At 44.2% G+C, this 144,179-nt stretch overlaps 1 protein-coding gene across 1 annotated transcript; it reads left to right on the top strand.

Moving 5' to 3' along the window:
- The first annotated feature begins 142,492 nt into the window (after positions 1-142,492).
- Positions 142,493-143,441, top strand: LOC123397521 (dehydration-responsive element-binding protein 1H-like). The gene has a single exon (XM_045092048.1). It carries the CDS (start codon positions 142,652-142,654, stop codon positions 143,351-143,353), a length of 702 nt encoding a protein of 233 aa, XP_044947983.1. The 5' UTR covers positions 142,493-142,651; the 3' UTR covers positions 143,354-143,441.
- The last annotated feature ends 738 nt before the right edge of the window (positions 143,442-144,179 follow it).

Here is a 144,179-nt window from a genome sequence, read left to right as displayed (position 1 = left end):
GTACCAAACTCGAAACTCAGATATTCACCCCCACGATCAGACCGTAGGAACTTGATCTTCTTGTTACGATGATTCTCCACTTCACTCTGAAATTGCTTGAACTTTTCAAATGTTTCAGATTTGTGCTTCATCAAGTAGACATAACCATATCTACTTAAATCGTCAGTGAAGGTGAGAAAATAACGATATCCGCCGCGTGCCTCCACGCTCATTGGACCACACACATCGGTATGTATGATTTCCAACAAGTCACTTGCACGCTCCATTGTTCCGGAGAACGGAGTCTTAGTCATCTTGCCCATAAGGCATGGTTCGCACGTGTCAAGTGAATCGAAGTCAAGTGACTCCAAAAGTCCATCAGCATGGAGTTTCTTCATGCGCTTTACACCAATATGACCCAAGCGGCAGTGCCACAAAAATATGGCGCTATCATTGTTTACTCTAACTCTTTTGGTCTCAATGTTATGTATATGCGTATCGCTATCAAGATTCAATATGAACAATCCTCTCACATTCGGTGCATGACCATAAAACATGTTACTCATAGAAATAGAACAACCATTATTCTCAGACTTAAAAGAGTAACCGTCTCGCAATAAACAAGATCCAGATATAATGTTCATGCTCAACGCAGGCACTAAATAACAATGATTTAAGTTCATCACTAATCCCGATGGTAGCTGAAGTGACACTGTGCCGACGGCGATTGCATCAACCTTGGAACCGTTTCCTACGCGCATCGTCACTTCGTCTTTCGCCAGCCTTCGTCTATTCCGCAGTTCCTGCTTCGAGTTGCAAATGTGAGCAACAGAACCGGTATCAAATACCAAGGCACTACTACGAGAGCCGGTTAAGTACACATCAATAACATGTATATCAAATATACCTGATTTTTCTTTGCCCGCCTTCTTATCTGCCAGATACTTGGGGCAATTGCGCTTCCAGTGACCCATACCCTTGCAATAGAAGCACTCTGTTTCAGGCTTAGGTCCAGCTTTGGGCTTCTTCGGCGGATTGGCAACAGGCTTCCCGTTCTTCTTCGAATTGCCCTTCTTGCCTTTGCCGTTTCTCTTGAAACTAGTGGTCTTGCTCACCATCAACACTTGATGCTCTTTACGGAGTTCAGACTCTGCGACTTTCAGCATCGCAAACAACTCGCCGGGAGACTTGTTCATCCCTTGCATGTTGTAGTTCAACACAAAGCCTTTATAGCTTGGCGGCAGTGATTGAAGGATTCTGTCAGTGATAGCTTCCTGCGGGAGTTCAGTCCCCAGTTCAGCTAGACGGTTTGAGTACCCAGACATTTTGAGCACATGTTCACTGACAGACGAGTTTTCCTCCATCTTGCAAGCATAGAACTTATCGGAGGTCTCATACCTCTCGATCCGGGCATTCTTCTGAAAGATAAACTTCAACTCCTGGAACATCTCAAATGCTCCATGACGCTCAAAGCGACGTTGAAGTCCCGGTTCTAAGCCATACAAGACTGCACATTGAACTATTGAGTAGTCCTCCTTACGCGCTAACCAAGCGTTCTTAACATCCTGATCAGCCGTAGCGGGTGGTTCATCTCCTAGCGCAGCATTAAGGACATAATCCTTCTTTCCAGCTTGTAAGATTAGCTTAAGATTACGAGCCCAGTCTACAAAGTTGCTTCCATCATCTTTCAACTTAGCTTTCTCTAGGAACGTATTAAAATTCAGGATGACACTTGCGTGAGCCATGATCTACAACACAAATATATTCAAAGTGGACTTAGACTATGTTCAAGATAATTAGAGTTCAACTTAATCAAATTATATGCTAAACTCCCACTCAAAAAGTACATCTCTCTAGTCATTTGAGTGGTTCATGATCCACTTACACTATCCCAAGTCCGATCATCACGTGAGTTGAGTATAGTTTCAGTGGTAAGCATCCCTATGCTAATCATATCAACTATATGATTCATGATCGACCTTTCGGTCTCATGTGTTCCGAGGCCATGTCTGCACATGCTAGGCTCGTCAAGCTTAACCCGAGTGTTCCGCGTGCGCAACTGTTTTGCGCCCGTTGTATGTGAACGTTGAGTCTATCACACCCGATCATCACGTGGTGTCTCGAAACGACGAACTGTAGCAACGGTGCACAGTCGGGGAGAACACAATTTCGTCTTGAAATTTTAGTGAGAGATCACCTCATAATGCTACCGTCGTTCTAAGCAAAATAAGGTGCATAAAAGGATTAACATCACATGCAATTCATAAGTGACATGATATGGCCATCATCACGTGCTTCTTGATCTCCATCACCAAAGCACCGGCACGATCTTCTTGTCACCGGCGCCACACCATGATCATCCATCAATGTGTTGTCATCGTGGTTGTCGTGCTACCTATGCTATTACTACTAAAGCTACATCCTAGCAAAATAGTAAACGCATCTGCAAGCACATATGTTAGTATAAAGACAACCCTATGGCTCCTGCCGGTTGCCGTACCATCGACGTGCAAGTCGATATTTCTATTACAACATGATCATCTCATACATCCAATATATCACATCACATCGTTGGCCATATCACATCACAATCATACCCTGCAAAAACAAGTTAGACGTCCTCTAACTTTGTTGTTGCATGTTTTACGTGGTGACCAAGGGTATCTAGTAGGATCGCATCTTACTTACGCAAACACCACAACGGAGATATATGAGTTGCTATTTAACCTCATCCAAGGACCTCCTCGGTCAAATCCGATTCAACTAAAGTTGGAGAAACCGTCACTTGCCAGTCATCTTTGAGCAAAGGGGGTTACTCGTAACGATGAAACCAGTCTCTCGTAAGCGTACGAGCTATGTCAGTCCAAGCTGCTTCAATCCAACAATACCGCGGAATCAAGAAAAGACTAAGGAGGGCAGCAAAACGCACATCACCGCCCACAAAACCTTTTGTGTTCTACTCGAGAAGACATCTACGCATGAACCTAGGTCTGATACCACTGTTGGGGAACGTCGCATGGGAAACAAAAATTTTCCTACGCGCACGAAGACCTATCATGGTGATGTCCATCTACGAGAGGGGATGAATGATCTACGTACCCTTGTAGATCGAACAGCAGAAGCGTTGGAGAACGCAGTTGATGTAGTGGAACGTCCTCACGTCCCTCGATCCGCCCCGCGAACAATCCCGCGATCAGTCCCACGATCTAGTACCGAACGGACGGCACCTCCGCGTTCAGCACACGTGCAGCTCGACGATGATCTCGGCCTTCTTGATCCAGCAAGAGAGACGGAGAGGTAGAAGAGTTCTCCGGCAGCGTGACGGCGCTCCGGAGGTTGGTGATGATCTCGTCTTAGCAGGGCTCCGCCCGAGCTCCGCAGAAACGCGATCTAGAGGAAAAACTATGGAGGTATGTGGTCGGGCAGCCGTGAGAAAGTCGTCTCAAATCTGCCCTAAAAGCCCCATATATATAGGAGGAGGGAGGGGGACCTTGCCTGGGGGTCCAAGGGATCCCCAAGGGGTCGGCCGAGCCAGGGGGGAGGACTCTCCCCACCCCCCAAACCGAGTTGGACTAGGTTTGGTGGGAGGGAGTCCTTCCCCTTTCCCACTTCCTCCTTTTTTTTTCTTTTCTCCTTTGATTTTTATCCTTGGCGCATAGGGCACTTGTGGGCTGTCCCACCAGCCCACTAAGGGCTGGTGTGGCTCCCCAAATGCCTATGGGCTTCCCCGGGGTGGGTTGCCCCCCCCCCCCCGGTGAACTCCCGGAACCCATTCGTCATTCCCGGTACATTCCCGGTAACTCCGAAAACCTTCCGGTAATCAAATGAGGTCATCCTATATATCAATCTTCGTTTCCGGACCATTCCGGAAACCCTCGTGACGTCCGTGATCTCATCCGGGACTCCGAACAACATTCGGTAACCAACCATATAACTCAAATACGCATAAAACAACGTCGAACCTTATGTGTGCACACCCTGCGGGTTCGAGAACTATGTAGACATGACCCGAGAGACTCCTCGGCCAATATCCAATAGCGGGACCTGGATGCCCATATTGGATCCTACATATTCTACGAAGATCTTATCGTTTGAACCTCAGTGCCAAGGATTCGTATAATCCCGTATATCATTCCCTTTGTCCTTCGGTATGTTACTTGCCCGAGATTCGATCGTCAGTATCCGCATACCTATTTCAATCTCGTTTACCGGCAAGTCTCTTTACTCGTTCTGTAATACAAGATCCCGCAACTTACACTAAGTTACATTGCTTGCAAGGCTTGTGTGTGATGTTGTATTACCGAGTGGGCCCCGAGATACCTCTCCGTCATACGGAGTGACAAATCCCAGTCTTGATCCATACTAACCCAACTAACACCTTCGGAGATACCTGTAGAGCATCTTTATAGTCACCCAGTTACGTTGCGACGTTTGATACACACAAAGCATTCCTCCGGTGTCAGTGAGTTATATGATCTCATGGTCATAGGAATAAATACTTGACACGTAGAAAACAGTAGCAACAAAATGACACGATCAACATGCTATGTCTATTAGTTTGGGTCTAGTCCATCACGTGATTCTCCCAATGACGTGATCCAGTTATCAAGCAACAACACCTTGTTCATAATCAGAAGACACTGACTATCATCGATCAACTGGCTAGCCAACTAGAGGCATGCTAGGGACGGTGTTTTGTCTATGTATCCACACATGTAAATGAGTCTTCATTCAATACAATTATAGCATGGATAATAAACTATTATCTTGATACAGGAATTATAATAATAACTATACATTTATTATTGCCTCTAGGGCATAATTCCAACACTCCTCCCTCCCCGCAGCGAGCCCCCCTCCCCGCGACCCTCCTCCACCCTGACGGAGCCCCACCTCCGGTGAGTTCATCTTATTTATTTATTTTGCTTTTTTCATTTCATTGCATCTATTATTTTAGGGGCCACACCGCAACTACCACGACACCACACCCCTTCAACACCGTCGGCGCCACACCCCCTTCCCCCACCGCCGGCGCCACCCCCCTTCCCCCACCATAGAAGCCACCCCTTCCCCCACCGCGAGGCCCCCCTTCTCGCTGCCCTTCTCGACCAGAGCGGTGCCACCCCCACCCCCGCCGAAGCAACCTCCTCCACCAAAGTGGTGCCACCCTCTTCCCTTCCTGTGGCGAGCTCCCCCCCTCGCCGGAGCCAGCCCACGGCGCCACCTCCTCCCTCCCCGCGGTGAGCCCCCTCCCCGCGACCCTTCTCCACCGTGGCGGAGCCCCACCTCCCGTGATTGCATCTTATTTATTTAATTTGCTTTTTTTTCATTTCATTGCATCTATTAGTTTAGGTTAATTAGGTTATTTTAGGTCACTCCTAGTGTTGATTAGGTTAATGTTAGTTTAGGTTAATTAGGTTAGAGCAAGAAAAGAAATAATTAAGTAGAAGAATAGGATAAAGGATAAAAGGAAGAAGAGGAATAAGAAGAAGAAACAGAGGAGGAGGAGAGAAGAAGAAGAAGAAGAAGAACCAAAGAAGAAGAAGTAGAAGCAGAAGAAGAAGAAGAAGAAGAAGAAGAAGAAGAAGAAGAAGAAGAAGAAGAAGAAGAAGAAGAAGAAGAAGAAGAAGAAGAAGAAGAAGAAGAAGAAGAAGAAGAAGAAGAAGAAGAAGAAGAAGAAGAAGAAGAAGAAGAAGAAGAAGAAGAATAAGAAGAAGAAGAAGAAGAAGAAGAAGAAGAAGAATAAGAAGAAGAAGAAGAAGAAGAAGAAGAAGAAGAGGAAGAGGAAGAGGAGGAAGAAGAAGAAGAAGAAGAAGAAGAAGAAGAAGAAGAAGAAGAAGAAGAAGAAGAAGAAGAAGAAGAAGAAGAAGAAGAAGAAGAAGAAGAAGGAGAAGAAGAAGAAGGAGAAGGAGAAGAAGGAGAAGGAGAAGGAGAAGGAGAAGGAGAAGGAGAAGAAGAAGCAGAAGAAGAAGAAGAAGAAGAAGAATAAGAAGAAGACACCCCGACACCCGGAAACCTCGACACGACACCCAGACACGAGACCCCAACACTTTAACACAACACCCAGGCGATGCCCCTCCGGTGAGCCCCCTGCATGACACCCCCAGCACAACACCCCGGCACGACAATACCGACGACGCCCCTCCCATGAGCCCCATGCACGACACCCCGACGACACCCCGACGGCACCCCGGCACGACACCAGGCACATGCACCTGCGTGTGGCGACAGGAAGATGTCACTAAACGCCCCGATTGTCGGATTCTGCATTGGCGGAAAGGTGTCAGGAGTGGCCCAGCTGGCCGTCAAAACCTACTTTGTGCCAATGGTGTCAGCGACATAATCCGCGTCGGCGCTTGGATGGATGGGGTGCGGGGAGCCACGCGTGGCAGGGGAGACATCTCCTCGACCATGTCCGCATATCCCTCCAATGCTGACACCGCCTCCCTCTCTCGCTGCCCACGACACCGCGGTTTTCAGGTGACGTTTTCTGCCTTGCAAGACGCAGTGGAGGAAGGGACATCACGATGAAGTGTAATGCATGTCCGTCGCGACAGCAGGGGATGGGCTGGAAGACATCACGACGGTGGAACCGGTCCGGTGGTGAGGATGGTGAGCAAGGCTGGTGGATGGCAAGGTCTTGGACGCGGAAAATGTTGGAGGGCGACGAGAGGAGAAGGAAGAGTTTGGAGGATTTTGTGCAATTTACGGCAGAGTCGGGTTGTCAGGTCCGATGAGTTGGACGTATCGACGCGCCCGGACGCCTTCATACCCGCCTATATTTAAACTGCATAAGAGGGGTAGCAGTCAGTCCGATCGTTTGAAACCCGTTTAAGAAGTACATCTATATTGAAATTTCATGACCGGTGAGTGACCGAACGACCTGCTTGTTTAAGGCGGGGTTTGGGACGCATGTTTGTAGATGCTGCTTTATCCTGCCTCTTGGCAAATAACAAGAAGAAAGACGGGAAAATAGATGTCCATATGCCCTTGAGGCCTTCATGGGCCAAGCCGGTGGAGCCCACTTTCCACATTTACTAGCCCCTCTCATGCGTGTGTGCCTTTGCTTAACACCGTCCATACGTGAGAGCCTCGACGTGTCTACTACTCCATGTGTTCCCAAATACTTCCTCCGTCCTAAAATAAGTGTCTCAAAAATGATTTAACTTTATATTAACTATAAAGTTGAGTCACTTTTGAATCACTTATTTTGGAACGGATGGAGTACTTGTTATTGAAAGAACTACTCCCTCCGTCCAGAAATACTTGTCGGAGGAATGGATGTATCTAGATGTATTTTACTTCTACATACATCCATCATTATTCATTTCTGTGACAAGTAATTCCGGACGAAGGGAGTAGATTAGTTTTTCCAACAACAAATCTAATGATACAAAGGAAGTAGATATCATTGCTGCGCAGCCACAGCTTCCGTCGACACCGGCTGTTCTATCGTATTCGCAAGTAAGCCACCACAAGATTAAGCTGGACGGGGGGTTATATATACTCCTTTCCAGAAACAATAAAAGCAAGATTAAGCTGGTTGTGGCTAGAGAAATAGAACTGTAGAACACTTAAACGCATGCACATCAATTTTTATGCCAAACAGAACATAGAAGAGAAGTTGGTTTTCACCGGGCAGAAAGGGAAACGGTCAAACGGAGAACGACCGGCCAGCTGACGCGTACTACTCGCGAAATGGATCCAAAAATAGGGGCTATTCGTTCACGCGCAGTGACTACAACGGGCTGCCTCCAATCCCACTGCACAAGCTCGCTCGTGGCCCAAGCGCGTACGCTAATTAACCCGGAAGATGTGGTAGGGAACCGCTCCTAGTCAAGGCTATCGGATCAGATCCTTACACGCTTTCACGTCCAAATCGTCACTGTCGCTGCACGAGCTGTCGCTTCGCTTCACTCACTCACTCAGTAGAGGTAGCTGACTCTGTGACTGTGATTCATGCGCGTGGTGCTGCTGGTATTGTGCGTCGCGCTCTGGGCTCCGTCGTAAATCCTATGGCACGATGCCGAGATTGACGTGTGTCTCCAACTGGTTAGATATTTGTTCAATTATGCCAGCTGTTTCTATTCTTTTTTACCTAAATAATTGTAGTTTGAAAGAAAACTAAACTATTTTTTCTCAATTATAATTATTAAGATACAAAGGAAGTAAAAACGAAAAGAATATGTACATTTCTTTTTTCTGCGGTAGAATATGTACATTTCTTCGAAATATGATCTTATCCTTGAATAGTATGTACGCAATTATGTTTCTACATATGCAGCTAGTAATATCACATTTATTTGTGTGCTCAAAACCTTTTTTTTAGACAAGTATAAGCTTTATTCAAAAAAATCTAAGCAAACATGCTATAGCTATCAGGTTCAAAAGACATTTTTTTGGCCAGGTTAGAAACACATTTAATCATATATTTCAATAGTGCATACCTTAGAGCATCTCTAGCACACCCCGTAAACTGTTCAAATCCGTAAAATATAAGGTGTTTACTATTTCAGTCGGAAAAACGACGCTGAGCAGACTCCGTAAAACTTGTTCGACCCTTAAACTTTTTAAGGGGCACGGCAAACTCATCTGCGAAAACCTAATATGTGCATTTTCAAAGGCAATATACAGTTCAACATGTAAACCGGTCAAACCTCATCGGAGCAGGTGCGCCGCCGCAAAACTGGTCGGAGTGTACGTGGAACTCACCGAATTCGTCGCCGCACGTCGGAAGAAGCCGCTGCACGCCGGAATTTGCCACCACCGGTCCAAATTGCGGTCAGTTCGACCTCCACTGCCGAGGTGAGGTCGTCCACGGACAGGGCGGAGCAGGCCACCGGCGGCCCGAATCAGGGTGGGGCGGCACCGGAGAAGTGTGGGGGAGTGGGGGATCTCACGACGGCGAACGCGCACGCGGTGGCGGGCATTGGCTGGCTCAAATCGGGGACGGGCGTGCAAGCCAGGGAGCACGCGATCGGGACGGACGGCAGAAGGCTCCTCCACTGCATGAGTGGCCCGGAACGGGCGGCGTCGGGATGAGGCAGGGGCGAGGCGGGCGGCACCGAGGCGAGCTGTGGGGACCCCGACTGGTAAGTCGAGATCGCCGTGCCCAGTGATCCCAAGGATCAATGCTCACTGAACACAAATACTGAATAATAGAGTCTTACATCCATACATACCGTTTGATACAATAAATGACCACTTCGGTCGAGTCTTACATACATAGGGCCTTAAAGGCCAAAGCACCAAACTAGACCAATAACGGAATTATTGGTTAAAAGCGTGAACCCATGCCATCAGCCTTAACCTACAGGCATTCTGACTGGGAGGCGTCCTAGCTCGCAAGAACGTCACCGAGTTAATCTTCACCATATCTTGTCTTTCACACCTGGTCAATGAAATAACCAGTGGCAAGCCAATGAGTACTTTGAATGTACTCGCAAACAGCCCATGATACGAACAATGAAAGTGAAGGATAACAGTATCATGCATCTTTAGTGTAACTCAACTAGGTGGAATGATCATGTATATGCATCAAGCTAAAGAATTACTTTTGAAGAACATGTTACAGATATCAACATATCTGCTAAGGGTTGAACCATCCGGGTTCACCCTATATGCCAAGTCATCGGACTTGTCATAACCTCAATGTATTAATGAGGGCTAAACCATCCGGGTTTACCCCATATGCCAAGTCACCGAACTTGGTCATATCAATTCCTCAAGTAACTCCGGTTATTAACACCATTCACCGAACTCACACACACACACTTGGTTTATGCGGAAACGCTGGACGTAGTTTAAGCAGCACCACCCAACCGTCCTTGACCGTGGACACGGCTATTCGAATAGTTTGACACTCTACAGAGGTAGTACGCTGGACCCACGAGAAACGGGAAACTTCCGTGTCATCCACGACTCGCGGTATATCTCATATACCCGAGGTAAGTACCCGATCATCATCTTTCCCCTGACGATACTAGACAAAGAGGTCCACTCGATTGGTACCTAGCCCACATGTTGTACATCTTACGAGAACCGACTCTGGACTGTATCAACCATGCAGGGACCAACGGTGTGCCTGGAACTCATAATAATGGCATAGTCGTCCTACCTGGCACGACCCCATCACGAGAGTGACACCGATCACTCCCGTCACTAGTAATGTGGCTCTTTGCTAGTACCGACCAGAGTAATCAACAAAGCCCCGTCCCATAAAGGGGTGTCGTGGTCGTACTGGTAAGGTTGGGACGGTCGACACATCATAAATCTAATCCCATTTCCGAAACCATACTCACACAAAAACACCGGTGCATCACTTCACCAAAAGTGATCACCATCTCATCATCACCCTCGGGCATTAGTGGCACCCGACGGGGTTTTCATAAACTCTTTATTTAACTCATCATCATGCTCATGACAATATGCTTCTATCTTTACTTGCCAACATGGTAATAACATGACCCTCACGGGGTAGGGTCAAGCTCAATGCATTGATCTCATAACTTTACTAATCAACATGACAGTAGCATGATCCTCATAGGTAGTAGGGTGAGCTCATCATGTTGGTACTCCGAGGAGCCATGTGAATAACATTACTACCATGCAAGTGCTTCGAAGAAGCCTTCAGTACCATCACATCAATGATGAACCAGCACTGTGATCACATGCAACGGGAAAAGTACTTGCTATTCTAGCATGCATCATTTCATATGCTCAAGTCATGGTCAAAGGCTGCTTGCCTTGCTCACGTAAGTTCCCGCGGTCTTTGAGGTCTTCCGCTCCGTCCCCGAATACTCCGTCTACCGTCAACTATCGTCGGAAATAACCATAGTAAGCCACACATCAAGCAGAAATAAAAGTGTTCTATAAATAGAAGTTTTATTTTTCTTGGACCTCTCTCATCATAAGAAAAATACCTGAAGCTTCTCACAGGAGATTGGGATCATCAAGGATTTTTTTGAATAGGTGAAAGGAGCAATAGGTGGCCATTGAATAAGCCAACAGAAATCATTCTGTTAAAAATGAGTGGAGGCACCCATTTAACAGAGAATGATTTTAGAAATATTTAGGAAGTGGTTTCACTGGATTTGGAGATGGTATGAATATACTAGGAATTTTCTAATGTGGAACAAATAGCAATAGGAAGCTATTTATTATAAGCAACAGAATGAAGTTTGATAAAAATGTCGACCAAGGCTCTAAAATTAGGAAATGATTTAAGAAGGTTCTAGAAATTTGAATCACTCCAATTGGAGTTGATTTGAACCCTATAGGATTTTACAAAGGTGGGCTAAATATATTCAAATCTGCATTTGAATAATAATACCACAGAAAGGTTTCTTGGAAAAATGTGCAAGGCACATATTCGGATAGTCCTTGATTTTAGGATCCTGCGGGAATTTGAATCAAGCAAATTGGAGTTAAAATGAATTTGCTATTGATTTTCGAAGTTTACTGATAAATAAAAAAAGGAAAGAGGGCCTCCACAGAGTTATAACGCGCTCGGCGCGCTAAACAGACAATGGGCCGGCCCAGCTGCCCTAGCCTCGAGGGGTCGGTGACGTCGAAGGCGTATTCTACGGAATACGCTTTTCCGCGTGGGGAGGCAGCCTCTGGCCAGGCGCGACCACTTATCCCGGGGGCCTGTCCAGCGTGAGGCTGATGTGGGGGCCCCACCTATCATCTCCATCTCCCACCTCCCGCTCACGCAGAGGAGAGGCAGGAGCTCGAGAGCGCGCCGGCTCTCGCTCCTCTGGCCACCTCCGGCGCACCGGCGAGCTCGGGCGGCCGCGTCGCACCCGACAAGGCCCTACATGTCGGCGGGGAGGGGTTGCAGCGGCACCGACTGGGGTAGCCATGAGGGAGGCAGCCGACCTTCACAGGCCTCGGGCGTGCGGCGCCTAGGGAGGAGATGGGGCGCTGAGGGGGACGCGCGGCGACGGGAAGGGCTCACTATAGAGCCCAGGGGAGAGGGGGATCCCTGGTTGCTCGATCCGAAGCTGCTCCCGGACGGGAGAGCTTCGGCCATAGCCGACCATGGAGGAGGGGAGAGAGCTCGGGAGGAGGATAGGTGCTCAGGAGGAGCCCAAGGGTGAGGGAAAGAGATGCAAGAGCCACAGGGGCTCGGGGAAGAGGGAATAAAAGGGGAGAGAGAGGGGGAAAGCTCGGGAGCTCTCTGGAGCTCTCGGTGCATGGTCGCCACGCATGCCTGAGGGGTCTTAGAGGCTAGCTGATGGCGAGGGATGGTTTGAACGGTCAAGGGGAGCCTCTGAGACACACTGGGGCATACTGCAGCTGCGGCACACGAGCTAGGGAACAAGGAAATGGTGCAGAGCACCATTAGTGTGGGCTGACAGCGTGGTCACCATGGCCACGCGTTTCCAGGGTGTCCATTCGACCTGAAAAAGATGTCTCCCATGCAAGGCATGCTTCCTAGAGGTCACTGGAGGAGTTTGGTGCCAAGTGAAGAAGGTTTGAATGGGGTTTGACTGCTGTGAACATTTCAGCAGGAAACTAGGGGCTGATGCAAATGGTTTTCACAGGCAGAGAGGGGAGGTGAAACCATGTCCTGGAGCATCTGGTATGGAAGGACTACACATCTGCAAAAATTCAGCTGAGGAAAAGAAGTGTAGCTAGCACTTGCTGTACAAAGCTACTTTTCAGCCAGGAATGAACTTGAGGAGGTGCTGCTCATTTCTCCACATGAGCATGCCATATCTTGGTTCTAAATGAATCCTTGGCATATATTAGATGCTCTGGAAAGAGTTGGGGGTGATAGCTTAAGCAGAAGCATGGAAGGAAGAGTAAGACAGTGCTGCCAAGGGTGAAAATGAGAGAAACTTACAAAGGGTCCTTCCCCAATAATTGACCAGTGGCCAAGGTAATGTTACTGGAGGTGAAATGTGACTATGTGAGGCTGTGGTAGAAAGTTGAGCTCAAGGAATAAAGTGGAAGGGGCAAATGAAACCAAATTAGTGAGTGCACACAAGGTGTTTGATCTGTGGTTGGGCCACCAGATGAATTCCAATGGCTATGAAACTTAACAGGATCAAATAATAGATGAAAATAGGCTTGCACACCAAATTTGGGATTTGCTGGAGAAGTTTTCCAATGTAGACTTGAAAAACCCTAGAAATGGGCAGAAATGGGTTTCTGCTTAGAACCCTATTCAAATGAATTCCCACAAATCCAATATTTGGTGTAGGGGCATTATTTGAGCATTAAGGCATGCACAAAAAATTTGAGGTCAATTGGAGAAACTTTATAATGTAAAGTTTACCAAAGTCAGAAATCAATACAGAGGGTTTTGAGGGTTTTAGGACAAGTTCCTCTATTCTTCTTGGTGTACCACTTGGTGTGGATGCCTCATTGGAGTAGTAGAACATGTCCACCAAATTTGAGCACAATTAGAGACACTTCGCAATGTAGAGTTGCTCAAATTTGATTCTGGACAGATAGGCTTTTAGGGTGATTAGGGGAGCCAAATAAACTTTTATTGAAATGAAACTTGGTAATATCATCAAGAATATCATAGATGACATGCTAGAATTTTACTGTAATTTATTGAGAATATTTCTTATAGAAATATTCCAAAAGCTCGAAATAGGCAGGAATGGTTTTGGAGGGGTTTGCCCAATATTTTGAACATGACCATGTGTCGAAACTCATAAATATGGAATAAATATATCCACTGAGTTTCCCTAAATTTTCTTAAATATTTTGTAGGCAATAAAAATAAATTTCCTTCATAGGAGACCATTTCTGGCCTCACGGAAAGGCTTTTAAATAAAATAATAAAATAACTTTTAAAATAATAATATGGTGGTTTTTGGAAGTCATTTTGATAATGGTTTTAAATAAAACAATTGGTGCAAAAGAAACTGCCTAATTTGAGGACTTGTAGTACAAACCTCATCTCACGGGTTTGAAAGTTTAATTCAAATAAAAGCTTTTTGGAAAAAATAATATTTGGTAAAAATAGATATTTATCCTAAACACATGGCTTGATCATTAGGCAGGAGATCATGGGATGAGAAGATGATTAAGAGAGTGACAGGATCTATTAGGTATCAAACACAATTATGCAAACAAGCAAGGCAAACAATAGTCACTCCAAGCATCACAAGTATTCACAAAATTTTTAATTGGTCCTAAATTTTGAAATAAGTTACTTAATCAGGAAGGCCAAAAACAGGGTGTGACACGAGCCGGGGTGCGAGGGCGAGGCACGCCGTGGCCACAGACGGACTCACCGAGACGAGAGGAAAAAAATATAAAAAAGGGCTATGATGGGATACACTTTTATTTACAGGGTATGTCCAGGACAATTTCACACCTAAAAAATGCTTTACAGTACCTCTTATACGCGTTTCAACGGTCAATTTTTACGGGTCTGCTAGAGATGCTCCTAGAGAGGCTATTTGGATCAAACAAACAAAAGCTTTGAGACTACTTGCCTCCTAAGTTTCTTAAGTTGTTCGACAATAGGGTTAGGGACCTCCGAGCTTTGGTTCCGTGGCATGTTTAAAATAATTAATGGAAGATAGGTGTGGACTAGATCTGCGCACAATGACCCTGCGTTTCCGCAAGGGTCATAGAGAGGTAGCCACTCGCTGGTGGCGTGAAACCAACGGAGGAGGAGGTGGGAAGCGTTGGCGTGGATTGCAGGACACGCATATAACATCATTAATTTTCGCACTTGGACGTCGCTCTTTGTAGGTACCAGCCGGTGCATGTCCTCACTGTTTGTACATGGGCCGGTTTCGGGGTTTCTCCTAGTTTATTATGCATGTAAGTACTTCCTGTGTTCCAAAATAACTATCTTAACTTTATACTAGTTCTAGTACAAAATTGTACTAAGCTTAAGACACTTATATTGGAACGGAGGTAGTAGTTTATTAGGATAGTTGGTTATGTAATTGCGTGTTTAATTTGGTTATGCATCTTGTATTGTTTTTTCACAAGTACGCAAAGCTTGTGTACCATTGCATTGATTATGCATCTTGTATTTGTAGGCATTTATCTTATTGTTGTGTACATAGAACAAATAACATTGTAAACTATTAAACCAATAAACACGATGGTGATGATTTGAACAATCACACACACATGTTCACGAGCAAGCGTTTGCCCACACAACACACAACTTATTAACAAAAAATGTGTGTACTATTATCGGTCTTCAGACAAAATTCAGATAATTGACCTGTTTGCCGAGTATCACACACATCTTGTTACGCGAAATCGCTTCTGTTATTTTGGCTCATCACACAGAGTTCAGCCGAGTGACATGTATGTTGTACACCAAACACAACTTGATATGAGCAATTGTTTGTGTTATTTTGGCTCGTCGCAAACAATTCATTTGAGCAACGTGGTTGATATCTATCGCACACATCTTGATCTGGATAATCGTTTGTGTTATTTTATGTCATCACAAACAGTTCATCTAGCTCACATGAATGTCGTCGATTGCACACATAATCATCTGGACAATCGTTTGTGTTCTGCGTTATGAGTGCAAATAGTTTATCCGGGTGAACTGTATGTCGTACATCACACACACTTGTATTAAGTTAAACATTTGCACTATTTTCGTCCATCACAAACAGTTTGCGCAGGTTTGGACTCTAATTTGCACAATTTGAATAAAACTAACCTAGACTAACATTGTTTTCAGCAGAACTATTATGACGTTGTTTTTGCACAAAACTAAAACTCCTAGGAATTGTACGAAACTTTCTGGTTATTTTTTATGGAATATAAAAAAATACTAGAGCAAAGAACCATCAAAGGGGGCCACCAGTTTCTCACAAGGCAACAGGGCGCGTCCTGATGCCTTGTGGGGCCCATGTGGCACCGATAACTTTAATTCCAAGCCTATAAATTGCTAATCCCCAAGAAAAAATAGGAAAGAAGTTGTCAGCATATTTTACGAGATGGACCAGACGCCACTTCCTGTTCTTCCTCAGAAGGGCTGATCCGAATTCCGTTTGGAGCTCCGAAGAGGAGGATTCGTCATCGTCGTCATCACCAACCCTTCTCCATCAACAATTACATGATGCTCACCACCGGGAGTGGCTAATTCCTATGTAGTCTTGCTCGACAGAGATGGGATTGGATGAGATTTATCATGTAATCAAGTTATTTTGATAGGGCTTGATCCCTAGTATCCACTATGTTTTGAGATTGATGTTGATATGACTTTGCTATGCTTAATGCTTGTCACTAGGACCCGAGTGCCATAATATCATATCTGAACCTATTATGTTTTCATGACTATGAGAGTGTTTTGGATCCTATCTTGCAAGTTATATGCACCTATTAGGTGTCATGATCCGCAGTTACCAAGGTAACAATATTTGGGACTCTTTCCGATGATTACCGTAGTTTGAGGAGTTCATGTATTCACAATGTGTTAATGCTTTGTTCTAATTCTTTATTAAAAATATGTCTTAATATCCCCTAGTTTCCTTATGGACCCCGCTGCCACAGGAGGATAGGACAAAAGATGTCATGCGAGTTCTTATTATAAGCATATATGACTATATACGGAATACATGCATACATTATATTGATGAATTGGAGCTAGTTCTATCTCACTCTAGTGTGTAACTATTACATGATGAATGTCATCCACCACAATTTTCCATCACTGATCCAATGCATGTGCTTTTTGCATATTGATATTTTCTCAGTTACTACTGTTGCTACCGTTGTCACTACAAACTGTTACTTTAACTGTTCCTACTACTATTTTGTTGTGCTACTAAAACTTTTGCTGCAGAAAGAGATTCCAGGTGTGGTTGGATTGAAAACTCAACTGCTAAGACAAATAAATATTCTTGTCTCCCCTTGTATGGAATCAATAAATTAGGATCTAATACTACTCGTTAAGACTGTTGCGATCCCCTGTACTTGTAGATTATCACACAATCACTGCCAACATATGCAGCGCCACATCCCTTCCTGCGACACCGACAACGGCAGCCCCCATAGCAATAGCCGACTCAGTTATTGAAATATAGATGATTTATTTTAATTTAAGAAAACCGGGTTTAAATTACTATAAACGAATGATACATGCAAGCAACTCATGTTATGAAACTATCATAACAATGTTCAAGTTTGCTTATAATAGTAACTAATAATGGTACTGTTAGTTGAACAATGATGTTGGTGTACTCGAATAATGATGGTATCAATATACCCGAACAACAACTCGATGGTAGCAAGCGATGTCGTCCCTACTCACAAGCAGGGGCGGGGACATGAGAAGGGAAATTTTGGAACCTGGGTGTGTATATACACCCTATATGCAAAATAAATTTAGCAATTTAATAAAAAACAAAAAAAATGAAAATATTTTTAAAATAAACTTGACCTTTGGGTTTACTTGTGAGAAAAAATCCACAACAAGAAAATTAGACTTTAACTTCTCTTCAAAACAGACAAATTTTTAATCAAAACAGTGTGAATAGTGACCTACAATACCAAATAACTTTTGTCTTTTTGCTAGAAGTCAATGTTAGCTATTTTTCATGAAAAATTATATACTAGTCTAAAACAAAGTCAAGTTTAATCTAAAGTACTACAGAACTATTTGACTCTTTACTTAATTATTGAAAATATTTTCTCATATAGGATGTATATATAATTTGGAACGAAAAGTGTATTTCCCTCGATACATACCCAAGAAACCTAAGCTGCTGCATCTGGCGTGGTGAACAAATTATTCTTTCATTGTAGCACATCTTAGAGCCTCTCTAGCAAACCCCATAAAAATGCAAACTATAAAATTGGCATACGGGTCGAAAAAAAGGCACTGTAAGGGTCGAGTTTAGTTACGCCCAAACAGAAACTGTAATTTTTTTTGTAAAACTGCGAAAAATAGCTCCTTCCTACGGTTCGGTTACCGTCGCCCCTTCCTCCAGCCAGCCGTGCCAGCCACGTTTAACCACGTCGGCCACACCCTGTTGCCCGTCGGCCATGCCCCATCGCCCGCCGGCAGCGCCCTGTCCCCGTCGGTCGCGCGCCCTCACCATATCGGTCGCGCCCCATCACCATGTCGGTCGCGTCTAACCTCACCGGTCACGCTTTGTCGCCCGCCGGCCATGCCCCGTCGTATTTGTCGTCAACGCCTTGCTCTGTTGCCAGTTGTGCCCCTTTGCGTGTTGTGCTGGGATGATTCCAGCGGCCAGGTTGAGGTCATTGGAAGCCGTGGCGAGGCCAAGCTCGTCCAATTCAAACCGGCGATGATCGATTGCGGCGTCCAGCAGCCTTTTCCGGCATGCGGTGATGAATTCCGGTGAGTTTAGGGCGAATTCCGGCAAACTCCACGGCGGCATGTTTGCTCCGACTAGGTTTGAGTGGTATACAAGCCCCCCTAGAATCGGCCTTCCAACTTTTAAAAATAAGGGTTTCGGGTGTGGCTTTTTCGGGCCCCTTAAAAAAAATTACGGGTTGGACCACTTTTATGGTTTCTGTTCTGCACACTTTTTACGACCAAAACTATAAAAAAGCAAAAATTCTATGGGTTTGACCACTTATACGGGGTCAGCTAGAGATGCTCTTAGCATTGTAGCACACTGTAATGTACCGTGGCGGTAAGGTTCATGGGACGCCGGCTCATCTTAACGTGTGCTTGGTTACCTCCATTTTTTTTACCTTTTGCATATTTCTCTCAACATATACATGCAAAAAAAATATCATCTGCATGTTGATTGGTTGCCTTCATCTCCTTTCCTTGCATCGTAGCAACGTCTCTATGCATTGTGTTTGGTTGGTTGCATTGGTTGTGCTCATACTACTGCACATTATTTGGTTGCATACACTAGACATAATTAAGAGTTAACAGCTACACATAACACAAAGTGTTACACTAGAGTGCCTTAGCGACAGTTGCAGGCGGTGGTCATAACACCGCGTCCGACACGACGAGCACGGAGTCGCGAGCAAACTAGTTGTTAGCGTTGCGGCCGCAGAGAAAGTCCTTGTGAAGTAACGAATAGAAGGGCGTTGGGGCAGAGGATGATGAAGAAAAATTAGTGTGCATGTCATGGTAGCATCAGTGTAGTATGAAATAGAGAGTCAGGCCGAAAAGAACAATGATGGCGACAACGTCAGCATAGTAGGACGCAAGCAAGGAGACCAAGAGGAAAGACGCTAGCAATGATTTCAATGTACCACGACATGGGAGAGGAGACCGAGAGAAAAGACGACCGCACAAGTGTAGTAGGACCTGAGAAAGGAAGCCAAGAGGAACGACGCCGACGATGGCTTAGTGTAGGAGGACACGTGAAAGAATGCATAGAGGAATGATGATTGCATGAGTGTAGTTGGACGTAGGAGAGGGGGTTGAGAGGAATGCCGCTAGTGGTGTCGCTAGTGCAATAGCACGCGGAACGGAGACGCTAGTGAGAGCAAACCAAGATTAACGAGTGTCATTAAAACATATCACACATATGTGTATATACTTTTCATGAGGAAAAGGTTAGATTTAATCATCTACTATCATCAAAATAAAAAAGTGCAACAAGAAAGTCATTTGAAACTGTAAGATGAAGGTACTAATTAATTTTTCAAGCGGCCGATCGTGAGCAATGAATTTGAAAAAAATCATTCAAAATAGCTCTAAACATGAACACGAAGTTGAACATTTATGGTCGACAAAACACTGAACTAATCTCAAAAATGAAACCTGATGTGCATCTTTTTCATATAGAGCTTATCTCAAATCAAAGCATCATTGTCTAGATTAGAAGGGATGTAAGAAATGAGATTATAGTAGGAGGTTACTGGAGGTGGAATAAGAAAGAATTTACACGCTATATAATAATCTCAGCCTCTCGTGCAAGAGGGCCCATCATGTCCGATCAATGGTGGCTCAACTCAGCCTGACCCGGTAGAAACGGTCGATTTGAGCGTTTCTCTGGATGGAGGCCCAGATTTTCTTTAAGTTTTGTGTGGGCCAACTTGTAGCCCACGCAACTAAACAAACCAAAAACAACATGCACGGTTCTGGTTGAACCAAATGCACACAACCAAATTACTCCTTAGCTTCGCTCAATCACAAACCATGTGATATTCATGAGTGTGCACTATGCATGTGTAGCACAAGTTTGTGTGTGTTTCTAGCATCTTTGAAAACAATATGAACTCTGCCTTATAAGTTTTCCACCATGTGTGGGGATTCTCTTTGGTAAATATTAAGAACCCTCTACCCCTGCGTGACCATCCTTGGCAACGATGGCGGGGGAACCCTACTTAGCGACCGTCGCAATCCTTCCCACCCTCCCTCCCCTTACCGCCAAAGAAGGATCGACAAACGAAGCCCGTGTTGGTGCCTAGGATGGTGGAACTGAGGCTCTGCGTTTAGTCTCGACTTGCAGTCGTATCTCCTCTACCCGTCAACTCATCATCGGTCGTCACCACGCCGTGAGACGTCGTGTCTTCGCTAGTGATACTTGTGATATGCATTTGGTTTTCCGTGAAGAGGAACGGGTTATCGCAGCGCAATGTGGGTAAGTATTTCCCTCAGTTATGAAACCAAGGTTTATAGAACCAATAGGAATATCAACCACAACCATATTCAACGGATGCACATAAAAGAACAAACAACTTGCACCCAACGCGGGCAAGAGGATTGTCAATCCTGTTGTCTTGTTTTTTTGCAAGCAAGTGAGCTGTGTAGATAATTGTAGATAGCAAAATAAAATAAAAACAAATAAATAACATCAAGATAATGAAGGTTTTATGAATGTATTGTGAATAGACCTGGGGCCATAGCTTTCCCTAATGACCTCTGTCATGAAAAATAGCATATGATGGGTAAACGAATTACTGTTGGGCAATTGACAGAAAAGCGGAGAGTTATGCGATATTAACGGCAATGATAATGTGTATATAGGCATCATGTCCATAAACAAATAGGCCGACTAATGCGTGCACCTATTACTATTACTCCACTCATTGATCGTTATTCCGCATGCATCTAGAGTATTAAGTAAAACATAGTACTGCATGAAGAACAATAACATGATGTAGACAAAGTAAACTCAAGCAATATGAATAACCCCATCGTTTTATCCTTAGTAGCAGCAACACAAATATGCATCTTGCTGCAACGGCATCAGAAATCCTTCCTGATACTAGTGATCTGCGTTGGGTTTTCTGTGAAGAGGAACGAGTCATCACAGCATAATGTGGCTAAGTATTTCCCTCAGTCATGAAATCAAGGTTTATCGAACCAATAGGAATATCAACCACAACTGTCTTCAACGGCTGCACACAAAAGAACAAACAACTTGCACCCAACACGGGCAAGAGGGTTGTCAATCCTCTTTTCTTATTATTTGGACGCAGGTGAGGTGTGTAGATAATTGTAGATAGCAAGATAAAATAAAAACAAGTAAATGGCAGCAAGGTATTAAAGGTTTTATCCTTAGTAGCATCAACACAAAGACGCATCTTGTCCCATTCTATCACTTGGATATAGAAATTCGACAGGTTGAACCTACCACAACGCACATCTGTCACTGAAGAAATATCGATCTAGTTGGCCAAACTATTTCAATAGATCAGAGAGAATTACGAAGCTATCATAATCATGCAAAAAAGAACCATATGAGCATTTAGAGAAGACTCGAATATTCATCATGAATAATCTGAATATAAACCCACATTTCATCGGATCCTAACAAATGCACCGCATAAAAGGAATTACATCATATGGATTAAAGCGAAGATGCGATGATCATTGTATTGAAGACCAAAGAGAGAGAGAGATTGCCATCTAGGTACTCATTATGGCCCCGTAGGTCTGTGGTGAACTACTCACACATCATCGCGAGGGCAGCAAGGTTGATGAAGAGGAGCTCCTTGATCGACCCCCCTCCCCTCCGCCAGGGTGCCGAAACGGAGCTCCATATGGTCTCCCATCGGAACAGAGAATTGCGGGAGCGTAAAAAGTGTTTCGGGACTCTCTTTGGTGTTTTGAGGGTACATGATAATTTATAATCGAAAGAACGAAGTTGTAAGGGCCATGAGGGAGGCACAAGCCATCAGTGCACCCCCAAGCCGCGCTTGTTGGCTTGTGGGCCGCTCGTGAGGCCTCAACCTTCTTCCAATGCTCGTTGGTCTTCTTTTGGTCCAGAAAAATTTACCAAAAAGTTTCAGGTAATTGGACTTTGTTTGGTATGGAAAACATGCAAAGTGAAAAATATCTGAAAACAACACCTCACACTAGGTCAATAGGTTAGTGCTTAAAAATAACAGAAACTGATAAATAAATACCCAAAAAATAGTGTAGAATAATAATATATTAGCGTGGAACAATAAAAAATTAAATTTATTTTAAAGACGTATCAGCTAGCCACATGCTTCCTTGCCCCAACCCGCTCTCCCTTGCCATCGGTGTTGCCTGCGCCTAGTGCCGGAGAGCCCCTTCCGTCTCTATGCTCCACGTCAGATCTAATAGTGCAGGATCCTAGTGAGGTCCTTCCGCTCTAGGTGGCGCCATGACGACACATTTTCTTCCCTGATTTGTGGCTATGGCAACAAAGGATATGAATTTTGTGTATGTTTCTAGTGTTAACTCCCAAGTGGCGGCCGCTATGTGCTTGAGCCACTCAGGTGGGACTCTTTCCGATGCCGGTTCAGACATGGCTGTCCTAGACATGTGTTTACTAGTATCCATGGGTCCTCGGTGTGACTTTCGGCGTGGAACCACCCAGACGTTCTTGAGGGCGCATCTCCTCCGGTCTCTATGGCTTGTCGGTTTCTTGACAGGCTCGACCCTAGCATGTCATACATGCGCCCCCTCCAGTTCTTGGCTTGTCGGTGTTGCCAATCACCGTCGCATCCCCTCCATTTGTCTCCTTCGCTTGACTTCCGAGTCTCGATATTTTTGGTTGATATGGGATTGCTCGGATCCAGGACACGGAGAAACCCTTCTCGGATTTCGAGTGCTAGCACTGGCAAATGTTGTCCCCTCTTCAGAGGCACTATCATTGCCTATCTATGCACCCTTCTTCAAGCATCAAGGGAAACGCTAGGGCTGATTCTTCGGTCGAAAGATGATGGTGCCACGTCTTTATTATCCTTCTTGAAGGTGTCATCTTGTGCCCTTGTGGCGTTCCTGGTGCTAGACTAGTGGATGTCGGACGTCATGTTGGTTTGGAATGCCTCTCATAGTAAGGAGTTTAGCTATTTTGTTTGCTTGTTTGGACCAAGCACACATTGCCCCTCTGCTCTGGGCACCTTATTCACGCCATCTTGCGTCTGTACATCTGTTGTATCCTCGCTTGAATTCTTTCTTTTTTCTTCTATGAGTAAAAAGATACGCAAGCTTTGCATATTCGCATAGAAGAGAAATTAGTCACATGTTTCGCTTATCAATATGAACTCAACTTTTTGCAATATTTTGGTATTTTTAGAATGAAGAATGAGCCTCATGCACACATGGGCTCCCAAGACACTAATGGGTTATATACTAACGTAAGTTTATATGAGATGATATCATGTGGACTTAGCTCGATCCTATTTGGCGCTTAATGCACAGGTTTTAGGCCATTCGACAAACCAGAGCATATGTCCCACTACACTAGTTCCTATCTGGGCCAGCACAATTAATTTTCTTACTTCACCGGTTCAGGTTTGTACATGGTTTTTCTAGGCATGTTTTCGTTTAGTGTTTTCATGTGCGGTTTTCACTCGGTTTTTTGTTTTTTGTTTTCCTTTTCCGTTCCCATTTTATTTTTCAATTTTCATGATTGTTTTTAAAAATTTGTTAACTTTTTCCAAACTGTTAACTATTCTAAATACATGAAATATTTCTAAAATTTGCAAACGTTTTACAAATTTTGTGAATATTTTCTAAACTCATGATTTTTTTTCAATTTCATGAACACTTAAAATTTTAAATTCATATACAAATTAAAATATTTTAAACGTTTTTTCGACCACATGAACTTTTTAAAAATTTATGAACTTTTAAAATTTTGAATTCGTTATACGTTTTCATACTCATGATTTGTTTTATACTCTAACTCATGAAAGAAAATCTGTGCGTAAACCTTTTCCAAACTGTTGAAGTTTTTTCATATTCATCATTTTTTTCAAATCCATCACCTTTTTTAAGATCCATAGATTCTTCAAAAAAATGAAATCCCTAAGAAATTTCAAATTTGTGAAGTTTTTTCTTATCTATAATTCATGAACATTTATTCAAATATGTGATTTTTTTTCAAAATCCTGATCTTATTACTAATTCACATATTCGGGAATATTTATTCACTTCCCTGTTTTTTTGAAATTCCTGAGTTTCTCTAAATTCAAGAACTATTTTCAAGTCGATAAATGTTTTGATTTGAATTTTTAAAAAGTGTAACGTAAAAACAAGCCGGTTTTTTCCTTGCGGACCAATTGCAGAAAATAGTCGGGAAGAAAAAAAACTAGTTTTCGTTTAGAGAAAGAGAAGCAAAGGTCAATTAACTAGCTGGCGAATTGAGTGGGCGTGCGAAGCGAGCGAGCTGGCCGTAGCCCGCTGCATGCGCACAAGCGCCATCTTCTCAACTAGCGCTTAAAAGCGATGACTAGAAGCTCTCCTATACTTACTCTACGTTATGAGACCAACAGGTTAAGGTCCTGTTTGTTTCAGACGTCCGGGACTTTTTTTAGTCTTAATTTAAAAGTCCCTAGTCCCTATCCGTTTGTTTGCAGGGACGAAATACGGACTAGAGGTCATTAAATAACATGCAAAAAGACCATGTTACCCTTAGTAATGTAGCAGTAGTTATTAAATGACATGTTAAAAGTAGGGGCATTGTTGGAAAAAGTGCCAAAAAGTTTCAAAAAGACCCTTCCACAGGGACTTCTCCAAATAGTCTCAAATACCTCCTTTTAGTCCATAAAAGTCCCTCATGTTTGTTTCACATGGGACTTTTTGGGACTTTTTTTAATCCGTACACCAAAAAGTCCCTCGAAACAAACAGCCCCTAAATCTACCGCGGGTGCATTTTGGTAACGTAAACAATACTCTCCCCACCCTGAACGATTTTTTTGATTAAAGTCATCCAAATAGAAATTTACGTTACCAAAATTTTGACCCATTTTATAGGGAAAATTACAGACATTTACAATAACAAATAAATACGAGTTTCGCTTCGGTATCCCCCTCCACTCCGAAAAGTTTATACGAATCTAAAGTTACATAAAAAAGAGTATCATCATCTTAGCGTGTAGATCAAGCGTATTTGATAGATTAATTTGGATATAAAACTCTATATTATACTTTTTTATCATAGGGTAACTTGTCATCTCCATCTAAAATATGTAAACTTTTCTAGAGGGTGTACCAAAGAAAAGGTCAATTTATATGCTTTAGAAATATAAACACCTCATGAAATATATGTTAAAGTATATTTACTGTAAAATGTATACATATGATGGACAAATACAATGTCGATTTTGATAGTCTGCGTTGAAGATGACTTTATCTGCTATACTATGGGATTCCAATAAACCAAAGGTATCCTTAACTAACTGCTATCTAAGTTAAACTTTTGCTTGCTCACGAATTGGCCGAGCACCATGCATTCTAGCAAAAAATAAGAAGGAATCGGCCACCATGAGATAGTAAATAATTTTGATTGGCAAAAGGGAACCAGATAATATGAACTCCAGCAAAACTTTGTTGGTTCTATACTTGCGAGTAGAAAAAAATGGAGCAAAGCTGCTCACTTGAAAAACAGACTTTCGTCCCGCTTTATGTCTGAAGCATCAAACAAGGATCGAACGATAGAAGATGATGATGTAGACCTTATACAACAACGATAATAGGATAAGCGGCTCACGCACGACCTACTCTGTCGGAAGAGACCATAGGAAGAATTGAGTAAAACCCTAACACACCTAAACTATGCGAGAACGCCCGAGGAGGGTGAATGACCCTAAGTGTCACCATTGCTGAGTCAAGAACACACAACGGTCTTTACCTGGAATTCTGTCACAGAGAGGAGCACCTCGAGGACGTCTTTAGGAAGAGTTTGTCACCCGCAAGCATCGTCTTCATTGGTGACAAAGTCCAAAGCTTTCGCTCGGCCGCTACCTCATGCCACCACGAGGTCATAAGGACAAGCGCAACAATTTCCACTCCATAGGTCTGGATCAAATGCCGTACGTAACCGTCAATGCCAGAAGGAACGCTTGAGCCATCCGCCGCTACATTTCTCGCCTCCCACACAACCAATAGGGAAGCCACCACAATCACCATAATCCCTGTTGGACAACCAACCACGTGGGCCGACATCAGGAGCCACCACCTCGGCATCCATGTGTGAGATACCGCCATCTATTGTTGGAATTATGCCCTAGAGGCAATAATAAATATAGTTATTATTATAATTCCTGTATCAAGATAATCGTTTATTATCCATGCTATAATTGTATTGAATGAAGACTCATTTACATGTGTGAATACATAGACAAAACACTGTCCCTAGCAAGCATCTAGTTGGTTAGCCAGTTGATCAAAGATAGTCAATGTCTTCTGATTATGAACAAGGTGTTGTTGCTTGATAACTGGATCACGTCATTAGGAGAATCACGTGATGGACTAGACCCAAACTAATAGACGTAGCATGTTGATCGTGTCATTTTGTTGCTACTTTTTTCTGCGTGTCAAGTATTTGTTCCTATGACCATGAGATCATATAACTAACTAACACCAGAGGAATACTTTGTGTGTATCAAACGTCGCAATGTAACTGGGTGACTATAAAGATGCTCTACAGGTATCTCCGAAGGTGTTCGTTGAGTTAGTATGGATCGAGACTAGGATTTGTCACTCCGTGTGACGGAGAGGTATCTCGGGGCCCACTCGGTAATACAACATCACACACAAGCCTTGCAAGCAATGTGACTTAGTGTAAGTTGCGGGATCTTGTATTACGGAACGAGTAAAGAGACTTGCCGGTAAACGAGATTGAAATAGGTATATGGATACTGACGATCGAATCTCGGGCAAGTAACATACCGAAGGACAAAGGGAATGACATACGGGATTATATGAATCCTTGGCACTGAGGTTCAAACGATAAGATCTTCGTAGAATATGTAGGATCCAATATGGGCATCCAGGTCCCGCTATTGGATATTGACCGAGGAGTCTCTCGGGTCATGTCTACATAGTTCTCGAACCCGCAGGGTCTGCACACTTAAGGTTCGACGTTGTTTTATGCGTATTTGAGTTATATGGTTGGTTACCCACTACAAGAAATATGCTCATACATGATGTTTTTTAAGACGTCGTTGATGAATTCGTCATAAATCTACGACGATTTCATCTCGGATTGTCGTAAACCGTTTGAGGGGATCAAATCTACATATAAATTACGACGATGTGAGTCAAAAACGTCGTAACCACATAAAATGAGATCGTCATAACTTTTACGACGATCATAAAAATATCGTAAACACTCAGAACCCTTCCCACGGATCGATGACATGGCGTCCATCCATCCATCCATCTCTCCATCCCATCCATCCATACATCCATCGGTCCATCCTATTCTATGGCAGAAAACATCTCCCTCCCTCTCCCTCTCTCACAGAAAACATCTCCCCTCTCTCGCACGCACACGAAACCTAGCCATCTCCCCAATCCAGATCCGCCACCCACCACCCTCTCCCCTCGCTGCCGCCTCCCACCACAGCTCCCCGATCCAAATCCGCCACCCACCTCCCTCTCCCCTCGCCTCCGGTCTGCACCCTCCGTCTCCTGGCCGGTGTCAAGGGTGAATCACGTGTAAGCTCCCCTCCCCTCCCTCAGATCTCCCTCCCCTTCCTCCAGATCTCCCTCCCCTCCTCCAGATCGGCCCTCGGCCGACCGATCCGCATGGCGCTGACGGTGGTGTGTGTGATACACGCATGGGCATGGGGATCCGCCAGCGAGCAATCTCCACCGCCGCCCCCTATCCATAGAGGCCACACACGCGCCAGCGGCGGGCGGCTCGTGTTTCACATAAGGCGCCCGCCGTCGCCGCCTCCAACCTCCCGCCCGCCGTCTCCGCCGCGCGGGCCAACCTCCCTGCCCCCAGAGTCTCCCGCGCCGGCGGCGGGGATGGACAAGGTGATAGAGATGGTGAGCGGCTACCACGGCGACGATCGGCACAGGCTCGTGAAGCTCATCTCGGAGGCCGGCGCCAGCTACGTCGGCGCCATGAGCAGATCCATAACCCACCTGGTAATCTCTTCGCGCTCGTCGTCGACCCCGGTCTCCGCTGCACCCGCTAATTCGCGTTGCCTTGTTTGAGCCGCGGTTAGGTTTGCTGGGGGCTCGAGGGGAAGAAGTACGACATCGCGAGGCGGCTCTGGGTCCGCATCGTCAGCCACCGCTGGTTCCTCGACTGCCTTCGGCAGGGGAGGCGCCTCCCCGAGGGCCCCTACGCCATGGAAAGGTAGCTTTTTTTATCGCCGTGCAGTTATACACGTAGTGGTGCATGGTGAATTGCTTCTGCTGTGTAACTGGATGGATTAGTTAGAAGGGATGATTCTACGAGCGAATGTTTCTGATTTTCATGCGCATGTTTGCAGCAGCAGTTTAATTTGCTGTGACAGAGCGATGTGCATCTTTGACCCCACCGGCTCTGGCTATAACTCCACGTTAACATGATCTAAATGTGCAAAACCACTAGCTGTGTCTTTGATGTAGATACTTACAGTTCTTTACGCGTTGCTTAGTTGATGCCTTGTAATAGACTAGCCAAAGTAGCATGATGCCTTTTTCTTACTAGCGAATGCGGAAATTGTGCTAACAACTATTTTCACAACTGAATGTTTGCAGCAAAACAAAACGATGCACATTGTTGCTAACATTTTTTTTATCGCGCTGGCTCTGCCTATAAGTCCATGTTAACATGATTCAAAAGTGCAACACGCCCCAGTGGTCATCTCTAGCTGTGTCTTTGATGTAGATACTTACAATTCCTTACGCGTTGCTTAGTTGATGCCTTGTAATAGACTAGCCAAAGTAGCATGATGCCTTTTTCTTACGGTCAAACTGTTCTACTATGTAATCCTCAGAAAATCTTGTTGTGCTTGATGTTCAGTGGTGAAGAAGCCGGGCTAGTCCCACCGCGTCCCGCTCCTCAACAACGGGGTACGCACGCACGCACGTGCTCTCACTCCCGTGTTTGTTTAGCCGTCTCTGTTTGGAATTTTGGGGGGCTAACCGATCCCGCCCGCGCCCGTGTCGGTGGCTTTGCAGGAGACATCCAGGATCCTCTCCGACCTCGAGGAGGGCAACAACGTTCAGGTTCGCCACCCGACCGACTCGCTCACTCACCCCCCCTCTTCTATCCTTCAGTAGCGCCTCCATGGTTTGGTTTGGTTCGGTTTCTCCATGGACCAGAGCTTCAGCTACAGCCGTAATAACTATTAATTCCTCTTTCCTTTTCTCCTCGTCTAATCAGGCAGCCAACGTCGGGTTCTGCCGGGTCATCAAATTGGTGAACATCATGTTATATTTCAGGGGAAACTCAAGTGGTGTTTTCGCCGTCGTCTCCATCGAGGAGATCCTCCTCGAGCGACCGCGCGCCTCAGGTCCGTCACCGATCAGCGTCTCTTTCGAATCAGTTGTTGTGTCGTTAGGCACCCTATTTGTGTGGATTGTTGTTACCCGTGTAGCATTATAGAGTCAAAATTGGGGATCCACGTGAACTGCTGTTGATCCAGTCACAAGCCTATATTCGGTCAGGTGGCTGCGTTATGTTTGGGGATTACATGTACATCTATGAAATATACATGTGTATAGTAACATTTCTAATTGGCAGTTTGCTGGAAGGACATTAAGAGGTAGATATTGGGAGGAGAGGAAATAGATCGGTAGCTATAATGTAGTAGTATTGAACATCTGTTTCCCAAAGTTTTTTGATAGAAGTGTTTTGAAGGCTTGAAGCAATGCTGCTATTGTGAAGTGATTCCTTCCTTCCTTCCTCTGGATTGATTCTTTTCCTTGTTTCCTGGATCCAACCGTGTGTATGTTCTTCATCTCCATTCTTGTTTTCACTTCATTTCATTTTATAAGCCGTCAATTCCCATGAGGTGACTGCCTACCTGCAACCACTTGCGAGTGCTACTAGCAAGATAGATAGATAGATAGGATTGCTTTTAAAATCCCAGTCTGCAACTGCTGCTGCAACTGCAAAGATAGTGCTGCTGCTGCTGCTGTAAACTCATATAAATAATATTATCTACATAGAATTATTGCTACCTACCTTCCTGCTTGCCTCAAGTAAAATATGCTGATGGAGAGTTGGAGAGGCTGGGTATGGTCATCATTTGCAGTCGTTTAGTAGAGAGTCTTTGCTCAAGATATTTTGTCCCTATTTTCTGTTGACAGTGAACAGGACATTCACATTTGCATTTGCTATTTCTTTCAGAACACAAGCTTTTCATTGGAATGCTTCCAAAAAATGTAGCAGATACTGAATTGACTGATTTGTTTCCAAGTATGGAAATATATCAAGGATTTGCAAATTTTGAGAGGTTCACAGCAAACAAGTAAAGGTAAGTTATTGCAGAGAAATTACTTTCCTGTTAATAGAAGCATAAACATCGCTCGACGCTGAAATGTCTATAATGTATATTTGTTAATTAACTTTGGTTATTGCAGCTGGATGCGCTTTCATCTATTATATACTTAAAATGATAGAAAAGTAACGGCGGAGATTGACCGCTCAAAAGTTAAGAAATATGAACGGACTAGATTAACACAGCTCCCTATAGAAAAAAATATGCTATTACATGCAGATATTATAAAGTGAATGTGCCAAAGGATTGACACATCACATAAGAATAAGTTCAACATGTTCGACAAATTCATATGCCTTTTCTTGAAAAAGTCACGTGTACAGATTTGTCACGTCACATAAGAATAAGGTTAACACGTGATATGCCTATTCCTGAAAAAGCCATGTGTAGATATGAGTCTATTTAAAAAAAACAAGGTTGACTCTGACTAGAATTGATGTGTTGTTGTCAACTAAGAGACATGATCCAGTATGATCATGTGGACCGCAGTAAATCAATTTGAACGACTCTCAAGCATACGTGCCTAATTAAAGTAGTTTTATCCCTAAACAAAATCAATAGAAGTTTTGGTTCGAACTTCTCTTCAGCTTAGTTTGTCAGACCGGGCCCCTATAGTTGTATATATTTATTTTATGCCTTAAAAACAGCATAACATGTCAAAAAAAAGTATGCTCTTCCCATCAAGGACAAAATAAGGAAGAGAAGTACGTCCCTGGCATTGGTTCAGTATCCAACCATACACATACTTGATGTCAAAAAGGAAAGAAGGTTCCGCTCCAGTCGATTGAAAATAAATAAGATGGTCTGATTCGAGCCAATATTACTACGCTCCATCATTGCAAACATTTACTTGGTGGGAAATAGGGTAATCTTCTAAAGTAGTAAAATCCTAAAGTCAATGGGTTAAGTCCAAGTATTCTATAAATTCTAGTCTTTGCGGACCTAGAGACAATAGCCTTTTTTATTCTATTGCTTTTGATGGCGCAAATGAGACAACAAAATGTGAAAAAGGTGATCTGATTTGAGCCAATCTTGTGTGCTCCATAGTTGACAAAGTTTCCAGGGTACTTGATGGGATATAGAGCAATCTAAAGTAGTCAAGTTGCTTAAGAGACTTCTGGTTTTCATAGGTCTTTCTGCAGTCTGTGTTTATTAATATTGTGTGCTTCATCATATTTTTACACATATATAAATGAAAGAAGGAAACCTAAGGTTTATTTTGTATGCTTTTATATTAGATACATAGAAGTAATTGGTGCTTGGAAGAAGGGACTAGCCATTTTGTGCAACGTGAAAGCATAATTATGTTGATTTCTGCACATGTTCTTTCAAACTACTTATCTGCATCATACATATTGTTATATGTTAATTATTGTTCTATACAATCTTTGCTGAGCTGATAACATCTCCTATACAATCTTAGATAGTTTGAAGTTTAATTTCCAGTTTCTGTGACCTGTTTAGGTTGGACTAATTATACTCCAGAATTTATATCTCAGGATTTTTAACATCATCTTTAGGATGAACACAAATATTCTTATTTCTAATATTTTTTTATATTTGTTTCCTTTTGATTGATTCATGTGCAGTGTAATGTTCTTGTAGGTTGACAAGTTGTGGCATCTCAAGCATGTCTTGTAGGAGAGTGGAATGAAGTCCATTGTAATGTTGGGATAGTAGCAGATGTGCCATTGTTTTATTGTGCAATTCTATGCGTTCTTGCTATATTTATGTGTAAGGAAATGTATTCATGAGATGAGTTATTGTATTATGTAAACCTGGGAGATGTATTATGTGATGTTATATGATGGATGATTTTAATTTGATTTGGAGTTTTCTTGATTTGAATATGAAATAGTGTTGGATTTAATGTTGGACAAATAATTGGGTTGAAAAGGCTCAACAAATAGAAATGAAACCAAGTTTTCAAACAAAAAGTTCTTGAATTCAAAAATGGAAAGAGGCCAAAACTGAAACTGGACCAAATGTATTTGGGCATTAAAAGGCCAGGGCCCAAATTGTAATGATAAAAAAAATCAAAAAAAAACATACTAAAGTGGCTGTAAATAGGCTAAGGCCCAAAAGAAGTCCAATAAGAAAAAGCCTAAAAAAATAAAACCAGCCCATGTGATCAATTGAAATGGGTTGGGCTGATTTCAACTATGATGTTTTGATTTCGTCGTAACTTTGCCACGTAGGACTGGGTTTTATTGTCAACGATGATTTAAGATCGTCGTAAAGGTTAAGGCGATCCAGGAATCGTCGTAGAAGTTACGACGATTTCGATCAAAACGTCGGTGCTGTTAATTTCTGACGCTCCGTTTTTTACGCTTAGTTTTTCATCGTGAGATCGTCGTAAACTAAAAACCGTGACGATGTAGCGACAAAAATATAGCGTCGTGTATTAGCATATTCCTTGTAGTGACCGAATGTTGTTTAGAGTCCCGGATGAGATCACGGATGTCACGAGGGTTTCCGGAATGGTCCGGAAACGAAGATTGATATATAGGATGACCTCATTTGATTACCGGAAGGTTTTCGGAGTTACCGGGAATGTACCGGGAATGACGAATGGTTTCCGGGAGTTCACCCGGGGGGGACCCACTCCGGGGAAGACCATAGGCATTGGGGGTGGCGCACCAGCCCTTAGTGGGCTGGTGGGACACCCCAAAAGAGCCCTATGTGCCATAGGAAGAAAAATCAAAGAGAAAAGAAAAAAAAGAGGAGGTGGGAAAAGGGGGAAGGACTCCTCCTTCCAAACCTAGTTGGACTCGGTTTGGAAGGGGAGGGCTGCCCCCCTTGGCTCGGCCGAAACCCTTAGGGGTCCTTGGACCCCAAGGCAAGGCTCCCCCTCTTCCGCCTATATATACGGAGGTTTTAGGGCTGATTTGACACAACTTTGCCACGGCAGCATGACCACATATCTCCACGGTTTTACCTCTAGATCGCGTTTCTGTGAAGCTCGGGCGGATCCCTGCTGAGACGAGATCATGACCAACCTCCGGAGCGCCGTCACGCTGCCGGAGAACTCTTCTACCTCTCCATCTCTCTTGCTGGATCAAGAAGGCCGAGATCATCGTCGAGTTGTACGTGTGCTGAACGCGGAGGTGCCGTCCGTTCGGCACTAGATCGTGGGACTGATCGCGGGACGGTTCGTGGGGCGGATCGAGGGACGTGAGGACGTTCCACTACATCAACCGCGTTCACTAACGCTTCTGCTATATGGTCTACAAGGGTACGTAGATCACACATCCCCTCTCGTAGATGGACATCACCATGATAGGTCTTTGTGCGAGTAGGAAATTTTTTGTTTCGCATGCGACGTTCCCCAACATCTATCCCCATCAGAGTGTCCAACCATGTTAGAAAGAGTAAAAGGTGCCTCCTTTCACTCCTAGGCCAGCCTTATTCCCTGAGCCTGGGTTGAAACATCTACTATAGAAGATGGCCACACTTGTATTCCCACACAATCCCAATGGACCAATTGGGAAACAACCCCATGAATAAGGAGGGACGCCGCCAAGAAAGCTCACATGATGTGACAGCCCGATGCCGACGCCCCAGAAGATTCCCCTCCCTTTCCGTTTTTGTTGTGTGGGTATTTTCATTTGTCGCATCATCATCGCATTATTCACATCATCTGCATTGCATCGGCGTCTCCGTTGCCGCCCGTTTTCAAAACTTGCGTCCGTTGTTAGTTACCGGTTCTCGTCGTTGTCCGTTCTGAGCCCGACCGCACACGCACGCGCCCGCGGCACCGTCGTAACCCTGTGTTAAAAGTGTGCATTAAACTTTCTCTGATCAGGTTGAGATTTGACGTGCGGTCTTATTTTAATATAGCCAGGCCGCTTGTCGAATTTCGTCGCGATCGGAGTCCGTCTAGTACCCGAACGGTCGACCGTAGCGGCACCGTATTCGGTCTATCGTCGGACGTCTTTCGGTGTGTTATAAATCGTTGCCGTGCCGTCCATTCCCCTCTTGTCTCCGGTAAACCCCTCTTCTCAGCCACTCGTCCTTCCCGCATTGGGCATTACTCGAATCCGACCCCGCGGTTGGATCCGGAACGCGATTCCGGTTAACCTAGCCCCCCTTTTCTCTATAAATACCCCCTCCATCATATTTTTTAGACAACCCACTCTCTCCTCCTCGTTTTCCGTGCAGCCCCCACCAAACCCTAGCCTCCCACCTCTCTCTCCTCAGCCCCAGCCGACGTAGGCCCGCGAGCCCAGATCGGGCCCAGGCGAGGCCCATCCACCGCCGCCGCCTCCCGTGCTCCCCGTGCCCGCGCCGCCCCCAGGCTCCTACCCGTGCCGCCGTACCTCCTTCGCCGGAGGCCGCCGCCGCCCCTCGCGGGAGGCTGCCGCATCTTGCCTAGCAGCTACCCGCGCCACCAGATCCCGCGCCTCCCGTCGAGACGGCCTATGGCCGCATCCCGCTGGCCGGAAAACCCTCAGCTCCGCTGCCGTGCAGCTGCCGCACGAGGGCCCGCATGCTTCGTCGCCGGCCGTCGCATGCTCCGCCGCCCACCGCCGGCCCGTTCTAGTCTGGGCTGGGGTCCCTTCGCCCCTGCTGCCGGCGACCTCGCCCCGCTTCGCCTGTTGCGAGAGCACCGCCGCCGCCTGGGAGCCCCGATCCAGATCGATCGGGAGGAGTCCCCGCTCGCCAGCCGACACACGCCAGCGCATGGGCCGGCGGCTCGGCCCGTCCACCCGCTCGTGGGCCGGCCTCCCACGCGGCCTCGCACGGCCCACCTCGGCCAGGCGCGCCCTCGGCCCAGCTCCCCCTCCACCAGGCCACGGCCTCCTCCCCCCAAGCCGGCCCAAGGTGAGTCACCCCCGGCCCTCTATTTTTTATTAGGCGCGTCTTAGATAAATTGAGCCCACAGGATTCGGCCCGCGTAGGTTTTTATAATTCCCGTGATTTAATTCCTTTTCAGAGAATAGGCTATATTTCAAACGTCCGTAGTTTCCAACTCGTGTGTCGGATCGCGACGTGTAGCATATGTATCTCGTGTAACTTTTCGAGTAGACCACGATTCTACAACTTGCATAATTATTTGACGTAGTTTTACGTGACAAACACCTAGTTTAGCGTGCTGTCCCAATAGGGGAACGTCCCGTATTTATTTTCCTTGCGGTCCAGATTGCTCGAGTGCCTTAGATAAATGTCCATGTTTTAGCAATCATTTTTGCATGCATTTTAGAGGGGTCATTTGTATTTTTGTGTGTATGGAATTGCCACTAGTTTATTTCCCCGTATATAGGTTATTTTCCCGCATTAATGTGTGGCTTTATTTTGTTGTGCAACCCCACCTATTTATATATGTTTTCAGGGTATAAAAATCCATGGGATGTTTCTGTAAAATTAGTTTTATCATTAGAGCAAGTTAGTTCGCGAGATATTTTGCCCTGTTGCTCTCTTGTTTATTTCGTAGGATTTATTCCGTGCTCCGTTTGATTAAGTTGTCAACTAGGGAGTTGTTCTTGGGTGTTTAGACTAGCCCCTGGTATTTTTAGTTGCAATAGAAATGCATGTTTAGGTGTGGTTTGATTGCTCTCAAGTTGCTAGAAACAGTGTTGATTTGGACGTGCTGAAATATTTCTAAGTCTGGAATCTGTTATTATTTTGTTGCTGTCTTGTCTTGCTTGTATCTTGTGATCTGTAGCTCTTTTGAGGTTGGTCCAATGGAGTTAGTTGTAGCCCTTGTGTTTCTCTAGCATGCTGTGAATTTCATGCCATTTGGAGTCCTGTAGCTTATTGTTTTGCTGCTGTCAATATTGCTTCAGATCGAAAACTGCACTTTCATGAGGTGTTATTTTCACTAAGTCTGAAATAGTGTGTGAGATGCAATTTTGTGTCTTATTTTCCTAGTGCTCCTTGATGCCATGCTAGTTGTTGTTAGTTGTTTGTAGTAGTGCTTCTTGCCCTCTTTCGTGTCTTGCCTTGCTTCAGTTTATCGGAGTTGTGTAGCCCGTAGCTGTGGGGCGTAGAAGATGCTATGTGGCTGATTTTGGCAGATTGTAGTGAATTCTTGTTTTGCTCGTAGTTGTTGAACCGTGCTTGCATGATTTGAAGTGCTCGTAGCCATCGTTGCACACATATTGCATTCATGCCATCATATCTTGCGGTGCTTGTATCTTTTTAACCGTCGCTCCGTTGGAGATGTTCTTTATGTGTAGATCGCTTGAAATGATGCGTAGAATCACGTGGACCTATTTGCTTTGCTGTTTAACAACTAATTAAATGTGTTAGTTCAGATCTGGACAGAATTGTAAATTAACATGTGAGGTCGTCTCGGAGATGCTATATGTCATTTCCGACCTCATTTAAAATGTCTAGATAGGTAGTTTAATTTCCGCTTCACCTCTCGCATGTTTGACAACATTAATATTGCCGTGTATCTAATCGGGATAGGACTAAATAATTAACGTGGAGTTTCGTCAATATGCAACTCGTTGCATATTGAACTTCACTTAATGTGTAGTGTTTGAGTGTGTGATTTGTCATGCCGTGACTTGCATGTATTCAGCTGCTCATGCATCATATGTGTTGTGAATCGTGTGGTGAATTCCGTGTGTTGATTTGTGTTTCCGGTTGCTTCGTCTCGATTTGTGTCGGAAAGTGAGGACCCGTTCGACTACATCGGTTCGTCTGCTTCACGGAGGCATTCTTCTTCCAAGCGGGATCTCAGGCAAGATGACCATTTCCCCAGATACCATTACTATCATTGCCATGCTAGTTTTATCGCTTCTATCGATTATGTGTCGTTGCCTACCACCTGTTAAATATCAGCCTCTCAACAATGCCATGTTAACCTTCACCTGTTCAACCTAGCAAACCACTGATTGGCTATGTTACCGCTTGCTTGACCTTGTGTTAGCGTTGCTAGCTGCAGGTGCAGATGCTTCCATGCGAAAGCATGGGTTCCTTGTCATATCACCATATTTAAATGCTATTTAACTTAATGCACCTATACACTTGGTAAAAGGTGGAAGGCTCGGCCTTTTCTAGCCTGGTGTTTTGTTCCACCTTTGCCCCCTTAGTTTCCGACTACCGGTGTTATGTTCCATAATTGAGCGCTCCTAACACGATCGGGGTTGTTATGGGGACCCCCTTGATAATTCGTTTTAGATTAAGACTGGTCTGGCAAGGCCCAACTTTGGTACTACATTTGCCTAATAACCTAATAATAATGCATAGGGACCCGCCGGCACCCGCGGGCTATTTTAATCAACCCCGGGGCCAGTGCTCCTCATGAGTGTTGGTCCCACCTGAGCGATGTCCGGCGCCCCTCTGGTCACCCGGAGGTTTAGCGATCCCGACGTCTAGCTCATCCGTCGTGTCCTGAGAACGAGGTACGCGACTCCTATCGGGATCGTCGACACGTCGGGTGGCCTTGCTGGAGTAGTTTTACCTTTGACGAAATATCTTGTGTATCGGGATTCCGGTGATGCTTTGGGTAGTCTCAGAGTTGAGGTTTTCCACTAGGGAATCCGACGAGATCGCGAGCTTTGTGATTGAGGATTTCTATGCGGCTTGTGGTAATTTGTGATGGACTAGTTGGAGCACCCCTGCAGGGTTAAATCTTTTTGGAAAGCCGTGCCCGCGGTTATGTGGCAACGTGGAAACTTTGTTTAACACTGGTTCTCGATAACTTGAAGTTAACTTAATTAAAACTTTCCAACTGTGTGCGTAACCGTGACTGTCTCTTTCATGAGTTCCTTCTCCGATCGAGGACACGGTGGGGTTATGTCTGACATAGGTAGGTGCTCAGGATCATTCATTTGATCATCAGTAGTAACGTCCGTTATGCGTAGATCTCCCCCCTCTTATTTCTTGTACTCGTGAGTTTAGCCACCAAATATATGCTTAGCCGCTACTGCAACCTCACCACTTAACCATACCTCACCCATTAAGCTTTGCTAGTCTTGATACCTTTGGAAATGAGATTGCTGAGTCCCCTGTGGCTCACAGATTACTACAACACCAGTTGCAGGTACAGGTAAAGGTTACTTGACACGAGCGCGTTGATTGTTCATTTGGAGTTGCTTCTTCTTCTTCTTCTTCTTCTTCATCGATCTAGGATGGGTTCCAGGCCGGCAACCTGGGATAGCAAGGATGGACGTCGTTCTTCTTTTCTCGTTTGTTTTCGTCCGTAGTCGGACCCTGCTCTTACTCTTGATGATTATGTAATGTACTGATGTGACTCTGATGTAGCTTGTGGCGAGTGTAAGCCAATTCTATTTATATCTCATCCTTTCAGTACATGTACTTGTAACGATATCCATTCTTGCGACACAACGAGATGCGCTTCTATCCCTGCCGAGGCCTTCGTGCCAAATTGAGGATAGGGTCGCATCTTGGGCGTGACAAGTTGGTATCAGAGCAGTACCGACCTAGGAGCCCCCTTGATTGATCGAACTTGGTCGAGTCGAGTCTAGTGAAAAACTACTTTAAGTCTAGTTATATATCGGAGAGTAGGATTCTTTTTTCTCCTCTTCTATGCTCTGGTGAGAAATCTTGACGTAATAATTTAATTCTACTCCTCTTCTCACTCAAATTTTTTTAGGATCACGCGGATATTTTTGGAATCTATATGATGAGGATGTGACGGAGTTCTGTCTTGGTGCCTCCTATCTGCTTTAAGTTTCAGGGGAGTTGAGCTCCAGGGGATTCTTGAGCACATCGTTATCATTCAGATTTCTTAGTATCTCAGAACGAAGGATGTTCGTAATTGCTTCAATACTAGTAGTGGCGAGATAACCCCGATGTCCCCAGTACTGGTGCAAATTGTTCGGGAGTACTGCCATACTTTGTATCGTTGTGATCACGAGGGTCTGTTGTAGATGAAGGTCCGATATTCTGGTTGTGTGTTGACGGATGTGATACAGGTGACGGGTTAGTATAGGAGTCGTGTGATATTACTCCTTGTATCCGTGTACCAGATTGCATGACCAGATATTTCGGGAATTCATAGGTGGGAATTAAAGTAGTTGCTTATAGGAAAATCTTCCAACAAATCCTCACCCTTTGTTTTGTTGAATATGGTAATTCAAGTTGCTTTGATGTCAAGTGGTGATTTCAGATCTTTTCTAAGAGGTGTTCTCATATTTTTATGAGAGTATTAATTCTTTTGCTCTATCAATTCCTTTCATCCGGAGTTCATCTCATCTGTCCCAAGTCGTCTTTGTTTTTCCCCGCCCTCCCGCCCTTTTTCTTCGGTGATTGGATTTCATCCAAGCGCATTCATTTCATTGTGCTTCCGCTATCTCTTCTTCCTTTCGTATCCGGTGATTCATCGTGAAGATTCTGAGGAGCTTCGTGTTCATCTTTATTCAATTTCGTCATCTTTTCCGATGAATTCTATTCAGTTGTCCGTGTTCATTATATCCTATTCGTCCTTGTAATTCTTTCCTATGTTAAATTCTTATGAGCCTATCTTGTTTTTCATTCCTCTCTTTTCATCCGGAGTGTTGAAGATATTTCAGTAGTTTCTCGTTTTCAATTCTTTTGATTATTTCGAGGTCCTAACCTCATCTAGTTCTCTTAATACTGGTGCAATATCTCTCGGTCTAGCAATCTTTTCTAACGGTGGTTTCTTTGAGTGGGCCCATAACCCACAAGTTTTTCCCAGGATTTTATATAGCTCTGTAATTTTTCCGGAGATCTTAAATCTTTTCTACTATGACGTAAGTATGAATTTCATCAGTCATATTCCTTCTTCAGGATCAATTAGAATTAATTCTCCTATTTGGCTCAACCTTTCATTCTTCTCTATTCCGGAGTATCTCAGTAATTCTTGGTGTTGTTCTCGTCATCATTCTCAGCTTGCAGTGTGAAGGAGTGCTTTCTCGAATCTTGGTCCGTTCTCTTGGAGACTGTCATCTCAGCTTCGTGTATCCTCTCATTTGTTGTCAATCATGAGTAATCTCTTTCTTGCTATCCGGTGCATTTCTGAGTTGTTTTCATTCTCGATCCTCCGAAGGCCATCATTTAGAAGAATTTTTGTTCTCAACTGTCAGCTTTCATCCTCAAATCTTCTCAATTGTTATCTCTTCGTTCGTCTCTCGGTTATTCCGGTGCCTTGTTCCAATTTTGTGATAGGTGGATCATGATCTCTTCTTTATCATGTACCTCCATTAATTCGTGGTGTTCCCATTCAATTGTGAATTTTACCGGTGCTTCCTTCAATTTTGCCTCAAGTGGTGCTTATCTCTCTATCTCTTCTAGTTTCTTTCAAGAATAATAAGTTGTATGCTAAATCCGTTGTTTGTCATCAATTTAATTTGATGAAGGATGAGCATAACATAATTCTTATTCTTGTTCATAGTAATCTCAATTCTTCTTTCGGAGTGGCTCATGATATCAATTCTTTTCTCAAGTGCCTATCTTTCTTTTCCGGAGTTCCAAGTTCTTTTAAGTATCTCTTTGTGAAGCTTCATCTAAATCTTGTCAAGGCCATAATCTTATTCTTTTCTACCTTCATGTCGTTGCGTCATTCATTTTGATACGGAGGCTCGTCATGCTGGTTCATCAAGGATGTGATTCATTCTCATGTGTTCTTCAAGATTTCTTTTGGAGTACCTCAACTATTCTTTCTCTTCCATTTCTATGTGCAATTGTTCTTCTTTATCCTATGAGGTGGTATTATAGCATTCTTGTTAGTGTAGGAGTCTCGAAGAGATTTTCTTTCAGGAATGAGATAATTAAACCCACCAATTCTATGATCATGAGATATTTGCAACCCATGATTTCTTCATTGAGCTATCTTGGTTTGGATTTCACCTAAAGCTTTTCCTATGGATTGTTGCTATCATGGTGCTTGTCATTAATCCAAGTTCTCAATGTATTCTCTTGGTGTAGGAAATTGTTCATATCTTGTTTCTCCCAATCAACCCTTGTTTCTTTTAGTGGTTGGTTGTCACCTCATAAATGTTGTGATGATTTCCATAAGCACACTACTGTCTTGTTCTTTTCGTTGTTGTTTTTCCAACAATTCCGTCCAATTTTTCTTGCAAGGATGCTTGCCAAGTTCATTGGAGTTAGTAGTTGTCATTCTCTTCTTCCGTATGAGCTAGTTCATATTTTATTGTTCCCAAGGCTTTGTGTTGTTGCTCTTTTGGGTCAATCATGTTGTTCTATCAAGGTCATGGTGTTCCCTTGTTCTATTTAGTTGTTTGATATGTATGTTGTCTATTTCTTCTATCTTATCGAATCTTTTGTCCCATTTTCCTACCGAAGTGCTGCCAAAATTTTCCGTGAATTCTTGCTTCTTTCTCATATAATTCCTCGTCTCTTTGCAACCGTCAAGGATCACTGTTTCACTCGTTTGTCAAAGAAGCGACTAAGTTTTTACCTCTTGTTCTTTCTCGTCCTCTTCCCCCTTTCATTCTTGGATCTCGGGGCGAGATCCTCTTGTAGTGTAGGAGAGTTGTGACAGCCCGATGCCGACGCCCTAGAAGATTCCCCTCGCTTTCCGTTTTCGTCGTGTGGGTATTTTCATTTGTCGCATCATCATCGCATCATTCACATCATCTGCATTGCATCGGCGTCTCCGTTGCCGCCCGTTTTCAAAACTTGCGTCCGTTGTTAGTTACCGGTTCTCGTCGTTGTCCGTACTGAGCCCGACCGCACACGCACGTGCTCGCGGCACCGTCGTAACCCTGTTTTAAAAGTGTGCGTCTAACTTTCTCTGATCGGGTTGAGATTTGACGTGCGGTCTTATTTTAATATAGCCAGGCCGCCCGTCGAATTTCATCGCGATCGGAGTCCGTCTGGTACCCGAACGGTCGACCGTAGCGACACCGTATTCGGTCTACCGTCGGACGTCTTTCGGTGTGTTATAAATCGTTGCCGTGCCGCCCGTTCCCCTCTCGTCTCCGGTAAACCCCTCTTCTCAGCCACTCGTCCTTCCCGCATTCGGAATTACTCGAATCCGACCCCGCGGTTGGATCCGGAACACGATTTCGGTTAACCTTGCCCCCCTTTTCACTATAAATACCCCCTCCATCATACTCCCTCCGTCCCAAAATAAGTGTCTCAAGCTTAGTATAATTTTGTACTAGAGCTAGTACAAAGTTGAGACAGTTATTTTGGGACGGAGGGAGTATTTTTTAGGCAGCCCACTCTCTCCTCCTCGTTTTTCGTGCAGCCCCCACCAAACCCTAGCCTCCCACCTCTCTCTCCTCAGCCCGAGCCGTTGTGGGCCCGCGAGCCCAGATCCGGCCCGGGTGAGGCCCATCCGCCGCCGCCGCCTCCCGTGCTCCTTGGCTTCCCCGTGCCACGTGCTCCCCGTGCTCGCGCCGCCCCCAGGCTCCTACCCGCGCCGCCGCACCTCCCTCTCCGGAGGCCGCCGCATCCTGCCTAGCAGCTACCCGCGCTGCCAGATCCCGCGCCTTCCGTCGAGCCGGCCTATGGCCGCGCCCCGCTGGCCGGAAAACCCCCGGCTCCGCCGCCCTGCAGCTGCCGCACGAGCGCCCACGTGCTTCGCCGCCGGCCGTCGCATGCTCCGCAGCCCACTGCCGGCCCGTTCCGGTCTGGGCTGGGGTCCCTTCGCCCCTGCTGCCGGCTACCTCGCCCTGCTTCGCTTGCTGCCAGAGCGCCGCCGCCGCCTGGGAGCCCCGATCTAGATTGGATCGGGAGGAGTCCCCGCTCGCCAGTCGACGCACGCCAGCGCCTGGGCCGGCGCCTCGGCCCGCCACCCGCTCGTGGGCCGGCCTCCCACGCGGCCTCGCACGGCCCACCTCGGCCAGGCGCGCCCTCGGCCCAACTCCCCCTCCACCAGGCCTCGGCCTCCTCCCCCCAAGACGTCCCAAGGCAAGTCACCCCCGGCCCTCTATTTTTTTACTAGGCGCATCTTAGATAAATTGAGCCCACAGGATTCGGCCCGCGTAGGTTTTTATAATTGCCGTGATTTAATTCTTTTTCAGAGAATAGGCTATATTTCAAACGTCCGTAGTTTCCAACTCGTGTGTCGGATCGCGACGTGTAGCATATGTATCTTGTGTAACTTTTTGAGTAGAACACGATTCTACAACTTGCATAATTATTTGACGTAGTTTTACGTGCGAAACGCCTAGTTTAGCGTGCTGTCCCAGTAGGGGAACGTCCCGTATTTATTTTCCTTGCGGTCCGGATTGCTCGAGTGCCTTAGATAAAATGTCCATGTTTTATGAATCATTTTTGCATGCATTTTAGAGCGGTCATTTGTATTTTTGTCTGTAGGGAATTGCCACAAGTTTATTTTCCCGTATATAGGTTATTTTCCCGCATTAATGTGTGGCTTTATTTTGTTGTGCAACCCCACCTATTTATATATGTTTTCGGGGTAGAAAATCCTGTATATGGGATTTTTCTGTGCAATTAGTTTTAGCATTAGAGCAAGTTAGTTCGTGAGATATTTTGCCCTGTTGCCCTCTTGTTTATTTCGTAGGATTTATTCCGTGCTCCGTTTGATTAAGTTGTCAACTAGGGAGTTGTTCTTGGGTGTTTAGACTAGCCCCTGGTATTTTTTAGTTACAATAGAAATGCATGTTTAGGTGTGGTTTGATTGCTCTCAAGTTGCTAGAAACAGTGCTGATTTGGACGTGCTGAAATATTTCTAAGTCTGGAATCTGTTATTATTTTGTTGTTGTCTTGTCTTGCTTGTATCTTGTGATCTGTAGCTCTTTTGAGGTTCGTCCAATGGAGTTAGTTGTAGCCCTTGTGTTTCTCTAGCATGTTGTGAATTTTCATGCCATTTGGAGTCCTGTAGCTTATGGTTTTGCTGCTGTCCATATTGCTTCAGATCGAAAACTGCACTTTCGTGAGGTGTTATTTTCACTAAGTCTGAAATAGTGTGTGAGATGCCATTTTGTGTCTTATTTTCCTAGTGCTCCTTGATGCCATGCTAGTTGTTGTTAGTTGTTTGTAGTAGTGCTTCTTGCCCTCTTTTGTGTCTTGCCTTGCTTGAGTTTATCGGAGTTGTGTAGCCCGTAGTTGTGGGGCGTAGAAGATGCTATGTGGCTGATTTTGGCAGATTGTAGTGAATTCTTGTTTTGCTCGTAGTTGTTGAACCGTAGCTCCGATTTGATCGTGTCCTACATGAAACTTCCTTAGAATCTCGTGTAGTTTCATTTTCTCTTGCTGGTTGCATGATTTAAAGTGCTCGTAGCCGTCGTTGCACACATATTGCATTCATGCCATCATATCTTGCGGTGCTTGTATCTTTTGAACCGTAGCTCCGTTGGAGATGTTCTTTATGTGTAGATCGCTTGAAATGACGCGTAGAATCATGTGGACCTATTTTCTTTGCGGTTTAACAACTAATTAAATGTGTTAGTTCAGATCTGGACAGAATTGTAAATTAACATGTGAGGTCGTCTCGGAGATGCTATATGTCATTTTTGACCTCATTTAAAATGTCTAGATAGGTAGTTTAATTTCCGCTTCACCTCTCGCATGTTGGAAAACATTAATATTGCCGTGTATCTAATCGGGATAGAACTAAATAATTAACGTGGAGTTTCGTCAATATGCAACTCGTTGCATATTGAACTTCACTTAATGTGTAGTGTTTGAGTGTGTGATTTGTCATGCCGTGACTTGCATGTATTCAGCTGCTCATGCATCATATGCGTTGTGCATCGTGTGGTGAATTCCGTGTGTTGATTTGTGTTTCCGGTTGCTTCGTCTCGATAGAGTTCCGCAGCGTGTCGGAAAGTGAGGACCCGTTCGGCTACATCGGTTCGTCTGCTTCACGGAGGCATTCTTCTTCCAAGCGGGATCTCAGGCAAGATGACCACTTCCCCAGATACCATTACTATCATTGCCATGCTAGTTTTATCGCTTCTATCGATTATGTCTCGTTGCCTACCACCTGTGAAATATCAGCCTCTCAACGATGCCATGGTAACCTTCACCTGTTCAACCTAGCAAACCACTGATTGGCTATGGTACCGCTTGCTTGACCTTGTGTTAGCGTTGCTAGTTGCAGGTGCAGATGCTTCCATGCGAAAGCATGGGTTCCTTGTCATATCACCATATTTAAATGCTATTTAACTTAATGCACCTATACACTTGGTAAAAGGTGGAAGGCTCGGCCTTTTCTAGCCTGGTGTTTTGTTCCACCTTTGCCCCCTTAGTTTCCGACTACCGGTGTTATGTTCCATAATTGAGCGCTCCTAACACGATCGGAGTTGTTATGGGGACCTCCTTGATAATTCGTTTTAGATTAAGACTGGTCTCGCAAGGCCCAACTTTGGTACTACATTTGCCTAACAACCTAATAATAATGCATAGGGACCCGCCAGCACCCGCGGACTATTTTAATCAACCCCCGGGCCAGTGCTCCTCATGAGTGTTGGTCCCACCTGAGCGATGTCCGGCGCCCCTCTGGTCACCCGGAGGTTTAGCGATCTCGACGTCTAGCTCATCCGTCGTGTCCTGAGGACGAGGTACGCGACTCCTATCGGGATCGTCGACACGTCGGGTGGCCTTGCTGGAGTAGTTTTACCTTTGATGAAATATCTTGTGTATCGGGATTCCGGTGATGCTTTGGGTAGTCTCAGAGTTGAGGTTTTCCACTAGGGAATCCGACGAGATCGCGAGCTTCGTGATTGAGGATTTCTATGCGGCTTGTGGTAATTTGTGATCGACTAGTTGGAGCACCCCTGCAGGGTTAAATCTTTTCGGAAAGCCATGCCCGCGGTTATGTGGCAACGTGGAAACTTTGTTTAACACTGGTTCTAGTTAACTTGAAGTTAACTTAATTAAAACTTGCCAACTGTGTGCGTAACCGTGACTGTCTCTTTCGTGAGTTCCTTCTCCGATCGAGGACACGGTGGGGTTATGTCTGGCGTTGGTAGGTGCTCAGGATCATTCATTTGATCATCAGTAGTAACGTCCGTTATGCGTAGATCTCCCCCCTCTTATTTCTTGTACTCGTGAGTTTAGCCACCAAATATATGCTTAGCCGCTGCTGCAACCTCACCACTTAACCATACCTCACCCATTAAGCTTTGCTAGTCTTGATACCTTTGGAAATGAGATTGCTGAGTCCCCTGTGGCTCACAGATTACTACAACACCAGTTGCAGGTACAGGTAAAGGTTACTTGACGCGAGTGTGTTGATTGTTCATTTGGAGTTGCTTCTTCTTCTTCTTCTTCATCGATCTAGGATGGGTTCCAGGCCGGCAGCCTGGGATAGCAAGGATGGACGTAGTTCTTCTTTTCTCGTTTGTTTTCGTCCGTAATCGGACCCTGCTCTTACTCTTGATGATTATGTAATGTACTGATGTGACTCTGATGTAGCTTGTGGCGAGTGTAAGCCAATTCTATTTATATCTCATCCTTTCAGTACATGTACTTGTAACGATATCCATTCTTGCGACGCGACGAGATGCGCTTCTATCCCTGACGAGGCCTTCGTGCCAAATTGAGGATAGGGTCGCATCTTGGGCGTGCCACATGATGTCATGCCCGTGGTCGCAGAAGGTGATCTAGGCGACCATGCAGTAGTGACCTAATAACCACTAACATCCACCAAGCAAGAAACCTTATTGCCTGTGAGCACCACCAGGACCACACCTAGTCCAACCTACCTAGAGAGAGATTCTCCCCGCTCTGGGTCCAAACCAATCCACCCGAGGATATGCCCCAAGTCCAAGACCACCATGACAGCGTGGTCCGTCGGTGACGCGTCCAACACCAAGCCCACCCCGCACGCCGCCAGCCCATCGCCAGTAACAGGGGAACCACCTCCACTCCACTGTGCTGCCAGCATAGACCCAATCATCACAAATGGAGAACTGAGCTTCCCACCAACCCGCAAGTCTGCATGCCATCCACCACCGCCAAAGCCTCAACAACCGAACCGCCGGTACACGTTGCCTCCATGAGGCTCCGATGGTGCCTGACTGACTGGATCTTTTAATGGCCCCGTCGGCCACCGCCACCATATGATAGATCCCCCGCCTTGTCGAGCCCTCCATGTTCGGCCCGTCGCTCCGCACACCCGGCATCAGGCTTCACCATGAGCCACCGCGCGCATACCAACGCCACACCACTGCCTAGGGTTATCGGCCCGCGTCGATCCCCGCACTTGAGGAGGAGAAAGGATCCCATCGCCTCCAGTACCTAGCGAGCTTTTCCCGATGGTGCAGAACGACGACCACGAGGAGAGGAAAGGAAGAGAATGGATCGTGACTCTGGCGACTAGGGTTTATCCCCCAATCGCTCGTAGGAGTGACGCGAGGGCAAGGTAGAGGAAGAGAAGCTACTTCCAGGAGCATATTAAAAAAGGTGTGGACGGCCTAGGGTGCATGAAATATTATGGTAGAAAGACTTACATCTGACAATAATTTCTTGCCATCATAACAAACATAACACACAAAGAATGGTAGGTTCTAAGAGCATCTACACCCCGAGACACCAAATCTGGGATCCAAACGTCTTTGGACGTGGCCGGGCGCGTCCACGGGCAGTGAGCAGTAACCCCTCAAAAAATTTCCATTGCATCGAAGTACCTCATATTTGATATCTCAAATGCATACAAAGCATGCAAAATAAAAACATATATAATACATAGATATCTTATCTACCATACGCTACTCATTGTCGGAAATGTCCACGATATCCATGCCGTTCTCTGGGTAGATGACTTCGTGCGACAATTTCGGCTTGTCCTCATTCTTAATAGAGGTGAATATTTTGCCGATCTTCATCGTCTACTGTTGTAGGAAACGTAGGTTCCTCTGACTGGATGAACTCCAGGGTGGCGGTCTGCTCCATCGCCTCCTCCGCTTGCTCAACCTCGAATTCTGCCAGCTTCCTCCTTGGTGAAGCCCACAACCGTCTGTGTTTCCCCCTACAGATCCGCCACCTCATCCTCCGGATCTACTCCTCTCTGGGCTGGGGGTCCTGCTTCACTCTCGGCTGCTTCTCCCTCCTATCTTCCTCCGCGAGTCCATAGGCAGGACAACTGCGATTCGAGCCTTGCACCTAGCCCAGATCTCCTCGAGCAGCTAGAGGCACCACTCCAGCGTGAGCATAGCATAGGTGGCCACCCTCTATCGGGCCATGGCCCATGGATTTCGCTAACGGCATGCGAAGAGGAGAAGTGGATGCGGCTTAGGTTGGCAACACATGGAGGTAGGAAGTGGATGTGTCTAGGGTTGGGTAGTCATCCGACTTAAATAACCACACTTGGCCCTCGGGCGGCAAGTAGGAGCAACCACGCGGAGTTTACACCCCCACCAGAGGAAACGATGGTCAGACTATTGGGTTTTCTAGTATATATATGTGGAACCGAATTGTTAGTCCGATGCGGTGGTCGTGCCCTTGCCATCCCATATTCGCTCCGAATTTGAGATGGATACAAGGGATGCGAGTCAGCCGGGCGTTTCAGGCCGATTTCAGACGCTTGAGTGGATCGGCTTCTTTTTACCGGTCAGTGTGTTTGAGGCGTGTGCTTGTAGATGCTCTAAGCTAGAAAAGAAAACACATGAAACTATACTGCAGTTAGTTGAAAAGTAATGATTCCAGATGGACTCGTAGAATAATTCCAATCAAAGGTTTTATTCTAGTGAAATCCTTCCGGCCTACATGTCAGTCGAACCATTCGTGCAGTCGCTTCGTCGTGCGAGGCACTGTCGCATGGGACTGCGAGTGCGGGCGGCCGGGGCGACAAGCGTGCTGCCGGGGTGACGAGCGCGGGCTGCTGGGTCGACGAGTGCGGGCGTTTGGGGCGGCGAGCTACTGCCGCAACACCACCATGGAATCCATCACGATGGAGTTGCGGCCTACTGCTGTGTCGATATTTTTTTGTTGCAACCGCACTTAGATTTTTCTAAGATCGGTAGGCATTTTGCGACATTCTTCATGCCGGAGCTGAGGCCGGTGCGACAGCAAGGTGATTTGCTGCAACCATCCTCTCATTTTTCTACATGCTTTAACTACCATTGATTTTTGCTACAACCAATATCGCATTTTTTACAACCGTCCACTAATTTTTTTGCATCCATGTTTGTTAGAGTTGCAACACGAGTTCACTGGAGTTGTAGCCACGGTCATCCAGCGATTTTTTGCTACAACAGGTGTCGATTTTTGCTATTACCAGTGTCTCATTTTGATACATTGTAAAAGCTGGTGTCAGAATTTTTTGCTACAATTGGTGTCATGCCATGCTACAACTAGCTCCTCAAGTTGCTACAACTCACATACGAGAAAGCTACCACCGGTGGGGAAAAAAGCTTCAACTGGAGGTGATAGAAGCTACGGACGGACGGCGAAAACTACAACCGACCATGTCAAAGTTGCAACCAACGTTTGCACAAGCTTCCACCATGTAGGACGGCGACCACGGCGAGGTTTCAACTCCACAAGACAGCGGGCTGCAAGCCTGCAATTGACGCTGCCAACGACCGTGACGGCGACGACCTAAGAGGACCCCGGTGAGTGTCGACCACCAGCACTTCGAGCGCGAGCGATGGCGTCATGGCCATTAAGGGCGAGAGTTGCACGGGCTGGGTGGTGGGAAAAAAAGAAATGGCCGACGACGAGTTGTTGGGTGCTGTGACAACCATGGAAAGGATGCGGGTGCTTCCACGTCTCGTAGGAGGACACACACACGGGGCCAGGGTAGCGACATGCCGCACATGAACGAGATCTGAACAAGGCAGGGGGGGGACAAGATGCTAACGTGGGAGTAGGATGGATCAGATGGACCTCGATGCCTAGATCACACGGTTGCAGGCCGACCGGCCTAAATATTGTCCCGGCGCGTCGGCGCCTAGTGATGTCCTTTATGTTTCATGTCCACGAGAGGGACCCGTTGGTCTAGCTCACCGTAAACTTTGGCCTTCTATAACGGCAGATTGACCTCCATACGTACTACGAATGCCATGCCGAGGGGCACAAAAGGGAAGTGTGGCGATGGCGGGGCTCATATCGGAGTATGGAGCTAGTGACGATGTCGATAGTCTTCGATGTTCAATCTGTGCTTTTTCCTTATGTCCTGAGAAAGGTATATTTTCATCCCTTAGCTTTTGACGGAGTTTAGTTGTGGTCCCTCAATTCTAAAACTGGATAATGTTCACCCCGAACTACTAAAATCTGACAAGGCTCATCTTTTGTCTTGGTTTTGACTGGTTTTGATGCTGACTCGCCCTCGTCTTGACTGCGCTGACTAAAAGTTGCATGAATTTTTCAAATCCGTGTTATTTTTAATCCGCATACTTTTTTCAAATCCAATTCATTTCAAGTTCGCGTAATTTTTAAAAAATAATGAACTTTTCCCAAAAAAGTGAATGCTAATTTGAAAAAAGTATGTGATTTTGAAAAACAATACATGAGTTTGAAAAAACTACGTCTTTGAAAAAGTGCAGAGATTTGGAAAAAGTACGTGAACTTGAAAACTATGTAAGCTTATATGAAAAAAGTACGCGTTAAAAAGTTCATAAATTTGAAAAAGATGCCAAAATTTAAAAACATTATATGAAGTTGACTCGGCACGGTCAAACCGGGGTCAGACAACACCAAAACCGATGAAAACAGTGACCAAGGACGAATCTTGTCCGATTTTACTGATTGAGGATGCAAGTTATCCGAATTCAAAGTTTAGAAACCAAATTTAGGCTCTGTCAAGAGTTGAGGGACGATTTTTTTTTTCATTCTTCCAACTGAACAAATTGAAACTGCTTCAAACATAATAAATTGTGGATCATTTGCATTATGGCATCAAATCTGTTGACGACAGGACGTACACGCAAGCAAGCAAGTTTTCTTTTGCTGGGACAAGCAGAAGAACTTGTAACTTAAGCTCGAAGAAATGAACAGAAAAAAAACATCTGAAAATGTCACATTTTCGTGAAAAGTGCTATCGTTCACGTGTGCTGACCATAACGGGTAACTGTCGTAGCACGCTACCGCTGAAGGCGTGTGGTTCTGCTAGAACCATGCAGGTGATCAGCTGAGCTGGTTCTACACCTGAATCTATCGGTGATCTTATGTCAAAATCCTCGGCGCGACGCGAGCCGTCGCGACACTGGTTCACGTGGGGCTGGCCGGTGGGTGAATGCGTGGTGGGTAAACCCGCAAGCAGCTGCATGCCACGCACGCTCTGGCCCTCTGCTGGATGACCCCACCTTAAATCATGTGGCCAAGAGAGAAGATGCCAAGAGGTGATGTCTCACCTTGGTTTGGTACGGTCAGATATTTTGATATGGTGCTTGATGCTTGGAAAAAATCTAAGACCATCTACACGGTTTGCAAATCGGGGCTTTAAACTGTTTACGTGTATTGATCATCAGCCTTCAAATTTGTTCACCAACATTCAACCCTTTCATATTTTATCCCATGAATCCATAAACGCCTAGTCTCCGCAGCCGACTCCGAACAGATGAAATTCGGGATGGCATGCTACTCCACCCGTAGATCCACATCCTACTTCATCATTGGCGCCTCCCCTCCCTCCCACATCCAACGTCGGCGCCTCCTTCATCGTCTCCTGATCATCCTCCCCCACACCCAATGCCGATGCTTCCTCCGTCGGCTCCTAGCTACTCCTCCTCTTCCTACTCCACCTCATCCTCGTCCTCGAAATCCTTCTCCGAATCCAGAGGTAGCCCCGCAACCCTCCGGGTCCAAACCTGTTCAAGGAGTCAGAGCCCGTGCTCGATCGTGTAGTGGCGGCAGCGTGGGGGCATGCGTGACCGTAGCGGCAAATGCGGGGAGGAAAATGTGGAGGGTAGGGTTTGGGTGTCAGCGGCCGCCTTAAATAGCTGGGCTAGGATTACGCGGCCCACCGGAGTGGCCCCATGCGGCGTTCACACTCCAACGACGGAGGAGGCGTCCATCAGATTGCCGAGTTTCCAGACGATTTCGTGTGGGTCGACGTCATCAGGCCACGTGGCGTGCGTGCCTGGAGGCCCTCATATCCGTCTCAAATTTGGGCTGGATATGAGGGATGAGTGTCAGCCCGGACGTTTGAGGCCGGTTTAAGAGACCCGGTTGGTTCGAAATTTTGTGACTGATCAGTGACCGGACAATCTGCTCGAAAGTTTGAAGGGAATGGGAAGGGTCCGGTTGTAAATGCTCTAATGTCATCTCCATCACTAACCCTTTACGCAGATAATGTATTCGTCCACACACTGATAACGACCAATCCGAGGATAGCATTTTGGAAGCGGGCCATCCAAAATAGCCCCCTAAATTTCCGTTCTAGTATGATCAATTTAAAATTCAAATGTGCTTGCTTGAGGCATGGAGTTGCTCGACGCTCCACGGCCGCAACCTAACAAGCCACAGCGATGCAGATTCCGAGAAAAGCAATGGCGTCGCGTTGACAGGATGCAGTAGGCCACATATGCTGGGGCTACCTACCGAGCTGGTAGACAGCGTAGAAGTATGAGCCTTGTATTGCTCTGGCGAGAGCAATGTCTTCGTGGACAACGACGACAGCGGAGCTCCGAGTCCCTTGCCCCGCCCTGCACCACCACCGTCCATGCTACCACGGCTTCCCCCTGCCCCTGCCACGACCACTGCTTACACCGGCCTTTTGCTTCTTGATCGACACCTTTACCTTCCGTCTGAGGTGGTGATCTTGCCGTGTCGTCGAGGTGATCTTGCGGGGGGTCGCCTTTATCGAATTCTCAACCACCGTCTCTAGTAGATTTTGGTATGTCTCCCCCATGTGGAGGAGGCGACGGAACAATGCGGGAATTGGGCTAGAGAGCGGTGGGGTCGAAGAGGAGAGGGTTGAGAAAGGATGATTTTGTCGCGGGAACAAATTGACCATCTCCAAATGCGCGGGCTCCACCTCAACTTTTGATGTGCCCCAAGTGTCGGAGTCCTACGTAACTCGTGCCCTAACTCCTGCAAAGCCCCTCATTAGGTTCTGGTTTGCGGGGAAACAAAAGACTGGAGTAGTCCACAAATAGATGCGGGACTTCGTTGGATGGCTTGCGAGTGTCTAGACGTAGTCCGGACAAATGTTGGATATTTGAGGGTCTTCCTTGGAGATGCCCTAAGCTAGAGTTATGTGATGTTCAGTCTTATTGTGCTTTTTAATTAGATATTTTAATAAGGTGGTTAATTATGAATGAATACATCTCAGAGTGTAACATGATGTGGAATGATCTAGCATAACATGTAAATAATGATGAATGGTTGCCTTGCCACAAATATCATGCTAACTTTATAAGATCATGCAAAGCAAAATCTTGATGAATCTCAAGTCATATAATGAAAAATAACAATGGATGTTGCATGTCACTATATCTTAGAACGGGTATGGAAACGCGATGATAGATATGTATGGTCGACTGTTTTAAGAAATGTGTAGAGTATCTTATGTGCAGACGAACATGTTTTTCTACGGGATTTGGAGGCACCGACGAGGTCTTGCACCATGTCTCGCCGTGAAAGTGGGAAATGCACGATACCGAAGAGGCTAGCAAAATATGCACACATGAAAGTGCATAAAAGGCCAATAGCTCACATTAGTCATACAGACTCAAGTACTTTTTTCCACAGCCTAATAACATACGTGAAGAAAATGCAACCACCACACCCCCTTAATCATCACGCTCTCCCCGATTAGTACACAATGTGAGTGGCACTTTAAGATGACCTTAGACTCAAACCCCCTGTTCAAGAATTCGTTTGATTAACTTGTTAACATGACAATTAATTCCACTAACAGAGTCACTTAGTAGTGCAAGCTGATAAATCATCCAATTAATAGGTTAAATTGTCGAATAGCTTAACAATTAGCCTATTAACCCCCTAATCTCAACCTACCTAGCATCGGTACTAGTTAACAATTTCCTCAACAATGACCAGACCTCACCGCTAATACTAGCAGGTTCCATTTTTGTAATTAATGAGTGTAGGGACCCATGAACTTTAACAACTATATTCTGTATTAAAGTTTTACCATTTACTCACCTAATCATCTACGAGTACCTCAATATCTTAAAACTATTGCAAAAAAAATCTTATCAAATTCAATGATTTATAAGTTCATGTCGGTTTTTATTTATACCACCCATGTATACCTATCACTTTTCGGGCCAACATATAATTCATGCAAATTACCAATTTCTATTCAACTATCTAAAAAGATATGTGAAGTAAGAGAGTCCTAAACTTTTCTGTAAAAGCATGTCATTTTGTTGTGATCTAATATATATAAGTGAGGTGCAATAGCAATTCTATAATTACCTCTACTCAAAAGATATAAGTGAAGTGCAATGACCATTCTAAAATTTATGGCACATGTGTATATCTCGCAAAGTATGTGATCAGAACATAATGATTGCAAAGCTAACAAGCAAAACAAACAATTAAAATAAAATGATGCTCCAAGCATAACATGTATCATGTGAACAAATTGAAACATAGGTCCAACCTAGACATATTGATAGTTTGTTCATGAAGAAAGAGGGGATGCCCTTAGAGGCATCTCCAAGCTTAGATGCTTGAGCCTTCTTGAATATTGCCTTGGGGTGCCTCGGGCATCCCTAAGCTTGTATTTTTGCATCTCCTTATTCTAATCATATTGATGTAACCCATCAACCTTGAAAAGTTAATTCACACAAAACTCAGGTTATTATACATAAAAATAAATAACCCAATCATGTATTATCAAGATTTGTTCATAATTATTTTAAAACATTAGCTATTGTATACTTGCATCTCCATCATTTATAGTCCCCAATATAAGCCATGAACACTCAACTATAAGCAGATAACTAAACATAACAACAATATGTCAAAATGAGAACACTTTGTAGCAGTTTATTTAATTTGGATTCTCTTGTAACTTTACAAATTCTGAAAAATAGGACGCAACAAAGAATTTGTATTGCAATACTATGTTTTTTTAGGAATTGATCACGTTCCAATATAGAGAATAAATTCAAATATTGGAGGCAAAAGTTTCTATTTATGCATAAGACCAAAGAAAATTGCAATTGCAGCATCCCAAAGGCTACACTTTACACATTATTCGAAGCAAAGATACAAATATCATCATTATAGTAGCAATAACCATATTGACTCAACTTAATAGAAAATAAAAACATATTGGGTTGCCTACCAACAATCACTTTCCTTAATGCCTTTTAGCTAGCCATGGTATAATGATTGTGTAGAAACATGATTTTCATCATTCAAGTCTTCAATGTAGAAACATGATTTCTCAAGAGGAGTTCATGTGGTCTTCTTAATGATAAGACTTCTAGGTTTTAAATCAACAATCTTTCTGTAATAAGTTGGTTCTCTCATGATTTTTTATAAAAGCGGGATGCACACTCATCAATTTAAAATATCCTTTTTGTTACTTGGTGATGCATCAAAATTGGGTTGACGAATCTTAGGAACATACGAAAATTTCAGACTTTTATTTCTACATGTTTCTCCCTTGTTTTTTGCATAAGAAATTGATAAGACATACATAACCTCTTCTAATTAGTCTATTCTAGCGGGGCTTTGTTCTGCTCTAACAATACATGTTACATTATGTAAATCTCTCATCATTCTAAAGCTTCCCTACCAAACACCCCATCTTAGTAATATTGTTATGCATCTTATTTTATCAATTTCCTATAACTTTTGAATACTTGGCATATAATTTTATATAATGTAAAATATTTGTATAAGATGCTCTAGAGTTATTTCCATTTTCTTATTTCTTATTGATGGGGCTCCAACTAGATTTCCCATGGCATTGAACGCATCTAAGGAATGACTACCCATGAAATTGCCTCATGTTATAGTATCTAGATCAAACATACACCAAGTAGTAATGCCAACATAAATATTCCTAAGAGGTATCATGATATATGGAATACGAGTGGACCTATTTTGAGCATCACACATTATACACCACATATATCTTTTGAACTTTCCCCACCTATTTTTTATAAAATTAAGCACTTATGGCTCATGTTTGATAACATCAAGTGAAGAACTAGGCATGATAACAATTCAAAACAAAAGTAATAAGAAAAGATACTTTTGAAAAAAAAATAGCAAGAAAACAAAAAGAGAAAAGAAACTACAAGATAGATAACAAGAATGTAGTGTGATAGTGTGAAGGACCTAATTGTTTGAAAATAACACCCCAACATTAGCGCTAGAAATCTTGATTGCTCTCTCGTAAGAGTGGTTGGGTATCCCCCAAGTGTAAGGGTGATGTAACCTAGCAACAAGTATTTCCCTCGGTTCGAGAACCATGGTTTATCGAACTAGAAAGATTTTTTCTCAAAGAAGTCACTGGTACCTCCACACATAACATAAAACAAACTTGTCCCCAAGATGTCAAGAACGTTGTCAGTCTTCTTGTCCTTCTAGTTACAATATTAAATTGCATCAGATAAGGATAGTTGATAGATAGATAAAGTTGTACAATAAATAATAGTAATTTTAAAGAAGATTTCGGTAGTAGAGAATAGACCTAGGCGGCATAGGTTTTCTAGTGGCACCTCTCTCAAGCATAAAAATATGGTATGGTGAAAAAAATAATAGTTGGATATCAATTATATTACAATATTTAAATTTATGACTATGATCATTCATGGTATAATCTCGTACCGGCATTACGACTTTGATACGTAGATCATTACACTAGTGGGGACGGGGGCTTTAGCCCCGGCCCGTAAGGGGCTTTAGTCCCGGTTCACCAACCAGGACTAAAGGGGCGGGACTAAAGGCCTAACCTTTAGTCCCGGCCCTGTTCCAAGCCGGGACTAAAGGTGCTCGACGTGGGCGCCTCGTAGCGCCCCAGGGGCAGGCCCTTTAGTCCTGGTTCGTTACACGGACCGGGACTAAAGAGTTTCAGATTTTGTTTTTTTTTGGGTTTTTTTTTTAATGAAATTATTTTTGGGTTTTAGGGTTTTAGGGTTTAGGTGTTCGGGAGATTAACGTGATGCCTCGTTTGGTGTTCGGGAATTAGTTTTCATATAATTTAAATAGAAATAATTATGCATATATATATAAGATTAACTTAGCTTACAAGCGAACATATATATACAATTATATGGAGATCTGAATTATCGGGACTAGAACCCGTCTATTCGATTACATGGACGAACATCAGTAATGGCCCCTAGCTACACTAAATCGTCCTTTGTCATCTATAGCTTCCGTCCTCAGAAAGGTCGCAAGCTCCTCTGCAACAGCAATCACGCGTTGCTCTGGTAGGACCTTCGTCCTCATGGCCGTGTACTATATAAGAAGAGGAGATGAATATGAATATCAATCATGATAACAAAGAATGACGGGTAAAAATAGAGGTGTGAATGTTCATTGCTTACGTCGAATATGTGATCCTTGTGCTCAGAGGTAAACGTGCGAATGGTCTCGCAAACATAGTATCCGCATAGATGTGTTCCCCGTGGCTGCTGGTCGCACTTTACAAGAATAGAATATATATAATCAAAATAATAATCTAGCATCATAAATGTATTGAAAATAGAAGTATATCATACTACTACTTACCTGAGCCGCTCTAAAAGTCAGCTTCTCAGGAAAGATACCGGGAGTCACGCACTTGAAGCGCTTCCAAACCCTGCCCAACAAGGATAATGATTTGCTAAGTGTTTCATTAATTCATATATCAGAAAATCATCGAAAGAGACCGATAGAGCGCAAGAATGATTGAAATTACCCTTGGAGCATGTCCTGCAGGCTTTGGAACTGTTCCAAGGGTCTCGATAATGGGTCGAAGGCATCAACTCTTCCCTTATCAATTTGAATGTCCAACAGAATCCAATGGAAGCTGCACATGTATATATATATATATATATATATATATATATATATATGTGTCAGTAACTTATCAATTACACTTATAAGTGAATGGACACAACACAGTAAAGACCCTTACCTGAAGTTGTATGGAAAAAGTATGTGGTCATAGAACTTTTGATCTGTTAGAAACCTTAGAAGGTTTTCCTGCGTCTCCTTGGGTTTATCAGTTAGCGTCGCTATATGTATTTTATCTGGGTCAATAAACCCAATATTTAGGATGTTCTTACTTTTACAATCCAGAATCTTCATTCTGCATAATAGAGTACAAGTTATATATAGACAATGAATTGAAATAACTAAACAAGATATATGTAGACAACGAATTGAAAAACTTACAGACAATAGCAACTCATAAGCGATTTGTCGAGGGCGTCGCCGTTGTACATCTGGAAGAGTTCATCAAAGTCGATATGGATTTCTTCGGGGCGGCCGTAGTACTCCCGTGGGACACTCACCATGATCATCGTTCTCCCATTCTTTGATTCACTTAAGTACCATGTATGCAAGTAACGCATATTTGTTGGAAGATCATCTTTGCTGACCAAAGGCTCTCCCATGACAAACTGTGGCTTAGGGGCTACCATAGCCTTGGGTAACCTGTCGTCTTGGGAAGCCAGGACATCTTCAACCGAGACACCCCATTCAGCCGCCCACTTCTTTGCTAATTCAAAATCTTGCCCCTGCACCGGAGGGGGAACATTCTCCGTTAACACCTTGAGGGGTGGGATCGACTGTTTGGCCTGTTGTCCAAGCTGAGGAACGTCTGATTTTTTCTTGCTTGTAGTTGAACTTGATTTGCTCCCACTTGCACTTGCACGTGATCTGCTCTTTTTCACTTCCTTCTGCAATGTGCGTGTATAGTCATCAGGCTTATGGTGTAAGTCATACTATGATGGAAGGGTCGTGAAGTATTTTGCAAATGCTATTTGCTTCTCGGTGTATTCCGGGCGGGGCTCGGGTTCCTTCTTTTTCATCTGCGCATCATGATGTTCCTTTGCTATCCTGGCGTTTTCCTCGGGGGTACGATCATAAGGTCTGATAGGAAGATTAGCATGAGGTACCTTTGGGAGGGGCGACTGTTTGCGCTTTGGGGGGATCCGTCGCTTAGAAATCATCGGCGGAGCGTTCTTGGTGGCATGCTTCCGCTTAGTATCCTGTGCGGGCGGCGGCGGAGACGGACGACCCAAGTCCGGCGGCGGTGATCGAGATGGACTCGTGTTGTGCTGGCCGACGTCATGTGGAGGGCTTGGAGGTCATGGAGGTGTAGGTGACCTGCGACGACTCGGAGGCGGTGTTGTCCTTGGGGCCGAGCCTGGAAGCTTGATGTAGTTCTTGTCCCATAGGATGACTCCACCCAGTACTTCTCCGAGTGTCCTCTCATCTTCGGGTCCAGCTATGTCGAGCTCCATATCATGAAACCCCGCCATGATTTCATCCACCCCGACTTTAGCAAAGCCAGCTGGAATCTCACGGCCATGCCAGCGTGCATCAGGGCCAGAAGATAAAGCTTGTCCGATGGCCACCTTCATGGATATGTTCTTGAATTTATGATGGAGTTCACATGATGTTGACTCCTTGATTCCATCCACGGGGTAGCCGGGACCGCCCTCTATCATTCTTCGTGCATCGTCGGGCGGGGCCTCAGATTCAGCCACGCTTCTTTTCCGCTTAGATGGGGCGCCGGTAATATCAAGTGCAGGATCTTCCTAGCGCGCTACTCCTCTAAGCTCATCAATCTGCTTCTGTTGCTCGTTAATCCTGGCAAGCAACTGGTTGAACTTGTCATTCTCCTCATCCTGCTGCCGCTTCTTTGCTCTCTCTCGGCTTCTGTAAGTGTCTTGGTCTCTGACAAACCCAAGCCACCACGGGTAAGAAGGACCGAAGCCTCGCATTCGTCCTCCATGTTCGTCATTGCCGAGGACTAGTGTGAGCAAATCTTTCTCTCTATCTGCAGTGAACTTTCTTTTTCCATCCTTAATTTCTTTCACTATCCTTTTCCAATTCTCCCTGGGTATCCTAAGACCGTCACTGCAGATGAGGTCCCCTGTTTCTTCGTCGTACGAACCACCATGCGCAAGGAACCAATTTCTTGCTCTCAATTCCCACTCATCACGGAGTGGTTCAGGTACGATGCCTTTATCTAGAAGATCTTGCTCTTTCTTATCCCACTTTGGGATGGCAGTCTCATAGCCCCCTGGCCCCAGCTTGTGGTGATATTTCTTCTTGTCGGCATTTATCTTGTTCTTTTCTGATAATGCCTGGGCATCTTCTGACTCCTTGTACTCTTGAAATGCCTTCCAGTGATTCACGTGCTTGGCTAGATACCCCTCGAATACTGGCACTTTCTTTGTCTTCAGATAGTTTTTCCATAGCTTCTTCTTCCAGCTACAGAACAGTTCGGCCATCTTCTTTAGAGTCCACTACTTGACTTTGGCCCTCAGTTTGTCTGCGGCGTCTTCATTCTCTCATTCTGGCAGGTTGAAATGTGACATGAGATCATTCCAAAGATTATCTTTGTACCTTTCGGCGACATAGTCACTATCGGCTGCCCCTTTGCGCTTGCTCCACTCCCGAACGCTGATCGGGACGTGATCCCTAACGAGAACTCCTCATTGCTTCTTGAATGTGTCAGCAGCATTCTTAGGAAGCTTGGGTTCGCCCGTAGGCAATATCACCTCAAAGGTGTAATGCGTCTGTGCATCCAACTTTCTAGTCGGGCCTCGTTTCGTAGCTTTGCTCGATGTGGAGGCCTAAGAGGGAGAAACATTCGTCAAATGAATGTATATGTATACAATATAGAGCTATCTCCAATATTTTTCCCATATTACAAGTGATTGTCGAACTTCATAAGTATACCTCACCGGACTTTATTATTTCTTCACCGGCTTCTCCACCGGCTTCTCCATCAGTGGAGCTATCACCTTCTCCGTCATTGGACCTATCTCCTGCCCCATCGGCTTCATCTCCGTGTCGCTCGACCTCCATTCCATATCCGGAGGGGTTTAGATATGACGACGGAGATTCAGCTGGTTCAACGTCGGGGCCATCTTTGATTATGTCTTCGAGAAGTTCTTCCTCTTCGAGGTTCCTGATATGTGGATCCATAGTTCTGCAAAAAAATAGACATTTGATTAACTAATAAACTAACAAACTATTAACAATAGCAAAATTAGCCAAGTCCCGGACACTTAAGCATATACAATAGCAAAATTAAACTAGTTCTATTAATTTTCTTGCTAAAAATAAACTATTAACACTTCAGCATATACAATAGCAAAATTAAATGACAAAAAATATATTTCTTCTTCTTGTAACCCTAAACTAATTTCTCCTCTTCTTCTACTTCTACTTCTCCTCTTCTTCTACTACTTCTCCTCTTCTCTTCTTCTACTTCGCCTCTCCTCCTCTTCTAATTTTTTCTCTTCTTCTACTTCTCCTCTTCTTCTATTTTTCCTCTTCTTCTCCTCTCCTCCTCTTCTTATTCTCCTTTTTCTTCTTTTCTTCTCCTCCTCTTCTTATTATCCTTTTTCCTAATTCTAAATATTACTAACCCTAATAATCTAGCACAAACCTAATAACAATAGGAATAAAATGACAAAAAAAACTTTTTCTTCTTTTCTTCCCTTTTTCTTCCTTTCTTCTCCTTTTTCTTCCTTTCTTCCCTTTTTCTTCTTTTCTTCTCCTTTTTCTTCTTTTCTTCTCCTTCCCTTTTTCTTCTTCTCTTCTCCTTTTTCTTCCTTTCTTCTCCTTTTTCTTCCTTTCTTCTCCTTTTTCTTCCTTTCTTCTCCTTTTTCTTCTTTTCTTCTCCTTTTTATTCTTTTCTTCTCATTTTTCTTCTTTTCTTCTACTGGCCGGAGCGGGGGGCTTACCGGCCGGAGGTGTCGACGGCGCGCGGCGAGGAGGACAACGGCGCGCGGCGAGGAGGGCGGCGCGCGGCGAGGAGGACGGCGGCGGCGAGCAGGACGACGGCGACGGCGAGGAGGACGGCAAGCGGCGGCTAGCAGGACGCCGGGCAGCCTGACGGCGTCGTTGAGTTCGTCGCTGTGCCGCGCCGGGCAGGAGAACGAGGAAGAAGGAGAGAAGGAAATGTGATTTGGGTTGGAAATTTTCTAACTCCCGCTTATATAGGTGGATCTTTAGTCCCGGTTCGGGGCTCGATCCGGGACTAAAGACCCCCTTTAGTCCCGGGTGGAGCCACGACCCGGGACTAAAGGCCCTTTTTCGGCCGACCAAAAGGCGGGAAGCAGGGGCCTTTAGTCCTGGTGCGTGGCTCTACCCGGGACTAAAGGGGGTCTTTAGTCCCGGGGCGTGGCTCCACCCGGGACTAAAGCCCCTCCTCGGCTGCACAATAAGTTTAGTCCCACCTCGCCCAGCGAGGGGGACTAACACTTGTTTATAAGCCCCGTCGCAGCTACTCCATCGAGCTCCTCTCTAAAGCAGGCTTACGGGCCTAAACTGACTTAAAACATTGAAACTATATTTCAAATTGTGGAGAAACTGAAACCTGAATTCAAAGTGAGCTCACTTTGAATTTAGGTTTAAGTTTCTTTACAAATTCTCATATAGTTTCAATTTTTTTCTATTTTCAATTAAAAACTATGTTTTATTAAAATTCTTTTTGCATATTTGAGAATTTGACAAAACTATGATAATGAAAAGTGTTTGAAATTGAATAAATAATTCAAAACTATTTTCTATTTACAAAACGAACAATATCTCTCAAAGTATCAGGGTTTCGAACGAGAACTCATATCTTACAAAGGGATTTCATTTTTTTGAACTCATTTGAACTCCATACTTTTTGTGTATTCAAAATGCACCATTCAAAGGCACATCACAAAATTTCAACAATTTCTGACTTCATTTGGTATTCTTCGTGCATTTACTTTTTTTTAGCTAGTTGACCCTGAAATTGAAAAGCACTACAAATGAACTCTGAAAATGTTGAAAGTTGGCATGCTATCATCATTTCACCCACATAGCATGTGTTAAAAAGTTGAGAGGGCTACGACAAAAACTGGATGCACTTCGTGTACAAAACGGACAATCTCTCTCGAAGTATCAGGGTTTCGAACGAGAACTCATCTCTTACAAAGGGATTTCATTTTTTTGAACTTATTTGAACTCCATACTTTTTGTGTGTTCAAAATGCACCATTCAAAGGCACATCACAAAATTTCAACAATTTCTGACTTCATTTGGTATATTTCGTGCATTTACTTATTTTTTTGAGCTAGTTGACCCTGAAATTGAAAAGCACTACAAATGAACTCTGAAAATGTTGAAAGTTGGCATGCTATCATCATTTCACCCACATAGCATGTGTTAAAAAGTTGAGAGGGCTACGACAAAAACTGGATGCACTTCGTGTACAAAACGGACAATCTCTCTCGAAGTATCAGGGTTTCGAACGAGAACTCATCTCTTACAAAGGGATTTCATGTTTTTGAACTTATTTGAACTCCATACTTTTTGTGTGTTCAAAATGCACCATTCAAAGGCACATTACAAAATTTCAACAATTTCTGACTTCATTTGGTATATTTCGTGCATGTACTTATTTTTTTTTTGAGCTAGTTGACCCTGAAATTGGAAAGCACTACAAATGAACTCTGAAAATGTTGAAAGTTGGCATGCTATCATAATTTCACCCACATAGCATGTGTTAAAAAGTTGAGAGGGCTACGACAAAAACTGGATGCACTTCGTGTACAAAACGGACAATCTCTCTCGAAGTATCAGCGTTTCGAACGAGAACTCATCTCTTACAAAGGGATTTCATTTTTTTGAACTTATTTGAACTCCATACTTTTTGTGTGTTCAAAACGCACCATTCAAAGGCACATCACAAAATTTCAACAATTTCTGACTTCATTTGGTATATTTCGTGCATTTACTTTTTTTTGAGATAGTTGACCCTGAAATTGAAAAGCACTACAAATGAACTCTGAAAATGTTGAAAGTTAGCATGCTATCATCATTTCACACACATAGGATGTGTTAAAAAGTTGAGAGGGCTACGACAAAAACTGGATGCACTTCGTGTACAAAACGGACAATCTCTCTCGAAGTATCGGCGTTTCGAACGAGAACTCATCTCTTACAAAGGGATTTCATTTTTTTGAACTTATTTGAACTCCATACTTTTTGTGTGTTCAAAATGCACCATTCAAAGGCACATCACAAAATTTCAACAATTTCTGACTTCATTTGGTATTCTTCGTGCATTCCATGGAGAATTTGACAAAACTATGAAAATGAAAAGTGTTTGAAATTTAGTACATTCCATACATGCATTACATAAAAGGTTTAATACATTATTACATTATTGCACCAATATTCCTATCTATTATTTCTGTTTTCTTCTAGGTCGTAGCCATGGAGAATCTTCATCATTCAGTAGGATGCTTGGGTCAGTTTTCACTTTGAAGGGCGGAATTTCATGAAACTTATTATAATCCTCTGACATGTCTGTCTTGTCATCTACTCCCACGATGTTTCTTTTCCCTGAACGAACTATGTGGCGTTTTGGCTCATCGGACAATATCTTCTTTTGCTGATTTCTTTTTCTCGTTTTTGTAGACATGTCCTTCACATAGAAAACCTGAGCGACATCATTGGCTAGGACAAATGGTTCGTCCATGTATGCAAGATTGTTGAGATCCACTGTTGTCATGTCGTACTTTTGGTCTACAACTACCCCGCCTCCTGTCAGCTTCACCCATTTGCACCGAAACAAAGGGATCTTAAAAGTAGGTCCATAGTCAAGTTCCCATATCTCCTCTATGTACCCGTAATATGTTTCCAAACAGTGCCCATTCTCGTCTGTTGCATCAAAGAGGACACCACTATTTTAGTTGGTGCTCTTTTTATCTTGGGCAACCGTGTAAAATGTATTCCCATTTATCTCATACCCTTGGAAAGTACATATAGTCGAAGATGGTGGCCTGGCCAAACAGTACAGCTGATCTCCAACGGTGTCGTCATTCATGAGATGTGTCTGCAACCAAATATCGAAAGTCTTCTCGTGTTCCCCTTTAATCCAAGAGTCAGCCTTCCCCGGGTTTTCGGAGCGTAGAATATTCTTGTGTCTCACGATATACGGAGCCACCACGGTGGAATTGTGTAGAACTGTGTAGTGTGCTTGAGAGAAAGAATGCCCGTCCATACATACTTTTGCTTTCCTTCCTAGTGTGCCTTTTCCTGTCAGCCTACCCTCATACCGAGATTCAGGAACACCAATCGGCTTAAGGTCAGGAAGAAAGTCCAGACAAAACTCAATGACCTCCTCTGTTGCATAGCCCTTGGAGATGCTTCCTTCTGGCCTAGCACGGTTACGAACATATTTCTTTAAGACTCCCATGAACCTCTAGAAGGGCCACATATTGTGTAGAAACACAGGACCGAGAATTCTAATGTCTTCGACTAGGTGAACTAGGAGGTGTGTCATTATATTGAAGAAGGATGGCGGGAACAACAACTCAAAGCTGACCAAACATTGGACCACATCAGTCTGTAACCCTGATAGACTTTCTCGATCGATTACCTTCTGAGAAATTGCATTGAGGAATGCACATACCTTCACAATTGCCAGGCGAACATTTTCCGGTAGAATTCCCCTCAATGCAACCGGAAGCAATTGCGTCATAAGCACGTGGCAGTCATGAGACTTTAGGTTTTGGAATTTTTTGTCTTTCATATTTACGATTCCCTTTATATTCGACGAGAAGCCAGTCGGGACCTTGATACTGAAATGGACTTCAAAGAAGATTTCCTTCTCTTCCTTAGTAAGAGCGTAGCTGGCACGCCCTTGAAACTGCCCTGGATGCATGCCATCTCTTCCTTTATGACGTTCCTGGTCCTCCCGTGCTTCCGGTGTATCTTTTGACTTCCCATACAAGCCCATGAAGCCTAGAATATTCACGCAGAGATTCTTCGTCAGGTGCATCACGTCGATTGCCGAGCGGACCTCATGGACTTCCCAGTAGGGTAGCTCCCAAAATATAGATTTCTTCTTCCACATGGATACGTGCTTATCAGGGCCGTTAGGAACAGGTTGGCTGCCAGGACCCTTTCCAAAGATTACTTTTAAATCTTTGACCATATCAAATACTTCAGCACCAGTACGGATGACAGGCTTCCCCCGGGGTTCTGCCTTGCCATTGAAATGCTTTCCTTTTTTCTTTAAGGGATGCTTGGGCGGAAGAAAACGACGATTGTATGGGTACACATTCTTCTTACATTTGTCCAGATATATACTTTCTGTCTGATCCAAACAGTGCGTGCATGCATTGTACCCCTTGTTTGACTGTCCTCAAATGTTACTAAGAGCAAGCCAATCATTGATGGTTACGAAAAGCAACGCTCGAAGGTCAAATTCCTCTTGTTTGTGCTCGTCCCACACACGTACACCTGGTTCGGCCCACAGCTGTAAAAGTTCATCAACTAATGGCCTGAGGTACACATCAATATCGTTGCCGGGTTGCTTTGGACCTTGGATAAGCACTGACATCATAATAAACTTCCGCTCCATGCACAACCAAGGAGGAAGGTTGTAGATACATAGAGTAACGGGCCAGGTGCTGTGACTGCAACTCTGCTCCCCAAAAGGATTCATGCCATCTGTACTCAGACCTAACCATAAGTTCCTTGCGTCAGCTGCAAATCTCGGGAACTCTCTCTCGATTTTTCTCCACTACCAACCATCAGCGGTGTGCCTCAACTTATCGTCTTTCATACGATCTTCCATGTGCCATCGCAACAACTTCGCATGATCTTTATTTCTGAACAGACGTTTCAACCGTGGTATTATAGGAGCATACCACATCACCTTGGCAGGAACCCTCTTCCTGGGTGGCTCGCCCTCAATATCACCAGGGTCATCTTTTCTGATCTTATACCACAATGCAGTGCATACCGGGCATTTATCCATATTCTCGTACTTCTCACCGCGGTAGAGGATGCAGTCATTACGGCATGCATGTATCTTCTGCACGTCTAATCCTAGAGGGCAGACAAGCTTCTTTGCTTCGTACATGCTGGCGGGAAATTTGTTCTTTCTTGGAAGCATCTTCTTCATCAGTACCAACAACTTTTTGAATGACGAGTCAGTCACACCGGTCTCTGCCTTCCACTTCAGCAATTCCAGTGTGCTACCCAGCTTCTTCTGGCCATCTTCACAAGTTGGGTACAACAATTTGTTGTGGTCCTATAACATCTGCTCGAACTGCAACCTCTCCTTTTCTGTCTCGCAACCTCGCCGTGCATCAGAAATGACCCGGCCAAGATCATCAGCGGGCTCATCTGGTTCCCGTTCTTCCTCCTGATCTTCTTCTTCATTGTCTTCCATTGCGGTATCAGCATACTCAGGGAACATAGATCGGTAGTTGTCATCATCGTTCTCTTCTTCTTCATCGTCGTCTTCCATCATAACCCCTCTTTCTCCGTGCTTGGTCCAAACATTATAGCCCGACATAAAACCGGACCGAAGCAGGTGGCTCTGAATGACTCTTGAGGAAGTGTAATCCTTCTCATTCCGACATTCAACACATGGACAAAACATAAAGCCACCACCATGCTTGTTCGCATCGGCTGCATCTCGAAAAGAATGCACGCCTTCTCTGTAAGCGGCTGTGCATCGATCACCGTACATCCATGGATGGCTCATCTGTGTTATACGACATTATATCAAATACAATCACGATCCTAAAAATTAGTACCGCACGGTCTAAACGAGGAAATATAGTTGCTAACCTTTTAGAATAAGTAGAAATAAAGAGGAAGAGGTTTAAGCGTGGCTCAGGCATCTCATATCGTAGTTGTGTTCGGTGAACTGAAGCGGCATCGCTCTAACACACATTTCAACAAACACCTCTAGTGCATCAAAAAAAAGTGGAGAGCTAGCACACACCCACAATCCTCCATCCAAGAAAAATGCAAGGAAGAGGGGAGAGGGGGTTGTGCTACATATAGGCAGAGGACTTTAGTCCCGGTTTGAGACACAATCCGGGACTAAAGGTGGCGCACATGCGGGCTGCCCACCGCGTAGCCCTTTAGTCCCAGTTTGGGACACGAACCAGGACTAAAGGCTCCTTACGGGCCGGGACTAAAGCCTCGAGGGAGGCATTGAGAATTGGGGCGACGTGGCCGGGCCTTTAGTCCCGGCCGAGAGGCAGGCCGGGACTAAAGCGTCCCGGCCAAAGGCCCGTTTTCCACTAGTGTTAGCCAACTTCATCTACTACTAATATTCCACACTAAGACCGCTAATGCAGCATGCAACTCGAAGTATTAAGTGTACAGGAAATAGAGCATTGCAATAAAAATTGTTACATAATGTAGAGTGTAAAAGTGTAAAACGTCAATCAATATGATGAGAGACTATTGTTTTATCCTTAGTGCCAACAATACAATATGTTTCTTGTCCCTTCCTGTCAGTGAGATACATAACACCTCAAGATTAGAAGCCACTACAATCCACCACTCCCTCTGAAGAAAAACCCATCGAACTTGTCCAAAGAAAATAGATAGATTATAGAGAATACAAACCTATTTAATTATACAACAAGAAAACCTCAAAAGATTCAATTGAATTCAGTGAGCAATCTTATTATAAAGTGACAATTTAGCATATACCAACAAATGCATCCAAAAACTACATCCAGTTGGTTCCGATAATGTGTGGCAGCTCATGGAACTTGGTATTGAATATCAAAGAGAGACATAGAGAGAGCCATATAGCTATTATTATGGACCCTAAGGTCCTAAGGGAACTGCTCACACATAGTCATGGAGGCACCAAGTTTGGTGAACAAGCCTTCGACAATGGATTCCTCCTCCGCGAGAGTACCGAAAGATGTCTACAAACTGGATCTCCTCAGAAGAGAAGCTTGCAGTACCCGAAAAGGTCAAATAAAATTGGTACCAAGGGTTTCAGGAATTATGAAATTTATAGGCACTAGTAGAAAAAGGGCCTTTTGTCCCGGTTCGTAAGGGCCTTCTGTCCCGGTTTTGGAACCGGGAGTAAAAGGTCGTTGCTAATGCCTTCAGCCTTTAGTCCCGCTTCTTACACCAACCGGGACAGATGGGCCTCCACGTGGCCACTGCGGCTAGGCCAGGCAGGGGGGCCTTTAGTCCCAGTTGGTGACACCAACCGGGACCAAAAGGCTGTTGGGGAACGTCGCATGGGAAACAAAATTTTTCCTACGCGCACGAAGACCTATCATGGTGATGTCCATCTACGAGAGGGGATGAGTGATCCACGTACCCTTGTAGATCGTACAACAGAAGCGTTAGATAACGCGGTTGATGTAGTGGAACGTCCTCACGTCCCTCGATACGCCCCGCGAACAATCCCGCGATCAGTCCCACGATCTAGTACCGAACGGACGTCACCTCCGCGTTCAGCACACGTACAGCTCGACGATGATCTCGGCCTTCTTGATCCAGCAAGAGAGACGGAGAGGTAGAAGAGTTCTCCGGCAGCGTGACGGCGCTCCGGAGGTTGGTGATGATCTCGTCTCAGCAGGGCTCCGCCCGAGCTCCGCAGAAACGCGATCTAGAGGAAAAACTATGGAGGTATGTGGTCGGGCAGCCGTGAGAAAGTCGTCTCAAATCTGCCCTAAAAGCCCCATATATATAGGAGGAGGGAGGGGGACCTTGCCTTGGGGTCCAAGGGATCCCCAAGGGGTCGGCCGAGCCAGGGGGGAGGACTCTCCCCCCCCCCCCCCCAAACCGAGTCCTACTTGGTTTGGTGGGAGGGAGTCCTTCCCCCTTCCCACTTCTCCCCTTTTTTTCTTTCCTTTGATTTTCTCTCTCTTGGCGCATAGGGGATTTGTGGGCTGTCCCACCAGCCCACTAAGGGCTGGTGTGACCCCCCCAAATGCCTATGGGCTTCCCCGGAGTGGGTTGCCCCCCTCCGGTGAACTCCCGGAACCCATTCGTCATTCCCGGTACATTCCCGGTAACTCCGAAAACCTTCCGGTAATCAAATGAGGTCATCCTATATATCAATCTTCGTTTCCGGACCATTCCGGAAACCCTCGTGACGTCCGTGATCTCATCCGGGACTCCGAACAACATTCGGTAACCAACCATATAACTCAAATACGCATAAAACAACGTCGAACCTTAAGTGTGCAGACCCTGCGGGTTCGAGAACTATGTAGACATGACCCGAGATACTCCTCGGTCAATATCCAATAGCGGGACCTGGATGCCCATATTGGATCCTACACATTCTACGAAGATCTTATCGTTTGAACCTCAGTGTCAAGGATTCGTATAATCCCGTATGTCATTCCCTTTGTCCTTCGGTATGTTACTTGCCCGAGATTCGATCGTCAGTATCCGCATACCTATTTCAATCTCGTTTACCGGCAAGTCTCTTTAGTCGTTCCGTAATACAAGATCCCGCAACTTACACTAAGTTACATTGCTTGCAAGGCTTGTGTGTGATGTTGTATTACCGAGTGGGCCCCGAGATACCTCTCCGTCATACGGAGTGACAAATCCCAGTCTTGATCCATACTAACTCAACTAACCCCTTCGGAGATACCTGTAGAGTATCTTTACAGTCACCCAGTTACGTTGCGACGTTTGATACACACAAAGCATTCCTCCGGTGTCAGTGAGTTATATGATCTCATGGTCATAGGAATAAATACTTGACACGCAGAAAACAGTAGCAACAAAATGACACGATCAACATGCTACGTCTATTAGTTTGGGTCTAGTCCATCACGTGATTCTCCCAATGACGTGATCCAGTTATCAAGCAACAACACTTTGTTCATAATCAGAAGACACTGACTATCATCGATCAACTGGCTAGCCAACTAGAGGCATGCTAGGGACGGTGTTTTGTCTATGTATCCACACATGTAAATGAGTCTTCATTCAATACAATTATAGCATGGATAATAAACTATTATCTTGATACAGGAATTATAATAATAACTATACATTTATTATTGCCTCTAGGGCATAATTCCAACAGTCTCCCACTTGCACTAGAGTCAATAATCTAGCCCTCACATCACCATGTGAATTACATTGTAATAAATCTAACACCCATACAGTTCTGGTGTCGATCATGTTTTGGCCGTGGAAGAGGTTTAGTCAGCGGGTCTGCTACATTCAGATCCGTGTGCACTTTGCATATATTTACGTCCTCCTCCTCGACGTAGTCGCGGATGAGATTGAAGCGTCGTTTGATGTGTCTGGTCTTCTCGTGAAACCTTGGTTCCTTTGCTAAGGCAATGGCACCAGTGTTGTCACAGAACAAGGTTATTGGATCCAGTGCACTTGGCACCACTCCAAGATCCGTCATGAACTGCTTCATCCAGACACCCTCCTTAGCCGCCTCCGAGGCAGCCATGTACTCCGCTTCACATGTAGAATCTGCTACGACGCTTTGCTTGGAACTGCACCAGCTTACTGCACCCCCATTAAGAATAAATACGTATCCGGTTTGCGACTTAGAGTCGTCCGGATCTGTGTCAAAGCTTGCATCGACGTAACCTTTTACAGCGAGCTCTTCGTCACCTCCATACACGAGAAACATCTCCTTAGTCCTTTTCAGGTACTTCAGGATATTCTTGACCGCCGTCCAGTGATCCACTCCTGGATTACTCTGGAACCTACCTGCCATACTTATGGCCAGGCTAACATCCGGTCTAGTGCACAGCATTGCATACATGATAGAGCCTATGGCTGAAGCATAGGGGACGGAGCGCATATGCTCTCTATCTTCATCAGTTGCTGGGCACTGAGTCTTACTCAATCTCGTACCTTGTAACACTGGCAAGAACCCTTTCTTGGACTGTTCCATTTTGAACCTCTTCAAAACTTTATCAAGGTATGTGCTTTGTGAAAGTCCTATCAGGCGTTTTGATCTATCCCTATAGATCTTAATGCCTAGAATGTAAGCAGCTTCTCCTAGGTCCTTCATAGAGAAACTTTTATTCAAGTAACCTTTTATGCTCTCCAAAAGCTCTACGTTGTTTCCAATCAGTAATATGTCATCCACATATAATATTAGAAACGCCACAGAGCTCCCACTCACTTTCTTGTAAATACAAGATTCTCCAACCACTTGTATAAACCCAAATGCTTTGATCACCTCATCAAAGCGTTTGTTCCAACTCCGAGATGCTTGCACCAGTCCATAAATGGATCGCTGGAGCTTGCACACCTTGTCAGCATTTTTAGGATCGACAAAACCTTCGGGTTGCATCATATACAACTCTTCCTTAAGGAAACCGTTAAGGAACGCCGTTTTGACATCCATCTGCCAGATTTCATAATCGAAAAATGCAGCTATTGCTAACATGATTCTGACGGACTTAAGCATCGCTACGGGAGAGAAAGTCTCATCGTAGTCAATTCCTGGAACTTGTGAAAAACCCTTTGCCACAAGTCGAGCTTTATAAATGGTCACATTACCGTCAGCGTCCGTCTTCTTCTTAAAGATCCATTTGTTCTGAATAGCCTTGCGGCCCTCAGGCAGTATCTCCAAAGTCCACACTTTGTTCTCATACATGGATCCTATCTCGGATTTCATGGCTTCTAGCCATTTGTTGGAATCTGGGCCCACCATTGCTTCTTCATAATTTGCAGGTTCATTGTTGTCTAACAACATGATTGATAAGACGGGATTACCGTACCACTCTGGAGCAGCGCGTGATCTCGTCGACCTGCGTGGTTCAACAGAAACTTGAACTGGAGTTTCATGATCATCATCATTAACTTCCTCCTCAACCGGCGTCGCAATGACAGAGGTTTCCCCTTGCCCTGCGCCACCATCCAGAGGGATGAGAGGTTCGACAACCTCGTCAAGTTCTATCTTCCTCCCACTCAATTCTCTCGAGAGAAACTCCTTCTCGAGAAAAGTTCCGTTCTTAGCAACAAACACTTTGCCCTCGGATTTGAGATAGAAGGTGTACCCAACTGTCTCTTTTGGGTAACCTATGAAGACGCACTTTTCCGCTTTGGGTTCCAGCTTTTCAGGCTGAAGCTTTTTGACATAAGCATCACATCCCCAAACTTTAAGAAACGACAACTTTGGCCTTTTGCCATACCACAGTTCGTATGGTGTCGTCTCAACGGATTTCGATGGTGCCCTATTTAAAGTGAATGCAGCTGTTTCTAATGCATGACCCCAAAAAGATAACGGCAAATCAGTAAGAGACATCATAGATCGCACCATCTAACAAAGTACGATTACGACGTTCGGACACACCATTATGCTGTGGTGTTCCAGGCGGTGTTAACTGTGAAACAATTCCACATTGTCTTAAGTGAGTACCAAACTCGAAACTCAGATATTCACCCCCACGATCAGACCGTAGGAACTTGATCTTCTTGTTACGATGATTTTCCACTTCACTCTGAAATTTCTTGAACTTTTTAAATGTTTCAGACTTGTGCTTCATTAAGTAGACATAACCATATCTACTTAAATTGTCAGTGAAGGTGAGAAAATAACGATATCCGCCGCGCGCCTCCACGCTCATTGGACCACACACATCGGTATGTATGATTTCCAACAAGTCACTTGCACGCTCCATTGTTCCGGAGAACGGAGTCTTAGTCATCTTGCCCATGAGGCATGGTTCGCACGTGTCAAGTGAATCAAAGTCAAGCGACTCTAAAAGTCCATCAGCATGGAGTCTCTTCATGCGCTTTACACCAATATGACCCAAGCGGCAGTGCCATAAAAATATGGCGCTATCATTGTTTACTCTAACTCTTTTGGTCTCAATGTTATGTATATGCGTATCGCTATCGAGATTCAATATGAAAAATCCTCTCACATTCGGTGCATGACCATAAAAGATGTTACTCATAGAAATAGAACAACCATTATTCTCAGACTTAAAAGAGTAACCGTCTCGCAATAAACAAGATCCAGATATAATGTTCATGCTCAACGCAGGCACTAAATAACAATGATTTAAGTTCATCACTAATCCCGATGGTAGTTGAAGTGACACGGTGCCGACGGCGATTGCATCAACCTTGGAACCGTTTCCTACGCGCATCGTCACTTCGTCTTTCGCTAGCCTCCGTCTATTCCGCAGTTCCTGCTTCGAGTTGCAAATGTGAGCAACAGAACCGGTATCAAATACCCAGGCACTACTACGAGAGCCGGTTAAGTACACATCAATAACATGTATATCAAATATACCTAATTTTTCTTTGCCCGCCTTCTTATCTGCCAGATACTTGGGGCAATTGCGCTTCCAGTGACCCATACCCTTGCAATAGAAGCACTCTGTTTCAGGCTTAGGTCCAGCCTTGGGTTTCTTCGGCGGATTGGCAACATGCTTGCCGCTCTTCTTCGAATTGCCCTTCTTGCATTTGCCGTTTCTCTTGAAACTAGTGGTCTTGCTCACCATCAACACTTGATGCTCTTTACGGAGTTCAGACTCTGCGACTTTCAGCATCGCAAACAACTCGCCGGGAGACTTGTTCATCCCTTGCATGTTGTAGTTCAACACAAAGCCTTTGTAGCTTGGCGGCAGTGATTGAAGGATTCTGTCAGTGATAGCTTCTTGCGGGAGTTCAATCCCCAGTTCAGCTAGACGGTTTGAGTACCCAGACATTTTGAGCACATGTTCACTGACAGACGAGTTTTCCTCCATCTTGCAAGCATAGAATTTATCGGAGGTCTCATACCTCTCGATCCGGGCGTTCTTCTGAAAGATAAACTTCAACTCCTGGAACATCTCAAATGCTCCATGACGCTCAAAGCGACGTTGAAGTCCCGGTTCTAAGCCATACAAGACTGCACATTGAACTATTGAGTAGTCCTCCTTACGTGCTAACCAAGCGTTCTTAACATCCTCATCAGCCGTAGCGGGTGGTTCATCTCCTAGCGCAGCATTAAGGACATAATCCTTCTTTCCAGCTTGTAAGATTAGCTTAAGATTACGAGCCCAGTCTACAAGGTTGCTTCCATCATCTTTCAACTTAGCTTTCTCTAGGAACGTATTAAAATTCAGGATGACACTTGCGTGAGCCATGATCTACAACACAAATATATTCAAAGTGCACTTAGACTATGTTCAAGATAATTAGAGTTCAACTTAATCAAATTATATGCTAAACTCCCACTCAAAAAGTACATCTCTCTAGTCATTTGAGTGGTTCATGATCCACTTACACTATCCCAAGTCCGACCATCACGTGAGTTGAGAATAGTTTCAGTGGTAAGCATCCCTATGCTAATCATATCAACTATATGATTCATGATCGACCTTTCGGTCTCATGTGTTCCGAGGCCATGTCTGCACATGCTAGGCTCGTCAAGCTTAACCCGAGTGTTCCGCGTGCGCAACTGTTTTGCACCCGTTGTATGTGAACGTTGAGTCTATCACACCCGATCATCACGTGGTGTCTCGAAACGACGAGCTGTAGCAACGGTGCACAGTCGGGGAGAACACAATTTCGTCTTGAAATTTTAGTGAGAGATCACCTCATAATGCTACCGTCGTTCTAAGCAAAATAAGGTGCAAAAAGGATTAACATCACATGCAATTCATAAGTGACATGATATGGCCATCATCACGTGCTTCTTGATCTCCATCACCAAAGCACCGGCACGATCTTCTTGTCACCGGCGCCACACCATGATCATCCATCAACGTGTTGCCATCGTGGTTGTCGTGCTACTTATGCTATCACTACTAAAGCTACATCCTAGCAAAATAGTAAACGCATCTGCAAGCACATATGTTAGTATAAAGACAACCCTATGGCTCCTGCCGGTTGCCGTACCATCGACATGCAAGTCGATATTTCTATTACAACATGATCATCTCATACATCCAATATATCACATCACATCGTTGGCCATATCACATCACAATCATACCCTGCAAAAACAAGTTAGACGTCCTCTAATTTTGTTGTTGCATGTTTTACGTGGTGACCAAGGGTATCTAGTAGGATCGCATCTTACTTACGCAAACACCACAACGGAGATATATGAGTTGCTATTTAACCTCATCCAAGGACCTCCTCGGTCAAATCTGATTCAACTAAAGTTGGAGAAACCGTCACTTGCCAGTCATCTTTGAGCAAAGGGGGTTACTTGTAACGATGAAACCACTCTCTCGTAAGCGTACGAGTAATGTCGGTCCAAGCCGCTTCAATCCAACAATACCGCGGAATCAAGAAAAGACTAAGGAGGGCAGCAAAACGCACATCACCGCCCACAAAACCTTTTGTGTTCTACTCGGGAAGACATCTACGCATGAACCTAACTCATGACGCCACTGTTGGGGAACGTCGCATGGGAAACAAAAATTTTCCTACGCGCACGAAGACCTATCATGGTGATGTCCATCTACGAGAGGGGATGAGTGATCCACGTACCCTTGTAGATCGTACAACAGAAGCGTTAGATAACGTGGTTGATGTAGTGGAACGTCCTCACGTCCCTCGATCCGCCCCGCGAACAATCCCATGATCAGTCCCACGATCTAGTACCAAACGGACGGCACCTCCGCGTTCAGCACACGTACAGCTCGACGATGATCTCGGCCTTCTTGATCCAGCAAGAGAGACGGAGAGGTAGAAGAGTTCTCCAGCAGCGTGACGGCGCTCCGGAGGTTGGTGATGATCTCGTCTCAGCAGGGCTCCGCCCGAGCTCCGCAGAAACGCGATCTAGAGGAAAAACTATGGAGGTATGTGGTCGGGCAGCCGTGAGAAAGTCGTCTCAAATCTGCCCTAAAAGCCCCATATATATAGGAGGAGGGAGGGGGACCTTGCCTTGGGGTCCAAGGGATCCCCAAGGGGTCGGCCGAGCCAGGGGGGAGGACTCTCCCCCCCCCAAACCGAGTCCTACTTGGTTTGGTGGGAGGGAGTCCTTCCCCCTTCCCACTTCTCCCCTTTTTTTTCTTTCCTTTGATTTTTTCTCTCTTGGCGCATAGGGGATTGGTGGGCTGTCCCACCAGCCCACTAAGGGCTGGTGTGACCCCCCCAAATGCCTATGGGCTTCCCTGGAGTGGGTTGCCCCCCTCCGGTGAACTCCCGGAACCCATTCGTCATTCCCGGTACATTCCCGGTAACTCCGAAAACCTTCCGGTAATCAAATGAGGTCATCCTATATATCAATCTTCGTTTCCGGACCATTCCGGAAACCCTCGTGACGTCCGTGATCTCATCCGGGACTCCGAACAACATTCGGTAACCAACCATATAACTCAAATACGCATAAAACAACGTCGAACCTTAAGTGTGCAGACCCTGCGGGTTCGAGAACTATGTAGACATGACCCGAGATACTCCTCGGTCAATATCCAATAGCGGGACCTGGATGCCCATATTGGATCCTACACATTCTACGAAGATCTTATCGTTTGAACCTCAGTGTCAAGGATTCGTATAATCCCGTATGTCATTCCCTTTGTCCTTCGGTATGTTACTTGCCCGAGATTCGATCGTCAGTATCCGCATACCTATTTCAATCTCGTTTACCGGCAAGTCTCTTTAGTCGTTCCGTAATACAAGATCCCGCAACTTACACTAAGTTACATTGCTTGGAAGGCTTGTGTGTGATGTTGTATTACCGAGTGGGCCCCGAGATACCTCTCCGTCATACGAAGTGACAAATCCCAGTCTTGATCCATACTAACTCAACTAACCCCTTCGGAGATACCTGTAGAGTATCTTTATAGTCACCCAGTTACGTTGCGACGTTTGATACACACAAAGCATTCCTCCGGTGTCAGTGAGTTATATGATCTCATGGTCATAGGAATAAATACTTGACACGCAGAAAACAGTAGCAACAAAATGACACGATCAACATGCTACGTCTATTAGTTTGGGTCTAGTACATCACGTGATTCTCCCAATGACGTGATCCAGTTATCAAGCAACAACACTTTGTTCATAATCAGAAGACACTGACTATCATCGATCAACTGGCTAGCCAACTAGAGGCATGCTAGGGACGGTGTTTTGTCTATGTATCCACACATGTAAATGAGTCTTCATTCAATACAATTATAGCATGGATAATAAACTATTATCTTGATACAGGAATTATAATAATAACTATACATTTATTATTGCCTCTAGGGCATAATTCCAACAAAGGCATCCACGCGTCAGCACCTGGCTGAAGCTGAGTTTTTTTTGGAAGGGGCTGGTTTAGGGGTTAATTTAGGTTGTTATATACACCAACCAAGGAGCATCCATGAGCAAGCACAAAAAGAAATAATTTTATCTTTCATCAATGAGCATCCAGGAGCATGCACAAAATTTCATCACGCACACCACCATCATACTTAAAAGTGCAGTAGGAGTTCAACACTATCGTACTTAAAAGGTTTACACTATAAAGATTAAAGCTCCATCAGGTTCTTAAGATCTTCACTCCTGTTTCTTCACCTTCTCCTTCATCAACCTGATGCGCTTAGAGCGGCGAAGCCCCAGGCCAGGCTGTGGGATGTACTCCAGTACCAGAATTGGCATGGCCCTGTCTCCCAGCTGTGGGATCACCATCGCGAGGCCATCGTCGCTGCTACTTTTGTTGTAGCCAGAGTCACTGCTACTTTTGCTATAGCCAAAGTCGCTGCTGCCGTAGACATAGCACCTGTCGCAGTACTCGCTGCTCCTGCTCCCATTGCCTTGCCAAATGCAAAAAAGTTTTTTTAAAATGGGTGTGAGACATAGCCTAATGGATAGGAAGAAGAGACAGAGCGTACTGGCATCGTCGTCGTCCTGGTAGCGCCTCTGACACATAGTCGTGTCGAACACCTTCACGGCGAACGTGGCGTTGTCGTCGTACCTGAAGACAAGGAAGTACCCGTGCGTGTTGACTATATGAGATAATTATGGTCCTATAGGCCATTTATTTTTCATGCTCTTTGTAAGTCAAGGATAAGACAATGATCTTGGTTATAGAAATAATAAAGTATAGGAATTGGTGAAGCTTCTAAAAATTGGACCATGGTCCTATAGGCCATGGATTTTTCATGCTCTTTGCAAGTCAAGGATAAGACAATGATCTTGGTTATAGATATAATGAAGTATAGGTATTGGTGAAGCTTCTAAAAACTGGACCGTAAACATGCATTTAGAAGTTGTGCTCATAGCCACAGGCTTTGCTTTATCTAGAGGAATGTACAATCTATAGTTGCACAATTTTCCTATACATACACAATATGAACATATACATAAATTGACAAAGAAAATACTATGAACAAAAAAATCATTAAAATTCAATGAACAAAATTACAACAGAAAAAAATCATAAAAATTCCATGAACAGAAAAAAATCATAAAAATTTGACATATTCGATCTTTGCATATATATGAACATACAAACATGCATATTCAACAATAATATCACCAAAAAAAATCTTTTAACAGAAAAAAAATCTTTGCTCACGGCGATGGCGACGGCTAGGTGCGGCGCGGGGCGGGGCGGTGCGGCGATGGTTGATGGTGAGGTGCGGCGCGGGCCGGGGCGGGGCGGCGACGGGTAGGGGCCGGCGGCGTCGCGGGGCACGGGGCGCGGGCCGGGGGGCGGTGGCGGCGTCGAGGCGGCGCGAGACAGCATCGGGGCGGCGCGGGGCGACGATGGCGATGGTGAGGCAGAGACGGACGGGCAGCCTGGCGGCGTCTGGCGGCGGGGAAGAACGAACTGAACCAAATTTTCGCGAGTCCTGCTTATATAGGCACAGCATTGGTCTCGGATCATGGCACCAACCAGGACCAAAGGCCTCTTTTCAGCAGCCAAAAGGGCGGGAAACAGAGACCTTTGGTCCCGGTTGGTGCCACCAACCGGTACCAATGCATCCCTTTAGTCCCGGTTGGTGCCACCAACCGGGACCAAAGGGCGTGTGCTGGCGCGGTGCGGTGCTATGTTTAGATCCACCTCGCTAGCCGAGAGGGGCTTGGAGTGGTTTATAAGCCCTGCCGAACCAACCACTTCGAGCTCCTCTCTACTGCAGGCTTACGGGCCTAAAATCACTCTCTGTGCTTGTGGGCCTACTGGGCCTACTGCGGGCCTGCATCCTCGCCCTAGTAATGGGTTTCTAGTCGTATGCAGGCCGTGGTGACCCTGTAGGTGGCAATTTTTTTTTATTTTTTCCCTATTTTTTGCTTTCTTTTTTGTTTCTAATTACTTATTTATTTTCTTTTACGATAATTCTTTTTGCTATTAAAGTTTGTAACAAAATTCTAATTACTTATTTATTTTCTTTTATGATAATTCTTTTTGCTTTTAATGCTTTGAACAAAATTCTAATTACTTATTTATTTTATTTTATGATAATTCTTTTTGCTATTAAAGTTTGTAACAAAATTTTATATAATTTTTGTTTCAATAATACTAGAGGTTTATAAAATCTTTTTAGTTGATTCCTTTAGTACCAGTTCTAAGGCTGTTACAAAGGCATTTTATTTGGTACATGTTTTAAGGCTGGGCCCCACGAGCACCTTTTAGTACCGGTTCGTGGCATGAACCGGTAAAAGAGTTTTTTAGTTGATTCACATAGCATATGCAAGAAAGTTGAGAGGGTTACGACAAAAACTGGATACACTTCGTGTACAAAACGGACAATCTCTTTCGAAGTATCAGGATTTCATACGGAAACTTGTCTGTTACAACATGCATTTCAAATGAACTACAAAAAGGTTGAAAGTTGGCATGGTATCATCATAATAGTTGTGGAGAAAGTCTTCACTTTTTCTTCGCTTGTGTCCTTTCCTTATTGCGCCGTAACCATGGATAATCTTCATCATTTATCAGGATGCTTGGGTCAGCCTTGACTTTGAAGGGAGGAATTTCATGAAACTTTTCATAATCTTCGGACATGTCTGTCTTGCCCTCCACTCCCATGATGTCCCTTTTTCCTGAAAGAACTATGTGGCGCTTTGGCTCATCGTATGATGTATCCGCTTCCTTATTTTTTCTTTTTCTCGGTTTGGTAGACATGTCCTTCACATAGATAACCTGTGCCACATCATTGGCTAGGACGAACGGTTCGTCAATGTACCCAAGATTGTTTAGATCCACTGTTGTCATTCCGTACTGTGGGTCTACCTGTACCCCGCCTCCTGACAGATTGACCCATTTGCACTTAAGCAAAGGGACCTTAACATCTACTCCGTAGTCAAGTTCCCATATGTCCACTATGTAACCATAATATGTGTCCTTTCCCCTCTCGGTGGCTGCATCAAAGAGGACACCGCTGTTTTGGTTGGTGCTCTTTTGATCTTGGGCGATCGTGTAAAATGTATTCCCATTTATCTCGCATCCTTTCCAAATTGTAACAGTCGAAGATGGTCCTCTGGACAACGAGTACAGCTCATCACAAACAGTGTTTTCATCTCTGAGACGTGTTTCCAACCAACTGTTGAAAGTCCTGATGTGTTCACATGTAATCCAGTCGTTGCACTCCTCCGGGTGTTTGGAGCGCAAACTGTTCTTGTGTTCATCAACATAAGGGGTCACCAAGGTAGAGTTCTATAGAACTGTGGAGTGTGCTTGAGACCAAGAATATCCGTCCCTGCATATTATTGTCTCCCCTCCAAGCGTGCCTTTTCCAGTCAGTCTCCCCTCATACCGTGATTTAGGGAGACCTATCTTCTTAAGGTCAGGAATGAAGTCAACACAAAACCCAATGACATCCTCTGTTTGATGGCCCATGGAGATGCTTCCTTCTGGCCTAGCACGGTTACAGACATATTTCTTTAGGACTCCCATGAACCTCTCAAAGGGGTACATATTGTGTAGAAATACGGGGCCCAGAATGACAATCTCGTCAACTAGATGAACTAGGACGTGCGCATGATATTGAAGAAGGATGGTGGGAACACCAGCTCGAAACTGACAAGACATTGCACCACATCACTCCTTAGCCTTGGTATGATTTCTGGATCGATCACCTTCTGAGAGATTGCATTGAGGAATGCACATAGCTTCACAATGGCTAATTGGACGTTTTTCGGTAGAAGCCCCCTCAATGCAACCGGAAGCAGTTGCGTCATAATCACGTGGCAGTCATGAGACTTTAGGTTCTGAAACTTTTTTTTTCTGCCATATTTTTTATTCCCTTTATATTCGACGAGAAGCCAGTCGGGACCTTCATACTAAGCAGGCATTCAAAGAAGATTTCCTTCTCTTCTTTGGTAAGAGCATAGCTGGCAGGACCTTCATACTGCTTTGGAGGCATGCCGTCTTTTTCGTGCAAACGTTGCAGGTCCTCCCGTGCCTCAGTTGTATCTTTTGTCTTCCCATACACGCCCAAGAAGCCTAGCAGGTTGACGCAAAGGTTCTTCGTCACGTGCATCACGTCTATCGAAGAGAGGACCTCTAGGTCTTTCCAGTAGGGTAGGCCCCAAAATATAGATTTCTTCTTCCACATGGGTGCGTGTCCCCGAGCGTCACTCGGAACAGCTAGTCCGCCGGGACCCTTTCCAAAGATTACGTGTAAATCATTGACCATAGCAAGTACGTGATCACCGGTACGCATGGCGGGCTTCTTCCGGTGATCTTCCTCGCCTTTGAAATGCTTGCCTTTCTTTCGACATTGATGGTTGGTCGGAAGAAATCGTCGATGGCCCAGGTACACATTCTTCCTGCAGCTTCCCAGGTATATACTTTCGGTGTTAGCTAAACAGTGCATGCATGCGTGGTATCCCTTGTTTGTCTGTCCTGAAAGGTTACTGAGAGCGGGCCAATCGTTGATGGTTACAAACAGCAACGCGTGCAGGTTAAATTCCTCCTATTTGTGCTCATCCCACGCACGTACACCGTTTCGATTCCACAACTGTAAAATTTCTTCAACTAATGGCCTTAGGTACACATCAATGTCGTTGCCGGGTTGCTTAGGGACTTGGATGAGAACCGGCATCATAATGAACTTCCGCTTCATGCACATCCAAGGAGGAAGGTTGTACATACATAGAGTCTCGGGCAGGTTCTGTGATTGCTGCTCTGCTCCCCGAAAGGATTAATGCCATCCGCGCTTAAACCAAACCATACTTTCCTTGGGTCACGTGCAAACTCAGCCCAGCACTCTCTCTCGATTTTTCTCCACTGCGACCCGTCAGCGGGTGCTCTCAATTTCCCGTCTTTCTTACGGTCCTCACTGTGCCATCGCATCAACTTGGCATGCTCTTGTTTCTGAACAGTCGTTTCAACCGTGGTATTATAGGAGCATACCACATCACCTTCGTAGGAACTCTCTTCCTGCGGGGCTCGCCGTCAACATAACCAGGGTCTTCTCGTCTGATCTTATACCACAATGCACCGCATACCGGGCATGCATTCAAATCCTCGTACGCACCGCGGTAGAGGATGCAGTCATTAGGGCATGCATATATCTTCTGCACCTCCAATCCTAGAGGGCATACGACCTTCTTTGCTGCGTACGTACTGTTGGGCAATTCATTATCCTTTGGAAGCTTCTTCTTTAATATTTTCAGTAGCTTCTCAAATCCTTTGTCAAGCACAACATTCTCTGCCTTCCACTGCAGCAATTCCAGTACGGTACTCAGCTTTGTGTTGCCATCTTCACAATTGGGGTACAACTTTTTTTGTGATCCTCTAACATGCGATCGAACTTCAGCTTCTCCTTTTGACTTTCGCATTGTGTCCTTGCATCGACAATGACCGGGCGGAGATCATCATCGAGCACATCGTCTGGTTTCTTTTGATCTTCAGTAGCTTCCCCCGTTGCAGCATCATCGGGAACATCGTCTGGTTCCTCTTGATCTTCAGCAGCTCCTCCCGTTGCAGCATCACCGTATTCAGGGGGCACATAGTTGTCATCGTCCTCTTCTTCTTCGCCGTCTTCCATCATAACCCCTATTTCTCTGTGCCTCGTCCAAACATTATAGTGTGGCATGAAACCCTTGTAAAGCAGGTGGGTGTGAAGGATTTTCCGGTGAGAGTAAGACTTTGTATTCCCACATTTACTGCATGGACAACACATAAAACCATTCTGCTTGTTTCCCTCAGCCACTTCAAGAAAAATATGCACGCCCTTAATGTACTCGGAGGTGTGTCTGTCACCATACATCCATTGCCGGTTCATCTGCGTGCATTACATATAATTATGTGTGTCAAAATTGAGAAAATCAGACAAATATCTATCTAAAGTAATAAAATCAGACAAGTATCATAAAGAAGATAAGAACAAGAGGCTCACCACGGTGGTGCGGGCGACAAGATCGGCGCGAGCGATCAACGGCGGTGAAAACGGGGACGGGGCGTGATGGACCCCTAAATCTAGACAAATCTCGAAAAAAATGGAGCTCCTAGGTCGAGCTTCGAGAGGAGAAAGCTTAACTAGTGTGGCTCGGGCATTTCATCGAACACCTCATGTGCATAGGAGGTGAACACCTCATGTGCATAGGAGGTGAACTAGAAACCTCGCCGGATTAAAAAAATAGAGCACTGTGGAGTGCTCTGCCGTGGCGATGGGTATATATATAGGCAAGTTATTTGTCCCGGTTTGTGGCATGAACCGGGACTAAAGCCACCCCTTCTGTCCCGGTTCATGCCACGAACCGGGACCAATGGTTGTGGGCCAGCAACGAGGACCATTGGTCCCGGTTCGTGGCTCGAACCGGGATAAATGGTTCTACACGAAGCGGGACCAATGCCCACGAGGCCCCGGCCGGCCCCCTGGGCTCACGAACCGGGTCTAATACCACCAATTGGTCCCGGTTCTCGAAGTACCGGGACTAATGGGCTGGCCAGGGCCGAATGATAGTCCTGTTTTCTACTAGTGAGGTGGGGGAATGGGCATATGGTGGTCTCGTGGGACCCTTGTGGCCATGTGGGCGACCTAGGGCCTAGGCATGGCACTAAGCCATGTAGAGACCATGTGGGTCCCCTAGTCCTCGTGTGGTGCTTTCTCAAATCTTTGTTTCCTGAAAAAATCGTATTAGAACCTCAAGGTCTTTTGACCTTGGTAGATATCAATTATTTGAAAAGTAAAAAACATTCGAAAAACAACAACTGGCACTCGGCACTAAATCAATAAGTTAATCAAGGAAACTATAATAAAAGTGATAATATAGCCGCATGACACAATCGAAAACCAATGCCGTGGTCGGTATATGCACGGAGCGGGCAACAGGAAGCAGACGAGGTGGGCCATGGCACGTGGCGTGGAGCCCCGACTAGCTAGGCCAAATGTCGGGCTTATTCGGATCTTGGCGCATGCCCGATTAGGTATCCTCTATGCTACCGCTGAGTCGGACAGTGTTGTTGCTTTCCATCTCCATTTTGCCAATCACCTTATTATGTTATTGGTTGTCAATTAGGATGTCACTGGGGAGCTATTTTGTATGTTCGGATCAACTTTCTAGTGTTTGGTTTGTCTGGTTTGGTCTTACTATTTTGTGAGAAATCCTGACAAAAATCATCCGTAATGCTCATCTTGCTCCTTGGCAAGTCCCTGTCTTTGCACCTTATTTGTCTGTTGGAGTATGTCACGTTGGGTTATGTTGGGCACCTCATGCTATGTTACTGAGTTGTTTGACTGTCGCTGCTTTACGGGCCAGGGTTCCAAGTGCTTTTGTTGTGTTATCGGTGGCCAGTTAGGTACGCATTGGTAGGATGGTTCTTGGTTTCTTTGGTTCGGAGCCATGTTTCTCGGTTTGATAATTTTGTTATTACCTTCATCAGCATGCGATCATGGGATGGTCCTTAACGTACTACCCTAACAAAGGATGGAGCCAAGAGGGCACAACATAAGCATAATTATTGCCACGGTATTATGCAGATAATTCCAAACACGATGACTTGTAGATCATTTGATTCGTGAAACACGATGTTCATAAGTTTTTTCACATCTTGACTCCGGTGGGGCTTTACGCCATTCACGCAATGGTCCATCCATTAATCATAATAACTGATGAACTTACTAGTATCAAGACTGGAATAGATAAAGTTTTTTGAACCACCGTACATAGATTGTGCATGTGGCATATAATGGAAAAAATTCCTAACAACATTATACTTGTGACTAGAGAATAATCTAATTTTTAGGAGAGGATGAGCACATGTGTACGAGGTTCTGAAACCAAGACCGAGTTGGAGTTAGAGTAGAATTCCGTAATATTAAACTTTGGGTTGGGGGATAGTGAGTGGTGACTAAAAGATTTAGCCATAGAGAGTCATGGATACGAACATAATTTATATGTAGGAAGCATTTCCCTAGAGGAAATAATATATGTTATTATTTATCTACATGTTCATAATTATGTTTGTATTACGTGCCAAAAGTGCTAAGGTTCTTGAGTCTCCAATAACCACGAGGGCCGGTGGAAATCTAGTATGCATGTGTGGAATAATAAACGGTAAAGTAGATTCCTAGTTTTGCCTCCAAGACTAGATCAAGTGTTGCATGATGGTTATGTTTTCCTACTCATGGGCATGAGTGTTCCACAACTTTGAGGATATGATGTTGGAATAACACTTGTGTTGAACCAACCCAACTGACTGTAATAAATGTGAGGTACTTTTGCCAATTGTAAATGGTTTATAACACAAGGAAAGTTAAAATTTTGCTAATTCCTTAGACCATGAGAGTATCGAGTTCTTTCATACTCTGTTCATGAATTTTGGGGTTTGTTAAACTTGATATGTAAAGTGTGTCTATTACATTAGATTATAGGTTCACAAAAAGTATGACACAAGACTAGATAGCTTAAGATTGGGACTTGCTCCTTAGATGTTGGGAGTATATTCTTAGGGTCCTCTCGGCATGACAATATAGGTCATCATCTGGTCAAGCATAACATGATTTTCTTACAGGAATGCGGGAAAACATAAATATGAAAAGAGAACAAAACCAGTAATGATGAAATTTGAATAGCAAACAAGTTGTTGATTCACGGAGATCCGATAAATCTCAACTCGCGTTATTGTAAAATATTATGAAGCAAAAGGAATAGCACACGGTAACTAAAGGTTCACTCAAATATACTTTCGTGATGGTATAGTAGTCAGTATGGATGTCCACGGTTCCTTTATCGAATATTGACCGGATAGAGTTTCGGTCATATCTACATTTCACCAAACCTACAGGGTCACACATTTAAGGGTCATCTATCTGCTGAGTACTAGGAAAGCAGTTTGAGAGAAAGTCACCAAAAAAGTTTCACAGATACTGAAACTAGTTTCGAGAAAAACCCGTAAGTGTTTCAGAGTGATCTTAAATTGTTTTGGAGTAAACCATCCAATAATAGAAGTTTCCGAATACGTCTCGAATTATTTGGAAGGAACGAGCAAAGTTTTCGGACCTGTCAGAATTTTCTAGAGTGGACTCTCACGCCCAAAACACAATGTTCCTGCAAGGGGGACATGATTCCCTTTTTCATGGGAACCTGTTTTTGGGTGGGCTCCCCTTTGGGGGACAACCCCCTTTTAGTTGAAGCTTGTTGGGGGTCCCATGAAGGGGTAAACCCGTACAAACGATGGATATATGTTGGGAGGCCGGGTCTTGGGGGCAACCTCCCCCCTTTAGTGGGTTCATGTTTGTAGCGGGTGGGATTTTGGACAGCCATCTCTCGCCTCATGCACCCCTCCTTCACCTACACACATAGGAGGAGATGTGCTCTCCAACACTTCATAAGTTTCATCACCAATCACATGCAATGATCTGCCCTTCTCTCTCTCTCTCTCTCTCTCTCTCTCTCTCTCCCTCTCTTTCTCACGCGCGCACGTGCGCCCTTCGTGAAATAGTTTTGGTCGGTCGCAAGGCTACCTAGTGTCGGTAGCATTTAGTTCTGGACAACAAAGCGCTACAAGATAGTTGACAACGTATGTGTGCAACCCGGTAGAGAGATCATAACTTTGATTTTCCATCTGAGAGCTTGTTTGAGTGAGAAAAAAATTATTACGGTTGGGAGGTTGTAAATCCAAGCTGTAGAAATCTGCACCAACGATCATTGCAAACTCTTCTTCCGTTGTGGTATGAGTTGGTAAAGGTGAGATCAAACCTTGTTTGCATCTTCATAGTGGTCCTGGACTGGTGCATTGAACTAACTTTTTTTGTTTTGTGTCACGTTATCCTGCATTATGGACATATCACTAGCAACCATTCTGCAAAGTACTTCAAGGTCTGAAAGTGCAAATTCGTTTTTCAACCTATCCATCCATCACAAGCTCACTTTTGTTGAGTTCTAGCTTAGGTTTGAAATGGCCATAGAATATCAACATCAAGAAGAGTTGAATGTAGACAATTCAAGCAACCATAGGACCCCCCCCCCCCCCCCACACACACAAATAGGGACACCTTGAGCAGTAGAGAAATCTCGTAGCGAGGTATTCACATATGAGGTGTTTGAGAAATTTCGAGAACAAGTTATTATTGAAAGAGGCCACTGTTCTGTTTAGGTAATTGCACAAGACAAGGGAATAAAAATAGTTACCTTCAAAATGAGTGACAATAGGATAAGGGATGTTCATTGTTTTGGCACGAAATCCATAATATATAGCTAACTATTCATGCAAGTTATTTGTGTCACAAGGAATCCCATGTTGTCATATTATACTAGCGAGGCAAATTTAAAATCAAAAGCAGCTTCTAACCTTCTATATTACGAGAAGATACCAAAAACGGTGTAAGAGGTACATAAATTATAACAGTTATTAGTCTCAGTTTCTTTTTGCGCGTCATATAGTTAACATCATATTTTCTTCTAGTGAGAGTGTTTGTGATGAACAAGGGTAGTTTCTAGATAGAGGCCCGCCAACTCCTTGGATGCAATTGCAAGGAAGAGATTTCAACAATTCATAACAAGTTGGATGACCTAATTCAAAGAGCCGAGTTATCAGAAGAAGCCATGTACTTTTTAATGTCAAGTGTGATGAGAATTGATGATCCTCTAAACCAAATGATGTATTATGTACTAAAGCACACTAGGCAAGAGGAATATGATGCGTTTATTGGTTTGAACATTCCTACTCAAAATTGACACACACATACTAAACGATGCTCATTTAGTAGGGAAATCTAAAAGAATAAATATAGGAAAGGAAATGAGCGAGGAAAAGCAAAAGGAGGCAAAAAAAGGAATCATGGTCAAGGTCGTATGCTTGTGCAAGACATTCAACCAAATAGGGTTTCATGATGGTCACAATTATCCAAGCAAAAAATGTCAAGGAAAAGAAGCCATGAATGTGCAAGACACGCTTCAAAATGGTCAATCATGATAACCGGAACTCCATCAAATATGATGGGCTTATTAATACCATTTTGTCAATTTTACTGCTTTTTTAATCTATGTAATGGATGAAAAGTTGTATTTATTCTCCATTTTTTGCTTTATTCTATCACATTCGATGTGTGCTTAATGAATTCCAACTGGTCAATAGATGCCACTGAGGTCTAGTTATGTCTGAGCTTTTTCGAAGCTTGTTCTTGTTTACGTATGTGTTAAAGAACATTTGAATATAGAGAAAGGCACCATATTTCGAAGGCACCATATCAGTCTCTCTCTCAGTATCCCTCTCCCTCTCTCTCTCTCTCTCTCTCTCTCTCTCTTGTGCGCGCGCCCACCACAAAATAGTTGTGTTCAATCGCAAGGCTGCTTAGTGTCCGGTAGCTATTAGTTCTAGAAAACAAAGCGCTAGAGGATAGCTGACAATGTATGTGTGCAACCCGGTAGAGAGATCATGACTTCTATTTTCCATCTAAGAGATTGTTTGAGTGAGAATGAAATCTCGTATGGTTGGGATGTTGTAAATCCTAGCTGCGAGAATATGCACCAACGATCATTGCAAATTCTTCCTGTATTGTGGTATGAGTTGGTAAAGGTTGGACCAAACCTTGTTAGCCTCTTCATAGTGGTCCCGTGCTAGTACATGGGACTAACTTTTTTATTTTGTGTTATGTAACGCTACATTATGGACATATCACTACACCCATTCTCCAAACTACTTGGAGGTCTCAAAGTGCAAATTCATTTTTAACCAATTCATCCATCACAAGCTCACTTTTGTTTGTTTCTAGATTAGGTTTGAACTAACTTTAGAATATCAACATCAAGAAGAGTTGACTGCACACAATTCAAGCATCCATATGACCCCCCCCCCCAATTATTGACACCTTGATCAATGGAGAAATCTCGTAGCGGAATCTTCACATATGAGGTGTTTGAGTAATTTTGGGAACAAGTTATTGTTGAAAGAGGCCATTGTTCTATTTAGATAATTGCACAAGACGAGGGAATAAAAAAAGTCACCTTCAAAATGGGTGACAATAGGGTAAGGGAGGACTGTTGTGTCGGCACAAAGTGTATAATATATAGCTAACTGTTCATGCATGTTATTTGTGTCACATAGAATACCATGCCGTCATATTATACAAGCGATGGAAATTTAATATCAAAGCAGCTTCTAACCTTGTATATTATGGGAAGATGACAAAAAAGGAGTAAGAGGTACGAAAATTATAAAATTTATTAGTCTTAGTTTCTTTTTCCAGGTCATATGGTTAACGTCATCTTTTCTTCTAGCGAGAGTGTTTATGATGAACAAGGGGAGTTTCTAGATAGAGGCCCGCCAACTCCTTGGATGCAACCGCGAGGAAGAGAATTTCAACAATTCATAACAAGTTGGATGACCTAATTCAAAGAGCTGAGTAATCAGAAGAAGCCGTGTACGTTTTAGTGTCAAGCGTGCTGAGAATTACGGAGCCTGTGAACAAAATGGTTCCTTATGCACTAAAGGACACTAGGCAAGAGGAATATGACGCGTTTATTGGTTGGAACATTCCTACTCAAAATTGACATACACCTACCAAATGATGCTCATTCAGTAGGGAAATGTAAAAGAATAAATAGAGGAAAAGAAATGTGTGAGGAAAAGCAAAAGGAGGGAAAAAATGAACCATGGTCAATGTTGCATGCTTGTGCAAGACATTCAACCAAATAGGGTTTCATGACGGTCACAATTGTCCAAGAAAAAATGTCAAGTAAAATAAACCATGAATGTGCAAGACACACTTTAAAATTGCCAATCATGATAACTGCGACTCCATAAAATGATGGGCTTATTAATAACATTTTATTCATTTTACCGTTTTTATTAAACTATGTAATGGGTGAAAAGTTATGTCCATTCTCCAATCTTTGCCTTATTTACATCGCATAGGATGTGTGCTTAATTAATTCAGAGTAGTCAGCAGATGCTATTGAGGTCCAGTTATGTATGAGGTTTGTGGAAGCTTGTTCTTGTTTATGTATGTGTTCAAGAACATTTGAATGTAGACAAAGGCACCATATTTCAAAGGAACCATCTCTCTCTCTCTCACACACACACACGCGTGTTTGTGCCCTCCGCAAAATAGGTTTGGTGAGTCACAAGGCTGCCTAGTGTCCTGTAGCAATTAGTTCTAGAAAACAAAGTGCTACAAGATAGTTGACAACGTATGTGTGCAACCACTAGAGAGATCATAACTTCGATTTTCAATCTGAGATATTGTTTGAGTGAGAAAAACATTCTTACGATTAGGAGGTTGTAAATCCTAGCTGCAGGAATCTGCACCAACGATCATTGCAAACTCTTTTTGTTTTGCGGCATGAGTTGGTAAAGGTCATATCAATCCTTGTTTGCATATTCATAGTGGGCCTCGGCTGGTGTGTTGGACTAACTTTTTTGTTTTGTGTTACGTTACCATGTGGACATATCAGTAGCAAACATTTCGCAAACTACTTCAAGGACTGAAAGTGCAAATTCATTTTTTAACCGATCCATCCATCACAAGGTCACTTTTGTTAAGTTCTAGCTTTGGTTTGAAATGACTTTATAATATCAACATCAAGAAGAGTTGGCTGGAAACAATTCAAGCATCCATATGACCCCCCCCCCAATTAGTGACACCTTGAGCAATGGACAAATCTGGTAGTAGAGTATTGATACGTCCATTTCGCATCATGCTTTTATATCAATATTTATTGCATTATGGGCTGTTATTACACATTACGGTACAATACTTAAGCCTTTTCTCTCTTATTTTACAAGATTTACATGAAGAGGGAGAATGTCGATAGCTGGAATTCTGGACTGGAAAAAGGAGCAAATCTGAGAGACCTATTCTGCACAGCTCTAAAAGTCCTTAAAAGTTACGCAAAACAATTTTGGAATTTGTAAAAAATAATGGGCGACAGAAATACCGGAGGAGACCCACTATGTGGCCACAAGCCCAAGGGGTGCGACCTACCCCCCTAGCAGCGCCCTATAGGCTTGTGGGCCCCCTGGCGTTCCTCCAGTACCCATCTTCTCCTATATGAAGGGTTTTGACCTGGAAAAAATCTTATTAGACCTTTCGGGACACGACACCGTCGTCTCGAGGTGGAACTTCGATAGAACCAATCTAGAGCTCCGGCAGAGCTATTCCGTCGAGCAAACTGCCCTCCCGTAGGGGGAAATCGAAGCCATCGTCATCACCAACAATCCTCTCATTGAGAGGGGGTCAATCTCCATCAACATATTCATCAGCATCATCTCCTCTCCAACCCCTAGTTCATCTCTTGTATCTGATCTTTGTCTCAAAATCTAAGATTGGTACCTGTGGGTTGCTAGTAGTGTTGATTACTCCTTGTAGTTGATGCTAGTTAATTTATTTGGTGGAAGATCATATGTTCAGATCCTTAATGATTATTAATACTCCTACGATCATGAATATAAATATGCTTTGTGAGTAGTTATGTTTGTTCCTGAGGACATGTGATAAGTCTTGTTATAAGTAATCATGTGAATTTGGTATTCGCTCGATATTTTGACAAGTTATATGTTGTCCCTCCTCTAGTGGTCTCATGTGAACGTCGACTACATGATAGTTCACCATTATTTGGGCCTAGAGGAAGGCATTGGGAAGTAATAAGTAGATGAAGGGTTGCTAGAGTGAGAGAAGCTTAAACCCTACTTTATGCGTTGCTTCGTAAGGGGATGATTTGGATCCATATATTTAATGCTATGGTTAGATTTATCTTAATTCCTATTTTGTAGTTGCGGATGCTTGCGAGAGAGGTTAATCATAAGTGGGAGGTTTTTCCAAGTAAGGGCAGCACCGAAGCACCGGTCCACCCACATATCAAATTATCAAAGTAACGAACGCGAATCATATGAGCATGATGAAAACTAGCTTGACATAAATTCCCATGTGTCCTCGAGAGCACTTTTCCTTACATAAGAGTTTGTCTAGGCTTGTCCTTTGCTACAAAATGGATTGGGCCACCTTGCTTCACCTTAATTACAATTGTTACTTGTTACTCGTTACAAATTACCTTATCACAAAACTACATGTTACTGATAATTTCAGTGCATGCAGAAAATACCTTACTAAAAATTGCTTGTCATTTCCTTCTACTCCTGGTTGGGTTCAATATTCTTACTTATCGAAAGGTCTACGATAGATCCCCTACACTTGTGGGTCATCAAGACTCTTTTCTGACGCCGTTGCCGGGGAGTGAAGCGCCTTTGGTAAGTGGAACTTGGTAAGGAAAAATTTATATACCGTGCTGAAATTTACTTTCATTTGTCACTATGGAAAATAATCCTTTGAGGAGCTTGTTCGGGTTATCTTCACCCCGGTTGTAAGCACAAAGAGATTCTCCTCAACTTGCTGCACCTACTGAAAATATTTATTATTAAATTCTGTCGGGTATGACAGAAAAACTGCTAGCTAATCCTTATGCAGGAGATGGAACACTACATCCTGATTTGCACCTAATCTATGTGGATGAAGTTTGTGGATTATTTAAGTTTGCAGGTCTGCCCGAGGATGATGTCAAGAATAAGGTCTTTCCTTTATCTTTGAAGGAAAAGGCGTTGACGTGGTATAGTCTATGTGATGATATTGTATCATGGCACTACAATCAATTGAAATTGGAATTTCATCACAAGTTTTATCCTACGCATCTGGTTCATCGTGATCGGAATTATATCTATAATTTTTGGCCTCATGAAGGAGAAAGAATCACTCAAGATTGCGGGAGGCTTAATTCAATGTTATATTCATGCCCCAATCATGAGCTCCCAAGAGAAATAAGTATTCATAACTTTTATGCTCGGCTCTCTCGTAATGATCAATCCATGCTCGACACTTCTTGTGTTGGTTCCTTTATGAAGAAAGATATTGAATTCAAATGGGACTTATTGGAAAGAATTAAATGCAACTCTGAAGATGGGAACTTGACGAAGGTAATGAGTTAGGTATAAGCCTTAAGTTTGATTGTGTTAAATCTTTTATAGACACCGATGCTTTTCGTGATTTTAGCACTAAATATGGACTTGACTCTCAGGTAGTAGCTTCATTTTGTGAATCTTTTTCTACTCATGTTGATCTCCCCAAGAAGAATTAGTTTAAATATCATCCTCACATTGAAGTGAAAGTGGTAGAACCTATTAAAGTTGAAGAAACTACTATTTATAATGCTAATCCCGTTATTCCTACTGCTTATATTGAGAAACCACCCTTTCATGTTAGGATAAAGGAACATGCGAAAGCTTCAACTATGGTTCGTAAGAGTTGTGCTAGAACATCTATACCTCCTGAAAAAATTAAAGATCAACCTAATATTTCTATGGTTAAAGATCTCTTGGTTGATAATATTGATGGGCATGTCATTCACTTCTGTGATGAAGCTGCTAGAATTGCTAGACCTCATACTAAGGGTAAACATAGACCTATTGTTAGCGTGCCCGTTGTTTCTGTTAAGATAGGAGATCATTGTTCTCATGGCTTATGTGATGTGGGTGCTAGTGTGAGTGCAATTCCCTTTACCTTATACCAAGAAATTATGAATGATATTGCATGAGCCGAATTAGAGGAAATTGATGTTACCATCAAGCTTGCTAATAGAGATACTATTTCACCAACTGGGATTGTTAGAGATGCTGAAGTCTTGTGTGGGAAAATAAATTATCCTACTGATTTTCTTGTTCTTGGTTCCCCACAAGATGATTTTTGTCCCAATATATTCGGTAGACCCTTCTTGAATACTGTTAATGCTAAGATTGATTGTGAAAAAGAAACGGTTACTGTATGTTTTGGGGTTGCATCTCATGAGTTCAATTTCTCCAAATTCCGTAGACAATCTCATGACAAAGAATTTCCTAGTAAAGATGAAATTATTGGTCTCGCTTCTATTGTTGTGCCTCCTACCGATCCCTTAGAACAATATTTGCTAGACCATGAAAATGATATGTATATGAATGAAAGGAATGAAATAGATAGGATTTTCCTTGATCAACAACCTATTCTGAAACACAACCTACTTGTTGAAATGCTCGGGGATCCTCCTCCACCCAAGGGTGATCCTGTGTTTGAGCTTAAACAATTACCTGATACTCTCAAATATGCTTATCTTGACGAAAAACAGATATATCTTGTTATTATTAGTGCTAACCTTTCAGAGCATGAAGAAAACATATTATTGAAAATTCTGAGGAAGCACCATGCCGCTATTGGATATACTCTTTATGATCTTAAGGGCATTAGTCCCACTCTATGTTAGCACAAAATCAATATGGAGCCTGATGCTAAACCAGTTCTTGATCACCAACGACGATAAAATCCTAAAATGAAGGAATTGGAAAGAAATGAAATACTAAAACTTTTGGAGGCAGGTATAATTTATCCTATTGCTGATAGTAGATGGGTTAGTCTCGTTCATTGTGTCCCTAAAAAGGGAGGTATTACTATTGTTCCTAATTTTAAAGATGAATTGATCCCACCAAGAATAGTTACAGGATATAGAATGGTTATTGATTTCAGGAAATTAAATAAAGCTACTAGGAAAGATCATTACCCTCTACCTTTTATTGATCAAATTATAGAAAGATTATCCAACCATACACATTTTTGCTTCCTAGATGGTTATTCTAGCTTCTCTCAAATACCTGTATCAAAAGAGGATCAAGAGAAGACCACTTTTACTTGCCCCTTCGGTACCTTTGCTTATAGACATATGCATTTTGGTTTATGCAATTCACCTTCTACCTTTCATATATGTATGATGGCTATATTCTCTGACTTTTGTGAAAAGATTGTTGAGGTTCTCATGGATGATTTTTCCATTTACGGAACTTCTTTTGATGATGTCTTGAGCAACATTGTTCGAGTTTTGCTGAGATGTGAAGAAACTAATATTGTATTGAATTGTGAGAAGTGCCAATTCATGGTTAATGAAGGCATTGTCTTGGGACACAAAATCTCTCAAAGAGGTATTGAAGTTGATAAAGCTAAAGTTGATGCTATTGAAAAAATGCCGTGTCCAACAGGTATTAAAGGTATAAGAACTTTCCTTGGTCATGCTGGTTTCTATAGGAGATTTATTAAAGACTTCTCTAAAATTTCTAAGCCTCTCACTAATCTTTTACAAAAGGATATTCCATTCTTTTTATGGTGATTGTGTAGAAGCATTTGAAATTATTAAGAAAGCCTTGATAACTGCACCTGTTGTTCAACCACATGATTGGAACCTACCCTTTGAAATTATGTGTGATGCTAGTGAGTATGCTGTTGGTGTCGTCCTAGGACAAAGAGTTGATAATAAATCAAATGTTATCCATTTTCTAGTAGAACTCTAGATAGTGCTCAAAGAAATTATGCTACCACTGAAAAGGAATTTTTAGCAGTTGTGTTCGCTTGCGATAAGTTTAGACTTTATATTGTTGATTCCAAAGTAACTGTTCACACTGATCATGTTGCTATTAAGTACCTTATGAAAAAGAAAGATGCTAAACCTAGACTTCTTAGATGAGTTCTTCTTCTAAAAGAACTTGATTTTCATATTATTGATAGAAAAGGCGCTGATAACCCCGTAGCAGATAACTTGTCTAGATTAGAAAATGTTCTTGATGACCTACTCCCTATTGATGATAGCTTTCCTGATGAACTACTAGCAGTTATAAATGCTTCACGCAATGCTCCTGGGTATGCTGATTATGCTAGTTCCATTGTTGCTAAATTTATACCGCCTAGTTTCACATACCAACAAAAGAAAAAGTTCTTCTATGATTTAAGACATTACCTTTGGGACAATCCACACCTTTATAAAGGAGGAGTGGATGGTATTATTAGATGTTGTGTACCTAAGCATGAACACGGATAGATCCTTCACAAATGTCACTACGAGGCCTACGGAGGACATCACGCTGGAGATAGAACTGCACACAAGGTACTACAATCTAGTTTTTATTGGCCTACCCTCTTCAAGGATGGTCGTAAGTTTGTATTGTCTTGTGATGAATTTCAAAGAATAGGTAATATTAGTAGACGTCGGGAAATGCCTATGAATTACTCTCTAGTGACTGAACCATTTGATGTTTGGGGTTTGGATTATATGGGACCCTTTCCAAAATCCAACGGGTATACTCATATTCTAGTTGCTGTTGATTATGTTAGTAAGTGGGTAGAGGCTATTCAAACTAGTAGTGCTGATCTTAACACTTATATTAAAATGTTGAAAGAAGTTATTTTCCCTAGATTTGGAGTCCCTAGATATTTAATGACTGATGGTGGTTCACATTTTATTCATGGTGCTTTCCGTAAATTGCTTGCTAGGTATGATGTTAATCATAGAGTTGCATCTCCTTGTCATCATCAGACTAGTAGGCAAGTAGAATTGAGCAATAGAGAAACAAAGTTGATCTTGCAAAAGACTGTTAATAGATCTATAAAGAATTGGTCTAAGAAACTTGACGATGAGTTATGGGCTTATAGATCCGCTTACAAAAACCTATGGGTATGTCTCCTTACAAAATGGTTCATGGTAAAACATGTCACTTACCTCTAGAGCTAGAACATAAAGCCTATTGGGCAATTAAAGATCTTAATTATGATTTTAAACTTGCTGGTGAGAAGAGGTTATTCGACATTAGCTCAGTTGATGAATGGAGAACCCGGGCCTATGAGAATGCTAAGATGTTTAAAGAAAAAGTTAAGAGATGGCATGATCGAAGGATAGAAATACGTGAATTTAATTTAGATGATCATGTCCTTCTATACAACTCTCGCTTAAGAATTTTTGCAGGAAAACTTCTCTCTAAATGGGAAGGGCCTTACATTATTGAGGAAGTATATTGTTCTAGTGCCGTCAAGATCAACAACGCCGAAGGCACAAATCCGAAGGTGGTAAATGGGAAAATGATCAAACATTATATCCCATGTACTCCCATAAATGTTGAAACTAATATTATCAATACTATAACTCCGTAAGAGTACATTAGGGAGACCTATCAGAACAAAGGAATAAGTATGTGCTACGGTAAGAAAACCGACTCCAAAATGTTTTCAATGGCATTTTTCTCAGTTTTGGAATATTTAAAAAATTATGAAAATATAAAGCAGTCCGAAGCGTGCACGAGGAGGCGACAAGCCGGGGGGCATGACCTACCCCCGTGGTCGCGCCTTGCAGGCTTGTGGCGACCCCGTGCACCCTCCGGACTCCTTTTTCTTGTGGAATACTCCTTCTGGTCGGCAAAAAGTCATTATATAATCTCACGAAGGTTTTGACCCCTGTATCTTGACTATATCTCCTATTTTATTTTTGGGTTGTTTCTGCACATATTCAGAGCAATATGTCTTTGCTAGGAACTGTTGGAGAGAACCGTGTCGGGCAGGTCACGGAGGAAAAGGTGGAAGCTGACTTGAAAAGGATAGATGCTATGCAGGAAGACCAAGAAGTTACCTCTCGCTTGGAAGCTGAAGCCATGTCGGAAGAACTTCAGGGCTCAGCAATTCCGAATTCGGTTAAACCTCCTAATGCTAAATTTCTCACTTATGAAAATATGAAAAAGAGTGTATCCTTTTCCCCCACAGCAATGGAACATCCATGGGTCATGGGAGCTCTGACCGTCACTGGAAAACTCCACAAGGAAATAATTGGTCTCACACGATGAAACAATAAGCTTGAGGAGGAGAATCGCATTCTGAGGGGCATCAGCACCAAGAATATAAAATCACTACCTCCGAAGAAATACAACTGGACACATGGATATGTGCAATCCCCTTGGCTTGTGCCCAACTTGGGGGAGGTGCCCTGGTATCGTATCACCGTCCCAACTTTTTACCTTTTGTTTTCTTTTGTTTTTTCCATGTTCGATATCTTTAGTTATATCTTTATCTAGTAGAATAAAGTTTTAGTGTGATCTAGTTTTGACTTCTCTTTTTGTTCCCCCTATGTAAGCAAGTTCGAGAGTTATATATTAAATAGTAGTTTTGAATTGAGGGCATTGCTTGCTTGCTATAATCATGAGAAAAAGAAATAGAAAGAAGTATAGAATAAAAGCAATAGATCATACATAATTATCTTCTGGGGAGTGATGACTTCACATATAAAAAGTATGCTCATTGAAATTTGTTGTGAGTTGACAAACAAAGCTATTGGTCATTGTTGCAATTAAAAGGAAGTAATAAATAAACAGAGGTTCACATATAAATATATTATCTTAGACATCTTTTGTGATTGTGAGAACTCATTAAAATATCATATGCCAAAAGGTTGATGTTGGACAAGGAACACAACATAATGAGTTATGATTGCTTATTTCCGAATAGAAGTTATATGGTTATAGATCCTTCAACATGTGTCTCTTACTGCCACCTCATATTAGCCAAAAGAAACTCCAGCACCAAGTAGAGATACTACTTGTGCATCCAAAAACCTTTAACCCGGTTTTGCTTTGAGAGTCCACCATACCTACCTATGGATAGAGTAAGATCCTTCAAGTAAGTTGTCATCTCTGAAATATGTGTAGTTTATTAGTGCGAGGAAAATAAACTTTGTACGAACTTGTGATATATAAGAAATAAAAGCGACGCACTGCATAATAAAGTTCTTTATCACGCGGGGCAATATAAAGTGAGTTCTTTTGCATTAAGAGATTGTACATCCAAATACAAAAGCGCATGACAACCTCTGCTTCCCTCTGCGAAGGGCGTATCTATTACTTTACTTCCCAAGTATTTACCTTTATGTAAGAGTTGTTGTGATCTTCACCATTTCCTTTATTTCGCCTTTATCTTTTGGCAAGCGTCATGTGTTGGGGAAAGATCTAGAAAAATATATACGCTTGGAGGTGGGTGATCATGAGTTATTATTGTTGACACTACCCTTGAGGTAAATAGTTGGGCGGCAAAAATATAAGCCCTTATCTTTCTCTCTGTCCAATTGAAGCTTTGACCTCATAGGTATCGCGTGAGTGTTAGTAATTATGAAATAGTATAAGATGATTGAGTATGTGGATTTGCTTTACAAGCTCTTATATTGACTCTTTCCTACGTTGCGATAAGTTGAAATTGCTTCAATGATTGAAATCATAGTTTGTTAGTTCTCAATAGAGTTCTTGATTCATACTTTACCTTGTGAATGGATTGTTACTCGAGTATAAGATATTCTATGTCCATATGTATTGTTGTTCTAAAGATAATCATGATGCACTCATGTCCGTGTTTTATTTCGTCGACACCTCTATCTCTAAACATGTGGACGTACTTATTGATCATAGATTTGGCTTGAGGGCAAGCGAGGTCTAAGCTTGGGGGAGTTGATACGTCCATTTTGCATCATGCTTTTATATCAATATTTATTGCATTATGAGTTGTTACTACACATTATGATACAATACTTATGCCTTTTCTCTCTTATTTACAAGATTTATATGAAGAGGGAGAATGCCGACACCTAGAATTCTGGACTGGAAAAGGAGCAAATCTGAGAGACCTATTCTGTACAGCTCCAAAAGTCCTGAAAAGTTACGACGAACAGTTTTGGAATTTATAAAAAATAATGGGCAAAATAAATACCATTGGAGACCCACCACGTGACACCAAGCCGAGGGGGCGCGCCTACCCCCCTCACCATGCCATGCAGGCTTGTGGGCCCCCTGGCACGCCTCTGGTACCCATCTTCTCCTATATGAAGGGTTTTGACGTGGAAAAGATCATATCACACCTTTCGGGACGTGACGCCGCCGTCTCGAGGAGGAACTTCTACAGAACCAATCTAGAGCTCCAGCGGAGCTATTGCGCCAGGGAAACTTCCCTCCCGGAGGGGGAAATCAAAGCCATCGTCATCACCAACGATCCTATCATGGAGAGGGGGTCAATCTCCATCAACATCTTCATCAGCACCATCTCCTTTCCAAACCGTAGTTCATCTCTTGTATCTGATCTTTGTCTCAAAACCTCAGATTGGTACATGTGCGTTGCTAGTAGTGTTGATTACTCCTTGTAGTTGATGCTAGTTGATTTATTTGGTGGAAGATCATATGTTCAGATCCTTAATGATTATTAATACTCCTCTGATAATGAAAATGAATATGCTTTGTGAGTAGTTACGTTTGTTCCTGAGGACATGGGATAAGTCTTGTTATAAGTATTCATGTGAATTTGGTATTCGTTCGATATTTTGATAAGTTATATGTTGTCCCTCCTCTAGTGGTGTCATGTGAACGTCGACTACATGACACTTCACCATTATTTGGGCCTAGAGGAAGGCATTGGGAAGTAATAAGTAGATGATGGGTTGTTAGAGTGAGGGAAGCTTAAACCCTAGTTTATGTGTTGCTTCATAAGGGTCTGATTTGGATCCCTATATTTAATGCTATGGTTAGATTTATCTTAATTCCTATTTCGTAGTTGCGGATGCTTCCGAGAGAGGTTGATCATAAGTAGGAGGTTTGTCCAAGTAAGGGCAGCACCCGAGCACCGGTCCACCCACATATCAAATTATCAAACTAACGAATGTGAATCATATGAGCACGATGAAAACTAGCTTGATATAAATTCACATGTGTCCACGTGAGCGTTTTTCTTTATATAAGATTTTGTCCAGGCTTGTCCTTTCCCACAAAAAGATTGGGCCACCTTGTTGCACCTTAGTTAGAATTGTTACTTGTTACTCGTTACAAATTACCTTATCACAAAACTATTTGTTACTCATAATTTCAGTGCTTGCAGAAAATACCCTACTAAAAACCGCTTGTCATTTCCTTCTGCTCCTCGTTGGGTTCGACAATCTTACTTTACTAAAGGACTACGGTAGACCCCCTACACTTGTGGGTCATCAAGTATTCACATATGAGGTGTTTGAGAAATTTGAGGAACAAGTTATTGGTGAAAGAGGTCATTGTTCTGTTTAGGTAATTGCACAAGTTGAGGGAATATAAGTAGTTACCTTCAAAATGGGTGACAATAGGGTAAGGGAGGTTCGTTTTGTCGTCATGAAACCCATAGTATATAGCTAACTGTTCATGCAAGTTATTGTGTCACATGGAATCCCATGCTGCCATATTATAGAAGCGAGGAAAACTAAAAATCAAAAGTAGTTTTTAACCTTGTATATTATGGAAAGATAACAAAAAAGGTGTAAGAACTACATAAATTATAATATTTATTAATCCTAGTTTCTTTTTGTGGGTCATATGGTTAACATCATATTTTCTTCTAGCGAGATTGTCTATGATGAACAAGGGAACTTTCTAGATAGAGGCCTGCTACGGCAACAAAAGTCCTTCCCAAGCAACGCTAGGAATTCTTCTTGCTACTTGTCTTGTTTGCGTCGGTTTTCCCTTGAAGAGGAAAGGGTGATGAAGCACAGGAGCGGTAAGTATTTCCCTCAATTTGAGAACCAAGGTATCGATCCACAAGGAGGGTCTCGTCAAGTCCAGAGTACCTGCACAAACACAAACGAGCATGCACCCAACGCTTCAAAGGGGTTCTCAATCCCTTAAAGATTGTTTGCAAAGTGAGATCTGAAGGCGGAAAGTGCAACGAAGTAAAAGTGTAAAGCTGAAAATATGGTGTGGAGTAGACCCGGGGGCCATAGTGTTCACTAGAGGCTTCTCCCAAAATAGCAAATATCACGGTGGGTGAACAAATTACTGTCGAGCAATTGATAGAATTGCACAAAGTCATGATGATATCTAAGGCAATGATCATAAATATAGGCATCACGTCCGAGACAAGTAGACTGATACTTTCGGCATCTACAACCATTACTCCACACATCGACCGCTATCCAGCATGCATCTAGTGTATTGAGTTCATGACGAACAGAGTAACGCTTTAAGCAAGATGACATGATGTAGAGGGATAATCTCAAACCAATGATGAAAACCCCATCTTTTTACCCTTGATGGAAACAACACGATGCATGCCTCGCTACCCCTTCTGTCACTGGGTGAGGTCACCGCATGGTATGAACCCAAAACCAAGCACTTCTCCCATTGCAAGAATCATAGATCTAGTTGGCCAAAAAAACCACAACTAGAAGAGAATTACAAGGATATGAAATCATGCATAAGAGAGATCAGAAGAAACTCAAATAAGATTCATAGATAATCTGATCATAAATCCACAATTCATCGGATCTCGACAAACACACCGCAAAAGAAGATTACATCAGATAGATCTCCATGAGGATCATGGAGAACTTTGTATTGAAGATCCAAGAGAGAGAAGAAGCCATCTAGTTACTAGCTATGGACCCGTAGGTCTATGGTGAACTACTCACGCATCATCAGAGAGGTCATGGTGTTTATGAAGAAGCCCTCCGTGTCCGAATCCCCCCTCCGGCAGGGCACCAGAACGTGCCCCAGATGGGATATTGCAGAGACACAAGCTTGCGGCGGCGGAAAATTACTTTCGATGATCTCCTGGTTTTTTGGGATTTTTAGGGAATATTTAGGCGCAACCCCTAGGGAAAAGGGCGCCCAGGGGTCCCACAAGCCTGTGGGTCGCGGCCTCCCCCTGGATGTAGGGTGGGGGCTTGTGGGGCCCATGGGGCTCCCCTGCCTTGGCTCTCAAGTCCCCTGATCTTCTTCCGTTCCGGAAAATTCTTTTCGGGATTTTATTCCGTTTGGACTATGTTTCAAAAGCTCCTCTGAAAGGGGTCAAAAACATGGAAAAAACAGGAACTGGCACTTGGTACTAAGTTAATAGGTTAGTCCCAAAAAATATATAAAAGGCACGCAAAACATCCAAAGTTTGACAAGATAATAGCATGAAAGCATAAAAAATTATAGATACGTTGGAGACGTATCAAGCATCCCCAAGCTTAACTCCTGCTCGTCCTCGAGTAGGGAAGTGATAAAGAATGAATTTTTGATGTGGAATGCTACCTAGCATAGTTGTCCTTTGCAACTTCTTTCACGTGACATGAATGTTCAGATCCGTAAGATTCAAAACAATAGTTTTCTATTGACATGAAAACAATAATACTTCAAGCAAACTAGGAAGGTAATCATGAACTTTCAAAATAACAAGGCCAAGGAAAGTTATCCCTACAAAATCATATAGTATGGCTATGCTCCATCATCCTCACACAACTAATGTAAATCATGCACAATCCTGGTATTGGCCAAGCATTTTTTTTCGCACTCTTACTTTCTCAAACTTTTTATAACTATCACACAATATATGAGCGTGAGCCATGGATATAGCACTATAAGTGGAATAGAGTGGTGGTGGCTGTGAGACAAAAAGGAGGAGATGGTCACATTGACTCGGTGTATCAAAGGTCTATGGAGATGCCCATTAATAGATATCAATGTGAATGAGTAGGGATTTCCATACAAGAGATGCACTAGAGCTATAAGTATGTGAAAGCTCAAAAGGAAAACTAGTGGGTGTGCATCCAACTTGCTTGCTCACGAAGACCTAGGGAAATTTTGAGGAAGCCCATCATTAGAATATACAAGCCAAGTTTTATAATGAAGATTCCCACTAGCATATGGTGGTGACAAAGCAAGAAGCTCTCAATCATGAAGAACATGGTGGTATTATGAAGCACATGTGTGGAAAAAGATAGTAGCATTGTCCCTTCTCTCTTTTCCTCTTTTTTTCATTTGGGCTCTTAGGCCTCTCTTTTTTTCCTCTTTCTTTTATTTTTGGGCTCTTTGGCCTCTCTTTTTTTCCTCACATGGGTCAATTCTCTAATAATGATGATCATCACACTTTTATTTACTCATAGCTTCAAAGCTCAAGATGATGATGACTCTATAGGAAATGCCTCCGGCAATGTACCGGGATGTGCAACGATCTAGCATGGCGTATGACGTTGAAAACATCTCGCTAGCTATCTTACGATCATGCAATGGCAATATGAGAGTGACGGCGCAAGTCATGAGACGGAACGGTGGGACTTGCATGGCAATATATCTTGGAATGGCTATGATAATGCCATAGTAGGTAGGTATGGTGGCTGTTTTGAGGAAGGCATATGGTGGGTTTGTGCACCGACGAGAGTTGCGCGGCACTAGAGAGGCTAGCAATGGTGGAAGGTGAAAGTGCATCTATACCATGGACTCACATTAGTCATGAAGAACTCACATACTTGTTGCGAAAGTTTTTATTAGTAATTGAAACAAAGTGCTAAACGCATACTCCTAGGGGAAGGGTTGGTAGGTGTTAACCATCGCGCGATCCCGACCTCAACACAAAGGATGACAATCAATAGATCAATTATGCTCCGACTTCCTAACATAGCAGTTCACCATACGTGCATGCTACGGGAATCACTAAATTCAACACAAGTATTTCTAGATTCACAACACCATACTAACATATCTCTCAATATTACCGAATCCATGTCTCAAAACTAATTGAAAGGAAACAAAACTTCTCTTTCTACTCAATGCACATGAAGATGGAGGTTTTTGCATCCTCTTTGGGTACCTATCACAATTGGGACTACTTTCATAGCATAAGCCAACTACCAAGTCATGCACCGCCAAGCTCTAAAAGATATAAGTGAAGCACATAGAGCAAAAGTATCTAGCTCAAAAGATATAAGTGAAGCACTATGAGAATTCTAGCAAAATCATGATGAGTGCATGTCTCTATCTCTCAAAAAGGTGTGCAACAAGGATGATTGTGACACAACAAAAAGAAAAGACTCCTACGATACATGACGCTCCAAGCAAAACACATATCATGTGGTGAATAAAAATATAGCTCCAAGTAATGTTACCGATGGATTGAAGACGAAAGAGGGGATGCCTTCCCGGGGCATCCCCAAGCTTAGGATTTTTTGTGTCCTTGAATTTGGCTTGGGATGCCTTGGGCATCCCCAAGCTTGATCTCTTTCCACTCCTTATCTCTTTGTCCATGAGAACATCACCCAAAACTTGAAAACTTCACAACACAAAACTTAAACTGAAACTCGTGATAACATTAGCACAAGAAAACAAACTACCACTTCTTTTGGTACTATAGCAAACTTGAATTCCATCTATATTGGTGTTGGGATACTATATTCTCACTTTTCCATGGGTAGTACCCCCGATACTAACCATAGTTTCATCAAAACAAGCAAACAACTCAACAAAAACAGAATCTGTCAAAAACAGACCGGTCTGTAGCAATCTGTATACTTCGTATACTTCTGGTACCTCAAAAAATCTGAACAATTACGACTGCCTTGGCAAAAGACATATCAACCAGAAAAAAAAAAGAATCAACTCAAAAGCTCTTTCTGAATATAAATGAAAAATCATCTCGTGAGCGAAAAGTTTCTATCTTTTTCTAGCTGGATCAAACAACCGTCAGCAAGACTAGTCATAAAGGTTTTGCTTGGCTCAAACACAAAAAGAAACACAAAAAACACAATAAAAACAGAATTATTATGGTGTGGATGCAACAAAACATAAAGAAAAAGATAAATTCATTGGGTTGCCTCCCAATAAGCGCTATTGTTTAACGCCCTTAGCTAGGCATAAAAGCGATAGAATCACGTATCGTCGTCTTCGGTGCTCAAACCATAAGTGGCCCTCATCATGGATTCATAAGGCAATCTTATTTTATTTCTAGGAAAGTTTTCCATGCCCTTACTTAAAGGAAATTGAAATATAATATTCGCTTCCTTCATATCGATGATAGCACCGATAGTCCTTAGGAAAGGTCTACCAAGAATAATAGGGCATGCAGGATTGCAATCAATGTCAAGCACAATGAAATCCATGGGTACATAGTTCCTATTTGCAATAATAAGAACATCATTGATCCTTCCCATGGGTTTCTTGACAGTAGAATCAGCAAGATGCAAATTAAGAGAACACTCTTCAATCTCATTAAAACCTAGAACATCACATAAAGACTTTGGAATCGCAGAAACACTATCACCCAAATCACACAAAGCGTTGCATTCATAGTTTTTGATTTTGATTTTGATGGTAGTTTCCCACTCATCATGAAGCTTTCTAGGGATAGAGACTTCCAATTCAAGTTTCTCTTCAAGAGATTTTATCATAGCTTCAACGATATGATCGGTAAAGACCTTGTTTTGGCTATAAGTGTGTGGAGAGTTTAACATGTATTGCATCAAAGAAATGCATTCAATCAAGGAGCAACTATCATAATTGAATTCCTTGAAATCCATGGTAGTAATTTCATTACTACTCAAAGTTTTAACATCTTCTACTCCACTTTCAATGCTTTTAGCATCAAGATAGATGGACTCCGAATCATTGGAGCACTTTTCAACCAAAGTGGATTCATATCCAGCCCCATAATCATTAGGTTTGACACAAGAAAACAAAGATTCAATGGGAGTCACACCAAGAACTTTAAGATCTTCGCGATTCTCATCACGAGAACACGCCTTTTTAAGCCATTCATGTCTAGCACGAATTTGGGTGGTTCTTTCTTGGCTCTCAAACATGGAAACACACATAGCTTTTAAAGTTTCATACATGTTGATTTTGGGAGGAGCACATCTAACTTTCAAAGCATCAAAATCACTAGACATTCTATCAACGCTTTTAGCCAAATCGTCAATCTTGAGTAGCTTTTCCTCCATGGACGCATTGAAAATCTTTTGAGAGTTGATGAACTCTTTGATATTACTCTCTAGATCAGAGGGTAATCTATTGTAATTTACATGGGTATTGTTGTAGGAGTTGCCCAAGTTATTAGAGGAGTTACTAGGAAAAGGCCTAGGAACATAGTTTCCTTTAAAAGCATTGTTGTTGCCAAAGTTATTCCTACCAACAAAACTAACGTTCAAGCTAGCGTTGCTACTCTCAATCAAAGAAGACAAGGGCATATGATTAGGGTACAAAGGAGCACTTATACTAGCAACCAAATTCATTAACTCGTCCATCTTAGCACTCAACGAGTTAATTTGTTCTATAGCATGTACCTTCTTACTAGTAGGTGACCTTTCAATGTGCCACTGAGAGTAGTTCGTCATGATGTTGTCTAAGAGTTTGTGGCTTCCCCTAACGTGATTTCCATGAACGTTCCACCTGTGGCGGATTCCAAGATATTTCTAGAAGCAAAATTCAAGCCAGCGTAAAAGATTTGAATAATCATCCAAAGACTCAAGCCATGAGCGGGATAGTTTATAATCATTAATTTCATTCTCTCCCAAGATTGTACATCATGTTCATGATAAAGTTGCTTGAAATTCATGATATCATTACGGAGAGAGATGATCTTAGCTGGCGCAAAATACTTGGATATATAAGCATCTTTGCACTTATCCCAAGAATCGATACTATTTTTGGGCAAAGAAGAAAACCAAGTTTTTGCGCGATCTCGCAACGAGAAAGGAAAAAAGCTTCAATTTAATCACGTCATTATCCATATCTTTCTTATTTTGCATGTCGCAAAGTTCAATGAAGGTATTGAGATGGGATGCGACATCTTCACTAGGAAGGCCAGAGAATTGCTCTTTCATAACAAGATTCAGCAAAGCGGCATTGATTTCGTATGACTCCGCACTAGTGGCGGAAGCAATCGGAGTAGTAATAGAATCATTATTACTAGTATTCGAGAAGTCACAAAGTTTAGTGTTTTCATTCATGGTGAATTCGGCAAGCAAGAAAGCACACAAGCGAACAAAGAGCAAGCGAGAAAAGACGAACGAAAAGGCAAACGGAAAAAGGCAAATTGGTGAAGTGGGGGAGAGGAAAACGAGAGGCAACTGGCAAACAAAGTAAATGCAAGAGATGAGTTTGCGACACCTACTTGGATGAGTTCTTGACTTGATCTTCCTCCCCGGCAACGGCGCCAGAAATTCTTCTGCTACGGCAACAAAAGTCCTTCCCAAGCAACGCTAGGAATTGTTCTTGCTACTTCTCTTGTTTGCGTCGGTTTTTCCCTTGAAGAGGAAAGGGTGATGCAGCACAGGAGCAGTAAGTATTTCCCTCAGTTTGAGAACCAAGGTATCGATCCAGAAGGAGGGTCTCTTCAAGTCCAGAGTACCTGCGCAAACACAAACGAGCTTGCACCCAACGCTTCAAAGGGGTTGCCAATCTCTCCAAGATTGTTTGCAAAGTGAGATCTGAAGGCGGAAAGTGCAACGAAGTAAAAGTGTAAAGCTAAAAATATGGTGTGGAGTAGACCCGGGGGCCATAGTGTTCACTAGAGGCTTCCCTCAAAATAGCAAATATCACGGTGGGTGAACAAATTACTGTCGAGCAATTGATAGAACCGCGCAAAGTCATGACGATATGTAAGGCAATGATCATACATATAGGCATCGCGTCCGAGACAAGTAGACCGATACTTTCTGCATCTACTACTATTACTCCACACATCGACCGCTATCCAGCATGCATCTAGTGTATTGAGTTCATGACGAACATAGTAATGCTTTAAGCAAGATGACATGATGTAGAGGGATAATCTCAAACCAATGATGAAAACCCCATCTTTTTACCCTTGATGGCAACAACACGATGCGTGCTCACTACCCCTTCTGTCACTGGGTGAGGTCACCGCACGGTATGAACCCAAAACCAAGTACTTCTCCCATTGCAAGAATCATAGATCTAGTTGGCCAAACAAAACCCACAACTCGAAGAGAATTACAAGGATATGAAATCATGCATAAGAGAGATCAGAAGAAACTCAAACAAGGTTCATAGATAATATGATCATAAATCCACAATTCATCAGATCTCGACAAACACACCGCAAAATAAGATTACATCGGATAGATCTCCATGAGGATCATGGAGAACTTTGTATTGAAGATCCAAGAGAGAGAAGAAGCCATCTAGTTACTAGCTATGGACCTGTAGGTCTATGGTGAACTACTCACGCATCATCGGAGAGGTCATGGTGTTGATGAAGAAGCCCTCCGTGTCCGAACCCCCCTCCGGTAGGGCACCAAAACGTGCCCAGATGGGATCTTGCGGAGACAGAAGCTTGCGGCGGCAGAAAAGTACTTTCCATGATCTCCTGTTTTTTTTTGGTATTTTTAGGGAATATATAGGTGCAACCCCTAGGGAAAAGGGCGCCCACGGGGCCCACAAGCCTGTGGGCCACAGCCCCCCGTGGCCGCGTGGTGCGGGCTTCTGGGGTCCCCTCGGGCTCCCCTGCCTTGGCTCTCAAGTCTCCTGATCTTCTTCTGTACCGGAAAATTTCTTTTCGGGGATTTTATTTCGTTTGGACTCCGTTTCAAAATCTCTTCTCAAAGGGGTCAAAAACATGAAAAAAGCAGGAACTGGCACTTGGCACTAAGTTAATAGGTTAGTCCCTAAAAATATAAAAGGCATGCAAAACATCCAAAGTTTGACAAGATAATAGCATGAAACCATCAAAATTTATAGATACGTTGGAGACGTATCAAGGCCCGCCAAGTCCTTGGATGCAACCACGAGGAAGATGATTTCAACAATTCATAACAAGTTGGATGACCTAATTTAGAGAGTCGGGTAATTTAGAAGAAGCCATATACTTTTTAGTGTCAAGTGTGATGATAATTGAGGAGCCTCTAAACCAAATGGTTCCTTATGTTCTCAAGCATACTTGGCAAGAGGGATATGATGCGTTTATTGGTTGGAATATTCCTACTGAAAATTGGCATCATTCAGTAGGGAAATGAAAAAGAATAAATAAAGGAAAGGGAATGAGTGAGGAAAACCAAAAGGATGCAAACAGAGGAACCACGGTCAAGGTTGCATGATTGTGCAAGACATTCAACCAAATAGGGTTTCATGACGGTGACAATTGTGCAAGCGAAAAAGGTCAAGTAAAAGAGGCCATGAATGTGCAAGACACGCTACAAAATGGTTAGTCATGATAACTGCAACTCTGTAAAATATGATGGGCTTATTAATACCATTTTATTGATTTCTTAATCTATGTAGTATATGAAAAGTTATGTTTATTCTCCAATCTTTGCCTTATTTCTATCACACTGGATGTGTGCTTAATTAATTCCGAGTGGTTAGTAGATTCTAGTGAGGTCCAGCTATGTATGAGGTTTTGGAAGCTTGTCCTTCTTTATGTATATGTTCAAGAACATTTGAATGTAGACAAAGTCACCATATTTCGAAGGTGAAACAACAAATTGTTTTATCAACAGATTCTTTTGGGCTGCTAGCTATTCTTAGCCTATATCAGGTGCGGAAACCTTGAAGATTCATGAGACTAACATCATTTGAGTTATATCACATCATGTAGTATGTAAGGAATACCTCAATTTCCAAGAAGAACAAGTAATAAGGACTGGATATTTATTTATGATAGATCCATTCACAACTTTGAAGATACATGTACAATGAATCATAAAAAGTTGCATTCTACAAGCTCACAATCCACATTCAGGAGCTTATTGTGCAAGTACTACTGTTCACAGATACAACTAGGGATGGCCCTTGACAGCACCCCTTGTGTGTTTGTCCCCGACTTTTGGTCGCCAGAAATCCTTAAATTTCGGCGAAGGCACGTGCTCACGGGAGGGGAGAATCTGTTTCTCCTTGAGGATGGTGGGCGCATGATCGATGCGAACGAATGTCGTGGTGACGTGGCGTTGGGTGATGGGAAAGTGATGTGATTCCCGTGTTAGTTATCTCAGGTTGGTGCGGTGTGACACGAGTCCAACTCTTGGCATGTTGCGAAGCCCGAGGTGGTTAATGATAGGTGAAATGATGCGTGGTTACCCCAGCACCTTGTGGTTCCACCCCTCGCATTGGCTCTGATTTGGCTGCACTCGCCCTCACCCTCTTCGCCTTCTCATTCATGCGCATCACTAGATCTAGATACGAGAGCAATAGCCCGCGGAGGAGCAGATGTCGAAGAGGGAGGATCATATCATGGTATTGGCAGGCGGCGATGACGAGCGTCTTTGTTGGTTGAGGGAGATTGATTGGTGATTGCACAAGGCAAAGCAGCTCAACCACACGACGTTCCTGGCCCGTGGGGAGATGAGCGACGCGGAACTCCTCCGATGCTTCCTGGCGTTCCAGGCGTAGCCGACAGTCAGGATCGTCCTTTGGGCGATGCTCGAGGAGAAATCCCTATATTAGTGTCTCAAGTGGAAGCTCTTGAAGTCACTTCGCTACAGGCTAGATCCATTATGGCACGCACCACAGCCGGAGCTGGAGGTGGTGATGGGCCTCGCTATCCCACGCTCGATGGGGATGCCCACCAAGATCATCGACGACAAATCAGAGGCGATGGCGCCGCTATCAAGGAAGATGAGGACGAGGGTAGAGGTGACAAGCATCCCAAGTCTTTCTCCTCCCTTCCCTCGACGTTCACCAAGGCTGCTCGCGCTCTCCCGCCAATAGTAGGTGCCTCTCCGGCTACAATCGAGTGTGGTTGCTAGCGAGTGAGGATTCCCACGACGAGGGGTTGGCGACGTCATTGATTTTAGGTACAATTCATGATCATACTAAATATCTAGCAACTACTACACCTCTTCGTGTAGATGTGCCTTTGTTGAAGAGATTTCATAGGAAGCATAAGGTGAAAAATGTGGTAAATTTTAATTCCCCCCAATCACCATCATATGAGGTTGAAGATGGGCTTGGGGGTAATTTTATCAGGATGGGGGAGTGGGGATTTTTTTTTTCGGTTGCATACCCTTTGATGTGGTTAGGTATGCTTTGAAATTGGGATCTTATGCTTCTCTTTCAAACTATTAGGAAGAAAACTCGGTTGATTTATGAGTGATTGAAGTCAACTCAACACCTGTTCGTGAGGTTCCTGATAACTTTATAGTGAAGAAGAATATTAGGAAATATTTTGAGAGTGAGATAAGACAGAGAAAGTATGTGGGGCCCATTCTAGCAGATGAGGAAACAATGCGAGACTTTTGGCCGAGTGGATGACAAAAGCCCAGGTGCACTACTGGAATCAGAGATTTTGCCATCTGTTGCTTCTTTGTCGTGTGCTGGCTGATGGCAAAGACCCTCTTTGCCATCAACTACCAAAAAACAGACGACAAAGAGCAGGCTGATGGCAAAGATATTATTTGCCATCAGCCAACTCTTTGTCGTCTGCCAGCTGACGGCAAAGAGCACGGGCGGCCCACCCTGCACCACCTCTTTCCCCCCTACATCCTCTCTCTTTGTCGTCTGCTTTTCTCCTCTATGCCGTCGGGGGGCAGACGGCAAAGAGGATGCGCCCTAACGATCGGCGTCCCCCACCCCGACGCACCTCTCTCCCCTAACGGTAGTCGCGCCCCGCCCCACACCCCTCTCTCTCACCCCCGAAACCACCACCGCCGTCGTGCCCTCCTCCTCCCTGCGCCACCGCGCCCTCCTCCACCCTACGCCACCACCGCTCCCTCCTCCTCCCTGCGCCCCCTCCACCACCATGCCCCCTCCTCCTCCTCGGGTCCTGATAACCCACAAGTGTAGGGGATCGCAACAGTTTTCGAGGGTAGAGTATTCAACCCAAATTTATTGATTCGACACAAAGGGAAGCGAAAGAATATTCTCAAGTATTAGCAGCTGAGTTTGTCAGTTTCAACCACACCTGAAAGATTAGTGTCTGCAAGCAAAGTATCAGTAGCAAAGTAGTATGATAGCAACGGTGTCAGAAAAAGATATGTTGACGTCAGACTATTCCTAACTGTTGTATCAATGGCGCCAGTAAAGAGCACGTGGATGGGGAACTATTCTTCCATCGCAACGGCTCCATAAAAGTCTTGCAACAAGTAACAACAAAGTAATAGCCGTAGTGACAACAGTAGCAAGGAACAACAGTAGTGACAACAGTAGCAGCAGCAGTAGTAACAGCAGTAGCGACAGCAGTAACAGCAAAGTAACATAGCAAGGACTAGTAGTAAAAGACTCGTAGGTAGTGGATCGGTGATGTATGAGTATGCCAGATGTGATTCATCATGTAACAGCTATAACACAGAGAGATAAGTAACTAGCTCCCGTTCGTCAATCTAATGTGGGCATGCATTCCGTATGTAGTCATACGTGCTTAGGGAAAAGAACTTGCATGACATCTATTGTCCATCCCTCCCGTGGCAGCGGGGTCCTAATGGAAACTACAGGATATTAAGGTTCTCCTTTTAATAAAGAAGTGGACCAACGCATTAACACGCGGTGAACACATGAACTCCTCAAACTATGGTCATCTCCGGGAGTGGTTCCGGCTATTGTCACTCCGGGGTTGCCGGGTCATAACACATAGTAGGTGACTACAACTTGCAAGATCGGATCTAAAACACACATATATTGGCGACAACATAATAGGTTCAGATCTGAAATCATGGCACTCGGGCCCTAGTGACAAGCATTAAGCATAGCCAAGTAGTAGCAACAACAATCTCAGAACATAGTGGATACTAGGGATCAATCCCCATCAAAACTAACTCGATTACATGATAGATATCATCCTACTCATCACCGCCCAGCGAGCCTACGAATAGATTACTCACGAACGACGAAGAGCTTCATGGAATTGGAGAGGGAAGAAGGTTGATGATGACGATGGCGACGATTTCACCTCTCCGGAGCCCAAGACGGACTCCAGATCTGCCCTCCAGATGAAGAACATGTGGTGGCGGTGGCTCCGTATCGCAAACGCGAAGAAAACTTCGCTTTTTATTTTTTGTGGGACGAAAGTTTACTTATAGACGTGAGGTTGGGGGCGGGAGAGCCGTGTGGGCCCCACAAGCCTGCCCACCGCCACCACGAGGGGTGGTGGCAGAGCGAGGGCTTGTGGCCCACTGGCCCACCCCCTCAGGTGGAACTTGGCGCATATATTTTTTATATTTTCCAAAACTGCTCCCCGTTGATTTTTTGGACGTTTGGAGAACTTTCATTTCTGCACAAAAATAACACCAAGGCAATTCTGCTGAAAACAGCGTAAGTCGAGGTTAGTTCCATTCAAATCATGCAAATTAGAGTTCAAAACACGGGCAAAAGAGTTTGGAAAAGTAGATACGATGGAGACGTATCAACTCCCCCAAGCTTAAAACCTTGGTTGTCCTCAAGCAACTCAGTTGACAAACTGAGAGAGAAAGAAAAACTTTGACAAACTCTGTTTGATCTTGTTGTTGCAACTATGTCTAACTTATAACCAGAATTTCAGCAAGATCACAAGTTAACCACATAAGCAAATGACACAAAGGTCTCACGGTAAACTAATATCAATGGCATAATCAGCTAACGAGCAGATAATAATGAGTTTAAAATACCAACACTTCAATCAAAACAAGCATGAAGCAATATGAATAGGTGGTATCTCGCTAGTTCTTTCTGAGACCGCAAAACATAAATGCAAAGCACTTTCAAAGATCAAGGGCTGACTAAACATTGTAATTCATAGCAACGAAGATCCAGTCATAGTCATACTCAATATCAATCAAAAGCAAAGCATAAAAATGACAGAGGTGCTCTCTTATTGGTGCTTATATAAGAGGAGGATGACTCAACACGAAAATAAATAGACAGGCCCTTCGTAGAGGGGAGCATTGATTTGCAGAGGTACCAGAGCTCAAGCTTTGAAAATAGAGATAATAATTTTGGGTGGCATGCTTTCATTGTCAACGCAATGACCAAGAGTTCTCAATATCTTCCATGCTACTCATGCTATAGGCGGTTCCCAAACAGAAAAGTAAAGTTTTTACTCCCCCACCACCAATCAATCACACTCCACGGCTAGCCGAATTCTCGGGTACCGTCCTTACTAACATCAATCCAGGGGGAGTCTTGTTTTAGAGTTATGTTTTCGATTTAAGCGTGGAACTGGGCATTCCAATTACCGGCCCCTTTCTCGTGAATGACTGTGAATAAACACATGTCGAGGATAACACTCCTAGCATGGAAGATACCAATAGCCCCCTGTCACCACATGAGCGGTTCGGGCATGCAAAACAGATTATTTCTTGAAGGTTTAGAGAATGGCACATGCAAATTTACTTGGATCGGCAGGTAGACGCCACAAATAGGTAGGTATGGTGGACTCTCATGGAAAAACTTTTGGGTTTATGGAAGTGGATGCACAAGTAGTATTCCTCTTAGTACAAGTGAAGGCTAGCAAAAGAATTGGAAGCGACCAACTAGAGAGCGACAACAGTCATCAAGATGCAATGAGTTTGACTAACATTAAATGCAAGCATGAACAGGATATAAATCACCATGAACACAAACATCATAGAGTCTATGTTGATTTTATTTCAACTACATGCATGAACATGCGCCAAGTCAAGCCACTTGAAACATTCAAAGGAGAATACCATCCTATCATACTACATCATAGTCATCTCAAAATCCATGTTGGCATTCAAGACAAACCATTATAAGCTCTCACCTAAATAAGCATGGCATCAGAAACTATGATCTCTAAGTTGTCATTGCAAACATGGTTCTCTCACAACAAAGCTAAATCTGGGTCGACAAGCTAGTCATATTTACAAAAACAAAATAAATAGAGTTCATACCGGCTTTTCAGTCTCAGTCACTTCATCATATATCATCATTGTTGCCTTTCATTTGCACGATCGAACGATGTGAACAATAATAAGTGCATTGGACTAAGCTGAATCTGCAGGCAAACACAAAGGAGAAGACAAAGTAATATGGCTCTTTGAAAGCTAAACAGGTAAGCATGTAAGAACCAATAAACATTGTAACCAATATCTTCTACCTTGACCCAAAGAAAAAGAAAACTATTTACACGGGAAATCTCCCAACAAGCAAAAGAAGAAAGAAAAATCTTTTTGGGTTTTCTCAAAAGGACACAAAACAAGAAAACAAGAAAACGAAAATAAACTAGCATGGATAATACAGTGGCAAAGTGTAAACACCGGCTAACAAAGTGAAAGCATAAGCATGAATGTAAAGTTGGTGAGAACATGTACTCCCCCAAGCTTAGGCTTTTGGCCTAGCTTGGTCTACTCCCATGGATCGTCCTGGCGAAACCCAAAACAATAATGGGTGTTATACCGGATTGCTGCAACCACTGCCTGAATAGTTGTCTCACGAAGTCGACCAGCAGTCGCCTCCCTCTGATACTCCTCTTCCTCTCCTATGGTTATGTAGCATCTTCGTGTTACTTGAAAGTCAATGAAAGCAGGAGCAGGAAGGGTAATATGGAAAACACGCCGCCGGTTAAATATAAAGCGGTATAGGAGGGACCCATGATCTCTCTCAAGGAACTGGTAGCGTGTTAGAGCGACAAAATCAGGGTAGGATGTACGGAGAGGAGGGTCTTCTGGACGGATGGATACTCCAAGAAAATTTGCTAAGCGTGTAGCATAAACTCCACCAAAGAAATCCCCTTCACTGGCATTTTTATCCAGCCTCCTTGCAATTATAGCTCCCATATTGAAGCTCATGTCACCATTTACTGCGCTCTTAAGGATACTAAGGTCGGAAGCGCATAGGTGACAATGTGCACCCTTGCTGTTAATGCACCTACCTATGAAGAGGGACAGGTAGTGCAAGGCAGGGAAAAGGATGCTTCCCATGGTGGCTTGCGTGATATCTCTGGTTTCTCCAATAGTTATACTGGAGACAAAGTCTCTGACCGAAGACTTAGAAGGATCATTAATGCTACCCCCATCGGGTATCTTGCAAATCCTATTGAAATCCTCCAAATCCACGGTATAGGATTTATCGTACAGATCAAACAGTATGGATGAATCACGGCCAACTGGAAATTTAAATCTACGCACGAAAGAGGCAGTGAGCATAGCATACTGTTCACATTTATCTAAGAGGAATTCTTCTAACCCGGCATTGCGGACAAGTGTATCAAACTCATCCTTGAAACCTGCTTCGATCATGAACTCATCGGAAGGCCATTCACATGGTTGTATCGGTGCGTCCCTTAGTTGAAAAGGTTCGGGCTCCTGAAAAGAAAGACGAAGACCCTTCTTACTTGAGGAACCACCATGAAACTTCCTCCTAAGCATAATTTCCTTTTGCTGACATTTTTGAAGTTCAAGAGAAAAGTGAATGAAAACCATCCATACCTTGTAGCAACTACTCCTACTAGTGCCTAGAGACTGTATCACGCGCTAAAACTACTTGGGACCAGCTAAAATCAACCTTTCTAGCTCTAGAACAGGGTCACCAAGGTAGCAAGAATACGCGAAGGATAAAGCACTAGAGAAAAAACTAATTGGACCAATGGAGTAGTCACTTACCAAGGAGTAATTTCCCCAAAACAGTTTGGAGAACGGTGCTTTGAGCAAGGAGATCGAAAATCACAGCCAAAAGAGCAAGAACACGGGTTTGAGCTGCGAAACAATTTTTTCTGGAGGTGGAAGAAGAGGCTGGGAGCTGGAATGAGTGGAGGGGGTGCCTGTGAGCCCCACAAGCTTGCACCCCGCCACCAGGGGTGTACATGGCGGTGGCAGGGCTTGTGGCCCAATGGTCTGGCCAGCTCTCAGGCTCGTAAATTTTCAAAAATTCCAGAAAAAATCATACTATATTTTCGTGACCATCGGAGAACTTTTATTTTCGAGGTATTTTTCTCCGGGACGCTAAAACAGAAAACAGGAAAAGCTAAACTAATTCCATCATTTTTCTTCTAAGCAACACAAAATGAAAGCTTAAAATAGAGGTATGTGACTCCTTGATTCATCCGTTTCATGGTCATCGAAAGAAATCCGTCAATGGGGTTGATCAAATCCTTATGACAAAACTTTCACGAATTGCAAGAGGGAACGGAGAATTTTCGAATAGCCACTAAGTCACCTCAATGGGGATATGTATCTCCCCAACAAGCAAATCATACTTCATCTTGACACGAGGAATAGGGCATTCAAAGCTCCCAATGAGAATCGATGAAGTCTTTTCGATAGCATTGATGCAATGTACTTGATATCGTTTCTTCGGAAAGTGCATTGTGTGCTCATTACCGTTGACATGGAAAGTGACATTCCCTTTGTTGCAATCTATAACAGCCCCTGCAGTGTTTAAAAAGGGTCTTCCGAGGATGACAGCCATGGCATCGTCCTCGGGAATATCCAAGATAACAAAGTCTGTTAAGATAGTGGTGTTAGCAACCACAACAGGCACATCCTCGCAAATGCCGATAGGGAAAGCAGTTGATTTGTCGGCCATTTGCAGAGAAATTTCAGTGGGTGTCAACTTATCCAATTCAAGTCTACGATAAAGAGAGAGCGTCATAACACTAACACCGGCCCCAAGGTCACATAAGGCAGTTCTTACGTAGTTTCCTTTAATGGAGCAAGGTATAGTGGGCACACCGGGATCACCAAGTTTCTTAGGAGTTCCACCCTTGAAAGTGTAATTGGCAAGCATGGTGGAGATCTCAAGATCTGGTATCTTCCATTTATTAGTCACAATATCTTTCATGTACTTGGCATACGGAGACATCTTAAGCATATCAGTTAACCGCATCTGCAGAAAGATGGGTCTTATCATCTCAACGAAACGCTCAAAATCCTCATCATCCTTTTTCTTGGATGGCTTAGGAGGGAAGGGCATAGGTCTCTGAACCCATGGCTCCCTTTCTTTACCATGCTTCCTAGCAGTGAAGTCATTCTTATCATATTTCTTAGGTTGTGGGTTATCAGGATTAACCGAAGGTTCAATCTCCACATCCTCATCATTGCTAGGTTGAGCATTATTAAGAACATCACTGTCCATATTGTCACCAGGTTCATGTTCATCACCAGATTGTGTTTCTGCATCAGACGCAGAAATATCATTAGGTTCTTAAGGTGTGACCGTATTTGGTGAACTGGCATGTAGGTTTCTGTCATCCTTATTCTTCTCCTTAGGATGACTGGGTGTATCAACATTGATTCCTTGAGAATATTGATCAATTCTCTTAGGATGACCTTCATGATACAAAGGTTCCTCAGTCATTTTGCCTCCTCTAGTAATGACTCTGACAGAGTTGTCATTTAATTCATTGAGTAGGTCATTCTGAGCTTTAAGTACTTGTTCTACCTGAGTAGTAATCATAGAGGCATGTTTACTCAGAAGCTTCAGATCATTGACATTTCTGTCTACACAAGCACTTAAATGGCTAAGCATACGAGTACTTTGTTCCAAATTTCTGCCAACATAATCACTGAAACTCTGTTGTTTGGCAACAAAGTTGTCAAATTCATCAAAGCATAGGCTAGCAGGTTTGTCAAAAGGAATATCACTCTCATCAAACCTACGCAGAGAATTCACTTCTACTACCTGTATCGGGTTATCGAGACCATGGATCTCTTCGATAGGTGGTAGATTTTTGACATATTCAGATCTAATGCCTTTCTCTTGCATAGATTTCTTGGCTTCTTGCATATCTTCGGGACTAAGGAATAGAATACCTCTTTTCTTAGGAGTTTGCTTAGGAGGTGGTTTGGGAATAGTCCAAGCATTATCGTTGATCAAGATGTTATTCAGTAGAGTCTCAGCTTGTTCTACAGTTCATTCCCTAAAACCACAAACGACACAACTATCTAGGTGGTCTCTAGAGGCATCGGTAAGTCCGTTATAGAGGATATCAAGTATCTCGTTCTTCTTAAGAGTGTGATCAGGCAAAGCATTTTGTAGCTGGACGAGCCTCCCCAAGCTTGTGGAAGACTCTCTTCTTGGAGTTGAGCGAAGTTGTATATTTCCTGCAAGGCAGCTTGCTTCTTATGGGCAGGGAAATATTTCTCACAGGAGTAATAGACCATATCCTGGGGACTACTCACACATCGAGGAGTAAGAGAGGTGAACCAGGCTTTAGTGTCATCCTTTAGAGAGAAAGGAAACAACTTAAGGATATAGTAGTGATGGATATTCTCCTCATTAGTGAAAAGGGTGGCTATGTCGTGTAGTTTGGCAAGATGGGCTACGACCGTCTCAGACTCATAACCGTGAAAAGGATCAGATTCGACTAGAGAGATTATCTCACGATCGACAGAGAATTCATAATCCTTATCGGTGATAAAGATAGGTGAAGTGGCAAACTTCGGGTCGTATTTCATCCTAGCTTCCTGAGATTTTTCCTTCCACTTGAGAAGTAATTTCTCAACTTCATAGGCATCCTTACACGCAAGAAAATCCTCAGCTATCTCTCCCTCTATAACGTAACCCTCAGGTATATCAGGCAATTCATATCTAGGAGAGCTAGATCTAGCAGGAGCAAAAGCAGGTTCTATCTCAATAGTATCGGCAGTATCAAAAGCATCACGAGCATTGGCAGTAACTCTAGCAATATGAGCATCAAGGAACACTCCTAGTGGAACATCAGGCAACGTAGTATCTCTAGAAGTATCAAGCATAGCATCATCAGGCAAAATAGCATCTCTAGCATCATCAGGCAAAGCAGTATCAAGCATAGCATCTCTAGCAGTATCAAGCATAGCATCAGGCATAGTATCAAGCATAGCATCTCTAGCAGTAGCATCATAAGCATCATCAAGCACAGGCGACATATCAAGATTTCTAGCAGGAGGTAATGTCGCAAACTTACTCATAACTGAAGGTGAATCAAGTGCAGAGCTAGATGGCAATTCCTTACCTTCCCTCGTAGTTGAGGGCAAGACTTTGGTCTTCGGATCCTTCAGATTCATCATAGTGATCAGCAGATATAAATCCCAAGTGACTCAGAGAATATAACAACACCTCCCCGGCAACGGCGCCAGAAAAATGCTTGATGTCAACTGTTCTTCCCCTTTGCAACGGCACCAGAAGAATGTTGTTAGCACTCTCCGGCAATCGAAACTAGAAGAATGTTGTTGACGCCCACCAGCGTGTGGGATCGTAGCAATTTTCGAGGGTAGAGTATTCGACTCAAATTTGTTGATTCGCATGACGGGAGGTTAGAGAATACTCTCAAGTATTAGCAGCTGAATTTATCAGATTCAACGACACCTGAAAGATTAGTATCTGCAAGTAAAGTAGTAACAACAAAGTAGCGAGTAACGGCAGTGGCAAGGAACAGTGGTAGTAACAGCAGTAGCAAGTAGCAAGAGTAGCAAGCGACAGTAGTAGCAACAATAGCAGCAGAGCAAGACAAGTAACAGCAGTAGCAACAATAGTAGGAGCAGCAGAGCAAGACAAGTATCAGCAGTAGCAATAGTAGTAGCAATAGCAGTGGGACAAACTCGTAGGCAATGGGTCGGTGATTTGTTTGGATGTTATTCATCATGCAACAGTTATAACACGGAGAGATATGTGGCTAGCTCCCGTTCGTCAATGTGATGTAGGCATGCATTCCGTGTGTCGTCATACGTGCTTAGGGAAAAGAACTTGCATGACATCTATTGTCCATCCCTCCCGTGGCAGCGGGGTCCAAAAGGAAACTACGTGATATTAAGGTTCTCCTTTTAATAAAGAACCGGACCAACACATTAGCACTTGGTGAACACATGAACTCCTCAAACTATGGTCATCACCGGGAGTGGTTCCGGTTATTGTCACTCCGGGGTTGCCGGATCATAACACATAGTAGGTAACTACAACTTGCAAGATCGGATCTAAAACACACATATATTGGTGACAACATAATAATTTTAGATCTAAAATCATGGCATCGGGCCCTAGTGACAAGCATTAAGCATGGAAAAGTAGTAGCAACATCAATCTCAGAACACAGTGGATACTAGGGATCAATCCCCATCAAAACTAACTCGATTACATGACAGATCTCATCCTACTCATCACCGCCCAGCGAGCCTACGAATAGATTACTCACGAACGACGAAGAGCTTCATGGAATTGGAGAGGGAAGAAGGTTGATGATGATGATGGCGACGATTTCCCCTCTCCGGAGCCCAAGACGGACTCCAGATCTGCCCTCTAGATGAAGAACAGGTTGTGGGGAGGCTCTCTATCCCAAACGCGACAAAAACTTCTCTTTTTTATTTTTTCTGGGACGGAAGTGAACTTATAGACCTGAGGTTGGGGGCTGCAGATCCGTGTGGGCCCCACAAGCTTGCCCACCGCCACCAGGGGGGTGGTGGCGAAGCCAAGGCTTGTGGCCCACTGGCCCACCCCCTGAGGTAGAACTTGGCGCAGATATTTTTTATATTTTCCAAAACTGCTCCCCGTAGATTTTCAGGACGTTTGGAGAACTTTGATTTCTGCACAAAAATAACACCAAGGCAATTCTGCTGAAAACAGCGTCAATCCAGGTTAGTACCATTCAAATCATGCAAATTAGAGTCCAAAACAAGGGCAAAAGAGTTTGGAAAAGTAGATACGATGGAGACGTATTAGATACCATCCTATCATACTACAACACAGTCATCTCAAAATTCATGTGGGCATCCAAGACAAACCATTATAAGCTCCTAGCTAAGTAAGCATGTCATAGGCAACTATGATGTCTAAGTTGTCATTGCAAACATGTTTCTCTCACAACAAAGCTGAATCAGGCATGATGAGCTAGTCATATTTACAAAAACAAAATAGATCGAGTTCATACCAGCTTTTCCAGGCTCAATCACTTGACCATATATCGTCATTATTGCCTTTCACTTGCACGACCGAACGATGTGAACAATAATAAGTGTGCTCGTGCATTGGACTAAAGCTGGAATCTGTAGGCAGACACAAAGGCGAAGACAAAGTAATATGGCTCTTTGAAAGCTAAACAGGTATGCATGCAAGAGCCACTAAACATTGTAACCAATATCTTCTACCTTGACCCAAATAAAAAGAAAACTATTTACTCGGGAAAGCTCCCAACAAGCAAAAGAAGAAAAAGGAACTCTTTTTGGTTTTCTCAAACTAGACAGACACACGAAAAGAAAACGAGAAAAAGAAAATAAACTAACATGGATGATACAGTGGCAAAGTGTGAACACCGGCTAACAAAGTGAAAGCATAAGCAAGAATGTAAAGTCGGTGAGAACACGTACTCCCCCAAGCTTAGGCTTTTGGCCTAAGTTGGTCTACTCCCAAGGAGGGAAATATCCAGCTCCGGGGTACTCCGGAGTGGACTGAGGATGCCACTGCTGTGTGAGCTCCTCTAGCTCCCACTGATAAACCGGCGTCTGGTACTCGACTCGTGGCTCGGGCATGGGCACCTGTGGTTGGGCTAGGCCCCAATATGCATAGATGTCCGAGGGCATAATAGTGTATCTGCCTGCATGAAGATTGAACAAAGAAGGAGCAGGCAAAGTAATAGTCTCATGAGTACCCTGACTAAATACCAGGTTATAAATCATCCTTCTATTTATATTTCTATCAAGAAAGTCATGGTGAACCATGCTATCGTAATCTAGATATCTCTCGGGAAGAAGGACCTCTTCTTCTTCCTCCAGTCTAATGGGTATCTCAAAGTGTGTGGCAAGACGGGTAGCATACATACCTCCATAGACAACACCTTTAGAACCGTTCAGGTTCAACTGTTGAGCTACTATAGTGCCCAAGCTATAAGTTTTATCGTTATAAAGGGCTTCGCGCAAGACCGCAAGATCTGGGGAACTAAGTGACCCAGCTTTCCCACGGCCAATCAAACATTTTCCCACAAAAAGTGACAAGTACCGAAGCACGGGAAAATGAATGCTAGCAGCTCTAGCGCAAGACACTCCTCTCTCCTCTCCTACAACAATTGTACCGATGAAAGCTTCCAAGTCCCGTGGACGAGGTTCATGAATATCCCCAACGTAAGGTAATTACCAAACATTGCAAAAATCCTGGAGTGACATGCGCTGGGGGATATCATAAAGTTTAAACTCAACCATAGGAGGATTCTTCCTCGGATAGAAGTTAAAGCTTTGTATGAAGATATTAGTGAGGAGGAGGTATTGCGGACACTTATCTTCAACGAAGGCGGTAAGTTCTGCGTTTTCCACCAAGTGATAAAAGTCCTCATAAATTCCAGCGGCGCGTAAGAACACGTCGCTTGGCCACTCGCAAGTTCGAACTTCTACGACTCGAGGGACCAGATACTTGGGCTTCTTCTCACTACCATCATGCTTGGGGTCACGGCTTGAAGAGCCTCTTAAGAACCTCCTCATCTTTTCCCTTTTCTATCTCTGAATTTTTTTGAAATTTTTAGTGATTCTAAGGAAAAGTGAACAAGGCTCAATAAAACTCGTAGCAACTACTCCCACAAGTGCCTAGAGGCCATATTATGCACCAAAACTACTTGGGACCAGCTAAAGTTAGCATGCAAAGCTCAAGAATATGGTCACCAAGGCAGCAAAAATACGCGGAGTATAAGGCACTAGAGCAAAAACCAATTGGGCCAATGGAGGAGTCACTTACCAAGGAGTAATTTCCCCCAAAACAGTTCAGAGAACGGTGATTTGAGCAAAGAGATCGAAAATCCCAGCAAGAGGAGCAAGAACACGGGTTTGAGCTGCGAAACGATTTTTTCCGGAGGTAGGAGAACCAGATGAGAGCAAGGTTGAGTGGAGGGGGTGCCCGTGGGCCACACTAGCCTGGGTGGCGCGGCCAGGGGGTGCCCGCGCCCCAAGGGATTGTGGCCCACTCGTGTGGCCCCCATACAAACTCTTTGTCTTAGTATTTTTCAAAAATTCTAGAAAAAATCATACTTGATTTTCAGGACGTTCGGAGAACTTTTATTTTCGGGGTACTTTTCCACCAGACGCTAAAACAGAAAACAGGGAAAACTAAACTAAATCTATCATTTTTCTTCTAAGAAACAGAAGGTGAAAGCTTGGAACAGAGGTTCGTGACTCCTCGATTCATCCATCTCATGGTCATCGAAAGAAATCCGTCAGTGAGGTTGATCAAGTCTCTTTGACAAACCTTTTCGAATCGCAAAAGAGAACGGAGAATTTCTCGAATAGTCACTAGGTCACCTCAATGGGGATGTGTATCTCCCCCAACAAGCAAATCATACTTCATCTTGACACGAGGTATAGGGCATTCAAAGCTCCCAATAAGAATCGATAAAGTTTTTTTGATAGCATTGATGCAATGTACTCGATATTGTTTCTTCGGAAAGTGCACCGTATGCTCATTACCGTTGACATGGAAAGTGACATTGCCTTTGTTGCAATCTATAACAGCCCATGTAGTGTTTAAAAAGGGTCTTCCGAGGATGACTACCATGGCATCGTCCTCGGGAATATCCAAAATAACAAAGTGTGTTAAGATAGTGACCTTACCAACCACAACAGGCACATCCTCGCAAATGCCGATAGGAAAAGCAGTTGATTTGTCGGCCATTTACAGAGAGATTTCAGTGGGTGTCAACTTATCCAGTTCAAGTCTACGATAAAGAGAGAGAGGCATAACACTAACGCCGGCTCCAATGTCGCATAAAGCAATTCTAACGTAGTTGCCTTTAATGGAGCAAGGTATAGTGGGCACACGGGGATCATCTAGTTTCTTAGGAGTTGCACCCTTGAAGGTATAATTAGCAAGCATGGTGGAAATCTCAACCTCAGGTTTCCTCCTCTTATTAGTCACAATATCCTTCATGTACTTAGCATAAGGAGACATTTTGAGCATATTTGTCAAACGCATTTGTAGAAAGACATGTCTAATCATTTCAACGAATCGCTCAAAATCCTCATCATCCTTTTTCTTGGATGGTTTGGGAGGAAAGGGCATGGGTTTCTGAACCCATGGTTCCCTTTCTTTACCATGCTTCCTAGCAGTGAAGTCATTCTTATCGTATCTCTTATTCTTAGGCTGTGGGTTATCAAGATCAACAGGTTCAATCTCTACATCCTTATCATTGCTAGGTTGAGCATCAACATGAACATCACTATTGATATCATCATTAGGCTCATGTTCATCGCCAGATTGTGTTTCAGCATCAGAAACAGAGGCATCGTTTGGACTCTCACGTGTAGCAGCAACAGGGTTGCTAGCGTCCAAGTTCCTATCATCTTTCTTCTTCTTTCTAGGATGACTAGGTGCATCAGTGCTAACTCCTTGAGAATCTTGTTCAATTATCTTCGGATGACCCTCAAGATACAACGGTTCCTGGGTCATTCTACCGCCTCTAGTAACGACTCTAACGGAATTTTCATTCAACTCGTTGAGCAAGTCATTCTGAGCCTTAAGTAGTTGTTCTACCTGAGTAGTAACCATAGAGGCATGTTTACTCAGAAGCTTAAGATCATTGATATTTCTGTCCACACAAGCACTTAAATGACTAAGCATACGAGCATTCTGTTCCAATTGTCTGCTCACATAATCATTGAAACTCTGTTTTTTGGCAACGAAGTTATCAAATTCATCCAGGCATAAGCTAGCAGGTTTATCAAAAGGAATATCGCTCTCGTCAAACCTATGCAGAGAGTTTACTTCTACTACCTGTATCGGGTTATGGAGACCATGGATCTCCTCGATAGGTGGTAGATTTTTGACATCTTCAGATTTAATGCCTTTCTCTCGCATAGATTTCTTGGCTTCTTGCATATCTTCAGGACTGAGGAATAGAATACATATTTTCTTCAGAGTTGGCTTAGGAGGTGGTTCGGGAATAGTCCAAGCATTCTCATTGCACAAGATGTTATTCAGTAGAATCTCAGCTTGTTCTACAATTCGTTCCCTAAAAACACAACCAGCACAACTATCTAGGTAGTCTTTGAAAGCATCGGTAAGTCCATTATAGAAGATATCAAGTATTTCATTCTTCTCAAGAGGGTGATCAGGCAAAGCATTCAGTAGCTGGATGAGCCTCCCCCAAGCTTGTGGGCGACTCTCTTCCTCAGCTTGAGCAAAGTTGTATATTTCCTGCAAGGCAACTTGCTTCTTATGGGCAGGGAAATCTTTTCCACAGAAGTAGTAGACCATATCCTGGGGGCTACGCACACAATGAGGAGCAAGAGAAGTGAACCAGGTCTTAGCATCATCCTTTAGCGAGAAAGGAAACAACTTGAGGATATAGTAGTGGCGGATCTTTTCCTCACTAGTGAATAGGGTGGCTATATCGTGCAGTTTGGTAAGATTGGCTACAACCGTTTCAGACTCATAACCGTGAAATGGATCAGATTCGACTAGAGTGATTAACTCAGGGTCGACAGAGAATTCATAATCCTTATCGGTCACAAAGATAGGCGAAGTAGCAAACTTCGGGTCGTATTTCATCCTAGCGTTCAAAGATTTTTCTTTCCACGTGCGCAGTAGTTTCTCAACATCATAGCTATCCTTACACGCAAGAAAATCCTCGACTATCTCTCCCTCCATAACATAGCGTTCAGGCATGACATGCAATTCAGGCATAGTAGCAGGTTCTACTTCAATAGTATCCGCAGTTTCAGAAGTATCATCACATCTAGCAGCAACTCTAGCAATTTGTGCATCAAGGAATGCACCTAGTGGCAAAGCAGTATCAGGCATAGCATCATCAGGCAAAGCAGTATCAAGCATAGCATCATCAGGCATAGTATCAAGAATAGCATCATCAGGCATAGTATCAAGCATATCATCATCAGGCATAGTATCAAGCATAGCATCATCAAGCATAGTATCAAGCATAGCATCATCAAGCACAGTATCAAGCATAACATCATCAGGCATAGTATCAAGCATAGCATCATCAAGCGTAGTATCAAGCATAGCATCATGGGCAGCAGAAGTAGCATCATCAAGCACATGCGACATATCAGGATTTCTAGCAGGAGGTGATGTCGCAAACTTACTCAAAACTGAAGGTGAATCAAGTGCAGAGCTAGATGGCTGTTCCTTACCTCTCCTCCTAGTGGAAGGCCAAATTTTAGTTCTTGGATCTTTCGGATTCCTCATAGTGACCAGCAGACGTCAATCCCAAGTGACTCATAGAATATAGCTGTGCTTCCCCGGCAACGGCGCCAGAAAATAGTCTTGATAACCCACAAGTGTAGGGGATCGCAATAGTTTTCGAGGGTAGAGTATTCAACCCAAATTTTTTGATTCGACACAAAGGGAAGCAAAAGAATATTCTCAAGTATTAGCAGCTAAGTTTGTCAGTTTCAACCACACCTGAAAGATTAGTGTCTGCAAGAAAAGTATCAGTAGCAAAGTAGTATGATAGCAACGGTGCACAAAAAGATCTGTTGACGGTAGATTATTCCTAACTGTTGTATCAATGGCGCCAGTAAAGAGCATGTGGACGGGAACTATTCTTCCCTGGCAACGGCTCCAGAAAAGTCTTGCAACAAGTAACAGCAAAGTAACAACAGTAATGACAGCAGTAGCAAGGAACAACAGTAGTGACACCAGTAGCAGCAGCAGTAGTAACATCAGAGTAATAGCAGTAGCAACAACAGTAGCAGCAAAGTAACATAGCAAGGACCAGTAGTAAAATACTCGTAGGCAGTGTATCGGTGATGGATGAGTATGTCGGATGTGATTCATCATGTAACAGCTATAACACGGAGAGATAAGTAACTAGCTCTCGTTCGTAAATCTAATGTAGGCATGTATTCCGTATGTAGTCATACGTGCTTAGGGAAAAGAACTTGCATGTCATCTATTGTCCATCCCTCCCGTGGCAGCGGGGTCCTAATGGAAACTACGGGATATTAAGGTTCTCCTTTTAATAAAGAACCGGACCAACGCATTAACATGTGGTGAATACATGAACTTCTCATACTATGGTCATCTCCGGGCGTGGTTCCGGCTATTGTCACTCCGGGGTTGCCGGGTCATAACACATAGTAGGTGACTACAACTTGCAAGATAGGATCTAAAACACACATATATTGGCGACAACATAATAGGTTCAGATCTGAAATCATGGCACTCGGGCCCTAGTGACAAGCATTAAGCATAGCCAAGTAGTAGCAACATCAATCTAGAACATAGTGGATACTAGGGATCAATCCCCGTCAAAACTAACACGATTACATGATAGATCCCATCCAACTCATCACCGTCCAGCAAGCCTACGATGATATTACTCAAGAACGGTGAAGAGCATCATGGAATTGTCGATGGAGGAAGGTTGATGATGACGATGGCGATGATTTCCCCTCTCCGGAGCCCCGAATGGACTCCAGATCTGCCCTCCACATGAAGAACAGGAGGTGGCGGCACCTCCGTATCGTAAAACGCGATGAATCCCTTTCTCTGATTTTTTTCCGGGCGAGACGGAATAAATAGAGCTGACTTTAGGGGCGGTGGTGCCACGTGGGCCCCACAAGCCCTCACGGCGCGACCTAGGGGGTGGCCGCGGCCCAGGGGCTTGTGGCCCACTGGCACACCCCCTCTGGTGGATCTTTGCGCATGTATTTTTCTTTTATTCCAGAAAAATTCTCCGTAAATTTTCAGGACATTCCGAGAACTTTTATTTCTGGACAAAAACAACACCATGGCAATTGTGCTGAAAACAGCGTTAGTCCGGGTTAGTTCCATTCAAATCATGCAAGTGAGAGTCCAAAACAAGGGCAAAAGAGTTCGGAAAAGTAGATACGACGGAGACCTATCAGGACCTCCTCCTCCACCACCGCCGCCAGAGCTCGCCCCTTCTCCACCACCGCACCCTCCGCCACCACCGCCGCGCCCTCCTCCTCCCCACGCCCCCTCCTTCACTACCGCCGCGCCCCTCCTCCACCACTACGTGCCCCTTCCTCCCAGCGCACTGCCTCCTCCCTGCGCCCCCTCCTCCTCTACGTTCGTCCTCCCTGCGCCGTCCTCATCGCCTGGCTGCCCCCTCCGGTGAGTCCTTATTTTTTTTCCTTTTTTCATTTCATTTGTTAATTAGGTTAGTTAGGTTAGTTGTTAATTACCTATTGTTAGTTACGTTAGTTAGGCTAGTTAGGTTAGTTGTTAGTGGTTACCTACTCGTAGTTAGGTTAGTTAGGTTAGTTATTAGTTGTTAGTGGTAATTATGTTAGTTGTTAGTGGTAATACATACTGTTAATTAGGTTAGTTAGGTTAGTTGTTAATTACCTACTATGCATTAGGTTAGTTGTTAGGTTAGTAGTTGTCCATGTAGAGCCCTCTGGCCGCCTCCTATGCTTGCACTAGCCACAACGTTAGGAAACGTCGGTGAGTTTGTCACGCACCTACCATGGCTACGACGCCATCGAGCTCACGGGATGCAACAACGATGGTACTGCAACCACCCCCATGAGGTCAGTGCAGAAACATTACTGCTCGGACCACCCCCTTGGGGCACCGATGATATTCCACTACAACGCTGAGGATACTACAATAGCTCGCAACATTAGTTGTCACACCGACATGACATCTCGACGACAGCCCTGACACCCGACATGATGCCTCGAAACCCCGACACGACATCTCGACGACACCCCGGCACGAAATATTTTTTTATGGAACCCTAGATGACATCTATATAGGTTATATGTTTGTGTTAGGTCGTATATTTTTTATTTTATTAATGAACACAAAATATTTGTGTTGATCGGGTGGATTTACATGTGACACTTGTCTCGTCGCTATGTGGTCTGCTGTGCGAAGACCTTCGTTCTACGAGCTCCGCCCCTGCATTCGTGGGTGAGTACAAATGTCATCTTCTCCTTGCCCCTTCATTTGATGTGGGTTGGTGTTTGGATGAAACTTGCTAGATATAGGTAATTAAATTAATTTATCAGTATGCGTGACCAGTATGCGTCTCCTGTTTGAAAGGGTTACAGTTATAAATATGCATGCATTTGCATATATTTATAACCGCGATTCTTCCGAATTGTCCAACGTTATCCATGGACAGCGCAAGTATGTGTAGATTGGATTTGTTTTCCCATATGCTTTGTTCGGGATCCGATGCATAATTTTGTCAGTGCCTCCCTGTTGTTCTTCGGATACACATCCTCTCTATTTATTGCGGAGACGTGTATGAGGAGAACAGCGGGGAGGTGCTGCCGAAATTTGGCGTTGGATCCGGAGCAGATCATGGGAAAACGAACCCTATCTACACATACTCGGGTGGGATTAGGACCTATCTTTAGCTATTAGCATGTAGGTTGCATGGACGTAATAAAACTAGCGAACTTGATTAACTGATGAATATATATGCTGAATTATATATAAATATATTTCTTGTGTGTTTAGTAACTAGGCAAGATGAGTGATCGTGCGTGGATGTACACCGGTCGCCCTAGTCAGAAAGATATGACAAAAGAATGGTTTCTAAAAACTAAGGAGTTTGTGAAAGCCGCATTTGCAAATGGCCAGGAAACAAACTGGTGCCCTTGTCCTGAATGCTACAACTATAAAAAGAGGACACATGCTGTAATGATTAAACACCTGGAGTGGAGGGGGTTTAAGCCTAATTATACGGTTTGGACATTTCATGGTGAGTCTATACCACGGATCAGAGCTGAGGTGGTTCGTCGTCGCAACGACGAGCATGGTACCGAGATCGAAGACATGGTGCAAGACTTTGATGATGCTCGGGATTCGGAAGATGAGATGGAGGAATCTGCAAAGGCCTTCTATGAAATGTTGGGGTCTTCAAAACATCCTCTCCACGAGCATACTGAGCTTTGTCAGCTGGATGCCATTGCACAAGTAATGGCTCTGAAGGCTCAGTTCAACTTGGGAAGAGAATGCTACGACGTAATGATAACACTATTTGGACGCTTTCTACCCAAAGGCCATGTCATGCCTGCAAACAAGTACCAGTCGGACAAAATACTTCGTGTACTTAAGATGCCCTATGAAAAGATAGATGCATGTGAGAAAGGATGTGTCTTATTTAGGAAGGATTATGCACACTTGGACTATTGTCCCAATTGCGAGTCTTGCAGGTATCTTGTGGTAGACAACGATATGGGTGAGAAGAGGCAAACCAAAATAACAGTTAGTGTTCTTTGGTATATGCCAATCATACCAAGCTTCAACATCTTTTCATGGTCGAAGACACAGCCAGAGAGATGACATGGCACAAAATGTGCAAAAGAACCGAACTAGATGCGGATGGGAATAAGATGGCGGTACACACATCGGATGGGGAAGCGTGGAAACATTTCGATGGATTGCATCAGGATAAAGCGGCAGATCCAAGGAATTCTCGAGTCTGCATCGCCACAGATGGTTTTAATCCCTTCGGCATGATGGCAACCCAATACAGTAGTTGGCATGTATTTGTCATTCCAGTCAATCCCCCCCCCTCGGGCAGATTATGCAAAGAAAGGATATATTTGTGACGTTGATAATTCAGGGCCCAATTATCCAGGGAAGAATATGAATGTGTACATGCAGCCGCTTAAGGATGAATTGCAAGAAGCTTGGGATAATGAGGTCAAGACATACAATGCCGCTAGAAAAGAAAAATTCGAAATGCATGTGTGGTACATGTACTCTATGCATGACTTGCCGGCGTATGCGCTATTCTCTGGATGGTGTGTGCATGGAAGGTTCCCATGCCCCACATGCAAGGCAGCTCTTCAGTTTCATTGGTTGCAGGAGGGTCGGAAGTATTCTTGCTTTGACTTGCATAGACAGTTCCTGGATCCTGACCACCAGTTCAGAAAAAACAAGAAGAACTTTACCAAAGGTAAAGTTGTCAAAAACTTGGCACCACCTGCGTTGACAGGCCAACGGATCCTGATTGAGTTAAACGCCCTCGAGCCTGATCCAGAGCATCCAGGGTATTCCAAGGGGTATAATTCAAAACACGCATGGACTCACAAGTCATGCTTGTGGGATCTGCCTTATTTCAAAGACCTCCTTCCACACAATATTGACATGATGCACACTGAAAAGAATATCGGAGATGCTATTTTTGGTACATTGTTCGACATAGATGGGAAGACAAAGGATAATACTAAGGCTAGAGTTGATCAAGAGACACTATGTCACAGACCGTTAGAAAACATGCGCGAAGGCAAAGGAAAGCAGAAGTGGTCGAAGCCAAAGGCCTTGTTCAATCTTGGAAGGCCAGCTCTGAGGGAAATTATCTTGTGGGTGAAAATGCACTTGATGTTCCCCGATGGGTATGCAGCGAATCTAAAGAGGGGAGCGAGTCTTGAAAAATAAAAAATCTTTGGTCTCAAGAGTCATGATTGGCACATATGGCTTGAGCGGGTAATGCCGGTGATGTTACGTGGCTTTATTACTGAGGATGAATGGCTAGTACTGGCGAAGCTGAGCTATTTCTTCTGTGTTCTTTGTGTGAAAGAATTGTCGCCTGGCGTGGTAGATGACATGGAGGAGTTTGCACCATAATTGTTGTGCAAGTTAGAGAAGATCTTTCCACCGGGCTTCTTTAATCCAATGCAGCATTTGATTTTACATCTACCGACCAAGGCAATATTGGATGGGCCCGTGCAAAATCGTTGGTGCTATGCTACTCAGAGGATGCAGAAGACGCTTCGAGCTAAATGTAAAAATAAGCGTAGAATTGAAGCATCGATGGATGAGGCATTCATTACTGAGGAGGTGGCAAACTTTGTGACAACACACTATGAAGCCAAAAATCATCATTCGCATAATCCGAAGCCTCGGTACAATGATGCAGACCCTAAAAAAGGTGGATGCAACCTCAGCCTATTCAAAGGGAAGCTTGCACCAGCCGGTGCTTCGAAACCAATAACGTTGGATGTCAAAGAATGGCGAAACATTTCATTGTATATCTTCAACAACCTAATAGAAGTGCGGACGTACATCGAGTAAGTTCTCGGCACATTTTTCCATAACTTCTAATTCCTTTGAACTGGTCTTATTCCCGGATATTTCATACAGCCAATACGTCGCCAAATTCTCGGATGGAGCGGTGATCCAGAATGATTCTGTCGAAGAGTATGAGCTTCTCGCAAAGCATGGAGGCGGCTATCCCGGTTTCATCTCTTGGTTCAAACAAACGGTAATTATCAATAATGGACCATTTCATTTCTTGGTATAACTTTCGGCGAATGCAACAATCATTACGTAGTTTTCTTGATTTGATTCATAGGCGTAGCGCTCAAATTTCTTTCTAATAACTTATAGGTGCCCCCTAGATGGTGTGCGGATAAGATGGATTGTTGGGAGGCGTTGGTGGATGAGTGGTGCACAGGCAACTGGCGAGCCGTTCACGACAATGCGAAGGATCGGCGTAGCCAAATGGTTGGTGTCCCACACCATCAAGTCAGCGCCAACTTACTTTAGTTCGGACGAAACTGGGTATGTGGTTTGCTTCATGATTCATGCAATTCATTCTTGATGCTAGCATGAGCCCCTTACTAATACTTTGTTCCTCTCTTTTAGGCGCATCGCAATAAGACGGAGATGCCAGAGTTGTACGACCTTTATGGCATGGCTCATACCGCCTCTTACAAGAAGGCGAAGGCATTCTCTGAGTCTGACCTGGATGATCCAAATAACTTCACCAACATCTCATCCCACCACAAGCTCGTGAAATACAAGGATACGGGGAAGGCTTGGAAAGGGGAGGACTTTAACCCGAGCCAGGAACCTTTGGATCCAGAGCTGGTGATGATATCTGGTGGCGGGAGGCCCCATGGCTCGATATCCATTGGAGATGGGATAATATGTTGTCCACTCACTCTCCCGGAGATCAAGGCGCGCCAGTCGAGCTCCTGTCCTGAGATAACACCTCATCCACGGCAAGTCGATCTTGCCATCGAGGTTAGTTGTACGGACTCAGAAAACTTTCATCCATTTTATTGTGTGTGTGGCCATCGATCATTAATGTGGTAACGAGGAATGGTGTTGCAGGTTGCTCTTCAAAAAGAGAGAGCGGCAAACGAGGCTGCTCTTGAGAAAGAGAGATTGGCAAGCGAGGCTACTCTTCAGGCTGCTCTTGAGGAGAGGGACCGGACCACGGCTTGGTTGATTGAGGAGGAGAGGGCCTGGAATGAGGCGGCTCACCTAGCCATGTACAAGCTTATTGTGGTAAGTTTCTTTTTAACATTAGCCAAATCATGTGTGTAATTTCTGTTTCATTACTAACTAATACGACTGACTCTTCAAAACCGAATGTGCAGTCCATGTGCGAGAAGAGAGGTCAAGCCCCTCCGCCGATGCCCGTCTTCTGTGCGATTGGCACGGTGAGTTTCATTTCAATGGTCATTATAAACTAGTATTAACAATTGAGTGTCATCATGCTAACCGAGTCACTACAAAATATTTTTTCTGCAGAATAACTCCCGAGCGGCATCGCACGACCCTTCTCCAGGGAAACTGTCTCCAAACGAAGCCGACACGAGCAACCCTGGTGTTTCTCCTCCTTAATGACCACTGTGGTAAGTTTTCTCCAAAATGACATAATAAGCTCCGACTTGATTTCTACTAGGAAAAATGGTTAGTGAAACCACTAGTTTCATAACTTAGCTAATTTAGCTCCAAAATGGTTAGTGAAACCACTAGTTTCAAAACTTAGCTAATTTAGCTCCAAAATGACATAATAAGCTCAATTGAAATAGGAAAAATGAAAAGAAGGAATAAGAAGAACAAGAGAAGAAGAAGGAGAAGGAGGAGAAGAAGGACTCCTTCTCCTTCTTCTTCTTCTCTCCTCCTTCTTCTCCTTCTTCTTCTCCTTCTTCTTCTCTTCTTCCTTTTCTTCTTCTCTCCTCCTTCTTGTTTTTCTTCTCCTTCTTCTCTTCTTGCTTCTTCTCTTTCTTCTTCAATTTAGCTTTTTTTTTCCAACAAAGACAAACTTAGCTAATTATCCTCCAAAATGACATAATTAGCTTAGTTAGGTAAAAACATCATAAGAACCTTGGTTAGCTCATTAAAATGACTAATTAAGCTCCTAAAAGACATAATAAGCTCAAAATGGCATAAGAACCTTGGTTAGCTCATTAATATTATATACTTAGCTCGTTTTCCTCTAAAGTGACATAATTAGCCCATTTAGCTCCAAAAAGACATACTTAGCTAATTTAGCTCCAAGAAGAGGAGAAATGAAAAGAAGGAAGAATAAGAAGAGAAGAAGAAGAGAAGGAGAGGAAGAAGGAGGAGAAGAGGGAGGAGACGGAGGAGGAGAAGGAGGGCCTTCTTCTCCTTCTTCTTCTCCTCCTTCTTCTCTTCTTCTTTTCTTCTTCTTCTCCTCCTCCTTCTCCTTCTTGTTTTTCTTCTCCTTCTTCTCTTCTTGCTTCTTCTCTTTCTTCTTCAATTTAGCTTATTTTCCCCAACAAAGACATACTTAGCTAATTATCCTCCAAAATGACATAATTAGCTTAGTTAGGTAAAAACATCATAAGAACCTTGGTTAGCTCAATAAAATGACTAATTAAGCTCCTAAAAGACATAATAAGATCAAATGGCATAAGAACCTTGGTTAGCTCATTAATATTATATACTTAGCTTGTTTTCCTCTAGAATGACATAATTAGCCCATTTAGCTCCAAAAAGACATAGTTAGCTAATTTAGCTCTAAGAAAAGGAGAATAGGAGAAATGAAAAGAAGGAAGAAGAAGAAGAAGAGAAGGAGAAGGAGAAGGAGAAGAAGGAGGAGGATAAGAAGAAGAGAAGAAGGAGAAGGAGGAGGAGAAGGAGAAGAAGGAGAAGGAGCCCTCCTTCTTCTCCTCCTTCTTCTCCTCCTTATTCTTCTTCTTCTTCTCTTCTTCTTTTCTTCTTCTTCTCCTCCTCCTTCTCCTTCTGCTTCTGCTTCTCCTCCTCCTCCCCCTCCTCCTCCTCCGCCTCCTCCTTCTTCTTCTTGTTTTTCTTCTCCTTCTTCTCTTCTTGCTTCTTCTCTTTCTTCTTGAGTTTAACTTATTTGTCATATATATGTTGTTGTTCTTCTTCTTCTGACTTTCTTATTCCCATTTTGCAGATTGGATGTACTACATGCATGGAAGCTGGCATTGATGGAGTGCTTTAGTTCTAGTTTTCATTTGAGTTGATGAACAATGTGGAATTATATGTCTATGTATATATGGATGAACAGTATATGTGCAACTGTATGTATATGTATATATATGGATGAAACTTTGTGCTATGAATATGTGTTGTGACCTATATATGTGCTATGAATTATATGTGCTATGTATATGAAATAAACAAAAAAAACTGTGAAAATATGGGCTCTTTGCTGTCTGCCAGCTGATGGCAAAGGCCTTTGCCATCAGGCAGCAGACGACAAAGGTGCCACGTGGCACCCAGCTGTGCAACCTGGAGCAGCAGTAGTTGGCCATATAGTCTCTTTGCCGTCCGTTGCCTTGGGAGGCTGACGGCACAACGGGAGGGAGGCTGACGGCAAAGGGATGATTCCTGCGCTGGCCCATAGAAGCAGACGACAAAGAGAGGGAGGGAGGCAAACGACACATAGAGGGAGGAAGGCAGACGACAAAGCCTCCGTTAACCCTAACGGAGGCGTTGCCTGTCGGCTGTCGTCTAAGCATGTGTGTCGTCTGCTCGGAGCAAGAGACTGACAACAAAGGTCTTTGTCGTCCACTTCAGGAAGACTGACGGCAAAGAAGGTGATATGCCATCGAAAGTAGTTGTAGGAACATTGCCGACAGGAGGCTGACGGCAAAGACCTTTGCCGTTGGTGGATCACCTCTTTGCCGTCCATTATGGCAAATGGCAAAGAGTCTGATTCCTGTAGTGATGAGGCCTGTTGGTGGGGTGCCCTTACCCCCCCCCCCTAGAGAGAGCGAACGAGTTAGACACTATTGATCTAGAGGAGGGAGGTTCAACAAAGGAGGGGGAGATCTGGACTTACCAACTTTGTAGTCAGCCCTGCTGCATGAGAAATTGGTAATCTTAATTCTTGATGACATGGCATGTTTATATAACCAACAACCTTTTTATGTATGAGTAATTGGTAATCTTAATTCTTGGTGAAATGGCATGTTTATATAACCAACAACTTTTTTTTGAACACAGTACAAATGCAAGCGCTCGTACATGCGCATATACTTAACCCTATAAACGCACACACGCACATCTTACCCTTATGAGCACCTCCGCAAGACTGAGCTGGCATATCATCTTGAGATTTGCGAAGTCGCCATAGGCTCCTCGTCGTCTACGGGGACGTCTCCTCCTACTAAATTCACATCGTTGGAATTCATTGAATAAATCCAAAAATAACGCGAGCACTAGAATTTTGAACCTCATGGCTGAGGATACCACCATCCATCTAACCATATATTGGTTCGCTATATATGAGCAAGAACTGACTACACTATTATAACGCCCTTGTGGAGAAACATATAAAAGTACCGCAAAAAACCATATAAAAGTTTATTTTAGAAAAGAAGGATATACCCCCGGCCTGTGCCTCTGGACGATGCATGCATCCACTTTATTAATTATTCATAAGGACGATACAAGGTAATACATGAGTTAGTCTCAAGCCGCCATCTAGGCAACACGTGTTGCTACTCCTATCCCCTTGATGAAGGTGTGCCGAATATCGGGGCCTAATACTAAATAGACATCGCACCAAACTCTAACATCTATAGTCGGATGCCCTAGCCCAGCCACACACCGGGACTGGGTCCCACACCGGTCCGGTGCACTATGAGTGGTTGTCGCCGCTATCTTAATCTCGTCTGTCTCGAGGGCAGGAACTGACGCGTCGACCTTGTGTGGCCTCCTATCGACGCCACCATGGCGCCACAAAATGCCACCATCCTGCACGTGTCTATCCACACGTGCCCGTCGCTGAAACTCCACAACGCCATGCCGCCGTGATCCGCCGTCGGCCTTGCGGTAGATTCAACACCGCTCCTCCTCTTGGCCCCTCCAGCCATCACTTGCTCCAATACGATGCCCCAAGAGGAAAAGCGAACTACGAACGCCATCATCATCCGATCCGGAAGACCGGGATCTAGGGTTTCCCCCAGAGCATCCCGAGCCTGATCACGCAAACTGCAACGACGATGCCTCGACAAGGGAACGACATCAAAGACGCCGCCATCGTCCGCCATGGCCGTAGTCGACGCGATTTTCATCTGCAGTTGCGCCACCAGGCGTGCGCCACCGGCTTTGTTGGTCCCTTCAACATGAGCAAACTCCAGAACGATGCCGTGAAGAGGGACTACGACACAAAAGCACCGTCATTGCTCGATCCCAAGGACATCTAGGGTTTCTCCCGGAGTTGCCCGCGTTGACATGGACAAGACAAGAGTAGAATCTCGGCGGATCCGTCCAACTGCCGACATGTCACACCCGCCACCGCGCCGACCGCAATCCAGGGACTAGGGCCCTCGCCTGGATCCAAATCCGACTGGGCCGCCACTGATCGATTTGGTCATGCGAAGCCGCCTGCCGCGAAGGAACGGATTCGCGGGGGCACCGCCACCACCCGCCATGACGTTCATCTGAACGCCACGCTCCGGCTCGCGCGAGCCTCACACGAGCGGAAGGACCCCGAGTTTCCGCCGCCGTCGGTGACGACAAGGCTTCGCCTGGCCGCATTCTTGGACGGCGGCAAGGAAGGAGGAGGAGGAGGAGGAGGAGAGGTGGAGTCCGGCCGTTGAGATCTAGGGGCCTCCCGGCCGCCTCACAGAAGGCGATTCGGGAGGAGGGGTTGTTTCTTTGGGCTCGTACGTCGAATCGATAACTCCGAGAGTTGAGGTCCCTCTATGGCGAGAGGTGACAGCACATCAAAAGCCATATAAAAGTAAATGCAATTTTACTACGTCGGAGACGTCGGACACGCCTTGTTTCCACGCGCCAATCGCGCCTATTCCATATACCACTGGAAAACAAGTTTACAACACACGCTTTCTTCTCGCCGCACAAAGCGATCGCAACAAAGGAAAAGATATCATTCCTTTTTTTTTTTTTTTGAGCAGAACAAAAGATATCATTCCATCACGTATGTACCAAGGAGCAGAAACGGGCAACCGGTAGTAGGAGAGGGGTAAGCTATCATCAGTTTGATCGTGCAGAGCAGGCCAACCGATCGAGCTGGTCGAATCCCCTTGCCAAAACCTAGTCACATGCCAATCTCGTTAAAGTTAGCGGGGCGTTGAATGTTCTTCATATTTGCTGTCGAAATCCTTGTAGTGATGCGATATGTCGCGTCCATCGGTTTGATTGGGGAGCAGGCGCTCTGTAGCTTGTACGGTCGTACAGTGTCTCCATAGATCGTGTGGCCAAGAGGGAAGAAGCCTATATAAATCGTGACGTGTCGCCTTAAGCCCTTAGATATTTATTGCGCATAGCGCCATCATCAGTCGACTAAAAACACTGTTCATCAGGCAGTAGTGGTGGGGGTGAGCGTAAGTCTAGACGGAACTTAGAGCAAGTCTAGTAGAATGCTTAAACCCTCAAATCCTTAAAAATAACCGTTTTTTTATATTTTCGCTGACAAAAAGATGTAGACTAGAATCCTTAAACCTTAAACCCGTAAAAAAATTAAAGGTCCAACCCGCAAACCCTTCCCAGCATATAGAAGTAAGGGTTGGGAGGGAAAACTGCCCCCAACCCGCACTCCACTTCCCACCTCGCGCGGGAGGCAGTTGGTTCCCCGCGCGCGCGAGGAAGTTGCCTTGACCGCCGCCGCCCCGCCTCCCCCCGCACTCCGGCCGCCGCCCCGCCTCCTCCCGCGCTCCGGCCGCCGCCCCGCCTCCTCCCGCGCTCCGGCCGCCGCCCCGCGCTCCCTCCGCGCCCCGGCCGTCGCGCCCCCGCGCCCGCCCAGGCCGCCGTCGCGCCCCGCCCGCCCCGCCCGCCGTCGCGCCCCGCCACGGCGCCCGCCGCGCCAGCCGCCCCGGCCGCCGCGCCCGCCGCCTCGCCCACCGCGCCAGCCGCCCATCCCCTTCCCTCTCCCTGCCGCAGAAGGAGCTCGCCGCGGCGATGCCGCAGCAGCAGCAACGCGCGAGCGCCAGCAGCCGGCGCGCGCGGTCCTTGCTGTATTCCGATTTTGAGGGTTGGGTTTCAGTATTCTAGTCTTTGCCCCTGTTTTTCAACCCTTAAAAGTGTTAAAAATGGGCAATTCTCAACCCTTAAAACTGATTTTAGATTTAAGGGTTCGAGGGTTCTGCTAGAGATGCTCTTAGCTCCGTCGACATGTCATCCTTGTACAGAATTCATCGCTGTGGAACCCAAGCGCCGCAGCGCCAATCGTCGATCAGATGCACGAGCGAAAATATCAGGCGCATTCTGATTCCATGTTAGCTGCCGCGTGCCCCCTCGCCGACGAGCGCGCTGCGTCACGCATAAGTATAAATGAGCGCACTCTGCACGCCACACCCTCAACTTACACAACACCCAAGCACACTCCAAGCACCGCACTCAGCTACGCAGCACGTACCTCAAGCTGCTCAGGCTCAGACTCAGGCTCAGACTCAGGCTCAGCTACAGTGACCACATTCCGATTCCACCAAGCGATCGGCACTCCGGCAGCTAGCAATGGACGTGGGTATCGACTGCTGGATCAGCTCCCCTTCCTCATCTACGTCCGGGCACGAGCTCGGGGTGGCGGTGCCTGTGTGGTCGCCGGCGGCGAAGCGGCCCGCGGGGCGCACCAAGTTCAAGGAGACGCGGCACCCGGTGTACCGCGGCGTGCGGCGCCGGGGCAGCGCGGGGCGGTGGGTGTGCGAGGTGCGCGTCCCCGGCAAGCGCGGCGAGCGGATCTGGCTCGGGACCTACGTCGCCGCCGAGTCCGCCGCGCGCGCGCACGACGCCGCCATGCTCGCGCTGCTCGGACGCTCCACCTCCGCCGCGGCGTGCCTCAACTTTCCGGACTCCGCGTGGCTGCTCGTCCTTCCCCCGAAGCTCACCGACCTGGCCGACGTCCGGCGCGCGGCCACCGAGGCCGTCGCGGGCTTCCTGCGCATGGAGGCCGCCGTCGTCCCCATCCTGGACGAGGCCACCTCCCCCGTGTACCTGCCGTCGTCCGTGGACAATGCCGACGACGTGTTTCAGGTTCCGGCTTTCTCCGCGCAGGGCAGCGACATGTTCGAGCTCGACATGTCCGGGGAAATGGACCTGGACGCGTACTACGCGGGCTTTGCCCAGGGGATGCTCCTGGAGCCGCCGCCCACGCCGTCGCACTGGGAGAACGGAGAATGCGGCGACGGCGCAGCGGCCGCCGGCCTCTGGAGCTACTGATGCCTGTAACCTCCAGTGGGTTCACACTGAGGATTTTGCTATCCCGATTGGGCCAACTGAAAACTGCCTCAAGCATATTGTTTGGAACGTCGACCAGTTTTGTCAATTCTCTGTTTGAATCATCGATCAAGTGTTTTACACGCATGCTGCAAGGCAATCGGGCGCACACACTGCGCCTCCGCATCCGACCCCCTCCCCTCCCCGACCCCCTCGCGCCGCCACCGCACGGCGACGCCGGGGGGAATCAATCCCGGCGCCTCCACCGCTCATCTCTCAGCCGGTGAAGACTGCCGTCCGCCTTGGTCGAGGTGGCGGCGGCCCCCGGCGTCAAAGGCACTAGGGCAGGAGGATGTGGCCGTTATCATCGGGCGGGCGTCGTGCACGGCGGCGAGGGCGGCTGTCTGGCTATGCGGCGGCAATCGTCTGCCGCGATGCGGCGGCGGTGGCTTTGGATCCTGGCATCTCGGCCAGATTCGTCCGGGCTTGGCTTCGGTTGGCGGGGCGCGAGATGAGGCCGGTGTGGGGCGTAGTGGTCCTCTACTGGCTTGCCGTCGGCGCAGTTCGTCCTCGGGGCGAGAGTGCTCGCGTCCAGCGGCGACATCTGGGCGATGCGGTTTCCGGTGAAAACCACGTTGGCTGCGGCCTTGGTGGATGATGGCAGTGTCTCCGACGTCGTTTCCTTCTCGAGGCATCGTCGTTGCAGGTCGTGTCATCAAGATCGAGATGTTTTGGGGGAAACCCTAGATCTGGGTTTCTCGGATCGGACGATGACGACTCTTTCAGGGTCGCTATCCTTCTTGGGGGCATCATTTTGGAGCAGGTGCTG

This window comes from Hordeum vulgare, chromosome 5H (assembly GCF_904849725.1).
Source record: "Hordeum vulgare subsp. vulgare chromosome 5H, MorexV3_pseudomolecules_assembly, whole genome shotgun sequence".
NCBI classification, from domain to species: domain Eukaryota; kingdom Viridiplantae; phylum Streptophyta; class Magnoliopsida; order Poales; family Poaceae; genus Hordeum; species Hordeum vulgare.
Note: the sequence above shows the minus strand (reverse complement) of the source record. Positions and strands in the feature narration are given on the sequence as shown.

Bases quoted from the DNA above. Each gene is read 5' to 3' on its own strand.
- LOC123397521 (XM_045092048.1), top strand. From the start codon at position 142,652: ATGGACGTGGGTATCGACTGCTGGATCAGCTCCCCTTCCTCATCTACG.